The sequence below is a fragment of the Poecile atricapillus genome, chromosome 7 (genome assembly GCF_030490865.1).
Source record: "Poecile atricapillus isolate bPoeAtr1 chromosome 7, bPoeAtr1.hap1, whole genome shotgun sequence".
Taxonomy (NCBI): Eukaryota; Metazoa; Chordata; class Aves; order Passeriformes; family Paridae; genus Poecile; species Poecile atricapillus.
Genome location: NC_081255.1, coordinates 2,988,508 through 3,105,263, shown reverse-complemented (window position 1 = coordinate 3,105,263; position 116,756 = coordinate 2,988,508). Strand labels below are relative to the sequence as shown.

The following is a 116,756-nucleotide window of genomic DNA, read 5'->3' as shown; positions in this document are numbered from 1 at the left end:
AACGGTTGTGCAGGGCGTTATTCACCATCAACTTCATAAATTGTTCTATGGATAATATGAACCCTCCAGTGACCCGCCATTTCCAGTCTGCCAGCAACTACCGGTTGCAAGAATATCCAGTGCTGATACAGGACCCGGAGTCCCAGATCATCTTGGGACCCTTTAAATTAGTGACCTGGGGGTGGGGTTACGCTTGTGTCTCCTCGCCCCAGGGACTGAGGTGGATCCCACAAAGATGGGTGAAACCTTACGTCCCAAAACACCCCAACAGGACGCCAGAAAAAGGTAAAAATTGATGTCGCGTTCCAGGAGGCTGCCACCAGACACCAACTAGGAGGAGGAGGAAACCCCGAGTCCCCTGTTTACTCCGATTTCCCTTTCCTGAATACGTTTATTGATCTTTCCAGTCTTTTGTCTGCCCCACCACAGATTAATCATATTGATTTAAATCATCCTTCCTCCTCCTCACCTCCTCCTCCGCCAACCTGGGAAGGTTGGTTTTTAGAAGAGACTGTGCCCTCTGCTCCCCCAGACCCTACACTCTGCTCCTCCTATTTCTAAAAAAGAAAGGGGGAGATGTTGTAGTTCATTTATTTAATTTTGTTAAGAATATGTTAAAATTTGTTGGTATGTTCTTGTTTCCCCCTGTTGAGTGTAATGGTTTAGCCCCAGTTGTCTATTATATAAACCCCTCCCTGTTTTCCTGAATGTTCCCCATCAATCGCCTTTACCCTGCCCCATCTCCCCATCCATCACTGTAAACCCCACCTCTCCTTCCAGCTCTTTCTATGTACCTTCCTTGATGTGTTATTGGTTATTATGTTATTTTCCTGCCTTCTTTGTATCCCCATTGGTCCTCAATATTGTAACCTCCTCCCCTTACCCCTCCCTCCGTGAGCTCCCATTGGACCCTGGACTGTGCCCGCCCCTGAGATAAAACCCAGTGCACAGAGGTGCTCTGGGCTCTCTCCTGTTCTGTTTTGTCTCAGTCTAAACTGTTGTGTCCATCCCTTCTCCCTAATAAACCTGTTCCTGGGAAGTACAATGGATTGAGCCTCCTCCATGCTTTTGCCACCACCCACAACACCTGAATTGGCAGAGCCTGGCAGGATTCGGTGCTCTGAAGGTTCTGCAGTGGGATCGTCTTTCCCCTGCAGTTCCCCACTCCTGGCGACTGCCCGTGATGGAGTGGCACCACAGAGCTAGCCCAGAGCTCCGGTGTGGCCAAAGAGCAGCGTCAGATGACCTTAAGGTTCTTCTCCACCTCAAACCACCCTGTGCTTCCCTGACAGTCGACTGAGAAAGCCAGTCTTTTCAATGATGGACTTGGAATGAGCAGAGCTCCTGTTTCTGCTGCTAAATAAATAGTGTGTTTTGACAAGCAGGCTGCAGTTTAGTTTGCTGTTCTGCCAGAAGAGTTAAACCTGGATGACCACCTGGAGGCTGGGAACACTAGACGTAATTTTGGGATCTGGAGATCACTGATCTGTGCCAGCTGCTTGTTCCTCCCCACACATCTCAACAATTTGTATCTGCTCCCACATGGATTTAAGGCAGAGCTACTTCCCTGACATATGACAGGAAGAATACAGTGATGGGTGAGCAGCTTCAAGGAATCTGACCTACAAGGTTGCTTTTGGGATACCAAAAAAACATGTCCTTGGCTGTCTGTCAGCATGTCCCAGTTCTAGTCTTGCTACCCCGAGCTCACTATGTCCTCCCCTGCATTGTTCTGTTGATGGTCAGACAATTACCAGCTGAGAGAAAAGAAGAGATATTCTTTGAACTCAAAGCTCCCCTGCTACCAAAGACTAATTAGACAAAAGAAGCTATTGAGGGAAAATCTTTTTTCTTCTCTGTAGACAAGAAACAAAATGAAAAAAAAAATTACTTGGAATGAACAGAATCTTCGGAAAATATAACTCTACAGAGTCTATGCAAAGCTACAGGGCATACATGAACTGCAATTTTCTGAGTTTTCTAACTCAGCCATCCTTAGGTAGATGCTTGCAAGAACACTAAAAGCTTATTTTTAACATCGATACCATCCCCGTGTCAAATTGCTGTTTGTAACAGAGTTACCATGATATGTGCAGTGGCTTTGATATAAATTGCATGTGTAAAATAAAAGAAAGGATCTTAATTGACAATCAATCCTGATCCATAAGGCAGTGTTGGAACCTCATTCATTGGGAGGAACTGAATTCCTGTTTCCTTCTGTACCCATAATTTTTTTAATAATAGGGGAATTTTTTCTGCTGCTTTGAGGCATGCAAAATGCTGTGTAAACACTCACAGGGCTACTTACAGATCATCAAAGAAAAGAGAAAAATCAAGATTGTTGGAAAGGAAATGATATTTTTAAACTCTTCTCCGCATACCATAAACAATGGGAAAATGTATAAAATACTTTATAAATAGACTGTTTTCTGCTGAAGTCTCATTTTTTTCTTGTTGAAGTTCCATTAGCAAACTATGCAAGGAGGAGATTTAAAAATTATTATTCTTATTAAAATAAGAACTCAATAGGCAAGAAAAAACAGAGTTTTTATAGCTGTAGGCTGCATTTTGCTTTCTGGAAATCTCAGTATATTACCCACATTTTCATCCTTGACACTCAGTTCATGGAAATATCAGGGGAACAAAGTCAAGTGTTCAGCAAAATGGACTGATTGTGAAGGAATGGGAAACTCTATACCCTGTATCCTGTTCTTTTACTTGTGAGATCTTTAAAGAATAGGAAATCTGTAGCTTCTGCAACTGTTATTAATTTCTTCCATTTTGGAGCTCAGGAAAACTTTTACATCATGTGTCTAATTATATTAAAAGCAGTGTATTTATTGTATTAAAAGCATTTATCCGATTGGATCAACAGCAACATTAATCTTTGATACAGTAAATTACCCCCAGCTATAAGCCTGTTATTTTAAATAACATTAAGAAGCAAAATAAATATTTAGGATGTTGATTTATTAAACAGTGAATTGTAATGGTTTGTGATGGAGTTAACTTACAGTAAATACCAGGGGAAGTTGCAGAGGAGAACCTACATCTTTACAGAATGACAGTGTCAACCTCTTCTGCTAGTGTTTTCTCACAAAGATTCAGATTCCTGTCAGCAAAAGGCATTTTAAGTATTGTCACTGTTGGATACGAAATGATTCACATGGACGCAGCTCAAGGTGTGGTGAAAGAATAATAATTGTTTATTTGTTCTTTCAGTATTTATAGGGTTTTGACCAAGACCAGGGATTGGATAGTCAGGTTACCACCTTCCCAACCACACTGGCCATGAGAGACATCCATCAAAAGCCATATCTTTAATGGAATGTAGAAACACTAATGTTTATAGTTAGTTCCCTGGGAAAGTGGCTAGAACTTGTGAAAAACAATATCGAAATGCCTGATTCTCAGGGCGACAAGTAGCATTGAATCAACATTGGAGATTTAGATACTATTTTAAATCACAGAATGCTCTTTAAAATGGCATCTCAATGTGACTGCACAGTGGGTTTTTTTAACCTAGAATGTAGTTTTTGTTGGACTACTTTTTGACTTGAGTAATTCTCAAAACACATTTCACACCTTCTCATCAGCCACTGGTTTGTGGCAACCAAGCTTTTGCCACCTGAACTGATTGACTTCAAAGGTTAAGAAAGCAAAAAGGCTCCAGAACATAAACATCTTTATGCAGTAATACATACCATACCATTGGCACTAATACATAAGCATTCCATTGTCACTAATGCTTTGGTGTAAATCCCAAAGCTCCAAAATTGTATTGGAAACTTGATATGTGTTTGTCCTGCATTTTCCTATAGTTAAAATTATGAAATTTCCCTGGGTGTGCTCATGAGCAATGAAGGCTTCCTTATTGAATGTTACTTATTTAGCTGACACCACCAAGTAACAATTGTATTCATTTTATACTCTTGTTTGAGGGCTTTACAAATCCACAGAAATATTCAGCTTCTCCCTCATTTTGCTGAGCTACCCATGCTGCTTCTTACAATGAAGTTGGTCGCACAACAGGTAAATTTGATTTAATGAGTTTTGCCAGCACCACTGTCAGCGTTGCTCCCTTCCAGTTAATTTACACAAATATAAATGTAGTTCTCCACATAGTACTTGAGAGCATCATAAGCTTCTAGGTAGTCACCAAGAGTTCTTTTCAGCTCACCTAAATTTAGGAAGCATCCAAGGCCAGGCTGAATGGGCTTGGAGCAACCTGGTTTGCTAGAAGGTATCCCTGCCCATGGCAGGGGATGGAACAAGATGAGCTTAAAGGGCCTTTCCAACCCAAACCATTCTGGGATTCTATGATTCTATTAAAATATTAATATATTAAAATATTAAAATATATTAAAATATTTAAAGTTTTGGGGTTTTTTTGTTAGTTTGTTTTTCTTTCCTCCACTTTGTATTTATGTCTTCCAGTCATTCTCTGCTCTTCCTGGCTGTGAAGCTGCAAGTCTCAAGGGAGCTAAGCAGCAGGAGACTTTGCTGGTTTGTTAACCTGTAAAACTCAGGCTGGAAAGTTTTTACTCGTTTTCACCTCCTCTCCAGCTCATCTGTGGACAAGTACATGTACCCCCAGTTTTAACACCTTCAATTTCTCAGGACAAGAGGCAGCAACAACCATTCCCTCACTGGAAGCCACCTGGCCAGGTCCCAGTTTACTAACATCTGGCTTTCCAAACAGAGAAAACAGAATGAACAACGCAGCACAAACAGATGGCACATGACTTTGTTAGTCCCTTGAAGTATATAGCAGACATTCAGCATTTTCCTTATATTTAACCCAAGTACCCTCACTCACATTCCCTTCCAGGTCAAAGTTGGAATGGCAGATGTTCTCCCAGTGTACTGGGAGTGTACTCCACTCCCTTTGCATCCTGTGGCCGGATTGCCAATTTAGATACTTTGTGACCACTTTGAACTCTCTCCAGATTTTTAACTGCGTAAAAATGCTGGATTTGATTTGGGTGGAATTTAGAAGTAATCATTTCATTAGGATACACAGAAATAATATAATTTTTTTTACACAAATATCTTTGCAACCACTATATGTTCAGGTCTTTTTCTTCCCTTATTTATTTACAAAGATTTTTATTACAATGATTTTTAAGCCCTCTTCAGAGAATGCTGTCTAAATTCTGGTTTTACAAAACCTGCTGACAAAGACTATTGACATTTACAAACCAGACCTGAGTCCATAATTGTAGGAGACAGGTTCGGGAATCAAGAGACGACCCAATATGAGTTAGCTGCTTGTTCCAAATTTATTATAATCTTAGCTACATTTTTATAGTATTTTGAAGAGGTAACATGTGATCTGTATTCTATTATGATTGGATAATTACTATTTTTCACACGTTAACTTCTACATTTCTATTGGTCCAGCTCATAACACCCGAGCTCTATAAGATACTTTTAAGTGAAACTTATTAAGATACATTAAGCAGTTATATAGAATACATTCTGCAGAATTCACATCCTGACAAACTTCATAAGATACATTCACAAGATACATTTAGCAGATTTCTCATCCTAAATTCTTATTCTTCATTGTCTTATTAACAATTAGTCTTCTTCATTTCTTTGATACAATATTTTGCCAAGGACTCATGCTAGCTCAAAGTCAGGGTTGTGTGGGCCTTCTAAGGAGCTATGGCCTTGAGAAGCAAGCCATTCTTCAACACATAATTAAGTTTACAGTAACTCCTCCTCCATGGGTCTTTTCTGGAGAGTCTCTACTCTGTTTAAAGGTCCCCTTTACTGAGGCTGAACCTGGAAATCTTCAGTCCAAAAGCAAATGGTCCATGGAAGCTGGAAGCAAAGTAAGTTACATAATGTGGGAAAAAGCCAAGTAAGTTATTTGCATTGTTTAGACAGCCTTGGATATTTGAAGTCACAGGCAATGAGGAAAGGAGCCATCCATTAAAAAGTAAATGCAGAAAACATCATTTGGGACAGCTTCAATGCTCTTTGTTGCCCACTTCTAGATGTTGGTTACTATAGCTACCTGATGTAGCCATTCTTTTTAACGTATATTTTTAATATTTTTGAGTCTGGGCAAGTGTTCTACCTGGAACAAATTGCAGAAGGATAAGATGCTGTTCTCACAAATGCTGATTTTTGGTTTACATTACAGACCATTTACATTACTTTATTTAAGTAACTTTGTGAGCTGAATCACAAGATCATACAGCTATGTCCACCTCTCTGGTTCTTCATATGCCTGGCAATGTTAATGTCACATTGCTCAGAAACTTCTCTGGCTAGTTGACCTCATACAGAAATGTCTATCAGCTTGTAGTTGCTCCATCCTTGGCTGTACAGAAATCTCTGATTTTAGTCTCCTTACTCCTGCTGCATGTCTTTTTCCCACCTTGCTCTTGTTATTCCAGAGGCATTGTTCCATGTTGCTTTACTATTCTCCATGCATGGTGTTTTTAAGGCTATAGCAGTTTATCTTGAGAGCTGACAGGATGTTTGAAAACATCTTTTTGGTCAAAAATATCAAGTAGGCAACATTGGTATGGATCCTGTCATGATTGACAGCCATTCAGGGAGATAAAGGTCGTTGTAACATTGGCTTTGTCCCAGTGATAAATTTAAAGTGACACTTTAAAGTGACTGTACACTCAGTTAAGGTAACACAATCAGTCTGAATCCCAGAGTTGTTTCTTTGGAAAAAAACCCAAAAGAAAACAAAACTCAACTTTGTTGAGTGCATGTGACTGGTAACACTCGAATACAAAACTTCTGAGTTTTGAAAGTTATCCTTGGACTTTGTCCTGAGTGAGGGAAGAAGAAGAAATCTTAATCTGAAGGTTTTGAGAGTCTGCAAACCTAAAAATGCTTTCACATTCAGCTGTTGATTTGTTTTGCTGATTGGTGCTGCACCCTTTGAATAAAGATTATCAAACAGCAGCCTGCAACTTGTAAGCTGTTTCTACTCAGGGTTTGGCTTTGTTTTTCTCTTTGTTATGTGTTACAGCCAGCTTAAAAAATTGCAAAACCTCACAGCAGAGCAGGTGAGGCCCCTACAGAACCTTCTACTCATCTGTTTAATAGAGAGGTGTTGCTGTTTTGGGGACAAACTGATATAGAGACTTGGTCTGATTGTCCTATTGTCTGGTGATGACAGTGATTCTCAGCAGTCATTAGCATGTGCAGAGAAACAGCTTTCTGCATAATTTATCCTAATTTACATCAAACCAAAATCAATGTGTGTTGCATGTTCAACTTTTTCCTAATATCCATGTCCTGGTGTAGATGCTTTGTGAACCATTACCAGTATAATCGTGCAAACATGGGCATTCCTATTGAAAACAAGGAAAAGTCTTTGGAAGCAAAGTTCTCTTTGTTTACATAACAAAGGTATCTTCCATAACTGATGCACTAGAGATGTTCCTGAAGCTGACAGTCTCTTCAGTGCCTCTCCTGGGACTGGAAAGTTTTAAGTTCCTTAATAAGCCCTTGGAAAGGCATTGTTTGTTTCTGCTGTGGGCAGGATTGGTGCAGAATGAAGATGCTGATCCACTGCTGTCTATTTTTGGTCTGTTCTTTTTGGTCAGCATGGCTTAGCCCATCTTTACTTCATTGCCCTTGCTCATCTTCACCAGCAGAGCAGGGCCACTCTGCTTCTGCTGGGCTCATACAAGAGTATCTCTCCCATATGACTGCACAGAATTGGCCTCTATAGACACAGGTGTGGTATTTTTTTATCCCCTCTTCTTTCTCTCTCCTCTTGTGACAGACTGCTGCCATGCACAAAGGATGAGCAAAGCCAAATTCCATTCCTGAAGCATTGCTGAGCTTCCTGTGAGCAGCCTGCCAGCTCCACTAGCCAAATAAATGTCTGCACTAGCCGTAAGGGAGGGGGATGAACCATTTTATGGCAGCTGTAAAAGATCACGGAGTAAACACCAATGCTACTGCTCATCTGCTCTCCCAGTGATCCAAGCAACTTGGATACGAGTGGTTTGCATGAGAGTCAGCAATTCAAAGCTCTCTCCTGGCTTTGTAAGGTTCATATTACAAACTAGAGAATTAGGAAAATTTGGTTCATTAATTTGGGGTTGTTCTATCCAGTGGGAGACTAGTTATTCTATTTAAGATGAGTCTCAAGACCTGTAGCACTTTAAAACTTTTGTCTGAAAATACACATTCTGCCTTTCCTGCATAAATCCATGCAAGGCCCAGGGCTTTTGGGCTTCTTTGTTTATGGGGGCATTCTAGGAGATTATAAATATCTAAAAGTTTAAAGTTGTCTCACATTCAGGGATGTACTAGAAAACTTCTCATTTGCCTTCTCCTAAGTGTAAAACTGAGCAGTTTCCATTGCTGTGCTTAATTTTTGTATTATGAATTTAGTAGGCCTTTCCTTCTGCTTCCACAGTGGTCTTTGCAGAGAGTTTACAGGTTCTGAATTCATTCAGCTTTATCTCTACAGTGGTGTACTTGGGAGATGCCTTGGAACAGCTAGTGACGTGATTGGATCTCAAATTCTTCTCTTTAAGAGAGTTTTCCTTATTTTGTGTGCAACTGACTATGTTCTACAGTAGAACAGATGTTTTATTGTCCTGGAATGCTTCCTGCTCTTCCCTTTCCCCCATGAATCATAGTGTGGTGGTTTTAGCTCTAGCTAAAATCACCAGAGTACTTACTAATTTCTTGCTGTGAGATATGGATTAGGAGAAGGGAAAAACAGGCTTAAAACTTAAAAGGAATGAATAAACTTTATTAATAGGACTACAACAAATAAAACCTCCAGAAACCTTTTCTACCCCCACCCAACCTTTTTCCTTTCCCAACTGACACCATAGAGACAAAACCTGGGATGTTAAAGCAGTACCAACTATATAATAGTCTTTTTTGTTAGTCTCCGTAGGGAGAGGAGTTTTCTCATGTCATTCCATGGAGAGTTCTCAACAAGAAAACAGTTTTCTTGTGGCTTTTCATTTCCTTGACTGGCAGCCGCCCGGGCAGAAACTCTGCCATCATGCCTTCCTCCCATTTTCACACCACTCTGAGGTGTGTGCATGGGCCATGAACTCTAGGGGTGTTATTTTAAGGATGAGTTATTCAAAGGCAAAGGTTCTCTTCATCTGCCTCTGTGATCATCTCTGGGAACAGAGGTTTTTTCCTTCTCTCCCTTGGGGCAAAGGGTCTTCATCAGCTCTCACTTCTCTCTCTCTCTGTTCAAGCCTCTCATGGGATCACAACTGCTCCACCATCTGCTTAGTTTCATCAACGGATAACTTTGCTCGGATCTACAGTTTGAAATACTTCATTCCCCCCAATACTTATCCATGAATTAAAGGAGTTTTTCAGAACATTATTGTTCATCTCCATGGTCCTGCCAAAAGAATATTTCAGCTTATTGAAGCATCTCCTCATTCTCCTTCCATCTGAAGCATGACTCCTTCTCTTACTGACCTTGATGTTTCAGGTTGTCTTTTACGTGTTGATTTACCACTTTCCTCGCTCTGGAGAGGGCATTAAGTGTGCAGGTCTCATCTGTGAAAGGGTTAAATCTGGCCCAAGCTGTGGCAGGTATTCATGGTGTTGGATTTCAGGTGTCTCTCTCAGCTCAGCAGCCACTGGAAGGAGAGTTTTCGACCTGGAGCCATCTGTGTGGGCCATGGCGGGGGGTGAGGGAAGGGCATTGTTGGCAAGTGTCAGCAGCCATGCCCTGGCCCAGCCTGGGCCTGGGGGAAGCCCCACAGTCTCCATCCCCTGCCCGGGAGCCACTGCAGTCCAGCCCAGGCCCCCCCAGCTGCACAGGCTGCAGGGGAGCGGGCCAGCCGCACAAGAGCTCAAGTACCTTTCAAGGCTGGAAACAAAGAGACAAGAAGTTCTCAGACTTGGGTTTAAAAGGTGGCATTCACAAAGGTGATCTTACTTTTCAGTGGTCAAAAATGCTGTCAGTTCTCAAAACTGGCTAGCTATTGGCCTGATCTCAAGCAGAGAAGAAACTCCCAGCAGCTTCTCCCAGAGGAATCACTTCTGTGGGTGTTTTCCACTTTTTTCCTTAATGCCAAACTACCACAGTTATGCCAGGATTTTATCTCATTTGGTTATATTTTTTTCCAGTCTTCCCATAATAGGAAAATTAATTGCAAGCTTTTACATGTCTGTTAAAAAAAAAAAAAAACAACAACTTTTTCCTGCTCCCTATGCCTGTCCCCTTACCACGATGTGATGATACCCATGACACCCTTTGCATTCTTCAGTAACATGATTTGGAGGGGTTGAGATGGCGATGGAATTTGAAATAGTCAGCTCAGGTAAAGGAACTCCTCATGCTGCAGCAGGTCCCATTTTAAAAAAATATCTGGAAACCTATAAGATCTTGTTTTTGGAGTGGAATAATTATCAAAGTAATGTTAAAGAAGAACTGGCAGCTGGAGAAGCTGATAAAACAAGAAAAAGTGACCTAGTCAGGTTCTCTGAACTGCTGAAGATGTGGAGGAATTATGTCTCTGGCAATCATTTTGAGTAATCAGCTATCTGAAAATTTGGGGGGGGAATAGGAACATAAAAATATAAAAACTCCAAAGTATATTTCACACTTGTTATCCCTAAAAACTGACTTTTTGCTAAAAAAAGCTCAGATCTATAAAAAAAATTATAATGGAAAAACCTCTCAGACTATTCACTGAGTCCGCACAGAGGTATAGCGAATGTCCTTTATTTCTATCTTTAGCACACTTTTATAGGGTCCTACAGGGTTCACCAGCTTAGCAAGCTACTATTGGTTAATACATATTATTTTACATTCTTTTCCAAGTACACAATGCCATTGTTTTTCTTGATTCTTGCTGTTCCAGGAGAGTTTCAAATACACTGCCTTTAATATTGTCACCTGGATTGAAAGCTGGGTTATGCAGACAGGCTTTTACTAAAATATCATGCCCTAGTTCTGCTAAAATATTCTCTACAATTACCCCTTTTTCTTTTTGCATAAGCCAGGCTTTGGACACAATTTGTTCTAGACTTTTATGGATACAGGATAACATACAGCTTAAAACAACTATTCCTATTAATACCATAAGCAAAATTTGTCCCCTTTCTAGCACAAGAGACTTCAACCATCCAGCAATGCCCCAGTTGGCTAACCAACCTCCAGTGGGGTCACTATCTTCTTTCAGGGCATGTAACCCATTCTGTAGCTGTTTTAGTTGTTTGTGGATTGAAACTGCATGGTCAGTAAGGTTTAAACAGCACATACCTTTAAACTCCTCACAACCATGTCCTTGTGCCAAGAGCAAGAAATCAACTGCAGCTCCATTTTGTAATACGGCACAATGTACACTACTTATGTCAGCTGAAAGTTCACTTAACATGGTTGATGTCAAATTTAGTTCTTTCCTGGTCCAACAAGCTAGCCTTTTAAGAGTTGATAAGCCTTTAGCAGCAGCTGCTCCTGGGGTAAAAAAGGAGGCCAGCCATAGTATACCATGACCCCAAAAGTCTGGATCTTTAACATCATCACATTGTAATTCATTCAGGCTTCACTTTGACTGTTTGATGTTTTTTACTTTACCAGCTATATTCAGCAATTGGTGTAAATTTGGATGGAACAAAGTAAGTTTTCCAAAGTAACAGGGTCCTTCATGTGGGCTAGCAGGAATCCCATTCCATGCTCTGTCTCCACAGATTAAAAATACTGCATTAGGTAATCACCTTGGTAATTGTCCTGTGAGATTACACTGTGAATAAAAGGCTTTACTTTTGGTGATAGTGATTAGATGAACTATAGGGTTAACTGTAGCCCAGTGTTGCATCACTTTGTTGGCGTGGCTTGTCGTCGGGGCCCAAACATTATCCATCCACCTGAGGTATTGGTGGAGCCTAACAAGTCCAATTCTTCTGGGGACTCTATGGTAACATTGAGAACTTCAATAATTTTGGCTTGCCAACAGGCTTCAAGTTGTCTTGACATGAAGCCAGCAGTGCGATTACACTCTTGCAATACTGCCAATTGCTTCAGTGGAGTTTCATTACTAAATAAACCTTTAAATGCTTGAGGATCCCATTCAGGGACTCCTATGAGACAGGTGCGAAAAGGACCTCCAGGTGTGGCTAGGCTTAAACACATTGATTTTTGGCCAGTTAAATGTGCCAGAGTGACCCATATGTTCTGTTGCTTTTGGATGTTAGTTAGCAGACAGTTGGTCAGGACTATATACAACACAATTACTATGAGTAGTTTGTTCCACCCAAATGACACCATACTTCCAGAATCACAGCTAATCAGGCTTTCGTAATTTGTTGAATGAATTCCTTTAAGGTTTAAAGTTAAATGAACTTTCAAATATGCTCACCTTAACTCTTGAAGGGGAGATAATTACACCTTATAATAATATCTTCTCAAAAAATTATCAATAGTTTGCAAATTACAATTATCACACAAGCTAAAACTTTTTGTCTTAAACTATTCTCTAACTACTTTTAACACATGTGCTCTGGTATTAATGTGTTGCAGTCAGCAACCTCAGGATCTCGTCCAGGGAAGCAGCAGGATTCTGGGGACCAGCATGAAACACCAACGAGACGGGCTCCCGGTTCATGAAACCATTTATTCAGCATGGGAACAAACTCAGGTCCAGAACAGACAGCCCTGAACAGAGGCACAGCAGGGGTTTTTGAGGGACAGAACCGAGGGTTTACACCTTTGAGGTGTAAAGGTGAGGTGAGGGTGGAGTTCAGGGTCAGGGACCATCAGAAACACAGCAAGGGAGAACCCCCCAGGGACTCAAACCCAATCAGAACTCCTGGGCTGCCCTTCACAAGGGGTTTGGGGTGGGACAATGTAACTCTTCGTCTCCTGGAGGCCGCTGCCACATTAATGCAATCTAAGCATGAAAGCAATTTGTCTAAAGGGTAAAAATACAGTTACAATTTTGCTTTTATATACAGTCAGATGGAGTCTCTATACTCTTTTAGATCTTCTACAAAATTCTTCTCACAAACAGACTATGATTTAATCTGATTCAGTCTTGGAACATTTGCTGCTCATGCAACACCAGTTGGCAGTCAATCAGTGACTGACTGAGGGCATCGATGTTCGGATTGTTCTTCACATCCTTCGTGTCTGGTTTGGTCCATTGGCTAGGCACCCACAGCAGTCCAGTATCTGTGGAAACACAACTGTATCCTCGCCTGTTAAACAGCAATGGGTTTGGTCCCTCCCAGATACCTGGTTTTGGATTCTTATAATATAATTTTGATTTCTGGGGTAGCTTGCATTTTTATCTGACTATTATGAATTACCACAGGGGGCTGCTCTAAATCTCCAACTAAACTGAGGAAATTTAGAGTAAATAGCACTTGTTGCAATCGAATGACAGGGTCTGATTGTTCTGGTGTTTTTTGTTTACTTAAATACTCTTTTAAGGTTCTATGGGCTCTTTCTACAATGGCTTGTCCAGTTGACACATGTAGAATTCTAGTTACGTGTTTAACTCCCCATTTTTGCAAGAACCAAGATACCCATGTTCCTACATATGCAGGCCCATTGTCTGTTTTCAGCTCTTTTGGCACTCCCATCACACCAAAGCAAGCTATTAAATGTTGGATTACATGTATGCTTCGCTCTCCCACTTGTACAGTGGCCCAAATCATTTTTGAAAAGGTATCTACTGTAACATGTACATATTTGAGGCAACCAAATTCGGGCTCATGTGTTACATCCATTTGCCAGATCTCACAGGCTTGAAGACCTCTAGGGCTAACACCTAAGCCTAGACTTGTTCCATATTGACTACATTGTGGACAGGATTTTACAATGCCTTGTGCATCTATTGAGCTGATATCAAATTGTCTCTTTAAGGCTTTTGTGGCTTGGTGAAAGAGAGCGTGACTCTCTCTTGCAGCTGCAAAAGAGTCTCTTGGTGCTGCAACAGCAGGACTGACAAGCTTATCAGCTCTTGCATTGCCTTCTCTGAGACCTAACTCAGTTTGATCACTGCAGATGTGAATGATGCAATAAGATTTTTCTCGATCTCCAATAGCTCTCTTAATTTGCAAGAATAGTTGACACAGTCGCTTATTATTCGGTGGCTTGATGAGAGCATCTTTGATATGTTGGACCACACCTACCACATATAATGAGTCTGATACAATGTTCAGCTTTCTGTCTTGCCAACGAGACAATGCCCATGAGACAGCTGTAAGTTCCAACATCTGCAGTGAGTCATGTGCATCTCCATCTATGGTATTGCTTTTCCAACTCGAACCTTCTCGCCAGGTACAGGCTGTTTTCTTCTGTCGATTTCCTGCATCAGTATATACTGTAAGGCCTTCCACTGCTTGTTGCACTATTTTGCGCTGTTGCTTTAAGATGATCTGTAAATGTGGACCTTTAGGTTGCTTGTTATGTACAGTTCTTGGATAACTGAGTAGCACTAATTGTATCGGTTCTGAATGTCTCAGCATCCACTCAAGGTTTTCTATTTTTATCTGGCAGCTAATATGCTCAGGTTCAGAACCACTAATTTCCATTATTTGCATTCTCGCCTTTTTGATGAGGTAAGCGATTGCTTCTCCTCTCTGCCAAGTACTCATAGGTGGTGTATGTGGTGTAAAAATCCACTCAAGGATTGTCAAAGGTTCTTCACATTTTGCTAATAATCTAACAGACTGTACCTCCTTGACAGGCTGCTTGGCATCCTGACAGCTTTCAAATGGGTCTTCTCCCCCTTTTTCTTTTTGCCAAGCAGGCCACTGAAATATGATAGCACACAGGGCAATGGGGTGATTACAGATCAAAAGTCCGAAGGGCACATCTGGCAATCTTCTGTCTGCAAGCATTGAAATTAGTTTCTTCCCTAGGAATGTAAGACATTTCTTTTCGTTTATAGAAAGGGTAACAGGAGTTTGTAAATCCGTGCCTTTCAAGAGGCTCATTAAAGGTGCCATCTCATCATTCCTAATGCCAGCAATGGGTCGTACCCATTGCAGGTCTCCAATGAGTTTCTGTGCATCATTGAGGGTGTTGATCTCATCAGTTAATTTCAATTTCTGCGGCCGGACAGATGAAGATGTTAAAATCCACCCTAGATATTTCCATGAATGTTTTTGAATCTTCTCTGGGGCAACTACCAAGCCTTTTGCAGCAACTTGAGCAGCAGTATATGCAAGGTCATCATCTTGGAATGGATCAGGTTGACAGAACAAAATATCATCCATGTAGTGATAAATAATTGTCTGAGAAAGTTTTGCACACATAGGTGTCAGTGCCCAATGCACAGTTGGCACATTGTTGGGGAGTTTTTCATCCCCTGTGGGAGGACCACCCACTCAAATCTTTGAGATGGGCATTCTTTATTAATTGCTGGTAAGGTGAAGGCAAACCACACTGTGCCTTCCTTTTGCAGGGGTATCGTGAAGAAACAGTCTTTCAAATCTATAACTAAAAGATGCCATTCTTGAGGTAGCATTGTGGGAGAGGGCATCCCTGGTTGTAATGCTCCCATTGTCCACATTTGGTCATTTACTTTATGCAGATCATGCAGTAATCGCCACTTTCCAGATATCTTTGGGATGACAAAGATTGGAGTATTCCATGGGCTGAGTGATGGTTGTATGTGTTTTGCTTGCAGCTGCTCATTGTTAAGCTCATGTGCAATTGGCTAGCCGCTCCTGAGAGAGAGGCCACTGCTTGACCCGCACTGACTCATTAGATTTCTATTGGATTTTTAGGGTCAGCGGCCTGTCAGCAGTGATGACTACTGAAAAGGCAATTGGACAGGAAATGTTAATGTTGCTCCGAGCTGCCTTAGAACATCTCAACCAATGAGCCCTCCAAGGCTCCCAGGCAAAGGCATGACATATGGACATAAGGTGGTCCCTCAGGAAATTGAAACTGAGTTGGAGGAACGCTTCTCAGTGTCCTCCTACACCTTTCACTGAGTTTAAGACTCGGTGGACAGGCCAATCTTTTGGCCACCAGACTCAGCTAATGGTGACATCAGCTCCCGTATCTAGCATAATTTTGACTTTTTGTTGTTTCATTCTTTGGCATAGGGTGATTTCAATTACTGGTCGATGGTTCATTTGTTAAACAAGATCCACCACTTTATCTCCAGTAGATCGAAATCCTCTGGCTCCACGTTTAGGGGTGCTTAAAAAAATATTTTTTTCAGTTACTACCTTTTGAAACAACACCAATTGAGTGATCCTTGTCCCCTTTTTAATTGTGAGAAGAGGGGATAATGTGTAGGCACAAATTTGAATTTCACCGGTGTAATCAGCATCAATAACTCCTGGGAGAACAATGAGTCCCGCAACTCCAGTAGATGATCTTCCAATTAGCAAAGCACCAAGTGCGCTGGTGATAGAATAAATGGGTCCTGTGACCCCAGCTGGGATCTTGTGGATGGTACTGTTGATGAGAGTGATGTCTACTGATGCTGCCAGATTGATTCCCAGGCTCCCCCTGGTTGCTGGTGGGTTGAGTTGCTGTACAGAGTTGGGCCAGCTACTTCTGTCCCCACGTGGCGACTCTTTGCCCTCTTGTTGACGTTTTTTGCAAAACGACATGCAGTAATAGCATGATTATCTATCTGGCATCAATCAAACCATACAGTAGCTTGGCAAGACTTTCAGAAGTGGCCTCTATTGCCACATTGGTAACAAATGTTTGGAATGATAGTGTTAGGTTTGTGTCCATTTCCCAATCTACTGACCACAGCAGTAAGTAAGTTTGTAGTTGGTTTTATGGCTTCTGCAACCACATTAGCTACAAGTTGTCTTTGTTGTGACTGGTCAACTCTCAGAGCAATATCCAGCATGTCTCCCACATCTGCTTGTTTTGAGAGTGTGGCAAGGATAGGCTTTATTTTTGCACTGGTGTTCTCAAAAACTAACAATCTAAACATGTTCTGCTTTGCTTCCTCAGTCATGTCATTTTGAGCTTTCAGGGACGCTTACAGACAATCGATAAAATGAGGATATGGTTCCTTGCCATACTGCTGTGAAGGAAGGATGAGGTTTGGAATCAGGCACAGCATTAAAAGCTTGACGAGCAAGCTGCGCTGACAAGTGATGCATCGTAAGGGGATAATTTAATTGTACAGGCATGTGACTAGATTCCTGAATATTAGCGAATATATAGCGGTGATCATGAGAGGATTAAGTCCATACAGTACATCATTTTGATCTCGAGGCCGATGGACTTCCAAAATAGCTAACCTTCTCCATTCCTTCTTCCAAACCATAAACTGCAATGGAGATAAAAGCAGATGTGCTAAGTTCTGGCTGTCTGTGGGATTATTAACATCAGAGGTGAATAACCAATCCAATGCAGTGCTTGCAGCTTCAGACTTAATGCCATGTTCAGTAACTGTCTTTTTGGCTTGCTGCAGGATTTTCCAGTCATGCTGTTCATATCATGGATTTTGCTGGTCATATTAAATGGGGCAAGCTATTGCTCCTGCTGCTTGCCATTCCCCTTCAAGGATTGCATCTCAAATTATGCCAGTCCATCTTTGCCTTGATTTTTGTTTGTTGTTCTCTTCTTCTAGGGTAGTAGGGTTAGAGCTTGAATAAGATTGTGGTGTTAACAGTGTCTCTAAAGATGGAGCAGATGGTTCAGGACGTATCATATCCTGTAGTTGCTGAACAGATGCTGCTTGCTGTCTCAGATTTGCTGTGGAGCTGCTTTCTCTTGATGATGCTGAGCTCCACTTGTACTTGATGACTACTAATACGAGCTTGCTGTTGTTGCACAAGTTGTTCTATTTGCTGTTGCCATTATTATTAATGGCATTAATGTTGCATAATTATTAATGGCATATAATTAACTATTAGAGAATAGATCTTTTTTCGATGCATCCTTACAATTTATTGGTTCTTCTCCTGCCGGTGGTAGCCCATCTTCTGAATGCATCAACACGTCATCGTCTGGAGGGAGAGGAACGTCTTATGGTTTTCCCCAGTGAACAGTAGATGGCAGTGATGGATAGATTTTCAGCTTGCAATCTGGGGCTTTTATTACCACTGACGTTTGGGGCTCTGCCTGGCTGGGGCTAGTGCCATCTCCTTCTGGTGGTTAAAACAGTCCCAACTTTGCTATAGTCTTTTCATCAGTCTTTCTAGAGAAAAAGAAGTTCTCTTTTGTCAATCTATGGAGTTTTTCACAAGAAAACCATTTTCTCATGGTTTTCTATTTCTCTGATGCCAGCCACCCAGAAACTCTGCCATCAGTTTTTCTTCTCATTCTACACCACTCTGAGGTGTGTGTGTTCATGGGCCATTAGGTCAAGGGGTGTCATTTTAAGGATGAGTTATTCAAAGGCAAAAAGTTCTCTTCATCTGTCTCTGTGAGCCTCTCTGGAAACAGAAGTTTTCTCTTTGTCTCTTGAGGGCCACAAATCTTCAACAACTCTCACTTCTTTTTTCTTGTTCCAGCGTCTCATGGGATCACAACTACTTCACCATTTGCTTAGATCCACACTTGGAAATACTCCTTTCCCCCCAAAATACTCTGTCATGAATTAAAGGAGCTTTTTTCAGAACATTATTGTCCATCTCCATAGCTTTAACAAAAGAATATTTCAGCTTATTAAAGCATCTCCTTATTTCTCTCCCCATCTGAAGCTTAATTCCCTTCTTCACTGTCTTTGATAGTTTATGTTGTCTCTTTACATGTTGATTACTCTCTCTCTCTTCCCCTTCCTCTGGAAAAAATGATTAATCTGCAAGTCTCTTCTAGGTAGTGAAAGGGTTAAAATCTTGCCCAGGCCTTGTAGATGGTTCTGTGATCTCTGCCAGAGCAGCGGCTGGAGCTGTCTGTGATGGAAGATTTTTCATGGCTGCTCTTGGGGGAGTGTGGCCACTGCCTCAGCCCGCCACAGGTCGATGTATTTCCCTCCCCTTACTCGGCAGTCTCTGGTGAAACTCAGCAGTGGCAGAAACTGCAGTCGAGCCAGGGACCGACTTGGCCTGGCAGGCCCGCTGTACAAGGTCCAGTGAGCCCTCCGGGAAGGGGCTCCTGACACTTCACAGCCTCCACCCTCCCCGGGACCCGCAGAGCTCCGGCCAGCCCGCTCCCCCCGCAGCCTTGTCTGGCCTGGGCAGGGTGGGAGGCTGAACCGGAGCCCTGTTACTTCTTCAAAAGCTGGAAACCAAAGAGAGCAAGAAATTCCTGGGCTTAGGTCTTAAGGTGGTGTTCACAGGTTGATCTCACTTTTCAGTGGTCAAAACTACTGTAAATTCTTAGAAATGACCAGTTATTGGCCAGGAGAAAAACTCCCATCAGCCTCCAGCAGCTTTAACTTCCTTAGGTGTTTTTCTTTGTTTCTTAAATGCCAATCCATCACACCATCAAACAGTGAGAAGTTTTATTGTTTAATATTATTCAATTTCTGTTAAATAAACAGGTTTTTCCACTTCTCTCTAAGGAAATCTCCTTTTCCCGAACCAGTTGGGGGGGAGGGGCCATTTGAATTCTGCTTTTCTGGGGAAACCCCATTTAGAAGTTCTCTCCCAAATTTTCCCTAAACTAGGACAAATACAGGGTGAAAAGTAGAGGACAAGCAGAAAACAAATGTAGAACAATTCTTCGGGAAGGTCACTTATCAGTGCATGGAGTGAGGCAGAGTGCCTGTGTAGGAAAGCGTAGAATTAACCCACCGATAAACCCACCATGAAATGGTGATCTGGGTTATATGGTACTCAAACTCCATTCAGAGTGCTTTGGTCCTATCTATTTGTCAAACAACTGAGCAGCTGAGCAAAAAATGAATAGCAACTGAAGTGGTTGTTCTGTTGGAATTATACACTGAAAGATAAATTACCTTCTGAGATGCTTTACAACAAGCAACATAATCAAAACAAACAAAAACAAAGAAAATCCTCAAAACCAAACAAACAACACTAGACATACCTTTTCTTCCTCCTTGGAGTCCTACCTAAAATCCTGGGTACCACCTACCATTTTTTTCCCAGGACTGGTAAGGTAGGTAGGACTTCTCAAGGCCAGGGTGGACTTTCAGCAACATGGTCATGGAAGGTGTCCGTGCCCATGGCAAAGAGGTGCAATGGAATGAACTTTAAAGTCCCTTCCAACCCAAACCACAGCATGATTCTACGATTTATGACTGAACCTTTGACTTTCTGTTCTCCATCCATAGGTAAGAATTTTGGCCCAGCATTATACCAATAGAGCCACATTATATATTGATATTATGCTTTTTGCTCACCATAATGGAGATTTTCTGCACTTACCTTCTTTGGAAAATGCACTGATGCAGCTGGGACAACTCTTACTCCACTTTTTCCCAAAACATCCAGATGGCTATTAATTCCTTTAGTAGAAAGTAAGAGGAGAAGTGAGGAAATACACATCAGGCACTGACTATAGGTCAGGAATTAACATGTGTGTGAAACCAGTAGATAGGGGAAAAAAACCCAGTTCTCCCTGTATTTTCCGGTACAGTCTTTCTGAACATCTCTTTGCAGATGGCAGGAGGAAAACTTGGAATTTTATAATACAGTCCTGGTATCTAAAACCTCTGCTAAAGGAACCGACTGCAGGAAACAGGGTGGGGCACATTTATAGATGGCTCTTAAATTGAAAACTTTGCTTATTTTTTTTTTAGTTGCTCAAATGTAGGAAGTGGTGCTCAACTCTGTGAGGTGGAAGATTTTCCTACAGACCCTCAATTTTAGCAACATAAATTGAATGTGGCTTTAGTAAGTGGTACAGTGGAGACCATGAGGTCATTTTGCCAGAGGAATATGGGGCTGTAAATTTATCCCTGTTAACTAAAGACATTATTATTGGGCCTTAGTATTATGTTCTCTTCTAATTTACCTTTATGATCCATAGCTCAATACAGTCCTGATTAATGGTTCTCAGCAAATGATAGGGAAGTGTTAAGTTCCCCAGGGCTTTTAACGGGATTAAAAACTTTCAATGAGAAAATAAACAACAGAGGAGAGCTTGTTAGCTACTGCCTAGGCAAAAAATAGCACTGCTGGAATACAGAGAACAAATCTGTTTCAAATAAGACATGTTTATAACAGACAATGTTTGAATTGACAAACTGCTTCCAGGTAGCCATTTCCAGAACTTTTCCCATTAAAGCTGCAGGTGAGCAGACCAGATCCGGATTTAGAGGGGTCTTCTCAAACATATGACTTTCAGACTTAAATAAAGCCTCATGGTATTTCATGCTAAGCCACTCACCTTGGTCAAGTTGTACCCATGACATTAGCTTCCCTCTGGTTGGCACTCCTCACTTTTTTGATTTGGAGGCAGAAAAAAGAAAGAAAAATTGTGATAAAAGAAAGAAAAATTAGTTACTTGCAATCCTAATTTTGAAGATAAAAATTCAAGTAACTGTTAAGTGTTATCCTTCATATTATGGTTTTGAGGCTACTGTTATTATTACTTTTCTCCTTTTCCATTTGGAACTGGAAAACCAGAAGAAATCATTATTGTTTCAAAATCCCCTTATGAGAACTCTGATATCAAAAGCCAAAAATATTTGATATATGTGATATACAAACCCAAGGTGCCTCCGGTGGGTGGAGCGGAGAGCAGTCGATGGCACCATGGCTCAGGCAGTTCTTTCTTCTTGAATTTCAGTCATTCAGTATGCTGAACAAGACCCATGAGTGCGCTGGGACTCTGGCTTTTTTGAAGCAACGCACAGATCCATGCACTGGCACAGTAAACTCACTGCTGGCTCTGTCTTTACTGGGAAAACGTACATGTCATTTCAGGTTAATTTTTGGTTTTCTGTATCTCGGTTGCTTAAGCTCCTCATTAGCATGCCAGTCCTTGTTTAGACTGTGCCATTCATCAAGTGCAGGAAAGGATTATTGCTTCTCCACTTAATTGGCCATGATGGATTAGATATTAAAAACCAGACTGAATGTTGTTAAGCAGTACTTTCATGTTTGACACTCTTTAATATATAAAGCACTAAACACATAAATAAAACCATAAGTTGTCATTTGTAGACTCTAAAAAGTCCATGGCTCCTTCTCCCTTCACAACTTGCAGCTGAGCTCCCAGACACACTTTCACTTTTTTCAACACCTGGCTGTTCCCTTAAGAGCTCATTAACTTTTTTACCAGTTCTTGTAAGCAACATGAAATTAGAATCATAGAGTATCCTGAGCTGGAAGGAACCCACAAGGATCACTGAGCCAAATTCCTGGCCTTGCACAGGACACTCCAAGGATCACACAAATTAGATTTTCACGTGAATGAACAGGGCTGTGGTGGGCTTTACCAACCAGTAGGGTATTTATGGTAACATTTTTTAATCTTTTCTTCCCAGTAATAGTAAATAATAGCTTTATAGTTACAAATTAGAAACAATTCTGTAAATAGACCAGAGAAAGATCAACTTCACTCTAAAAAGGAAATTTCTTTAGCTAGGACTTAACATCAAATACCCCAGTAAAACCATTTTTCACTAGTATCATAGAATATTGTACATATACTTGATGATACCTGGTATCTTATTCTACTTCCTCACCTTGCATCCATCTCTTGCCTCCCGTTTAGATGCTGACCAGTAACAGCTGGAGGAAATAAGAAAGTTTTAACAGATATTAGATCATAGGCCAGACTTGTGAGTTTGATACTAAAATTAAGTAGAGTTATCTTTAAAACCACTAGACTTCTGCTTCATGCTTCCAGTTTGGTGCTAGTAACATGACTGAGAACACCATGTGTGAGGGCCAAGCCAAGGAAAGCAGTTCCTGTCTGGATGCAGTGACTACAGATTTGCAAAGGGAAGTTGGGTAATGCTATAGCACATCTTCCAATATCCATTGGTGCTGACTCCCCCATAAGATTTTCCTGGGCCCAAACAGGAAAAGAAAAATAATTAATATTTTGGTAACAGTGGCATGGAGTGACAATTCTTCATCCATTCATTCTTCAACCTACAGAAAAATCTGCATCAGCAGAAGGAAGTGTGGGGTTTACTGCAGCAGAGCATGCAGGAGATAATACATGCTCCACAGTAAATCAAATGTGGAAATTAATATCAATCCTCTGTAACCACCATCCATCTTTGGTGGCTTTGCAACCACCACCATCTCCCCCACCCCAGTAAGCACAAATAATTACTGGTTCTGCAGTGGCATTAGTGGAGAGGTTAATTGTGTCAGACTTGGTAATGGAACAGGGCTGGAAAGCTTTTTATCCCCTCTGTGTCAATGCAGTTCTGTGAGCACCAGGCAGCAGATGAGCTTTCCATGTCTGGAATCCAATGTGTTCTCATTATAGAATTGTCCTCTTCCACACAGATTTGGAGGAATGAAACCTTACTGTTTGGGAATAGTAATGAACACTGTCTTGAAGGGAGAACACTGAATGAACACTGAATGAAGGGAGAAATTCATGCTTCTGAGATTGCTCCAGGTTCTGCAGAGGCCAGCAGCATCACATCAGTCTTGGAAAAGGTATTCCATGTTCCTGCATGATCTGGATCACTCCAAGAACTCAGCACAGAGGGTTACACAGCATGCAGGACGCTGGCTGCAAAGGAACCTAGTGCTGCCTGTCATGGTAAGAAAACCACTGCAGCAAAGACTGTTGGTACAGCTTGTAAGACAATGAAGTGAAATCCCCACTGAGCCGAAGATGTTGTTTGGAATCTGTTTGGCAGGTAGAAGTTTTAGACACCGAAAAGGTTTCCTCAGAATGCCTTTTATCTCCCACAGTCACAATTAGCAACAGAAACCTTTGAAATTCTAATCCAAACACAGAATCAAAGGTATAGCATGCAAGTCTTTAGAAACAAACTCTTTATTTAGAATAAAATCATACAACTTGCAGGAAATTCCCTAAGGGCATGATATATTACAGAACTGTAACTGTACTAAGGAACCAAAAAAGGCATACAAACTGGGAAGAGGAAGAAAGGAATTTGGGAAGGAAACACACTTTTGTTAAGTGGAAAGACTCCACTGAACTGCTATCACTACCACCCACCCCTGCCCACATCCCTATAGCCTCCTCGGTAGCCCCTGCCTGCTCCTCGGTATCCTCCTCCTCCTCGGTATCCTCCTCCTCCTCGGCAGCCACCCCCGCCTCCGTAGCCTCCCCCAGGACTACCAGGGTATCCTCTTCCCACGGAGTGCCAGCTGGAGTTGCCACCATAGCCTCTGCCCCTGTGACTGGAGCCATGCACATAATCTCCCCAGCCTCGAAGGTTACTGCCGTTGCTGTAGCGAGCCATCTTGGGCGGGCGAGGGCCATCCCCGAACCTGGCAAAGATGAATAACATACACTTGAAGCAATCTTACAAACAACATCTCTTAAAGATGGGAAATAGCATCATCCTCAACTAAGCCACCACAATTTTCTGTGAACACAATATGATGGTTGAAGTGCAGCTGCACTTCTGCACCATTTCCACTTCAGAAAAGTTTCCTTTGCTTCAGAAGCAAGGGATGGAAACAAGGAGCAACAGAGGGGTGTAAGCCCAGTCAAATATGTGTTTTCTTTCCAGGGAAAGGTTTGCCCAAAGTAAATATGGATTATCTTTTCTTTAAGAGATAATTTGTGTTTTGGAAGAGGAGATGACAGCTTTTTTTCCTGAGAGCTGTGTCCTTGTGGAAACAGGCAGTGTAATGTCTCTGCATCAGGCTTTGAGTGCAAGCATTTCACACATGCTCAGATCATGGGACTGAAGTCAAAGCCTGAAGTCCTCATCCTCACCTCCAAGCTCTGGCTCTCACCTGCTGTTGGCAGCTGTGAGTGCCATCCCTGCCGCAGCTGGCCGGGACAGCTGCCGGATCACATTCAGCATCCTCTCGTATGCAGGGTCCAGCTGCCGGATGATCCCAGGATCTTTGGTCACTTCAACCACGAGGGCCTCCATGGCAGCACGCAGAGCAGTGATGCAGGCGGCTGCCAAGTGCGGCATCTTCAGCTTGATCCTGCATCACAAAGAGGGTGTTAGAGCTGCCATGACTCCCAGAGGAGTACCTGGGAAGAAAGAGGTTCTGAAGAGTGGCTTTTCATTGGGCCAGAAACCTACATTCTCATCTCAGAAGTTCTAATTTGTCACTGAAGGTGTGAGAAATTCAGGGGGAAAATTTGAAAAATCCCTAAAATGTGGCATTGTTAAAACATAACTATTCTTCTGGCAAAATTTGCTCTTGAAATTTAACAAAGGGCCATGAAGATGCTCTGAGGGCTGAAGTTTCTCTGCTCCAGAGACAGGCTGGGAGAGCTGGGGGTGTTCAGCCTGGAGAAGGGAAGGCTCCAGGGAGGCCTTAGAGCCCCTTCCAGTGCCTAAAGAGGGCTTTCAAAAAGGAGATACAGGCAGACAGTGATAGGACAAGGGGGAGTTGTTTAAAATTGATGGAGGGCAGGGTTAGATAGGATATTGGGAAGTAATTTTTCCCTGTAAGGGTGGTGAGGCCCCTGGCACAGGTTTCCCAGGGAAGCTGTGGAAGTGTCAAAGGCCAGGGAACAGGGTTTGGAACAACCTGGTCTGGAAGGTGTCCACCTGCGGTGAGATTTAAAGTTCTTTCCAACCCACACCATTCTGTGATTCTATCATTTTATGCTTGAATAAATTCAACAGGTAACCTCTTGCATCAAAACAGCAAGATAAAATACATAAAATAAACTGAAAACATGAGGCTCCAAGATTTTGAAAGGTCCAACCCTCAAACTGTTAGCAAATTAAGCTTAAGGATTCTTTGTGTCTGTTTTACTGACTAGGAGGTAAAAGAAAAAAGAAAACAAAACAACTGTTCAGATGGTATTTGGTGATGGCCATAACATTTACACTGCCACAGGCATTTCTCTCCTCAAGCCGTGTTTCTGTGCCTTGAAAACATAGTTTCCTTTGCCTGTGGAGGAGCTTCAAAACACATAGTGCCTTTTACCTTTCAGTTAAAGAGCAAAAAACCAGCAGTTTTTATGGAAACTGCCTTGTCCTGTTTTCAGTTTAAGCAGATGATCTGCATGAAACAGGCTCAAATTAACCTTCCTTCCTCACAGGAAACAAAGGTGATGCCTTCCCAACACACCTGTGGCACATGGCTTGCTCTGGGATCCCTGTTCTATAGACATTTGGTTTGTCATAGCTGCACTTCCCCTCAGTCAGGGGGTTGGAACTGGATGAGCTTTGAGGTCCTTTCCAACCCAAACCACTCCATGATTCCATGACTCTGAGCACCAAGGAGATCCGTACCAGTCATCCACCAGAATGATTTCGCCATCTGACAGGACTTTCTTGGAAGCAAACAGAAGCAGCTGCAGTGGGCTCACCAAGGTCATGGTTTTGGCAGAGATGGCTCGTGTTCGAATCTGCCAGTGAAGAGGAAAATGACTCTTGAAATGGAAAACAGAGCTCTACACCTTCCTCTCGGCACTGAAACTAGAGAATTTTGTTAAAAAAAACCAAACCCAAACAACACACAACAAAGCTAGGTGTAACATTAGGAAATTGCAAGAGTATGCACACATACAAAATTGAATGCCAGGTTTAAAAGGATTCAGCACTGTCTGGTGTAAAACCTCAACAAAAACTATCTTCCATTTAAAAATATTAATTTTCCACTTCTGTAGTTATGCAGCTTTTGCAAGAGCCACATCATACTTTACCAGCCTGAAAATGACAAGGGCACATTTGAATTTTCTTCCCACCCTTCAATTACTGGGGCTGTGATAAAAAGCTTTAGTGGGGTCCTACTCATGCAAGTGTGGAAGTTGCCAGATGTCCATGCAGTCACTGCTGTGTCATGTTACACTGACCTTGAGCTTGAACTGGGAAGCTGGACAACATCAAGCCAGAGGTAACAGCCTTGCCACATGGCTCCTGCCCCTCAGTTTAAAGAGGAACAGAAGAGGTATCTAATGGGCAGGGAGAGAGCTGCATACAAATCCTTCCTGCATCCCAGCCTCACCCAGGTGCTGTCTAAGCTACTCTTAAGCCACCATCTCAGTCAGTCTCCATTCGCTATATAGTATTTTGGTTTAATAAAGCAAAACTGTTTGAGCTCAAAAGTCTTTTGTTGGGTTTAGGGGAATCTCACTTGAGAGAGATGGTCAAGGTGAATCAAAGGTCTGACCCTCCTGGGATCCAGATACAAAGGGTTAAGAAGCAGCAAAGCAGCAAAGCCTCACCACAGCTCTGGACTATGGAATCCAGATTGTCAAGACAAAATCCCTGTACCCAAAGGATTTAAAATTCTTGTTATTACCAAACACAAAAGCATGGCCTTCCTTTGCTCCTTGAGCAGGAGTAGCTGAGCTCATGATGGCTGTCACTGGAGTACAGGAGAGCTCACAGGGGTTGCAATGGACATGCACAGAATGTACATCAAAATCATAGGATGGAAGAAAAGGTCATGGAGACCTTTTGAGTGATGTTTGGGAAATGCGAATTACCCTCGGGAGATGATGCACTACCTATAGGCCAGAACAGGAGCACCCCCACTGCCATATTCCAAGTTCCTGTTTTCTTCCTGTATTCCTAAGAAGCAGAAGTGATAAGGGTAAAAATTCTCTGATTCCCAAATAGCATGGAAGAGCTCCTAAAACAAACTCTTAAAAAAGATAATGATTTAAGTCTTTCTATCTCTATGACCTGGCTGTTGTAGAAAAACTCACAGTAACTTTCTGTAGACCTCTACTTCTACTGAAAGTGGTTGACTGGAAGTTACTAGGTGGCTGAGTAACACCAAGACCATATAACATTTACTATCTGGAAAGAAAACCAACCAACAAACAACAGCCCCCCCTCTCCACTCCCCCAAATCTAGGTAAATATTGCAGTCAGGTTTTTTTCTTATGACTTCTTTACCAAAAAGAGCCTCTTGAACCATTTGGCAGCACATTATCAAGAATAAACCCGAAGTCTCTACCTTCTCTCCAAAAACGAAGAAAGGTGATGGATACTTGATGTCCTGGCTGCTGAAAGGGCAGTTGACAGATGATTTGTGGATGAGAGCATTGTGCCCCTCGGTGGTAAGAATCTTCCTCTTCTCCTTGTGGTAGCAGACATTGGGGTAGACCCCAAAAGCCAGCAGGGAGATTACAACATCCAGGTTACTATCAGGGCCAGTGTTGTTAAACGGTTGAGTCATCAAACATTCTGTTGGCAGAGAACAGAAGAGTGGCTCAAATCCATGAGACATGTAGGAGAGCACAAGACAGCTATTTAGGATCCTGGATTAATGCAGGGCTGTTTAGGATCCTGGATCATTGCCTTTTCTGACTGAATCAACTGCTAGATGTGATCTCCAATGACCTCTGCACTCAGACCATTTAAGTTCTACATTTGATTTTTAAGTCCTTAATGGAGAATGAAAAGCTGAAAAATACTACTACAAAGAGGTATTTTTCTCTCTCAAAACAGAAGAGAAACAAAACCAAAGAGAGATGGGTTTGCCCAGAATGTGCTGTACCACAGTGTGTTTACTGTATTTGTTTTGGAGACAAATCTTTTGGGAAATGTTAAAATGGATGTTTATATTAGTTCATTTGTTACAAAACTCCCTAAGAGTCTCTGGCGGCTTGTTTTCAAGTCATCTTGGTCAGAATGAAAGTTATGGATAAATGCAGCAATGATCCTAACAGCATAAGGAGGGGAAAAAAAATTAAAGTAATTTAAAGAGAAAAAAAAAAAAGAAAAGGAGGAGAGATAAGCATCTGCTTAATCCAGGCAGCCACGCCACTTCACTGAGCTCCTTGGCTACATTAGGCAAATTCAGAACCTGGACAAGTTTAAGATTTTTTTTGTCTAGAAAATGGAATAATTTTGGACACTGCTGCACATCCCTCCTGCAGCACAAACCCAGGAAATCATAGAACAAAACACTGTTCAGATCATACAGAGTCCACACTAAGGTCTATGGAAAGAAAGGGGAAAGCACAGCACATTTTGGAGATGCAACAAGTGAAGGAGAAAGGAAGTCAGGGAGGTAACACTCTAAGGACACCTGTTTAATAGACTTTTAATCCTGCTGCTCTAACCTCAGCCTCCAAAATCTCCATGTTGTACCACAGCCATCACAACTTTAGAACACTAAAATTCCACCTGAACGAAGCTGTAAAAGTGGGGTAGTGTTATGGCAAATCCACTATACTCCCCTTGTATTGGGTGCTCAACACAGATTATCCTGGCTATTTATTTATCATCTCAGAATGAAAAATGCAATCATTAAATTACTGAATTTAATCAGAATCACCTTCAGGAAAGCCAGAACTAATAAGTATGTCTTTTAGCTGGACTTTTGCTTCCCAAGTCATTCTAAGAGTGGCCATGCTGAGTCTTTTGTGTTCACAAAATCTTTTCTCTGCTTCTTCACCACCCATTCTGAAAAACAAACAGAGGAAATTAGAAGCCTGACCAAGGAAAGGAAAAGCTTATGCTGTGTTACCGTAACTTCCCATCACCTGCTGTGCTGGACAACATACCTTGCATCATCCCAGGCTTGGAAGACAGAGAGCAAAGCTACATGATCTGAATACCTGGTCCCAGCAAAATTCCTATGGACATAACCCAGGCGTTTGCCTTCATTGATGAAAGGTTCAGGGAAACAGGTAGCTGCAGAGATGGTACATACAGCATCTCCCACGCTGAAAGAAACCATAGAAGGGATCAGGCTCATTCAGAGTTAGTACTGCCAGCATCTGCTGCAGGCTGCAGATATCAGGCAAAACTAAACTAAAACTGCTAAAGACCTTAGGAATTTGGCCTTTATCTGCTAGAGTTTTTCACTGAAACACTTCCCTGGAAGTGGATGTTAAATTAGCTCTATCTGCCCTCCTTTCCATCCATACACCACCTTCTTCTGGTGAAAACGTCCCTACAGTAACCACAGGACCCTACAGCTATCACAGTGACAAAGAACAGATCTTATACTAAAGCAAAATGTGGAGACTGATCTTTCTCCTTATGTCATTGTTAAATTCCATATCTCCCCACCCCTAGCTCCCTGTTATACCTAGGTGTTTCAAGTTCCACCCTTAATTCAGAAATATTCAGCCTCCACTGGTGTCTTGCTGTTAACTGAATTTCATGACCACTTTATTGCCTACACTGGAAGTTATTTCTTCTCTGGTCCATAAAGATTCAGTCACCTCTCCTCAGCTGCAGCACTTATTGCTCATCTAGATATATTAGTTTTTCTCTCTTGCACATGTCAAGAGGCTCAGGAACTCAGAGAAACAAGAACATGACCACTGAGACCACTCAACTTACTAAAAAATACAGCCCATGATCATCATCTTGCCCAGACGAGGTTCAATGGGAAGTTTGGCCAGGATTCTTCCAAGAGGTGTCAACTCATCATTGGAATCCAGGGCATCAAGCTCTGAAACAAGATCCCTTGTTATCAAAGAGAATTAGCTAACCCCAGAAATTTTTAGATAAGAAATTCAGACTTTCAATAGTTGTGTTTACACCAAACCCCAGTCAGATTTAAGTTTAATGTTGGTTACACTGTTGTTGTTGTTGATGTCAAAGTTTTACTTTAGCTTTACAGAATTTTTACTACCTTCTCTGCAATTAGAATAATCACAATGTAATTCATATACATAATTTTCTATTCCTTTTTAGTTTGCTTCTGTACAAACCCCTATTATACTATTAAACCATCTATTATATAATGAATCTAAACTAATTTCTGCCTCAGGAAAATCAAAGCAGCCCTGCTACAACCAGCTGTAGAATCTTCATTGCCACTGCCAAATCACACAACTCTTCATCAAAAAGAGAACACCACAAACTCTCTCTTCCTTGAGGCTTCATCTACCTTTCCCTCATCCCATTACCTAAAAATTATCACCTATACTCATCCTCGAAGCTACTAAAGGTTTTTTCACATTAAAAAAAAAAAAAAAGCAGCTTTGTAGCCTCAGCAATTAAATGGGAAAGGAAATCAAGGATTCCTTGGCCACTATCAAATCCAGATTTACTGGTATCTATTGAACACAAAAGCCTAAGGAATACTTTGAAGAATAACATGTTTCACCTTCCTAAGAACATAGTAGCAGTGTACCTGCACTGAAAAATCACCCAGGAAAGGGAGACACCTGCAGAAACAGCTATTTCGTGTCAGAACTGAAGACATTTGCCTTTTCCTCTGGCTCTACAATTCTCAGCTGCACAGTATGAAAAGTACTAATAATTTTCAGAACAGAAAGTCAAATCTTAGTGACATTTACAAAGTGTGCTGAGATTTGAGGTCACTTTTATGCTCTACCTCTAAAGCACAAATTTCGAGTTCTTCCCTGCTCTATTTTATTCATATTCTAGTTAGCTCCTTGAAAAGAATGGGGAGACAATCCACACCTCAGTTTCTTCAGTTTTCATGCAGATTTAATTAACTGGAGATTTAAATTCTTGACAAAATCTGAAATATTGCGTCAACAAACTGTACAAAGTGGTAATTATTTAATAAACTACCAACCTCTGTTTTTCAGTACTTTTATAGAAGCTTTCTGAATGCCTCAAGCACTGAACTGAGTCTATGTCAAACACAGCAGTGCCAAAGCTGGAAAACAGGAAGCTGAAAGCTAACATAAATTACTGGTAAAACAACAAAATAAGTCTCAAGTTTGAAGGCTCAAGTTTCTTAAAGAAATTACACTCCACAGGGAATTCAAATATTTCTTCAGCTGCACAAACCACTACCACCCACATGATGCCTCCAGGTTGCTCTATCAGACAGAATAGGCTGCTCCACCAATCCCTCCAGAGATGGTACAGCCGTTTCTCAGAGATCACATACATGGAAAACCACTTGGAGCCAGTCACTAGCCCAGGATTACTACGTAGCCCCATTGGCACATGAGGATACCTCTCAGCGTGCGTTCCGCTTCAATCACTGCGTCCAGTGGGGGCGGCTCAATGGCTTTGGCCAAAAACTGCCCGATCCCTCCCAGCCGCAGCAGTTTGATGCTCAAAGCAATTTCATGAAGTGGTGTTCGAAACATTTCAGGCGTCATGTGAGTCTGAAGTCTGGAATGAGAACAAAGTCCCATTTCTCTGAACACAGGCTTTGATCATCATGAGGAGTGAAATCAGCAGAAACCACTGCCCTCCTCTGTCTCCAAGCCCATGCATTGGCTCTCTCTGTGCTCCTGGAATTTGGGGTCTTCTATCACAAAATTCCGTACTTCTCCATTCTCCTTTGGGGTAAATTTACATTGGGAATGCAGAGGGAATAGTCCTCACATCTCCACTGCCTGCTGTGGGTTCTAGCATGAACTGACCACAGAGAGCCTGCAGGGCTGGAGCACAATTACCAGCATGGCTGTGTCCACATTTGTCCTTTACGAAGGATAAGGATAATTCCTTCTCTGATAAGGAAGCTCTTATACTCCTGAGAGACAACCTGCTTTCAGCCTGCCCTATGAAAAAACATTTTTCTAGTGCAGCTAGAAAAGGTTTCAAAACACCTTGAACAGACACCCTGATTCAGCTGGCACCAGATTTAGATGATTTCTGTAAAAAAAACTATCTGTACAAGTACACAAACATTCTTTCCTAAGCACCAAGGATCTTGCATATTTTGGGTTTATATTCTCTAAATGAAGGTAATCTTAAAACCATGATTACTTCAGTAGCCTAAAATCAGTTCACTGTCAAAAACTGTTAATTAAAATCATTGCACTATACTCAACAACAGATCTAAATAAATTCAAGGAGAGTTTCTGATCAACTGAGGCTTTCAAGAGTATACAAGAAGTTGAACATCAAAACACAGCTATGCTGTTACAGCCAGAGAAAGGGGCACAGAAACCTTCAGCAGAGAGATCAGAGTGCAACTAACAGCTGTATTGCCTTCTCCAACCAGCAAAGAGATTTCCATGGCTCTATTAATGGAAAAACAGCCTGGCAGAGAGGTGAAAAGTTTAAGCAACAGGTGCTAGAGCACCATGAAGGGGCTTCCTGGCCATGGAATGACAATGGAGAGAAAAATAACTTCTGCTATCCCCGTTTTTTTACCACTTTCATGTCAAAATGGCCTGTTACATGGCAACGCCAGGTGCCCCCAGTGTTTGAAGGCAGACTAGGGCCTTGTCCTCATTACAAAGCTCTTTTCCTTGCCTCAATTCCCAAGCAGCATTGCTCTCCTCTTGAGAGATTTGGTAGGTTGCAGTGACACTCTCAATTCTAAAATCATGAACTATTTATCCACCTCATACTATGGGTAAAAGCGTAACATATGTACATCTTTTTAAGCCAAAGAACTGAGGTGTATCAGTGTGAGCCAACATCATCCATCTCTTCTCTGTGCCTTCTGCAGTGATTTCCCCAGTTTGACCTAAAGCAGCACTCAACAGTTGTGGGAGAATTCCCTGAAGGTATTTTATTTCTGGAGACCACAGCCTCACCTCTCAAAACGAGCTCTGCTGCACAAATGGAAACAGAACCCGGCTCGCACACGCCCAGCTCTCCCTTTCCGCTGCTCCAAATTGGTTTTTGATGCCCAGACCGTAGCATAGTTTGTCATATTGTTGTGAGCAGTGAACAGCTTCACTTTTTGCCTGTTACAGGAAAAACACCACTATAGATCAAACGTCCTTCATCTTAAGCCCTGCCAAATCAGTTCCTATTTTATGGCTTGCAGACACACTGCTTTTAAGAAGCCAACCACCCCCAAGCTTTGGTTAGTCAGGCATCAGTCTCAAAACTAAAGCATCACATGCTTTCTAAAGCAGTGCCCGGAACTATTGCACAGAATAATGTTCTCACAAATGTCCAAAAAGCTTAGAATTCTCATCAATTCATGAGCTCTCCGTGTGTAGTTTTCTCAGAGAGCATGCACAGCAAGGCAGGAACCATAACACACTACAAGAATCTTCCTCTTTATCATCAACTAGACACTGAGTTTGTAAAACTCCTTTGACAGATGACATCTATCAGACTGGTGTGGACACCCAGTGACACCTCACATGAATAGTGCCAGTGTGACCAACCCAATCCCCTGAGATCCCAGCATGCTGTGTCACTGTGCTGACCAGCTAAAGACAATGCTAATTTGTCCTGAGGGAGTTAGAGTCCACAAGCTCAGCTCAGGGAGTATGGAAACACAAGGCACTTCTGTGCACCCACATAAACCTCTTTTGCATTCCCAAGGGTAGGATTTATGAAACAAAAAGCTGCCTCATGAACTCACTTGCAAGAGTCAATAACAAAGACCACATCATTGATGGTAATGCTGGTCTCAGCAATACTGGTAGATAAAATAACCTATAAAAACCAGGAAATGCAAAGTGACATTATTTGGTCTGAAAAAGCTGATAATGCCCAGCAAGATAAACTACAGAATTTATTTTAAAAGCCAGCAATATGTTCCCCAAAAGCCCAAGAGAACTGCATACAGAGAAGGCTCCATACTTTGGTCACCCCTGGAGGCACAGGATCAAACACTCGACGCTGCTCCTCTAGAGGAATCTGGGAATGCAAAGGTAAAATCCTGTACTGGTGGCCTCCTACAACAGGAATACAAGAAAGTTGGTAACTACTACTATGTGAATCTCATTTCTTCTTTCCACAACATAAAAATTTCTGGACATTCACTCTCACAACAAATTAGCTCCCTAAGCCACTCATCCAACTCCCATCTTCACACAGGCAGTAGTTTCCTTGGGAAAAGATGAAATATAACAAAACAGCTGCTGGTACCAAAGCGCGGGTTCATTTCTAGATGCTTCTGCATTGTATAGATTAAGTTCCAGCCAGGCAAGAAAACAAGGACAGCTCCTGGGACATTCAGAGTCCTAATATAAATCAGCAGAGCCTCAATAAGTTCAAAAGAGGTTTCTCTCTCGTTCAGCTGAGCCATGGAGTGCTTTGTTTCTGGGCCATATTCATCACTGCAAATAAGGTTGCAGTTGGTCTACAAAAGAAAAATACAACAAAGAAATAATATAAATTAATTCACTCAAACTACAGAGACTGGCTGGCCAGGCAAATAAGAAAATGAGGTGTGTGGGTAGATGCCTTTCAAGAAAAAATGGCCATTTAAAAAAAAAAAATAATTAAGTGACCCAAACAAAAGTTTCAAACCTTCAAATTAAAAGTTGAATAAAACTGATATTTTCTTGACAATGTATGTAAGCATTGACAATATCAGCTGCAAGAGAAGAAAGGAGAGAATCTAAATTTTCACCCTAAAAAGGTACCACCAAGCTCATATTTCTCTATTTCTTCTTCCAAGGTTATCAATCTTCACATTCAAAAGCATTGCAGTTTTAGCTTTTAAGAGAAGTAGGTTGACAAAACATGAAAACCTTAGTTTAAATGAAAAAAAAATTCTTCAGTTTACAAGGGCAAGAAAAAATTTAGTTTGACTGCTGAAGTTAAGAGCAATCTCAGATATTCAAAATAGGAAAGCTACTAGAGATGTTTCACTTCAACAATGTCAAATGAATTACACTCAAGCTGGTGTACTAAAAATGGCACTTGTTCAATTTTTCATATTAAAATTCAAACATACATTGTCATCTTCACCACTTTCTTCATCTTTCTCTTTCTTCTTCTTTTCCTTGGGTGGAGGGACAAACTGAGTCATTTGAATACAATCTTCCAGAAAATAATCTGCAAGGACAGACAGATAAGGACTTACTGCTGGAAGCCTGTGCAAGGGAACATAATTCTTTACACCATTTCTCAAGAGTCTCCTGAAAGAAATCAAGATGTTTCAGAGTATGAATTCAAGATTGATAAAAACTCAAGAAGGTTCTGGAAGCACAAGGGTTTACCTTGGACTGGAAAGGTTCTCCCATAGACCTCGATGATGGGACAGTTGAAGAAGTATTCACAAAACATACTGGTATCAATAGTGGCAGACATGAGGACAACCCTGATTTCAGGATATGCCTGAATGACATCTCTCAGCACCACCAAAAGGAAGTCAGTCTGCACAGAAAGAGAATAAGAGCATCATTAACTTTATACCTGTAAAAAGCAGTATCTTCCCAAGAAACTAGAAGGAATTACACATTTACTGAGCAAGTATCAAGTAGAACATAAGTATTCTAAAACCAGGAACAGTTGTCAGTGCTTTATTTTCAAACTACTGGCATGCCTAGGATAAGTGATTTTTAGGATATTCAGTGTAAAGAATGATTTTTCTTTTCTACGGAAATAGCTTGCTTCCTTCCTAACAATACATTACAACCCCAGGTATTTTTAAACTTGGCTTACATATAAAGCAGCCATAATTTATAAAATAAATAGGAATTACTCAGTGCAGGTGTGTGTGGTGTTTGTAGTTCTGTTTAAATATGACATTTTTTAGTTCTGTCATGCAGGTAGTTAGGCACATACTTAGCTCAATCTCACTCACAATTTCCAAACTTGTATCATCATTAACATACATTTAATAGACAAGGAGATGCATCAGAAAAATGTGTGTTGCAATTTTATTCAAATGAATCCCCAAATTCTGTCCAAACAAGCTCAAATAACATGTCAGAACTTCACAGTCTCTCTCACTCTTGGTATGACAAAGCTGAAAACTATACAGAATAATTAAGGGAACAGAAAATGTTTGCCATTTCAAATTATATATAATACCCCTACTAATTCTATAATCAACTTGTATTTTACTTCATGTAAACCCTGAATTTCAATGTATCACTATCAAGACTGCAGGTTCTGTGAATATCACCAGTAATATAACACTTAGTAGAAACAGCACTCCAAAATAAAAGTGTCATTCACCGTGCTCCCCCACTTGGACAAGATGTGTTTGTACTGTGGTGTTCCATTTTACAGAAAGGACCACAATGCAGGGGATCCTAAAGGGAAAATAGTCAGAGGGCAGCAAGGAAGCACAGGTCCTTGCTCTGGTACTTAAATAAGGACTAAAGAGTTCTAAAAATCTTATCAAAGAAGGAAAACTCACACATCTGACACTCAGTAAGACAGTTTCCTCTCACATGTTGGCTACTACATACAAACACATACAGAAGTTAAACAGAACAGAAGAATATAGAGATTAGGACTGTCATCAGCTAACTCACATTAATGTCTCTCTCATGGATCTCATCAACAATAACATGACTAATGCCACGGATACCAGTCTCCACCTTTCTCAGAAGAACACCTAAACCAGAGAATGTAGGTAAATGTTCATGTAACAATACAACCACCCCCCTTCCAGCCCCTAGTTTAAAAACCAGGAAGTGTGCAGGCTGCACAGCCCCCTTCCAACCCCATCTCTAATTGCCATGCTTTCCTTTGTACAAGTGACAGCAAGGCCATGAACCATTACCACAAGAGATACCCTTCTGTCTTTCCCACCCCAATGCTGCTTTGCCTTCTGTCTTTTAAAGACAATCAATATATAGTAATTTTATCTCTTCATGGGATTATTTCTGTGTGCTATCAGACCTGTATTATCAGATTTCTGAACAAAAATCTTAAATCTTAATTTTGCTTTGCACAACGGCATGTCAGCTAACTTTTATCCAATAAAACCTTTTCAATCTTCTAAGCAGACTTTATAAACATTTTAATCTAATCATATTTCTGCTTTTGCTGCTAGCTCAGAGTTCAGACCCATGATAAGCTCCAAACATAAGGAAGCAATACAGACCTACAGTGCAGAACATGATGCTGGCATGTGGCCGAGGGAGCACAGACTCAAACCGCACACTGTACCCACAGCTCTGACCAGGCTCTTCCCCCCTCTCATAGGACACACGTTCCGCTACGGAAACTGCGCTAATCCTCCGGGGCTGAGGAGTGGAAAAGTTTTCCCGAACTTAATGATGAGGTTTTGCAAGTTTATCACAATACTGCTGAAAGCGATAAAGGAAATTACAAATGCTACAGGTGTCCTGTCCTAAGATTTTTTTACAAAGCAATCATTAAACATTAATATTGTAACAGCACAGGGTTTTTTTCACAAAGGAAGGCTATAAGGATATATGGCAACGACCAGCTGCCATTTCCCAAATCATTTTCCCTTGGTCTGCTGAGAGTTTTCACCTGGGCAAGGTTCAAGCCAGGTTATCCAAACTGTAAACCATGAAAGAGTAACTTTCTAAATGAAAGTACACATGATGCTGTGGTTTCTCCTATTTATATTGCTGAGGAGGTAACTTTACAAAACATGTCTTGCAATGATAATAACGTTCCTCAACACATCCCTCAATCCTTCAGAGACAGGTTGTATGGGCTTGTAGCAACCTCACCTAGTGGGTATCATTGCTGACCATGGAAGGGTATTCAAATGAGATAAGCTTTAAGGTCCCTTCCAACCCCAACCATTCCATGGTTCTGCGATTTTATCCTAACCAACAGGTGATTTCTCACATCCATCACAGAACTCCAATGGCCACACATTCCTCACCTGTGTCACCACTATGTTGCACTCAGCAGCTCGGTTGGTTCTGATGTATTCATCCAGGATATACTGGGGCACTTGAGTAGTCTTGCCACAACCAGTGGCACCACGGATGACAACAACAGAATTGTGATGGATTGCATCCAGAATTTCCCTTTCAAAATTCTTCACAGGTAAGGCCTCTCTTGCTTCTTGGATCTGGAAAAATTAGTCCAGGACATTTCCAAAATCTCCAAAAATCTGCCTGTTCTGCTCCACATCTGTACTTTGCCTCACTTTTCTACACTTTTCCTTACCCAAAGGAAAAACTGCCAAAGAACAGGTCATAGTTTGTATTTTTTCCTGGCACAGCACAACTCACCCCACATCCACCCCAGTGGAACATCCAGCACTTCTGAAAACATGGTGTGCATTTGTGCTGAAATCCAGCCTTACACTTTGCGTTACGTTCAACCCCTTCTGGAAAATAAAGAGCAAGGATGACAGGTCACAGGAAACACACTTACCCTCTGTAATTCCTGATCCTGCTCCAGATGGTACATGAAATCACTTTTCAGATCCCTGCTTATTTGCTCCGGAGTGAGCTGGAAGTGCAAGACATTATTTGGAAGCTTTTTGACCCCTCGTCTTATCTACATCATAACTTCAGTATCAGATCAGTCACGCCAATATCGTGATCCCAAATATCCATAGAGGATCGCTTCCTGTATAACTCCCTGAAATCAGTTATGCCTCTGAGCTGTTTTATTTCATTCATTCCAGCGTAAAACATTCATCTACAAAGAAGCCTCTCAGAAAGACAGAGAACACTGAAAAAGAACGATTGTTTAAATTTAAACACTTTGACTGCTTGAGAAACAGTCTGTTCAGCAAGAAGCCAAGATGATGATGATTTAAACAGATGTTTTTAGTATAAGTAATGACCTAATGTAAACACAAACCCACCCTTAAACCAGTAGCTGAAAAGGCAAAAGTTTGAAGAAAATTCATCAGACAAATCCTGGTTTTCAACTGCAAAACATCTGAAGTAATGCAAAAATTTGTTACCAAAGTGCTAGCTGTTTTTACTGCAAGTAAGTCAGCTGTTCCAGTCAAAACTAGCACAGGTAAATCCTGAACAGATTTGAAGGAAGCTCAGTTTGCAATGTCCATACTGGTTATGTGTTTTATGCAGCAACAGAATTTACATTACTTCCCTATATTTTAAAATCAATATATAACAATCAATACAAAATTACTGTAATTTACGGAAAAAACTCCAGTAGAAAAAGAATGAAATCATTATTTTGGCTATAAGCAATCTGGATGTTGTAGGAAAATCAAGTTCCTGCCCCGAAAGTCTTTTCTGACCTGGTTATACCAGTCAGACCAAATTACCTTCTGAACTTGGCAAACCAGTAATTCTTTCCCTTCTCCTTCATTTTATCATGCCACACTGTTGCTTTTCATTTGTTCTGTGCTGAATGGGACTAGAAATGACAAAAAGTAAGGAATTTGGTTGCTTGTATAGTGGCACTGGCTTGGAGTAGTTTCTCCTCCCAGAAAGAGTCTGAGCATGGAAGTATGGGAAAGAGAAGCCAGAGAATTATAAATTATATGCCCATGAACTTACCTTTCTAGTAATTTTGATTACTTTGTATGGGCTGCACAGTAACAGGCAAAAGGTGAAACAAAGAAGAGAATTGGGACACTCAAGACACTGCTGCTCAAGACCTGATAAGTCATGAAGTAAACACAAAGAACTCTCTGCTTCCAGGTCAAGAAGGGAAGAAAATTTATCAGTGGACTGTCTTCACCTTTGAAATGCCTCATACTTTACATCCTGGTAGGGGAAAAGCATTTAGAAGTTCTGGAAGCATGGGGAAATCAAGCAACAGATCCATTTTTTTAAGCTGTCTTACATTTGCCAGTGGACCCTCATCAATATTGCAGCCTGTCCAAGGGTTCCAGTTGGAATGAGGTGGCGACCAGGGAACAACTCCCATGTGATTTTGTCTTTGTGATGGTTCAAAATGGGCCAACTTTCCAACGTTGATCAGAACTGGATTACTGGGATCTTCAGGCTATAAATACAAAAGCAGAGTGGGAAAAGACAGATAAATGATTAAACAAGCAGGTGTGATGTTCTGTACTGAGTATCAAACCACACACTCACCAAAGGCACGATCTGCAGGGACAGTTCCCGTATAGTCTTTTGCAGATGATTTTCTAAGTCAGAAGACAGCAACACCTCATAGGGTTCCAACTAGGAAATATTTAAGAACTACATGTCATTATACACCAAAAGACAGACATTGGAAGCCAAAACGGTGGGCTTTTAGAGGTGAACCATCAAACACCTCCTTGTGAAACAAGGCCAGAGAATATCATCAGTTCAGAATTCACATTCTTGAAATGTTTTGCTGACTTTTCACTGAATAAGGATTTGTAGGCTATTTTTAAATATCTAAGTTCAATTTCAGAGGAACACGTTCCCAAACTTGCAATTAAATACCTAAATAACATATGCTCCTTGGTATGTATATACATATATTTGAATTGACAGAAAATGCTCATATGACAGATAATTAATCCAAACAGCTGAGCCAAAACAGAAATATTCAAGCTTGTAGAAAAATTATACTGAAAACAGTATTTGTTACAAATCCTATTTAATTTAACAGAATGTAAAATTAGTTACTATTCCAATCACATACACATGAAGTTATACTTCTGATCCAAATCACTCACCAGAACAGAAACAGTTGCTAAAGATTAAAAATTATTAATAACTTGTAAGATGTTAAATATGGAGAGCAAACTCTTAACTCACTCCTCTTTATGAGACTGCTTCTGTCACAGAGAGAGTCAAGAGAATTCCTGTCCGTCCTGTCAAACTCACCGATTCTCCTTTCTTCTTCATCTGCCCAGAGAAAGGCTCAATGACACCAAGATGGTAGAGCTGTCTGACCAAGGAAAGGGCACAGGACTGTGCTGCCAGCTTTTTGTTTGATCCGTGCTCGCAACTGAAAATCCCTGTAGCACACAAAGGTAAGAGCTGTAGCAGTGGAAAAGTCAAGCAGCTTCCATAGAAGACACTACTCTGAACTGGGCTCTCTGACTGTACACTCAGACCAGATTTCATGGACAGTCTCAAATCTTGATAAATCCAGAATTCCAATATAAAATCCAACCAGGTCCCTCCATTGCCCAGCTCACACTGGCTGTGTGATGTCACTTTACTGTTAAGTCCTTTGAAGTTTTTCTTCATTCAGCTCCTAAGGAAGTATGATTATCCAACATCATACAAATGATCCTTTACCTCTGGAAATGCCTCCAACACATAACTATAATAAACTTTGTACCCACAAATGTTCCTTTATACCAACACCAATCTCTTGCTAAGTTAAAAAATAAATAGGAGCACTTACTTCTGCCCAGCTGCTTCACATAAATGCTAATTTCTGCATTAAAGCTCCTGCAAGAGAAAGAAAGAACACAAAGGTACAATTACTAATAGCTGACACTGCAAAAATATTTACTCTTTCCAATATTTCTAGGCAAAGATCTCTGTCCTCAGTCTAAAACCCTCAATTCACCAAGGTAAAGTATTACTGCTTTTAGTCCCTTTAACCCTGAACTAGTAGCTTACAGACCTGTCATCAACAGAACCAGTACATTTGATAAGGAAAGTTCTGAATATGCCCCTGTTCAGCACTGATATTTAAAGCCATATTATTAGGAAATATGCTCTAAGCTGTCCAAGTTTAAGGCAACAATTATAAAGCAAGTGGGAGGTTAATGTAACATGAACATGCATCCCAATGTACCATTAACTGTATCTCACATAAGTATTGGTATAACACTAACACAACCCAATAATAGCCTGTGATTAATGACTAGATACAACATTTAATACAGTTACTCTGCTTTTTGCCACACAATTGGTCAGCTCAGAGCATAAACAAAACCAAACCAGGTCATTAAGGCAAAAACATGGAACTTATCTGAACAGGAGACAGAATATTAGGATTTGCATGAATTTCTATTCCCCTTGCTGCCATATTCTGGAAACAGCAAAACTTGAGTAACAGAGTAATAGTTACTTAAGGGTAACTCTGGCAGCAAACCCAACAGTTTGATTAGTAGACATGTAACCAGTTCAGTTAAAGGTTAACTGGCATATTTATCACAGAATCATAGCATCATGGAATGGTTTGGGTTGGAAGGGATCTTAAAGACCATCTCATTCCAATCCCCTGCCATAAGCAGGGACACCTTCCACTATCCCAGCTTGCTCCAAGCCCTCTCCAACCTGGCATTGGACACTTCCAGATACAGCTGCTCTGGACAACCTATGCCAGGGCCTCACCACCCTCACAGGGAAGAATTCAGGCTTTAAAAAAAAATCCTCAGCAGAGAATAGAAATCATTCTCCATGTTTTCAAGAATCCCAAACCTAAGCCTGTATTTAGCACACAAAATATTAAAACTGAATTCTTGTAAGACAGCATTTAAACTGACAAATGTGACTCAAGGCGCATGACTGGAAATTATTGGACTGAGGTCCCCTTTGGAAACTAGGCCTTGGCATTTGCACATGTGGAGGCTGTACCTTGCACCTGCATCCTTTATTTTTTGCTGCAAACAAACAATATAATAGGTTAAGTGAGTTATTTAAATTGCAGCTTAGACCTCCTTCCTGTGTTATCAGCAAACTGACCTTCAGGCACAGTGGCTTCAGGGGTCAAGGGCCACTGGCTCTCAGGGACATAACAGCCACCTAAGACACCGATGACAGTATGTTTCTCAGCCAGGCCTACAGTCAGCATTCAATCTCATTCTCCTCCACCTGAGGGGAGAACAGCAACACCAGAAATCAGTTTGCAGCAGAATCCCACATGATTCCCCAGTCCAGCCTCGGCAGCCCATGTGTGAGCAGGCATAGGTCTGTGGTGTTGGTCTTCAGCAATAGCAGAAGGCGGCGCAGGAATTCCAACAGAGAAAAGCCACATTCCATCCCTTAATATGAGTTCATGCTTTGTATTTTAGAAGAGTCATCTTTATATTATAAAAACTTATACTCTCCTGTCACAGCTGAAGTTTTGAAATTCAAATTTTCAAGAATTTCTGAGAACTATTACGAAGTTCTCAGACCATGAGTATGATTTACTGACCACAAACATACATATCGGTTATAATCTATATCTTTGATCATTACCTTAAAAAAAACCCCAAAACAGATTGGCAAGATGCACGACAACTGATATTTCTTTAAAAAACCCAACAACCTAACCTACGACCTCAAAACTCCAAAAACATCCCTCTCCTGTAACACACACTAAAGGATTAAATCCAACAGTCTCCCAACGGTCTCTCAATGAGCCAACAACACATTAGCATTGTTTCATGACTGTTTGATCTGTTTCAGCAGGTAGTGAACAGCCCCTTCTGCCATTCCATCCAGGGCAATCCACACACACTTCCCTGAATAAAGAGTATATAGGAAACTCTGAAATGCACTCCAGAAGCACAATAACCAGGCTGAGAAACATACTGTCATCTGTATAATTACATTCTGCTCAAGACTAGATAAATTTAAATACATAGGGTTTAATGCTGCAGAAGGTGTAACAAAAAATGAGCTATACAAATAATCCCTAAGCTACAAGGTAGAAGAAATGTTCAGAAGCTATGCATGCAACAAGCATAATTTAAATTCCTAGTACTGTACAAAGTAACTTTTTATGTCACTCATTTAAGTGAAGGAAATGGCCTTGCCTGAGAAACATAAATTGAGATGAAGTGACTTGAAGACAGGTGTCAAATAAAAATTTACAACTTTCTGCACCAATACACAGCTTTTAGATGTTCCAAATGAATGGAAGACTCAATAACAGAGGAATACCGTAAGTCCTGCAAGTGAGACTGTCTTTAAAGGCTGTAATGATAAGATTCTCTAGTCTTTCTAAAAATGTAACTCTCATAGAAGACAAGTTTATATAATACAAAAAAGCCCAACCCCAAACTCCTTCAGGAAAATCCAGCAGCAGCAGTATGCCATTGCTTCCGGCCACAAAACATCATTATATTTCACCAGAAATAATACAGTGTCCTAATGTCTAGATGATTTCTAAAGACCGTTCCTAAAAGTGATAAAATAATAAAAACTATCAATTCTTTATGCACAATCTGTTACAAACTACCTTCATTTGGGAGAAGCACATGCAAATTCTCTGGTGGAATGGCTGAAAGTCAAAAAAGAGTAATATCCAGCTTGTCTTAACTGAAACTTTAGACTCTAAGAACTCCTTTGAGAAGATTCTGCCATACTGATTTTTCAAAAGAAGATTCCATTGCCAAGAAAGTTAATTATAATAAATATATAATAGAATACTAAGAAAAATATAAATAAAATGTCCTTAAAGTACATTGTTACATAAGCAAATTTAAGATTTACTTAAAACACACAAAGGCAACAAGAGTCACAGAACAATTATGACAAGCAATTGAGCTCTCTTCAGAGAAACTGACACCCCAGCAGCTGACTAGAGGACAGAAAACAGTTTAAAAGCTGCATATCCAGAATTTCTCAGAAATGTCTCAATTACTCAGATCTCTGCACTGAGGCTCCTCACCCCCATATCAATATTTAGCAATGTTGTTGGTCCTGGCAATGAACCCTATGGCCCTATGGAGCATGGCAAGTAAATGAGAGCAACCACTGTCACCAAAAATATTTTGAACCCTTCATACACAGACGGTGACTAAAACTGCCAAACCTGTTGTGATCAGGCCCCATTTCAATGTATTTATATTCTTCCTGGATCTTCTCCTTTTGGAAAAACTGGTTCAGACGTGCCTTGGCATTTTCCAAGGTCCAACCCCCGTGAAGATCTGCATTTAAGTCCACTTCTGACTCTGAGGTCTAATATAGAGGAAAAAAGAGCATCATTTATAAGTTTAAAGATTAAGTAATTCACCTGTATGCTATAAAATAACTAAGACATCACAGAAAATCCTAAAAAGTCCTCAGTAATTCTTTATTTTTGGAGTAAAATATCTATACAAAGTCCTGGATGTTCAGACTATCCAGAGTGATTTATCTGTCCTTAGCTCAAATGAATTACTTTTAATAAAAAAGTCAACAAATCTGCAGCTTTAAACCTGCAGCTTAAACTAACAGTAAAATATCAAAAGAAAACTACAAGCTTGATTATAAAGGCAAATAAAAAATTAAAAGGGATGTAATATACCTATTTAAGACCTAAAGGAGAATTCCTCTGCATGACTTACCTCCTGCGCTTCTTGCTCCTCTTTCCTGGAATAATAATCTTGCAAGTCTGCACCCCGATCCCACTGAGCTCCACAACTGCCAGAGTTTCCAGGTGCTGCACCTGGTCCATTGCCTACCACACAGAAAAATAATTAAAAAAATAAAATAACTCCCCAAACCATTTTCTTAGCAATGGAGAGGCATTGCCTGTCCATCTTGACCAGTCCCTCAGATCTCAGGCAGTTATCCACACTTCTGCCTCAAAACTATGACTTCAGTGTCCTATCTGCAGAGTGATGCAATTTGGGGGAAAAATCACTGCCAAAATACATTCAAATACACAGAAATTACAGTTTTCAGTCTTACCTACTTCACTTTTTAAAAGCAAATGTGGAGGAAGAGGTCCCCCCACAGCTGAACTGGAACCAATGACATCTCTAGCTGCTTCCTGTCCTCCAGTGGGGATATCACCTGCTGCTGGCTAGGGAAGGGAATGAAGGAAAACCTCAGCACATCAGTGCAGAATAAGTAATTTTACTATTTAGTTAGAAACTGTTCAGGAAGTTTGCTCAGGTAACATTATGCAACAGTTAATCCCCAGTAAATATGCAATAGTTACTACCCAGTAGCAAGCAAAATAGTAACACAACTGTGAATTTTAACACTCAGCTGCCCTGAAACTAACTGGCACAGCAAAACCAAAATACCAGCATGTTCCCATTGGGTTTCACCTAGGTTGATGAGGCAGGGAGGCTGCTTCCACTGAGAAAACTCATATATCCTCAATGGAGCACTAGAAGAAGATTCTTCCCTCTCAACTTCATGCTTTATTTATTTTTCTAAACTTCCTGTAATGACAGTTACCCTCCTCTTCCTCAGACTTTAAGTGAACACTGCTGAGTGTTCACAAAACATCATAAAAAGCAGTGATCCTGTTAAACACCTAAAGCAATTATGATTTAAAAATGCCAGATTTTCAATGTCTAGTTTGATATATTTGTGATAACTGTTTTTGGGTTTGTTTTTGTTGTTTTTTTTTTAAAGCACACAGGATTATCTATATTATATATATTAGAACATGGATGTAAAATTTCAGTGTCAGGTGTGAATACTCAGCACTTGTAAAGCCAGGCTGAACCTCAGGGACTCTGAATTCCTTCCAGCCTCTTCAGTTTTGCAGCCCAATAGGCAGCTGTATTTCCCAGATTATCCTACAACACTTGGACTTGATAATCTCAAAAGTCTTTTCCAACCTAAATGATTCTGATTCCACTGATGTTCTGTATGTGCCCCAGCCTTCCAGCAGTGCAAGTCCCTCACATTCATCACTGCACAGGGGCACCAGACTGAACTCCATGGATAAAACACAACCGGGAGCGTGACAGCACAATGATAGAGTAGTCTTTGGTAAGGAGAAAGAGCAGCTTACTCCAAAAGCAGGAATTTCATCCTTCTTCATTTCATTCACCCTCACTAAGTAGTTGATGAAGTCTCGGGCAGCATTGCTCTGCGCATCCTTCTTGTTGGTAGAGTTGCCCATGCCGACATAGTTGAAGCCTTCCACTCGAACCTGCAAGGAACAACACACAGCTCTGCCACATGCAGCTGAAGGGGGCTTGGAGGCCAGCAACACTGATTGGAACACCAAATCCTGACTGCTGATAAGTACAGGAAAAATAACATTACCAAGTATTGTTACATATCATTATATATAGCTATATATTTCTGTAGGTTTTGAAAAGCAAACCCCCACATTCTGAGAACTTCTTAGAGCACAAGGGCTTCCCAAAACCTTGTGGAAGAAGAAAAATCAATGTGGGAAGGGACTCTGGCAACACACAGCAACAAACTCTGCACAAGATCACTTTCCTCAACCTAAATCCCAAACCCTTGGACAACAAGGACAGGAGTGACCTTGTGTCCACTCAGCCATAGCTCCATGTTATTCCAACTACATAGATGTGATTTACTTCTTTTTTTTTTTTTTTTTTTTTTTTAACTTTAGAACAGCAATTCTATGCCCTGGACAATGGTACCTCCAACCACATAGTAACCATACAGGATTCACAGCCATTCTACTGGGCTGCAAAAATCAGAAAGAGATGTTTCAGTGAGTCTGATCCTTTCACCTGTTAAGCTTCCATGGGTAATCATGAGGCATCAATATATGAAAACCAGTACAGTACTTATATATTGTATAATACAAAATATGTATGTATAGTGTGACTTTTTACAAAAAGCATGGAGTGACAGAACAAGAACAGCTTCACATTGACAGATGGCAGGGTTAGATGGGACTTCAGGAAGAAATTGTTCCCTGTGAATTTGGTGAGGCCCTGGCACAGGTTGCCCAGAGAAGCTCTGGCTGCCTCATCCCTGAAAGTGTTCAAGGCCAGGTTGGATGGGGCTTGGCACAACCTGGGATAGTGGAAGGTATCTGTCCATGGCAGGAGGTGGGACTGGATGAGCTTTAAGATCCCTTCCAACTCAAACCATTCCATGATTCAGTGACTATATCTATTCATACAACCATTCCATCTGTGTTTTGCTTAACCAGTTATAATACCTTGAAAATTCCTTTAATGCCACTGTGTTTCTTAGTTTTTTTACTGACACAGAAGATAAACAGGGAAGGAAACGGTAAAATGACAAATTTAAGGCGTTTAGTGCAAATCCATGGCATCACTCATGAACTGATCTGTTCTACACATGGCCTCACACTTAGAGCCAGCTACCTGTGAGAATCAATCCGAATTCACAGCTCCCACATCCCCAATATCTAGAGGCAGGAGTAAAGTACTATTACAGCAGTGCAGAGTAGCAACCATTCCAACAAGAATGCTTTAATACATGTCATCTCAAGTTCAGGACCAGACCAAAGCTGTTGGCAAAGGTGGCATACAGTACCCCTCACCAACTATTTTAACTGCAAGAAGGATCGCACACACTGAACACACATACCACCCTTAAATAAACCAATCCATTTTCCCTGCAAGAACATCACTCAGGCTTCTTCCCTCTTTTCATTCATTTCACGCCATGCACACCTAGCCAGGATACTGGCTCAAAGCGGCCCAGCCCTCCCTGAACCCTCGGCTTCCAGTGACTCCCAGCCAGGTCGGGCAGGGGCCAGACACCGGACAGGATTCCAGACCCCCGGTGCTATCCCCAGGTTCCTTCTGACACAACCTAGACCCCGTAAGCACCCGCAGCAGGGTCCCAGATTCCCTCTGACAGAGCCGCCAGACCTGCTCCCAGACCCCCGGCACTGATTCCACGTACCCTGAGGCAGAGCCCCGGGTGCGGCCCGGCAGGGTCCTCGTCAGCACCCCAAGACCCCTGACAAAGCCCAGACCCTGTCATGAACCTCAGATCCTTGGCAGGGCCCCCATTCCCGTTGACAGGGTCCTCAGATGCTCGGCAGAGTCCAGGTCGCCCCCGGAGGCGAACCCAGACTCACGGTATAGTCCAAGTTCCCTCCGGTAAGAGCCCAGCCTCCCGTCGCGGCCTCGAACCCCGCAGCACAAACCCTAGACGCCCGGCAAGGCCCCAGACACACTCAAAGCCCTCAGATCCCCGACGGAGTCCGCGCAACACGCCCAAAGCCCAGAGGGCCCAAGTCCCCCTCTGTGTCCCCAAACCCGCGGCACAGCCCTAAGTCCCCCTCATAGCTCTCAGGACCCCACAGGGCGGCCCGCACCTCGCAGAGGAAGGTCTGTCGGCCGCGGCCGCCGGCGGCGCGGATCTCGTAGGCCGGCATCACCCTCCTCCTGCCGCACCAGGCGTACAGGTAATTCTTCACTTCCCCCATGGCCGCGCAGCGGCCACTGGGACACGGCCGCCTGCTCCAGTCGGCGCCGGGCCCGCAGCAGCACCACACGCAAGCGCCTGCGCGCGGCCAGACGGCGGCCGGGAGGGACCCAGGAGGCGCCGGGAGCGTTCCCTCCGCCCTCCAGCGCCCTTTGACCGGGCTCTCGTCTGATCCATCGTCTTCTTGGCTTCTTGCTGAACAGACTGTTTCTCAAGCAGTCAAAGTGTTTAAATTTAAACAATCGTTCTTTTTCAGTGTTCTCTGTCTTTCTGAGAGGCTTCTTTGTAGATGAATGTTTTACGCTGGAATGAATGAAATAAAACAGCTCAGAGGCATAACTGATTTCAGGGAGTTATACAGGAAGCGATCCTCTATGGATATTTGGGATCACGATATTGGCGTGACTGATCTGATACTGAAGTTATGATGTAGATAAGACGAGGGGTCAAAAAGCTTCCAAATAATGTCTTGCACTTCCAGCTCACTCCGGAGCAAATAAGCAGGGATCTGAAAAGTGATTTCATGTACCATCTGGAGCAGGATCAGGAATTACAGAGGGTAAGTGTGTTTCCTGTGACCTGTCATCCTTGCTCTTTATTTTCCAGAAGGGGTTGAACGTAACGCAAAGTGTAAGGCTGGATTTCAGCACAAATGCACACCATGTTTTCAGAAGTGCTGGATGTTCCACTGGGGTGGATGTGGGGTGAGTTGTGCTGTGCCAGGAAAAAATACAAACTATGACCTGTTCTTTGGCAGTTTTTCCTTTGGGTAAGGAAAAGTGTAGAAAAGTGAGGCAAAGTACAGATGTGGAGCAGAACAGGCAGATTTTTGGAGATTTTGGAAATGTCCTGGACTAATTTTTCCAGATCCAAGAAGCAAGAGAGGCCTTACCTGTGAAGAATTTTGAAAGGGAAATTCTGGATGCAATCCATCACAATTCTGTTGTTGTCATCCGTGGTGCCACCGGTTGTGGCAAAAACAAAGTGCTCCAGTACGTTCCTGATCTCTCTTCCCTCCTTCCAGCCCCTCTGCAATCATTCTTTTCATGAGGAGCAGTCAGGGCACGGGACACTTTGTGTGTCAGGCACAGGGATCATCAGCCACCATTCAAAAAAATGCACCTTTCAATCTGACAGCAGGTGACTTGTGCAGTTGAGACCCCACCTGCAGAGCTGCCTCCTGCTCTGTGGCTCCCAACATCAGGACATGGAGCTGCTGGAGTGAATCACCCCAAACCTGGCCAAGAGACACTTCCAAGACAAAGTCCAAGAAGTGGGTATTTGCTTTATTCAGTGGGCCGGCATCACTCCTCCTAACAGCGCACACCCAGGCACACAGCAAAGTAAATTATATGGTTATACTTTATGCACATTGTTTTCCTTAGAAAAGGTGTGGTTATGCAAACTATTTCTTAGCACGCATCATTATCAGTAGCATACATGAAGCACAGGTGCAGTGCGTCCTACTGGTTGCACTGAGAAAGGCTCTGTGTTTTCCTTGGTGGTTCTTTGATGAAGGCTCGACATCTTCCTCACCATTTTTTCACCTTTCTCCTCTAGGCATGTGTTGTCTCTTGGCAGCTGTTTCAGTGGTTTTCTCACTGGTTTTAGCAAGCTTTGTCCTTCATTTTATGCAAGTTTTGTTCCCTATTGCCAAGTTTCATCCTGTGTTTTTAGCTTGTGGCTTGATATTTGCTAGCTTCTATATAGGTTATGATATATCTTATTCTTGCCCAAGTATGCCTAGGCACAATGCTTTTAACCCTTTCAGGAGCAAGTCCAGAGAAGGCCTTGAGGAGTCCCTCAAGGAGGCTAGAGTCCCTCTGCTTTAGAGACAAGGCTGGGAGAGCTGGGGGTATTCAGCTTGGAGAAAAGAAGGGTCGGGTGAGATCTTAGAACCCCTTCCAGTGCCTAAAGCAGCTTCAAGAGAGCTGGAGAGGGACTTGGGACAAGGCCTGAAGTGATAGGACAAGGGGGAATGGTTTCCCACTGCCAGAGGGTAGAGACACCTGGGATATTAGGAAGTTCTTCCTTGTGAGGGTGTTAAGGCACTGGTACAAGTTGGCTGCCCCACCCCTGAAGCGTCCAAGACCAGGCTGGACAGGGCTTGGAGCAACCTGGGATAGTGCAAGCTGTCCCTGCCCATGGGAGGGGATGGAATGGGATGATTTTAAGGTCCCTTCTATCCCAAACCATTCTAGGTTTCTATGATTCTATGGCTTCCTAACCTGCATGACAGCATTCTGCACTGCCACATGGAGGTACACAGCTCAATCATGACTTTATTTTGGTCCTAAAGAAAAAAAAAAGAGAAATACCTGCTTATTAGTGATCCAAATCTTGCTGTTACAAAAGGGATTTCTTTTTTAAATTTTGTGTTAAGGTGTATAAACACAGAGCTCAGACAGAAGCAGGATTTTATATGCACAGACCATGTCCCAGTGACTCTGATGAACAGATACCAGCCTGAGCAACCTGATAGTGTCATACTGTTTAAAACCACAATGTAGTGTCCTCATGGAGAGAACAAAATACCATCCAGCTGAGAGAGGGCAGACACAGATCTTCCTCCTTTTTAGGCAAAAGTCATCAGCCCTCTCCTTCAACTGGGAAAAATTGCTATTTTTTTATTAAACAATCCCAGTCAGTCTTGGAACATGCAGAGCTCCAGGGGAGCTATGTAAAGCATCAGGCCACATGTGCCCCAGCAAAGCCAGCCGTAACAGGAAGTGCTTGGCACATTACCAGTTCACAGAAAGAAATCCTGCCCATCATGTGGGAGATGTGCTATATGACAGAGAATCCCAGAAAATGAATCTCCAGATCTACATGGAAGTGAACATCATACATGTGGCACCTAGGGATTTGGCTTAGTGGTGGACCCAGGAATGTCAGGTTAATGGATGGACCTGATGATCTTAGAGGTTTTTCTCAGCCTTAATGATTCCATGACTATGATCAATCACCATTAGGCCACACAATGCTGTCCAGCTTGGCTTTGGCCTTGACAATGAACTCATTGGAGGCATCAACAAGCGGAAGCCGTGGAGGTCCCATGGGAATGCCAGAAACAAAAGTCATGACAGCTTTAGTCTGTGCAACACCAAAACCTGGGCAGACAAAAGCAAAATCAGGACATTTACAGACCACTTTCCTTAAACCAGCCTCAATACAGGTATCAAAAAAAAGTAGCAGTACAGATTTTCTGTGTAATCCAGTATCAAGCAGGCTTCAAACACTTCTTAGAATAGGGATATTGAAAAGAGGTATCTGCTTGCAGACAGGAATGACACTGCAGTAAAAATTACTCCTACTTGCTACATTTATTCATAAATAAGCATCCCCCAATGCAGACTCACACAGAGCCAAACCTTGGAAGTGGCAACATCCTGCTCTCTGTCCATAGCTCATGACTTCTTATGTACCTCTAGATATTTAGAGTTTGCCTTTTCATCTATAAGGCTAAAAAATAATGCAATTTCTCTGACTTTGAACCCAAGAAATACAACTAGGCTCTAAAGCTTGGTGAGATTCATCAGGACTTGCATATGTACAGCAAACCCACAGTAAACAGTTCTCTTCATTGAATGGCTGATATAATTTAATGTAAACATTTCCTGTCTGTTCCCTACACCACTCTGTTGGCCTTAATAGTTTTTTATATTTAAACTTGATTTTGTTTCTAGAAATCATTCAATTTTAAAATGTTTTGGCCTTGTATATAGCCTTCAACAAAATTTCTGCTTAATTACAGCAAGGCAGGAGAGAAGTATCAGAGCTATTCTTCTACTTAGGCATGACCATTTCAGAAAAATAACTGTAGAAATAAAGCTGGAAATGAGCTTTTGGAGATGGAAGGAAAAAAACCCTAACAAATAAAACAACCCACAGAAAGAGTCAGGATAAGAACAAGGGTAAATCAGGGAGTCACAGCTTTAAATCTGTGAGACTTCACAGCAGAAGGAAGGAAGAGAGGGTGGAATCTGTCCAGCATGCTTGGTCAGCAACCTTTGTTGAGGTCCCAACTGCTACTAAGTTGGGAAACAGCAGATACAACAGTTTTTCACTGCAAAATCTTTCAGGAAGGAAGTTCTAAGAGCACAGCAACAAGAGAGTTTGAGAAGCAGAAAGTTTGCACTTTTAGACATAATGAGGGAAATAGGTAGTGTTTACCCAGTTTACTTACCCAGTTTGATGACAAAGTTGAGAAATTCCCCAGTGAGTAACTAGAAAAGACCAACAATAATTTATTAACACACTCAAATTTGAAGGTGTAGAAACATCTAAAGCTACTATATTTATATCTTATATCATTGCTTACTTGCATGGATGAGATTAGAGTTGAAGAGTAAGTCATTAAGAGGTCTTGGTTAAAAGGCAGTGAGGAATGGTGAAAAAAGTGAGGAGGGATAAGTAACAAAAAAGGGGATTGAAGATGAAAGAATTTTTCTTTAATAAAGCTGCCTCAGTACGGATAAGAACCACATGGAGAACAGCCACAGTAAAGCTCGAAGAGAAAGAAAGTTGCTCCCAGTAAGGCTTGGGAAGATGCTGTACCTGATACTGCTGTGCCAAAGCAAAGTCTGGCTTTGCAAAGGCTTGCAACATAAGATTGGTTTGTCGGCCCAAATAGTTGTATGTACTGTCAAAAAAACCAAACCAAAAATAGAATTGGTAGATGCAAAGAAGGAACTTAAAACCAGTGAAACAAAAGAAGTAACCACAGGCTTTTGCTGTTGACATTGTCATTATGAGAGAAATTTGTGCAATTTATGTGTGGTGCAGTCTACTGTCAAGCATCTGACGTATGCCAAGCTCCATGGAAGAGAAACGATTTCTCTTCCCACTTCTTTCCAAATGGAACTGCTTTGCAAACTAAAAATAAAAAGACATCATTGGATAATAAGGAAAGTCAATCACTTAATTTTCCAGTTGCTTGCTCATTTAATGGATTGCCTAGATGGGAACACAGGTATCACACAGTAATTCATCTAATCAACCTGATATGAGGGGCAGAGGATAAATTAGAAATTCAGCTCAGCACAGCCTTTTTCATCACAGACTGCTTTTGTGAACTAACAGTTTTAACCTCTCTGGCATTTGGTTCCTTACCCAATGCAGACAGAAGTGATTACCTACTTCAAAAGTTGCCATGAGGACAAAAAGTACATTGAAACCTTTGTGTCAGTTTAAAAACCACAACAATGATCACCCAAAGGAACATAATCTGAGATCCTGGGTTATATGACTGTTCCATCACTAGGACTGGAGCTAGATTATGTGTCTGTTTGCCTCTGTACATCCCTATCTTGCAAAATCCTCCACTGCCGTGACTGAAGGCAGTCAGGGAATACTATGGAGATAGTGAAAGATAAAACAGCATAGTGTATGTGTGACAGGAAGGAGTCCAAGCCATACTGACCTTCCAACTGCTCCATTTGCCCCTACTGCCAGTGCAGCCAACAGTTGCTAGTTTGGGGTGGAGGGAGGAAAAAAAAAAAAAAAAAAGTAAAAAAATTTTACTTCATGTAATAAAATCAAGGATTATAAAAAAAAGGGTGGTGGGAGGGAGCAGCAGAACTACTGAGTGTCCAGGGTTACTTCTTCCCCAAGGCTGAAGCAAGAGAGGATTTTCTTAACCCTCTAATAAGAAGAGTTATTTCTTAAAAGAAATTGTTCTTAAGAGAAGCTTCTTACCTCATCCACCCCATAAAGGAATTCAAAGTCCCCTGTTTTGTTCTTGTTTATGCACTGTGCCAGGTCCAAGAGGTCCGTGTCACTGAACTTCACACCCTGGAAGGTGGGGATCTGTGCTTTTATCCCATCCAGCAACTCTTCCACACGAACTGTGCAGAATAGCAATCTCATATGAAGGAACACAGGCCAGTTCTGGGAGAGTTCCTTCCTTGTCCCCAAGAGAAAGACTTAATATTTTACAAGTTGTTTGCTTTCAGCCTAAGCCCAGCAAACTATACAGCTCTAAAACAACAAGTAAGACAACAAAGAGTAAGACTCTTTTACCAGATCAGAAAAAGTTTAGGAATGAACCGGCAACAACACATTTAAGACTAAACATAAATCCTTTCAAAATGCTTTCAAAAATACCACATAACCTGCTTTCCAGACCAAATAACCAAAGATCTGTACTCTGTACTTACTCTTCACACCTGTCAGAGGAGGAATGTGATAGTAATAAAATGGCACCTCAGGGGCTTCAGATGCAACCTTCTGTAAGAAAGCAACCAGCTCATCTAGAAGAAAACCATAAGGTATTCCATAAGAGAAAGAGACTATACATAGGGAGACAAAGTTCGGATACACAGCACAGGGGCTATGGAGGGGCCTCAGCTTGTGCACCACACATAGCAAGTCATACAAAACCCTTCACAAGTCATAAAACATTAAATGTGCCATAAATCAGAGGAAGACCTTAAGAAAGGCAAAGACAATATTTCTTTCAAACCAGTTTCAATAGCTCCCACACATCCTCTTACAGGTGTAACTCAGGCATGCTGTCACATGTGCCAGACCTGTGTGCCAAGTGGTCTCATCAGGATCACTTGTGTGCAACAGAGGACAAGGGATCAAGTTTATGTTCACCTCTCTGGGGTATTTCTTGGTGAGGATGATGAACAGGGTTTTGGACAACTTTTGCACCATTTTAGGAATCAAAGAGTTATGGTTGACATTATTCATGAGAATGTTGCTCATTGTATTCTTAATAGATCTTAGGCAATCTTCTCAATTATACAGAAGGAAGAAGAATGGCAAAAACCAGTGCTGAACCCTCACTGCCATCCTACTCTCAGTGAGGTTTCTGCTGACTTTTGTGCTATTCCTCTGTGAGTACCAGCCTGATCGCCACTGACTGTGCTCTGGCTGTCACTATCAGCCATTCTGGCAAGTTACTCTGGTTTCTTCTGGTGCTTTCATGTTAACATTTCCATTCAGAATTAATTCAGACAACGTTTAATATTTCTTTTACAGACCTCCACATCATGTGGTTCTTTTATGTTATTGTCAGGATCTTAAGGACAAAATACTCAGTTTGCAAGTTTTGAAGTAACCTTAGACAGACAGAACCAAAGCTGATCACCTCAGTAACAAGAGCCACACCTGTGTATTAGCAGCTGCACAACTTGGAAAGTGGTCAGCATGGAACCAGTTGCTTCCTAGTGTGGCCCAGACTAAGCATGAACAGCAAACTATCCAAAAGCAATTCTCCTTGTTACAAAAAGCTAACAAAATACATCCCAAAAGACATCTTTCCCATTTCTTACCAGGACAATTCTGCTATCTCTCATCTTAAAAAAATGCTTCTTGCAGGTTTTGCTTCTCCATTACAGTTGTGCATACATTATCATCAGAATATTTTCAAAAGAAAGTACCTGGCATTAATCCTTTATCAATTATGAAGGTTGGGAGGGCAATAAAAAGGCCTCAGAAATCACATCTACTCACCTTTGTTTGTGGGTTTGAAGAAGAAGGGGGCTATGACAGCAATGCCACCAGCACCTATGGTTGCTGCGTGTCTTGCCTATAAAAGAGTGGAAAGTATCTGAGGGTCCATCTGCTTCTATTTATCACACACAGAGTGAAAAATATCATATACACACCAGCTCTTGGCACTCTGGCAGATTCAGTGCTCCCACATGAATGATCACATGGTCCAATCTGCACAAAAAAACAAATTCAGAATATTCTGGGGAGATTTCAGTGATGGTGAACTATCAGGCTGCCAAAATTACTCACTTCAGCCTAGGCAGCCACAGAACAAGAATCTAAAAAAAGAGTTGAGCCTGTGTTGACCTGATGAGCAGAAACACGGAGAAAATGCTGACAGTGACAAGTGGTGGCAGAAGAAAGACAACATGAATCACATGTGACTTCTTGCTGTACTTGCAAGGCTGTCAAGAGGGATGAATCCTAGCATTTTATTAGGAAATTAAAATTAAGACATCACGGATTTAAGGGGAAGCTGGGAAGAGTAAAGGAAATCAAAGCATATCTTTACTTTCTAAACCTAGTTCTCTGCAAACCTACCAGAAGAATTCAGCCTCACAGTAGCACCTTTGACTGCTTGTCTCCTGCAAAAGGGAGCTTCCGTTCTATCTGTTAGAGTGTATCTGGACTGGAGTTCCAGTCTATCAGCCCCATTGCTGTTTTTCTCCTTTATATCCATAGGAGACATGGATATAAAGGCTATGGATCTGAAGGCCACAATTCTTCACACCAGTTTATTTCTCCTCATTATCCTTCTCCCTCAAAACACCTTCCCTTCTGCATATCCTCTGACCCACCATCCAGGAGAAATGCAGCAGCAAGGAGTACAAGGCTACGACAGGTACAAGAAAGGGAGAATGAAGTTGCAATTGGATACACAGCTGCAGATCCAGAGTGAATTCTTTCTTCTGTTACTAATTTTGCACCTTTAGGGAAGCAGTTAAGCACTTGACACCTCAACTTCAGTCACATCAAATAATGTAATACATTAAAAGGTTCAGAAATGCTCTTTCTTTTCATTTCTTCTCAAGACTAGGCAAAGCGGCTTTTCCAAGCCCTTTCTCGTCCCCCCACCTCTCAGTGTACCAAAGAGAAGGACTCTTGCAAGCTCTCTAAGCAGCAGGAACAGACACCAGCTAACTGCCCTGGCAAAAACATACGTCTGTGATAAAGGACCTGGGGAACAAAGCCCAGCAACAAAATACTTTAAAAAAAAAGAAAAATAAAAAAAAAATCATCGGCAATCAGGCATTATTATAATGTAAGATCTGGAATCCCCCATTCCCTTTCAGTTACTCACTTGTCTTTTCCCTGGCACATCCATTCTTCTGCCAATTGCTTCCTCTCCTGGATGCTAAGGGACAGTCCTTCTCCTGTTGTGCCATTCACTGTTTCAACACAACACACAACACACTAGCTGAGGCCTCACCTACACACATTGGTTTCACTGAAGACACAAACTAACATTTTTGAGTTGGGAAGAAGCATTCAGATGAGTCTTCTCTATCAACACAGCATTATCCATTAATCTCCAGGAATGCCACCTTATCAAGGCACCTTATTTTATTCCCCACAGAAAGGGGGTGTGGGCAAAACCAGATTCCTTAAGTACCTCTTGCACTCTCTCCAATGGTAAATATAAATGGCCAGGATGATCCCACATCCACATTTCCTCCCACTACAGCTCCTATCAGGTGAGATATCACAGGATTCCCATCCAGGTAAAAGGGCTGTAACATAGTTTCTGTCACTTACCAAAAACGTTTTTCACATTCTGCTCATTTACCAGATAATCCACATATTGACAAATCACTGGGAGGTTAATTTTTCTGCAATAAAAGGAACCACAGCAACCATTAAGTCCTCACCTACAGTTATTTCAAACGTAGTGATTAAGAAACAAAAAAAACCCCATGTATTTTGAACCCTTGCGTTTGTACACATACAGATTACCCAAGAGTTAGAAACCCTTGACATCTGCTTAACATCTGAGGGTAGCAGCTCAGCCTTGAATTCTCTCTTGCAGTTTCTCTTCCTCCTGAAGTTTGCTATTCCAAACTTTTATTGGGAATTGCTGCAGGTTTGTCACAGCAAAGAACTTTTTTGGGAGATATGAGAGAACAGGAGACACTTAAACCTTTTCCTCTTTTGAGGGAAACAGGAGTCCTCTTGAGAGTAGAAAGTTATTTGTGCAAGTGCTGGCAAATGGTTAAACTGCTGGATGGTTATAACTGCTTGATACAGAAACAGCATTCACTGGATGTGACTTTGACCTCTCTCATTAAAGGATGAGGAGAGCAAGAGAATTCCCTGGCAAAGAGGGGAAATAGAATTCTTGCGTTATCTTCTATGCAAGACAAACTTATTTTGTTTATTAATGTATAATATTTCAGTGTTGTTCTCATTTGTCAAAAATACAAACCAAACCTATGGTCTGGAAGTAAATTCTGATGCCTTGATAGGTTTTACACAATATTTAAAATTCCACAGATACCTTCCCAGAACGTATCTGACAAGGACCAGGCAGTCCAGGCAGGGGGTTCAGGTCACTCTCTAAATACCGTGTTGCAATACATTTGAGTCATAAAAAAAAAAAAAAAAACAGAAAAAAGTTTCCTTTAAAGCAAGAATCAAAGCAGTGACTGCAATGGAATGAGTTCCATGACTGGGATGAAGCCATGTTTTTCAGCACTTAAAGTTCACTTTTGGAGATCTGTACTAGTAAATCTCCACTGTCTCTCTCAAAAGCACATACAGATCCCGATACATCCTCCATGAGAGCTAGGGTATCTGCTAACTCCAAACAACTCAGTCTTGCAACATTAAAATGCAGTGAGGAAGCTTTTGTTTTCCACCCCTGGTCTGAAGAAAGCTGAATTTCAAGTTTCAGTTTGATGTTATTTTCAAAACTGTGCCGTCCTTGCAGTATTTTCTTCAAGTGTAGACTAATTCCATGCACTCATACACATGACTGCATGCATGACTTTAGCTAAGGTACAGAGAAGTCTAAAAGGCCTTCAGATTCTGACAATTATTTTCTAGCTCTCAAGAGCTCTCAAGAGCTCTTTTTAACTAGGACTGCAATTTTCCTTAACAAACGCAAAAACACTGTAATGCTCTACACATGTAACTGCACTATGATTTAATTTGCACATACAAAGCAACAGAAAAGGAGATATGAAACTCTCCGAACCCAGAGGCACGGTACTTGCTGGCAGCAGAAGGAAGGAAGCAGAGACAGGGGAATCTCAGTCTGGTCCTAGTCGGACTAATTTAATAGTTCCCCCAATCCCATCAGAGATCTGCTTTAAAAAAAACAAACAAAAAACAACAACAACAACAAAACAACAAGAAAGCAAGCAGATCAGTTCCAAACGAGAAAGAAGGAAAATAGGGGTGGAAGGAAACAGTAATCAATGCAACTTTGACAGCTCACCCATCCGGAGTCATTGGAGTGATGGTTGCAGCTACAAGACCCTTTAACTTCTTTCGGGGTATCATTGAGCTGTTTGGGGGAAAAAAAGTATAAAAGGGATTACCATCTCTCTTCAAGTGCTTCTGTGAAAGGATAAAAATGCCACGGGCTGTGCAGCCGAGCCCTCCGGGCAGGGAGGGCGGTTCTGCAGAGACGCAGACCCCGAGGTATTCCCAAGGGAACGGATGGCGGGGGAGCGGGGGGAAGGGTCCGCCGCAGCTCCCCCCTCACCTCGATCAGCCGCGACAGCGGCTCCCAAAGCCGCTCCTCCAGCGGCGGTGTGGGAACGGCCAGGCGGGAAGGAGGCGGGGACAGGGGCGGGGACAGCGGCAGCAGCTGACGACTGCACAGCCAGCCCTGTTCAGCCCAGCCTCTCGACCAGTCCAACCACACCCGCCTCATCCGCGTCCCCATATGCAGCCCATCTCCACCCAGCCTGCCCATGGCCCCTCAGCACAGCCACGACCCCTACGGGCTCCTACTGCCCATGCTTTGGCAAGAGATAAGGCTGGTTTGGATTATCCATTATTATCTGTAAAATTCAAGATAAAAATAAATAAATGAACCTTTAAATATTAATAAAATCTTGGAATGCTTTGGGTTGGAAGGGACCTTAAAAGGTCACCCTGTGCCACCCCCTGCCATGGGCAGGGACACTTTCCACTATCTCAGGTTGTTCCACGCCCTGTCCAGCCTGGCCTTGGACACTTCCAGGGTTGGGGCAGCCACAGCTTCTCTGGGCAATCTGTGCCAGGGCCTCCCAGTCATCACACTGAGAAACCTTTTCCAAATATCTCACCTAATATTGTCCCCTCAGCCCTGCTGAGATGGTGGAAGCACTCCAAATAACAGTGCAGTGTCCCTTCTCTGGGACAGATGGATCTATGTCCCTGTGTGAGAAAGGCAAATGGAGCTCAGGCTTTCTGCTCCTTGCATGCAGGCCGACCTGTGATTTTACCAGATGTGTACCATGTCCATTGTGGAGTGTGAGCTCCATCACAGCACAATCCTCCCCATCCTACCAGAACTGCATCTGGGCCAGGATTCAAATCTGTTCCCAGGAGATCTGACCAATGGACTACTAGCATCCTATAAGGCAAGGTATTGCCCTGAACAGATTAATACCAATAAGCTTCCAAAAAATATTTTTAAAAATTGTCTTCATTCAGTGTGCACTTCCAGATCTTCCGTTAGAGTGTGTTCTGAGAGCACCCAGTCCCTGCAGAGAGAATAATCCCTTGTTGTGTGACCCAGGAGCACATTTTTCACATATTCACATAATAACCTCAGGATTTTGAGGCTGTGGTATTCCTCCTCCATGACAAAATATACTCACTGTGGGCTGTTTGCATGCAGAAATCACTCTCTGGGTTTTGGTCTTATTAGCAGCTCCTTACAAAGCACATATATTTCCCTTTCCTTAGAGGGACATCTTGTTCTTCCAGAAATCCCCTTTCTCTACACTCTTCCATTCCCACAGTTAATTTATCTTTTTCCAGGCTCAATAGTTCCAGCTCTTGCAACCTCTTCCACCTCCTCAAAGCACCAGTGTATTTCTGGAAGTTCACAAACAATTCTGTAGAGCCATTTAGAGGAAGTCCACAAGATTTCCTGAGTATTTTAATGGAGTTCTAGTGCTACTTCACGGTGTTGACAGCACAGGAGAGAAGCTTTACTGTAGTCTGGAGAAGTTTAGAGCTACTTAGAATTCTGCAGGAATCACAGACTGGCATAAAAGGGTTTTAGAGCTCTTTTGAGCTCTTCAGAGGAATTTTAAAGCCTTCTGGAAGAAAGTTGTACAGTAGAGATTTAGAGGCATTTTAGATGCATTTAAACATATATTAGTGCTGCTACACCAAGATAGAGCAGCTTTAGATCAGTTATGGGGAGCTCTGAGGTGTCAAGAAGATGTTTAGAAGATCAAAAGGAGTTTAGTATGTTACAGGAGTTCTGCCCCATTTCACAGGACTTTACAGCTGCTTAGAACAGTTTGTAGGATGTTTAGATCAACTTAGAGCAGTTCAGAGTGGTTTTAGAGGGCTTCAGAAGGGTTTTAGCACTGTCTCTAAGCAGAGATTCCAGAACTGCAGGAAAGAGTTCTAGAACTGTTGCAAGGAAATGTGTAGGATGGTGGTGTGGGCAGCCTCACCCTTGATGGGCTGCAGTTGTGTCTAATGACAACAGAGTAGAAACAGCCTTGCCCTTGTTGAGTTGCAGCTGTGTCTAACAAGGAGATCTGTTACAAAAGAGTGGGTTGCCCAATTATGGTGGAGTGGGGTGAGTTGGTTGCCCATGCTGTCCAACAGAGGGAAGGTATGAGAGCTTTGCTATAAGAGCATAAGCTGCTGATACATATACCTGCCTTTGGTGAAGGCACTATGTTATAAATCCATATTGTGATATTGGCTTTTGCAAGTATTAGGATGAATATTATATGTTAAATACTTTTTGGCTATGTATGTACTTTTTCTCTTGCTAACAAGTTTTAAGCGTAAAGGAATTTCATGGTACAAAGCAAGGAAACCCCAGAGAGCAAAAACAGTGGGGCCCAAGCTGTTATCAGCGGAAATACAGTGAAGCCCAGACTGTTTATCAGCAGCAGGACATGGAGACAAGGCTGTTATCAGCAGCCAGGACCAGGCCATTGGCAGCGGAAGGACATGAAGCCCAGCTGTCACCGGTGGCAGGATGAGGGGCCCAGACTGTTATCAGCACTGACCGCTTGCAAAGAAAGGAAATCAAATTCAAATAAAATTATGATCAGCAAAAATAAAAACCATACGAAGCATGCTCTGAAAAGGCAGGTTCAGGGTGTAACCATGCAAAATGCTTCTTTAGAAAAGTTTGAATATGCATCAAACCCTCACAGCAGGAGGGTATAAAAAGGGTGTTCCAAAGATACCAGGTGTGCTCCTGGCAACGAGCCAGGGCACCTGGCCGTTTTAACCCTTTGCTTTATTTTCTTTGTCTCCTAATTGTCCTTTTGTTTATATTAAACTTTTTATAATTTATTAAGAAAGTGAACCTTGTTTTTCACACACTATTATTCAGGGGAGCTTTTATAGAGAGTCTTTTGAGTGATAAGTGACTGAGTGTGGTGGTTTGACACTTAGTGAAAATAGTAAAAGCCACCTACGAAAGTGATTTCTTTGAGAACAGCTGCTGGGAGCTTCCTTGTGCCTGAGATAGGCCAATAGCTGGCCAGTTTTGGGAACTGACAACATTTTGCACCATTGAAAATTAGGTTCATCTTCTAAAAGGTGAATACCACCTTTTAAAAACCATAAGCCCGGGAACTCTCTCTCTTTGTTTCTGGCCTTGAAAAGTAGCAGAGCTCTGATGAGGCCGGCCCTGCACCCCCGTGGCCTGTACAGCTGGGGGGTGGGGGCTGGGCCGGACCCCAGTGGCTCCCAGGTGGGGGATGGAGGTGAGGGGGGTATCCGGCCCCGGGCCGGGCCATGGATGCTGACACTCGTCAACACCTTCCACCCCGCCAGCACAGACAGCTCCAGGCCAAGGACCGCCCACCTCTCTCAGGGGCTGCTGGGCTGAGGGAAGCACCAGTGCGGTCTGAAATCCAGCACCGTGACTGCTGTGGCACTAGGTGAGATTTAACCCTTTCACTACACAGATGACACCTGCAGATCTTGTTCTTCGCTCCAGGGAAAGGACAGATAGACATGTAGAAAGACAACATGAAAACATCAAGGTCAATAAAGAAGGAGTCTGTAATAGAATGCTATTGTTTGTTAATCAAATTTAAATAAAACTTAACATATTGCGATTGCTTTGCTTTTAATACATATAATTGGTGAGACAAGTGATTGCTAAAGCATGTGAGTGCTGAAACTGTAAAAAGTCCTGACCACAGAATCTGGCTGTGCAAACAAGAATAGGAACATCTCCTTGTTATGAGATACATACTGTAAATTGCATAACTGATACAGGACCAACGCCCGAGCATGGACTGAGAAAGACTACAAGCCTTCATCCCACGATCACCAGGAGGCAGAGAACGACCACCTAGCAACAGGCAGCGCAAGCTCAGATGCAACCCAGGAAGAAGCAATGAAGACACATACGGGAAATGTATGTAAGGGGGAACCTCCTCAGCTAAAGTGCGTGAGTCTTGGGTGGAGCAGAGACTCCCTGACTGTGCCCAACGCTGTTTTTGCTTGCTCATCGCTTGCTGAACTAATAAAATTGATTTTCATGAATGATCATTTAAATTGGCTCCTTGATTTAGTCATGACAATTTATAACAGTCAAGCCTCAGATGGAAGAGGGATGAGGAGATGCCGAATGACGCTGAAATATTCTTTTGTTAGGGCCATGGAGATGGACAATGATATACTGAAAACATATCCTTAATTAATGAAAGAGTACTGGGGGATGAAGTATTCAAGCTGTAGATCTGAGCAGAGGCATCCATTGATGAAGCCAAGCAGATATTGGAGTAGCTGTGATCTCATGAGGTGCTTGAACAGAGAGAGAGAGAGATGAGAGTTGATGAAAACCCTTTGCCCCCAGGGAGAGAAAAAGAAAACTTCTGTTCCCAGAGATGATCACAGAGACAGATGGAGAGAACCTTTGCCTTTGAATAACTCATCCTTAAAATAATACCACTTGAATTCATGGCCCATAGACACATCTCTAGGAGGGCTGTGAAAATGGGAGGAAATGGCAGAATTTTTGCCTGGGCAGGTGCTATTTGTAGAAATGAAAAGCCAGAGAAATCTGTTTCTTGTGGAGAAGTCTCCATGGCATGGCAAAAGAAAACTCATCTCCCTACAAGGACTGATGAAAAGACTGTTGTATAGTTGGTACTGTTTTAACATCCCAGGTTTTGTCTCTATGTTGTCAGTTGGGAAAGGAGAAAGTTGGGTAGGAGGAGGAAAGGTTTCTGGAGGTTTTATTCTGGTTTCTTATTCTGGTAGTCCTGTTAATAAAGTTTCTTTATTCCTTTTAAGTTTTGAGCCTGTTTTGCCCTCCTTCTAATCCATATCTCACAGCAAGAAATGAGTAAGTCCCCGTGTGATTTTAGCCAGCGCTAAAACCCACCATATTATTTGGTGCATTGGCTGGGAAACTCAGATTAGCAAATCTAAACCACTACACTGAGGAAAGGGCTGCCTCAGTGTTGGAATCCAAAATAAAAGCCTCTTTGAGTCCCTCAGAGAGAGAAAATAATTAAAATATATTAAGCCATAGATAATAGGGAAAGAGTGTAGGTTTTAGTTTTAAGTAGGTAGAAATTTAGCTTAAATGCTTTAAGAGCTTGTGTTAGCTAGTGAAAAGCCATATTTTATTTCCCAGTTTAAAGTTCAGTGATGCCCTTCACAGATTCAACTTAGCTCTAAACATAATGAAAACATAGCTTATATTTCTAGATAGAACACATAGGATTATTCATGTAAACAGATAATACCCTATATGTAGGATTTAGGTAAAGAGAACATTGCTTTCATTAGTTAGAATTAAGCTTGGATTGACGTAAAAAGTTTTGTTTTAGAACCATGTTTTTAGCTGATTGGATGATTTATGAATTTAATCCCCTGTATTGGGGATCTCTCTCAGATACAAACCCACCTGAAGAACAGCAGCAAGCACCATCATAATCACCAAGAACTACTGCAACTGCTTCTGCGGCCCGGGACAACAGGACTCCATGCCAAGAAGCTGCTGCCCAGGACATCAGGATTTTATACTAAAAGCTTTTAGCAAGGACTTTAACTCTCTGAACTCTTTGCCTTTGAGACTGATGCTTTTATACAAGAAATATATTTCCAGCAACCAACAACTGCTCATTTCTCCTTGAGACCTGGAAAACCCCTTGTATCCCCTTTGATGTGTTGACACCTCAGTCATGCCACCACAGTTGATTGATGCCCTGTGTGGGGAGCAAATCAGTTCCCCACAGAAACTGAGAAAGGCTTGTCATCTGTTTTGAAGCTTTTCACTGCTCCTTTAAGCATCGTGGTAGCAGTGTTGTTTAGATTTCCTGGAAATTTTAGAGGAATTTATGACTTCCCACTGTTGTTTGTAGCCAATTAGAATAGTTCTAGAGCTGTTGGGTTGTAGAGCAGTGTGGTGTATATTAGAGCTCTTTAAGTTTTCTAGGGTATTGTTGAGCCCTTTAAAGAAGTCCACACTGGTTTAGCACTCTGGAGTGTTTTAGAGTCAGACTTCAAAAGGTATAATTTAGGGGGTGTAAAAAAAATAGCTCTTTCAGAGCTCATCAGAGGCATTTTGTAGCTGTGTAGTGGTATTTTAGAAGGGTTTAGAACACTTCACAGCATATTCAAGGTTTAGAGGTCCTTAGAGGAGTTTAAGAGGCCCAGAGGAAATTCACAGATCTTCAAATCAATGTAGAGGAGTTCTAGATATGATTAGAAAAAAAATACTCTTTAGATGAGGCTTAGAAAGATGCTAATGGAGTTTAGAGGACTCAAGCACTCTACTAAGGGATATTGCAGCTCCTCAGAACTACTTTGTGAGGTTCTGAGGAGTTATGGAGGAATCTGGAGCTATTTTTCTGATCTTTAGAGCTGCTTCAGGAACTGTAAAGGTATTTTAAAGGTGGCAATAAAGTGTTACAGATGTTTAATATAATTTAATGGCAGTCTAGAGCTGATTAGAAGAGTTTTAGAGTGGTTTAGAGATGGCTTAGAGTTGTGTAAATTACATCTGGTTTGAGGCAATTGCCTCGTTTGAGAAATAGAAGCATTCCCTACAGCTCTTTAGAGCTAACTAAAGGATTTTAGAGCAATTCAGAAGTCGTACACAGAAGTTCAGAGATGCCTAGAGGTGTTTAATATCCTACAGTAGTTCAGAGACGTTTTGACAATTTTTAGTTGGTCCAGCCAATCACCTCCCTCAGATCAAGGTTGTGTGTCTTCCCACATCTGGTCACTGTTTCTGACTCCCCTCAGTACCCCTGTCCCTCTCCCCCACTATCACACACTAAAGGTTTCCTGTCCCAGGGCAGTCATTACTGAAGGAATGCAACTCAGAAAATGATGGTAAAAATTCTAAGACTCTCTGAATCACCAGAAGAAAAAAGAACTGTGCTTTAGCCAAAAGGAATGCTTCAATGGCTGTGGGAATGCACATTCAGAAGAACCTGAATACATGAACTGACATTCAGATTCCAAAATTCGCACTGTAAATTCTAGGCAAGGCAGAAGAGAAGTTCAGGCTGTCTGCAGCTGCAGCATCTTGTGTAGTGACTGGAAAAGTGTCTTCCATGAAATAAGAAGTACAGTGTCAGTGGTGCTAAGACTCAGAGGATAAGGACACCAGTGAAAACAGCAACAAAAATCAGTTGCTATTTTTCCAAAATTAGTATAGCAATAAAAAAACCAGTTTTTAATAGATTTAAGCACATTTTCTATAAGGAAAAGCACATGAATGTCAAAAGCTTATCCAAATAACTTTGTAAGGTAATTTCAAATTGGGAAGTTATAAACGCTTTTGCTGCCATGTGCCAATAAGATGGATTAATATATTTAATAAGAACTTCATTATTTAAGTAACTGATTTGCTGAAGGAGCTCAGTAACTAAAGCCAAAGGCCCTGAAAGTTTCCTTCAGATTTTTGTTGTTGCTGTATTAACTTTTCCATTACTTTCCAATACACCACCACCAACTTACCATCCCTGTCCTTTACTTCAACTTTCCCCAAATCACAGCTCTCTCTACCTATACATACTTTTGACATTCAAGCTTTCACATTTCTCAAGGGGACTTCTGCTTTGGCATAATTACACTATACTCTTGCCTCTTTTTCTCTGCAATAAACAAATGTATCCAGATGTAATTTTCTTTAAAAGAAAAAGAGAGACCCAAGTCTATTTTCAGAGAAATATGAAGTACTGAAGCCTAAATGAAAATTCAGAAAGACAGTATCTGTGAAAGTGATAAAATTCTGTTAAATACCATCATGGCTGGCTGGTATTCAGAAGTACATAATCTGGGGAGTTGATGTGATGTCATTATCTACATATGTATCTATCTACCTACCTACATTTACTCTGTTCTAAATCAAAACGTGCAAAAATCAAAATAAATAATGACCTCTTGGATATTAAATTTTCATTTTGAACTATTGTCTTGGTTTGAAAAGACAGGTGTCTGCTAAGGAAGGTAGGAACCTCCCTTGAAATGGAAAAATATAACCCTCCCCTCTGAATTATTATAGTCTTGAAATCGAAGGGGGTCTCAGATATGGGAATAGGAATAACGGTTCTTTATTAGTATGTATAAATTTAAAAAACTCTACAACTTAAAATTAAAGGAAAATTAAAATAAAGGAAAATTAAAAAAATAAAGGAAAATTAAAATAAAATGCAGTAGTATAAAAACCACAAGTCAGAATACAACCTGACACCCTGTTGGTCAGGGTGTTGGTAGCAGTCTGATTAAATGGTGGCTGCAGTCCTCCTGGAGTGACAGATGTGGTTCTGTTGAAGCAATGATCCTGTAGAAGGATGTAATTTTCCTCCAAAGGTCCAGTGGTGGTGTAGCTGGGTCCGGTCTTCCTTTGGGAATCCAGTAGAGGAAGGCTGACTGTGGTGTTCCAAGTCTGATTATATCCAGGTAGGAATGCTTGGCTCTTCCCCCTGGGTGGAGCATCTCACAATGGGGTGATGATATTTTATCAGTCATGCAGTGAGACCCAATGGCCCATTAACAGAAGATATCCCTCTGGAGGGAGGATGGGTTATGGAAGAGATAAAGAATACTGCAACACCAGGTTTTAACAGATGGTAATAGAATACATACTTTTGGTTACATCTTGCATTGCAACCCAATACTACTATTAAGTTTGCTGTTGATTCTACCTGAAAACTTGCCAGTCTAACTGTTCTAGAGTTAAGAGTAAATCCTTGACTGTCGCTGTTGGACGCAATGTAGAAGTGTGGATTCATTCACAGCATGCACCAGAACGAGTTGCTAGGAAAGGCCTTTATTCCCTGAACTTTTCAGACTTCTATAGGGTATTACGCTACAGGTTTAACGTGATTGGTAAAGGGAACACCACCTCTTATCCCATTGGTGGGATAAGAGAAAAACACACTAACCACAGCTGTACAGAACTGTTTTGAGAAAATGAAATTGTTTACAAAGATAGACCTTGAGCGAGAGACACTCTCAAGAGACTTTCCCTTGTGAACAGGTCAGCCACTGACAGGCTGTAATTCTTTCAGGCTCAGAAAAATCAGGTCCGCACTGGAGGATTTTCCTACCTTAGCATTTACACAGACATTCCCTGGTAGGGAGTTGGAACTATAAGCTCTTTAAAGTCCCTTCCAACACAAACCATTCTGTGATTCTGATTCAGGTTGCTGTGTCTGCTGCATAAAAGATGTTTCACCATGCCAAGTTGTTAATTTTTTAGATGTTAAGATGCTTTCCCATTAGCAGTCAACAAGTGTATAATCTATACAAGAGTATAATCTACTTATGTCTCTGGAAATAGAACTATGAGGGTGCGCTGGAGCCAAAGTATTACTGGCAACCAAGAGAGTATCAGGGATGTTACTCTTCAAGTAAAGCTCACCACTGAACACAGCCGACAGTGCCATCTGCTGCAGAATGCAGCATTGGCTCATTCTCAGAATGGACAGAAAGAGACCAGGTTGTTGAAGAATCCATCTCTGACGGCCTTACATCATCTAAAGAACAGAAGTGCCTCCCACCCACTACCAATATCCCTACTATTAGAAGATGGGAGAGTTCTGATATGATCCACACTCATGCCAGTAAGATGAGGAAGAAGCTTAGGAGATAAACCCTCAGTTCCAGCAACTTTTTCATGGCTTTTTTGGAAGTGGAAAATATTATTTTAAGGAAAATATTTCTTTTAACGTATTAATCCCTATTCTCTGGGCCTGTTTCCATCATGTCTGGACATGTTCTCAGGTTCTTGGGACTACATAGGGAAATCCTGAGCTCTTTAGTGCAATTTCTGCATATCAGGGTCTTTTTCAGACATGTGAAGCTGTTCCCACCAATTTAGAACAACCCTTCAGCAGAGTCAGGAGCTTAACCCAGGTCCTTGGCACAGCATATAGACTGGAGTAGGCTGAGCATGAGAGGGAGGAAGGGAAGGGAGGGGGCCAAAGCAGGTAAAGCAAAAGAGAGGGAAAAGATCACTTCAAAACTCTGGAAAGGGGGATCAAAGAAAAAAAAATGCAGTGCCCACTGTGTTTCTGCCCAGAAAGCTGTTGCCTCTTCAGAGCTGTAAGTTTGCAAATAAGGTGTATTCAGTCAATTTAGGCTTAAGTCTCTCCTACACCATTTAAAAAAGCAAAACCAGCAATGCAATAAATTTGTGTCAAGACTTTTTTTCTAGCAAGCACTATTACCTCTTTCCCTTAATGAAACATTCCTATCTTGAAGATAAAAAAATACCTTTTCTATGTTCTTATTTCTGAGAAGACTCTGTCAATAACAGAATGTGGATCAATTTGTAGGGGAAGATGAACTAATTTCTTCTCAGCACCCAGAGAGGACTGGAAGTTTCTGTGGATCTATGTAACTTCTTTCACAGGCTGAAGTTTGCTGAGACAATTGCTTGTGGAGTCCAGTTTCTAGTTAGATCCCAGAACAGATCCATATTAAAAATAAGCCTTATTGTAGAAATAAAGAAGTATATAAAGCTGAGATAGCTTCTCTCTGGGCTGCATGCACAGAAGGCAGGAAGGTTTTCTAATGTTTTCCATGGCAGCAGGAAGCAAGGATCCATTTAGGATTAATTCCCCAAACCTGGAATGGTTTCAAAATGTGAGCTGCAGCAGAGAAATCTTGGAAAATGCTAAGTCAGGAGTACTCTGGAGTGGTGTTTGGTGTAGGAAGCTTTTTATTTGGTCAAGAGCAGCCAGTTTCAAGCATTCTCTGATGAAGTAAGCACAGAATCACTCATTCAGCAAGATTTAGGTAACACTATCACTGAGTAAGCAGGAAGATTCAGTAGTTTCACATATCACTTGTAACAAACTAGCTGGAATCAGGCAAAAACATGGACAAAATCCACATACACATTTCCAGAAAGCAGATGATTTTTGGCTAAAGGTGAATCCAATGGTAACAAATTCCCCCACTAATATAATATGTGTAGGTCAGAGCATAAGATCTAAATACCACATTACTGCAGTTAGAGATTTCCTTTCCATAATTTCTAAGGGTAATAAGGAACCTCCTTGGAACAGTACTATAGTACATTCACCTGCTCCTTTAGAAGATGGTGTGTTTATGCTTCTTCATTTTCCATGCTGGGAGTGAGAATATGATATAAAATGGAGGCTTTCTTTAGAGCAAGGAGGTAAGAGGCTTCTTTTGGTAGAGGAATTTGCAGTAAACCATAGTTCATCTAACAACTTATAAAGACACTTCTACTGCTGTCGTCAGTAACTACAGTAGCATCACATGCTCAACTCCTTTGCTGTGAAGTGAGGTTTCTGCACCATCAGGCGAGTATGTTTAAAAAAGTAAAGGCCATTTATATATTAAGAGACTCAGTTATTTTCAATTAAAGTCATTGTCAGAGATTTCTTAGGCAGCAATGCAAAACTGCCTGGAGCTTTGGGTTGAGACCACTTGAGTGGCCACACATCCCTGTCTCTCACATGACTGTCAGAACATGACATGACAAGAACATGACTCAAGAGTTATCATTAATCACATTGTAACAACACACATTTTTTCCTGGCTTCCTCCAGTCCTGACACAGTTAGGTCAGTGGAAAAGATTCCTGCTTGTGCAAACAGTCTGTGTTTACCTCTAGGGATAATGGTAACTTATAACACAACTGCATTGATAGGACAGCAGCAATTGTAATGCTGCCAGATACCAGATGGAAGCAGTTTTGCTGTGGAGAATGTTACGTTAAGGTCTTGTTATAGAGAGGAAAAGTGGAAATCACAAGTCATCATTTTACAGGCTTGTGCTTATCCATTCTAAGTTATTATTTAAGTACCATTTCATTACAGTGTTCCTGCACAGATGAAGACAGTAAAATTAAGGTACAAACCACATGCTTTTATCTGTTTGTGCCCTCATCTCTGCTCCTTAAGGCAAGGGAATAGAAAAATATTGCTTTGTTAGCTGTTCTAGAAAATGCCAGCCAAGTGTCAGACATGTACTTATGCCATTACACGAAGTCAAGTCACAGAGCCTTTGAGACTTAATGGCTGCTGTGTACTTGGATTTTCCTCTATTTGGAGGTACTAGTGAGACTGTGTGTCAGCTTGCACCATAAGCCCATCCCCGTTTTCTAAGTTTTATGATGAATATAAACAGAATACATGCCCCATCTCTGCCCTACTGTCTCATGCAGCTGTTGCCATGTTCTGCCAATGTGAGTTGTTTTTATGCGTAAAAACAAGAGTGCTGGAAAACAACCTCTTGGGAAAACACCAAGGATTGTTCTCCAGCCTGGGGGTTCTCCACCAGAAACAGTAACCTCTTTGTCAGGGACATCTGCTGAATACATACAAACTCATTGGGGGTTTGTTCTGGGCCTCTCTGCTTCAGAAACCAAATGAGAATCCACTGTGGGCTTGTCCTTATCTATAGTTATTGCCACCCTTCCAAGGTAATACTTCTCAGCGCTCACCAGTAAGGTAAATTTGTGGAGATTTGCCAAACTATTGCTGCTGAGGATTGTTTTTCATATGGCCTTTTCTACTCTGAAGGTGTTCAAAAACACTTCCGTCCCTGGGGTGACAGAGTAAGGTCACAGGTCACCTTATACCAGCCCATGCCTTTGCATGCCTGTTGCTCCCAAGACCAAGCAGCATCTGCTCCTCCAAACACCCTCCTGATGTTCCTGTTTGACCCAAGCAGAGCACAGGTAAAATGGAGAAATATTTTACTCCCTAAAATAAAAAGCACAATGCATGCAGAGAACTGGTTACACATTTCAGGCCTCAGCCTGTTTGAATGAACTCCAGTAGCAAATGACTGTACACCACCCTCTTCTGTGGCTCTGGAGAGATCTGTGACTTTAAATTTGTAATTGTTATTTGGCATGGTTTTACTTCCCTTTTTAGAACAGGACTGAACATTCTGATGAAGTTCCCTGCAAGCAAAGTGGGTTTCCTGTAAAAAGTCATTCCCAGCTATTGACATCTAATGCCCCGGAGAGCTCAGCTGAATTTGGCTGCAAAGAATTTGCACAAACCATGACTAACTGAGAGGTGTTCTCAGCATACAAACTGTTGAGTTTAATCTACCCTATTGTGCTGGTACCAAACTATGTCTGGAGCTGCAGCTGGATAAATGAAGAGCCCAGCTTTGCTGTGTGCATTATAAGCAGGACAGGATTTCACAACAGCTTTGCATAACCCCTTTGTGCAGATATCCAAGGGCTAAGAGGACTGATTAACCTCAAATACAGCTCAGAACAGCCAGGCATCAGAGAACACTGTCTCTTTCATAACATGCCAGCAAAAATCTCATGAGGATGGTCTCAGCAGAGTATGCAGCCAGATTTCTACCTACCCTTTACCTCTGCAGCAAAAATAAGCTGGCATTCTGTACAGTATCAACTCTCCCATAATCCAAACTGAGTGCTGGGAGAGATGTTATTTATGTGAAATCCTTTCCCCCAAGGCACAAAACCTGCCACTGACCCTGTCATAAGCCACAGCAAACGGGAAATTACACAAGAGTGCAACACTGTTTATGGAGCCAGATCACACACTAGTCCCAGTGCTGCCTCATGGGTAGTAGGTGGGGCTTTTGGCATTTGCATGGGGGCTCTCCAACGAAGACTCACAGCAGGACAAGGCTCCAGCCTTCTGTTTTTTTTTAACAGCAGGCCCCTCCAGTAGGGTTGGGGCATGGGAGGAGCTTGCCCAAACTCAAAAAATACTGACATGCAGCACCTTAGGAGGATGTGCAGCCTAAACAGGACACACTGCAACATCTAGGACAGCTGAAACTGTAAGTACATCTACCTTCTCCACTTAATAGCACTAGTAGTTTGTGGAGTGGCATGTTCTGGCTGCACTTGTGCTAGCAGTGTAACCCTGCTGCCTGTCCCTTTGGCCCATGTATTAACAGCTGCAGAAAAAACCTAAGCACTCTATAGACATATTTCTATGAAGAGATGGAAATTTCAAAGTTCAGCTTTCCTGTACATCTAAAATAATTCAACTGTATCTGGAAGATTCTTCTGTTTGTCTCTCCCATCCCAAAGCATTGATTTACGTATTAAAAAATATTTCTAACAGGCAGTCACTGACAGTACTACCCATGAAGTTACAAAATCCAGAGCTGTGAGGGCTACCCAGTAGTTAAGGAAAAGTATGTTGGGAAGCAGCTGGAATTAGCCAGTAAAGCAAAACTAGCTCATTCAGTAGCCAATGTAAGTGATTAAGCAGCATCTTTGGCTTTGAAGTGGCAATAAATTGTTGTAGGAGCAATTACACTGAAACTTCCTATTTGCTTCTAATTATATGTCTTTCTGCTTCATGATGCTTTGTTGACTTGTTGACACCATGGACAAAGTCTATTAATAGAGTACAACTATGCAACAGTCTCTGGTGACCATCTTTCTGGTCAGGTCTGCTGGAGATGATGCACCTTCAGGCTGGGACAGAGAAGGAACAGCACCTGCCTTTACTACTAGTAGCTGTATCCAGCTGTTTGATATGGACCTTCCCTTAATCTATGGTGATAACTGAAAGTGCTGCTAGAAAAAGCTCACTATTTAAATGGCTCCACATACTACTTTACATTCTAAAGGAACACAGTACCGCCAGGGTTTGTGACCTTTTTATTGGTGTGCTTTAATAAAAACTTTTTAACTTCAGATCATAAAAAATCTTTATAGCCACCTCTAGGCAGGGTATGGAAGCGGATTAATAGAATTCAACAGCAGTCCAGACACTGCAAGAAGATGGAACAACCAAGAAAGTAGTTAAGTACCACAAAGCAGTTGATTTTACAAAACTCACATTGTTGCCCAAGAAATAGGTAATTTAATTATAGCCTGAGAAGGCAACATTCTATGACCTAAAAATCTAGGTAATCACTGAATTATGTGCCCTTCACAACACAAAGGGCAAAGGACATTGTAATATAACAGAAGGCAGAGACTGTCAGAATGTAGGTGTCACACTACAGTCTGCCTGGTTAACAAAAGAAGTTATATATGGAGGCCACTAAAAGCTCAGCATCTAACTAGGTATGATTTCAACAGTGGTTTTGAATACTTTCACTCGCTTTGTCTGGGACAGTGTTTTTAAGTTTTCACCTTTTTTCCTCACATGTGAAGGCTATGGAGGAAAACAGTTATTCATTCAGAAATGCAAAAATTCATTTATCCACAGGACTCTGAGGCTAAAGGCTTTTAAGAAAGTCATCAGCTATCATGATAGGCCAAATAGTTAAGGGCACAGTCAACACCAGATCACCCACCAAACCACTACTGCTTTTTCATCCAGAAGGGAAGACTTAAGTCCTTTTAACTTGCAGATTTTCACAAAATTCCCTTCCTCCAGTAGAGGTAGTTTTCTGGTCCTGGTGCTCTGTTCCTGCAGGGGAAAATGGGTTTCAGGCTTTTTTCAGGCTTTCCACCAGTTCAGCTACAACTGAAAAGCCCTAGTGCCATATTTAAGAGATGCCAATGAACTGTGTCTCCCTTCCAGCTCTGGTTAAGATGATCAAGTCCTTCAAGCAAACATTTCTGTCCCTGGACCTGAAGTCCCCTCGCTGGAGCTCAACAGAGGCAGTGGTAACTGGAACAATACTTGTATGCTGATATGGATAAAGTAGCTACTAATTTCTGTTATCACCTGTGAACACATGGTTTCTGTGACTTTTGCTGCCTTTCAGGCAAAGGACTATGAACTGCGTCAGTATGAGACAGCAAAGTGGGTCAGCACAGTCATTAGGGGAGAAACCCAGAAGGAAGCAATGCGCCAGGGCTTCTGGAAACTCTTCCACTACATCCAGGGAAAGAACGAAAAAGGTAGAACATTATGGTTTTGAATTGAAAACAATTGGAAGTAGCTAATTAATATAAGTAACAATAGAGGTGCTGGGAGATGCAGCTTAGACACCTGGTTTTCCTTTCCCCTAGAAATGAAGATTGATATGACTGTGCCAGTGACCTGCCTGGTAAAATCAGGCTGCACAGACTTCAAGATCTCTTTCTTTGTGCCATTTGAACACCAGGACTGCCCCCCACAGCCCACTGACTCCAATGTGTTTATTGAGGAACGGAAGGCAGCACCTCTCTTTGTCCGGTAAGCAAAACCAGCAGCTGACACCAGATGAATCAGTAACTGCCCTCATTTAAGTGTGGACTACATTTTCTTAAGGGATATTAAATGTGGATACACCCTACTGTTCAGAGTTTCAATTGCTAAAATCCAGCCATTAAATCTTACGCTTGGGTGTCTTACCACGGTCAAGTGACCAAGTTGTGAAACACTGATTTTTTTTTAAAGACCATTGAAAATGGCACTGATTTTCATAGAGATGCAGCCTCCAGAATCATCTTCTGAAGACACTTGTTCTACAGAACATCTAAACCATTCTCCCAGCACTCTTATTTGTAGTCCTGAACTGCCACAACACATGCAGGGCAGTTGTTACCTGGGTATTTGCTTGTTTTAAATCTTATCTTTGAAAACAGACAAAATACTCATGTTACTCAACTAACTACAAACTGCATCCGAAGTGCTCAAACTAGCTTTGCAAGTCTGAAGTTTTTGTCTGAAAATAAAGCCAGGGACTTGAACCAAAAAATTTCCCTCACTTTTACCAGGTCCTTCGGTGGATTTGCCACCCCAGAGAAATATGCTGAGGAAGCTGACATCCTGGCCAGAACCTTAAGAAACAGAGGCCAACCATTCCACGAAGACTTCTTTTATACTGCAGGCTATGACAGTCCCTTCAAGCTCTTTAACAGGCATAATGAAGTGTGGTATTTTAAAAAGTAAAATGATGGGAGAATATTAAGAGGCTACTAATCAGCTCTGGATGAAAAGACCTTAGTATTGGCTTTTTGCTGTAGTGCAGAAGAGCATTAATTTGAATGGACAGTGTCTTTACTTTCTCTAGGACAAAGCACTCTTCTGGCTAAAACCAGTTCAAAATGCAATTCAAGACACCAGGTGGACTGAGCCAGAAACAAAACTTACTCCTCTTATTGAAAGGTTATAAGCAACAATATCTGAAAATAACCTTGTTGAAGTTTAGCTACATAGCTTTACTTCCTATTAGACATGCTACAGCACTAGTTAAAGTGTTATGTAAAGAGAGTTCTTCCTAACTGACTTTCATAAATTGACTTTCCTCATATTGACATCACCCTTGACACCAGGGATGTATCTAAATGAATTTTTAAGAGAAGCAAGTTTCCATTAATGAGCATTAGAAAGCAAAAACATCTTAGCAGATGTCTTTTACTGACTCATAACATGTTCTGAGAAGATCTGCGCCTGAACATGTAATACCAGGATTTCTAGTAGACTATTATTTTAGTAGCAAATAAACAAGTTTAGCTCTTACCTTAAACACTTGAAGTACTCCTGAAGTTATTTAGCTCTGTCTAAATATGGTCACCTGCAGCCTGCACACCAGCAGTACTTGACACCTCAGATAAGACTAAGCATCTAATATAGTTTAGTTCCTGCACTAAATTATAGACATTTTAAATCTTAATATAGCAGACTGAAGGTGTTTTACATCAAGTTGTTCCAGCCAGAAAGGATGTCACAACGCCAGGTAGAGTTTGCAGATTTTTATTGGCTCCAATCAGCATCAGGCAAACATTACCAGTGAGGTAAGAACACACTGGCTTTTTCAGTGCTGTTCATGCAAGTGTAACCCATTTATGAGCAATCTTCCACCTATTAAGACAGACATAAGAATCATTATAAGGTACCAAACCAGCCCAACACACCTGATGGGAACATCTCAGACCTTAGATTTTCATCTCTGTTCAGTGAGAGAGTTCAAGCTAAGGTTGTCATCACTTGTTCCAACAAATAACATTATTACAACAGTTACACTCACCTTCTCAACTCTTCATGTGCCAGTTTCAGAGTTGCCTCTTTACCTAAATAAAAAAAACCAACAGTTTGCATACACAGCAGCACAACTGCTAAAAGGTCCACAACAGCTTTGTAACCTCAGATGGAAAAGGAACGGAAAGGGTAATATCACAGTAATTCATTTGGCAGAATCAATTTCATCAGTGGCTACAAATATTTCCAGAAGTTTTTAATTCAATTTGTTTGCTGTGTGGACTTACCCACAGTGAGGCTGCAGTCAGAAGTCCCTTCCTGACAAAGAAAAGTACTTTCAGAATAACAGCAGCATTATATATGCAAAGTTTATTTATCCATGAATTTCTATTCACCAAACTATTTTACCTAAAAGGAAACTGACTTTTAGCTGCCATCTTATGAGTTCAACTTACAACACCCAAATAGAATACACAAAACTTACAAATCCTAACTTAATTGGAAATACAAAACTACTAACATTGGAAGAATCAGGGACTTTTTTAATTTTAATTCCAGAGTACCATGTTACAGTAGTGCCCACAGAACAGCCACATACAATAAAGGGAAGACAATGCAGGTATCTTATAGGACTAATTCTAGGCACCACTATTAAAACATTCAGTGCAAAGACACTATTCCAGAAATTATTAAACCCCATGTATTCTACACTTACCTCAGACACATCTATCTTGTTTCTCAAACTCCATGCAAGCTTCACCCTGTGACAATGTGAAATTGTACTAGCACATTTTTGGCAGTGGTTTGAGAGTGTGATTGTGGGTACTGTTTCAGCACAAGAGTTCTCCTCAGCCTCTTTCAGAGAGATTCCCATTGCTCTGAATTCATCACAAACAGTACATGCCAAGACCAGATTAATGTTACATCTCTGGTTTGTCCTTTAAAGGGGATCTGACCTTGAAATTTGGGACCATACTCCCAACCATATCTTCATTCACTTCACTGTAAGAGCTCTGATCTAGCCATTGAGATAAACTATTTACCACAAGCATTCAAGATCAGTGCTACTCCCTGGAAGAGTCCACTAAATTTAAACAGCAAGTTTAATAGCAGGTAATTGTATTGCATTTGTTCAGCCCAGAATGTGTGGCAACATGGTAGCATAGAGCTTTTCTTATCAAATAGGAATTTAAATAGTCCACAGCAGTCACACATTTTAAATGGCCACCACTATTTGTTTTTAGTCACAGAAAGCAGGTAATTTTGAAATATGCAGCACTTTGGGTGAATGAATCCTACAGGCTGCTGGCAAATCTGTGAGCTTTTTACCTGGAAAGTGTAATAAAATCATCAAGAGCTCTGCTTAATGCTGCAGCTGCACTGTAAAGGTAAGAATCCAGTAACTTTCTCATTCCCTGTATCACACGGTTCTGACCAGTCACTCATGTGTTAGCAACTTACTTTTGCTGGGAGCACTACCAGGTCCATCACTTCCCAGTTCCATCACACCTGGATCAAAGCAAATCATTAGGACAGTACAGAAACAAGCACAGAAGGAAGAAAGTCAAGTCAGGCGCCTGCAGTCAGATAGAGCTAATTAAAGACCTCCATGATTGAAGTCAAGGCAGTCACATCTCATCATACAGGCAGCTCACACTGTCAGCCCCTGTACAGCCTTGCTAAAGGGCTAGGCTGCTATGGGGAAGAGGGCAAATATTTTAGTACTATCAGAGCAAATTCAAGAGCTCACAATCGTAAGTTTAGAACACACCAGCCTGTAAAGACTGGGCACCAGCGAGCTGTCCCCCTTTAAAACACCCTCCTGTTTTGGCCAAGATGCAAGCCCACAACCAACCTTGCCCCTTTTCCCCTAGCTGATAAGCTGTTAAAAACTTACAAGCCTATGTTGAAGTCCTAATACTTAGGAAGTTAAAACAAGTACTTCACAATGCGAAACATCTGGAAGTCTGCAAAGAAGAATTTGCTATTAGGCAGGGTCCAGCAGAAGTTGTAGCAGTAAGAACAGTTCAAGTAAAATACTGTATCAGAGTTTGGTCAAGTTTTATCCTCATGGGGATCAGAGACCTGATTCAACATCATTTACAGTAGGCTACAATACTCCCATCCCCCCTCTGAAGACAGGGTGTAAAGCCATCTCCTAGCACTCTCACTCACCATTTAGTTTCAACAAGAAAATTCTACAGATTATTAACACCACAATTATTTCATGCTCTTACTGTGAAAGACAGTAAGCTAAAGGCACACTTACGGTACTAATCTTCGCCTCACATTTTTGAAGAACAAAATGAATTTGCAAGCATCTCTAAAAGCAATCTCTCAAACGCAGCACAGACAAAAGTAGCATCCATCTGAAAAACAAAGGTTTATTAATTACTTTTAATTAGGAAGGTCTTGTCTTCATCAACATCAGTAACAGGTGAAATAGTTTCTCACACAAGAGACATAGGGCTCCTCCATCCAGGGCAGTCCACAAAGCAACAAAACACTTTCAGAACCTGGAGTACTAACACCTAATTAACCTTAATTCTGCTATATTCTGTGCTTGACTTCACAACCACATCCCACTCTCAATATTTCCATTCATCTTACTAGATTTTTTTGATGTTTAACCCACTTACTGGTCTACTGAGATACTTTAAAATACATTCATGGAACAAAATAAAGTGTTTCACCTTCAGCTTCCCACATGATTTGTTTGAAATAGCCTAAGCTACAGGAGGCTGAATCAGACAGGAGGGTTAAGACAGTAACTGTGATCACCACAGGTTATCTGCTGAACTATGCAGTCATCATACAACAGCCTTTCCAGACAGCAGGGATGAAATGAGTTTTCACAGATGCCAGTGATGCAGTATTTACCTTGTAACAGCTTAGTTTCATCTCTCAGTGCCTGCAACAATAGAAAACAAAATCAGATCCCTTCAGCCTTTGCGCCCAAGCCCACAGCTCCTATTGGGAGACCACAAGAGCCAGATACATCAGATAGGGGCGAAGAACAGAAGTGTTCATCACAGGATATTCTGCTGAACTATGCCATCATCACTGTATCTGTGCACCAAGCAATCACCTCTTGTGACTGCTGTGACAAGCAAATTTTCCCAATTAAAAAAAGTAATATTTAAAAGTTTGAATACTAGCCAGTATAAATTGTTTCTGTTCTTAGAGGAAGTTAATCATAAAATGCATCCCGTCCTTCTTACTGACATGTTTAAACAGCTCAGTGGAAGACACCTCAACATGAAGTGCATATTTCTCACCAGGTGATGTTTCTTCTATGTATCTCTGAAGTGCAGGATTCAAATTCTAGAAGAAAAGAACTTGTAAACAGTATATTCAGCAATCAAAGCATCAAGGGGAATTTTATGTTACTGTGCCTCAGAAAACTGTTATGGTGGTAAAATTGCTCATCACTCTCTTGGTCAAGAGTAGCAAATAAGTGTCATCACTGTGGCACCAGAGAGATAGCTTTGCTCAAGGAATTAAGCTGTTTTCTGATATCAGAGCAGAAGATGCTGTCTAGACAAACACTAAGCACCATTTTATACTTAATTTTCAAGATTTTCTTTTTTTTTTTTTTTTACCTTGGGAAGAAGTAGCTTTAAGTCTCCACATTCGGGGGCAGATCTGGAGAAGATGAAAGAGTTAGAGACGTTTGCAGAACTAGGGAGCTTCTCTGGGGGAATCACATCAGAAAGCCTCAGAATTGAGTTTTCAGAAATCACTTCTGTCCACTACTCATACTGAGACCATCACAGGCTTTGAGATTTACTTAACATCAATCCCTGTAATTACCCATTTTATACAACATACTCCAGGCAGTTTTTTCAAAACATTATTTATTGCTGTGAACAAAGAAACAGCAGTAAGGAAGGAAAAAAAGGGACCCGGGGGTACTCTTGTACTCTGGTTACAGTAGTTCACAGACACACTCCAGGACAAATGAATGGGTGACTTCCAGCAGAAAAGTGAGGCCTGCCCCAAGACACTACAAGGCAACACCTGAATTACAACTGCTGATACTGTAACTCCCTGATACAACAATACTCCAGTCAAGTTGGTATACACAAATCCAACATTTGTTAATTTTAACTCTGTATTTCAGAAGCAACATTTACCTGTACTGAAGCCACAAGAAGGAAGAGTGTAGCTGATGCATGTTGAACTGAAAACAAGAAAGCACATTAGTTTTTCTTCTCCCAAAAATAATGCAATATTCACAACTATTACTTTGAAAAATCCAAGCAACGTCCAAAATTCTTTGAGTTTAAAGATTTCCTCTGATGCAATCTGAATTTCAGCTCTTTGAAGAATTGAGACCACAAAAATTAATTGCTATTACGTATTTTTAAGCAGGATGTGATTACTAAACTACTTTGTTTCCTACAGCATCGATTCTGGTGTTTTTATCACCGGGGCAGCCAGGCACGTGTGAACTTAGGCTGCTTAGAAAGGCCCAGTGGTGTCTCAGCCATCCTGGATAGGCTATCAGAAGCATTCCATGCCCAGCTCAGATATGTTGGCATTCATCACCCTCTCAGATGTCCCTACCAACATAGTTTTCATCATGCGCAGAGCATACGGAAGTGAAGTAAGCCATTTTTCTTTAAATGTGCTGAGTTAGGACTTACAAGGACCACGGAGTCCAACTCTTAAGACTTGTAAAGGACTATAGCCAAGAGCCACCACATGTGCCTGAGAGCACTGTCCAAAATGCTTCTCAAAGTCTAGCAGCCTTGTAACTGTGAAGCCCATCCTTAATCCTTCCATAATGCTACTACTACTATTTGCACAATGTTTTCCATTTATCTGCAAAAACAAGCTCCTTAAAGCCCAATGCAATTAAAACAAATCCAAGCCCACAAAAAGCGGAGACCTATTGCTGGTTATTTGCAGCGGGCACGTGACTTCGACATACTGCACACGATCACATCTTACACGTAACAGACTGGTAGACAAGACCCCGTAACTCAACGCCTGAGGTACCACCCTGAGCCGTTACTCTCCCAAACCCGTGTGGGGCTTTATAGAATCCCCCTCACACACCCCCCAGGGCCGCCATGAGGCACAGCCCCCGCAGGCCTAGGCCGCGAAGAGGCCCGGCCACGCAATCCACTTTAATCCTCCCTCGCCATCTCGCATCGGCGACCGACCCGCACTCATGGGGCCCTTATGCCGTTCCCCAGACCGGTACCACCGCACCCCGAGCGTGGAATCGGCCCCCACTCACCGGCGGGGCCATAAGCAGCACACAACACAGACAGCACCCCGAGACCAAGAAAGAGGGAGAACTGCGCGTGACCGTTCCTTATATAGTACAGGTCACGTGGTGATGACGCAGCCACACCCGCTGGGGTGTGGTCCACAGGCAGGGGCGAGGCGGAGGCCTACAGGCCTCATGGCGTTTCCTTCCGGGGCGCGGCCGGCGCTGGCGCGTTTCGGTTCCGGGCCGGCGCTGCGGGCCCTTCCCACCCCCGGCAGGTGAGGCTGGGCCGGGAGGGGCAGGCGAAGCCGCCCGGGGCTCCGGGGGTGCGGAGGGGCGGGTGCCGACCGCCGCCTCGCGGGGCCAAGGGTGGAAGGGGCGGGGGCTGGGGGAGGTTGGCCCCACCCGCCCCGCGCACTCCCGGTCCGGTGCGGCGTGGCTGTCATGGGTCAGAACGAGCCGTGGGCCCCGCTTCAGAAGGGTCCCGGAACGATGGGGCGGGGAGACACCGGGCTTTGTGAACCGGGTCCCGTGCGCGGGGTGGGGGCGGGGAGAAGCCACCGCCGCTCGTCTCAGTTTAGAGTTACGTTTATTTTTATAGTTGTTGGAATTCCCTTAGAATGTGCAAGTAGCCAAATAGATTTATTGGAAAGAAATTATTACCTGTGAGGGTAGTGAGGTCCTGGCACAGGTTGCCCAGAGAACCTGTGGCTTCGCCTGGGTATCTGGCAATGTCCAAGGCCAGAATGAACGGCGCTTGGAGGAAGCTGGGCTCTAGTGGAAGGTGTCCCTGCCCATGGCAGGGGGTGAAACGGGATAAGCTTTAAGGTCCCTTCCAACCTAAACCATTCTGGGATTTTAAGTAGCTCTCTCTGGAATCGGGGACAGGACCCGTGGAACGGCTGGAGTTGTGTCAGGGGAGGTTTAGTCTGGATATAAGTAAAAGGTTCTTCCCCCAGAGGGTTGTCGAGCACTGAACAGGCTGTCTGGGGAATGGTCACAGCCCCAAGGCTGTCAGAGCTCCAGTGGTGTTTCGACAATGCTCTTAGGCACAGGGTGGGATTGTTGAGGTGTCTGTGGAGGGCCAGGAGTTGGACTCAGTGTGACTCTCTTCCAGCTCAGGATATTCTGTGATTCTGTGAAGCTGTCCAATCACAGTAAATCTCGACCCAAAAGCTGAGAGTATTCAGTGCAGCTTCCAGGGTGACATCATCTGCTGGGTGGTCTGTTTCTTACCTGATGGGTCAAGAATTCCACCTGCTCCTGGTAGCTCCCTCACAGGCTGGGTGACATTTGCTGAGATAAGTAAAGTCTGAGTCTCAGCTGGTGACATTTCAGATTTTTAAATGGCAGTGTCTCAGTGTGTGCCCTGTGCTGACTCAGCTCAGCAGGTAAAGGTGGCTGAGGTGCAGAAGCTGACTAGAGGTTCCCTTACTCAGGTTCCTTAATCAGCCTCTGACAGGGTAGTTTGAACCAAGAGACAGATTCCCTCTCACCAGTCTCTGAGTGGATCATAACACGGTGTTTCCTTGACACTGAAGTGAGCAGAGCTCTGTGAGTTATAAAGAGTAGATGGATTTTCCCTGCCTTCTGAGCAGGAGCTCACAGATAATTTCTTGGGCTCTCTGGGGAGCAGCTGCCTTCTCTCCACAGCCATGCCCAGCCATGCTCATCAGTTAAGGTCTGATTTTTTTTGCCCTTCTCTTTCTGTATATCCCAAGCTCAGCCTCTGCCTCTCTCTTGCCTCTCTGTGTGCTCATGGTCTTGGCAAGGGTGTTTCACCCTTGCCTTTCTTGAGAGTGTACCCTGAGGCTTATTGCTTCAGGAACAACTATTTCGGGGAAATGGTGAGCTAATCCCGCTGCTAGATCCTCCACCAAAACCAAGAATGACAAAGCTTGATGTTCACAACTGTGCTTGGGAGAACCCAGTTCCTCTGCACTTAATTTTTTCTTTCTTTTTGCCTCCTAAAGGGGAAGGGGGCAACAAATTTTCTTCTTACTACATCAGAAGAAAAAGAGAAGGCAGTACCCCCATTTCCTTCCCACTTTATGTAACTCACAGCATTCCAGGTAAGATATTGGGTTTTCTATTTCCCCTTGTTCTGTGCAGTTGATGTTCTGCTCCCAATGCTGTGTTGACAGACCTGTGCACTGTGGTTTCCTGATTTTTGTGGGGTTTGTTGCTTTCTCCTAAAGACAGGGAAGGACATGGAGCTGTTGGAGTGAGTCCAAAGGAGGCACCAAGATGATCAGAGAGATGGAGAAGCTCTGATGTGAGGAAAGGCTGAGAGAATTGGGGTTGTTCAGCCTGAAGAGGAGAAGCTTCAGGATGACCTAACTATGGCCTTCCAGTTGAAGGAGCTGACAGGAAAGATGGAGAGAAACTATATACAAGGGATGGAGTGACAGGACAAGGGGGTATGACTTCCCATTGACACAGAGTAGGTTTCGACTGGATATTGGGAAGAAATAGTTGCCTGTGAGGGTAGTGAAGTCCTGGCACAGGTTGCCCAGAGAAGCTGTGGCTGCCCCTGGATCCCTGGCAGTGTCCAAGGCCAGATTGGTGGACAGGTCTTGGAGCAAGCTGGGCTAGTGGAAAGTGTCCCTGCCCATGGCAGGGGTTGGAATGGGATGGGCTTTAAGGGCCCTTCCAACCTAAATGATTCTGTGATAGGGGAAGGGGAGAAAAAGCCCTAAGACCTGGCACTGTTCAGCTGCACCTTGTGAAGCTTTGTGCACTCTGATCTGACTTCCCCAGGGACACGCAGCCATCCCGCCACTCAGAAATCCCTTGACACAACTCCACAAGATTGAGAGGCTGTCCTGCAGCTTCATGTTTAATAATTGGGTTTGCCAAGTTTGCAAAGCCTGCTTGGGCATATGGACATGTGCTATGCTGCAGTGTTCATAAATTCCAAATAAAAAGTCCTCCTAAGGCAGACATGCTCTTCATGTGCCAATCCCTTAGATTTGGACATTCCTCAGAGTGGGCACTGTAAGCCTTGGTATTCCCAGCCTGCTTTAAATGATTATGACATCTGCTGCATTCTGCTCAATCCACACTTCATATGCTATCCAGCTTGGAAGCTGCTTATGCCATGAGTGGACTTTAACAAGCTTATTTCCTTTTTTTCTTTTTTTTTTTGGATGAGTTTATGTCTCACTTTTATTCATTCCAAATGTTTGACATATATGGTCAGGGCTTCTTTTCAAACTTTGCCAAAATGAAATGTGATGATGTGGTTGTGCATCTCCAAGCCCCCCTCCCTGGCCCTTCTCTGAGATCTCCTGATAAGCCTTAGTGAACTTGGCTGAGTGGTGAAGGGTCCCCCGGCTGCATCAGCTGGGCTGTGAGGTGCTCCCTGAGCCTACCAGGAGCTCATGTGTGGTAGAGGTGGGAATATCTAGGAACATCCCAGCCAAGATGGAAAACAAGGGATAAGCCATGTGTAGCCTGGGTAAACCATTTATCTGGATTGCAGCCCAAGCAGAGAAGCACCATTGTGAATTGTAGCCTGAGTGGAACAGTCTCATTATTACTCTACTTAGGAAAAAGTCCAGGAGTTACTGACTTAGGGTATGGCCAGGATGGGAACTTAGGATGACCAAAGTGAAGTCTCTTGGGACCCTACAAAAGTGATCATGAGATCCCTCTGAGCCCTCCTGGGCCACAGTTTATTATTTCACCCTCCTGTTAATATTATATTATGTTACATATTTTCTGGTATGTGTCAGAAGTGCCACATATGATGGATATCTCAGGTTAACAAGGCACTTAGGATTCCTTGAGGTCAGATGTGTGCTGGCCAACTTTTCCAAAGTATCAGGAAGATTTAGGTTCCGGTGTCTCCTTTCCGGTTCCTGTTTTACAAATGAGCTTTGCTTATTACTTGCTCTTTTCAAAATGCTTAGAACATACAAATGGTGTGTATTTTAATGCAATTTATATTTATATTTATATTTATATTTATATTTATATTTATATTTATATTTATATTTATATTTATATATATATATATATTTATATATATTTATTTATATATTTATATAATATTTAATGCATTATTTTTATGCAATCAGGTGGCTATTTTTAATACCTATGTCATTTTTAATGTTCTTTTTACATGCAGATGTGTTTTTATTGAGGTTGGCAGAACAAAGTGTTTCGCATGCTAAAGCTGCAGGGAATGGGGGGGTCTGTCAGGGACTGGTTTAGCAAAGCTCTTGTGCAAGGGGATGCATACCATGGAGAGATCAGAGAGCTTTTGTAATGTTTTTTTAAGCAATCTCAAACACACTTGTTCGTGACAGAGGTGCTGCCAAGTGTGTGACAGTTCAACAGGTGAGGAACGTCTCTAAAAACTCCAGCGTTTCAAACTGTGTGGAAGCAGGTGAAGAATGTTCTAATTTCAAATGATTGGCTGTGCTTATGATGGGATCTTTTCCCCCTTTTCCAGCAGAGTTGTGCACCTGCAGCTGGGAAAACCATGGAGAAGAGTGGAAACATTCAGCTGGAGATTCCTAACTTCAGTAACTCTGTTCTGAGCCACCTGAACCAGCTGCGCATGCAGGGTCGGCTGTGTGACATTGTGGTCAATGTGCAGGGCCAGGCTTTCCGTGCGCACAAGGTGGTGCTGGCTGCCAGCTCGCCCTACTTCCGTGACCACATGTCCCTGAATGAGATGAGCACTGTGTCTATCTCTGTCATCAAGAACCCTTCTGTTTTTGAGCAGCTCCTCTCCTTCTGCTACACTGGCAGGATATGTCTGCAGCTGGCTGACATTATCAGTTACCTGACAGCTGCCAGTTTCTTGCAGATGCAGCACATCATAGACAAATGCACGCAGATCCTTGAGGGGATTCATTTCAAAATTAATGTGGCGGAGGTGGAAGCGGAATTGAGCCAGACCAGGACAAAGCATCAGGAGAGACCACCCGAGTCTCATCGGGCAACACCAAATCTAAACCGTTCCCTGAGTCCACATCACAACACCCCCAAGGGGAGCCGCCTGGGCCAGGTTAGCACAGTGCTGGACATTCGGGAGCTAAGCCCACCTGAGGAGTCCACCAGCCCCCAAATAATTGAGCAGAGTTCAGATGTGGAAGGCAGGGAGCCCATCCTGCGGATTAACAGAGCAGGACAGTGGTATGTTGAGACAGGAATGGGAGAGCGCGGGGCACAGAACGACGAGGAGGTGCGGGTGCTGGGAGGAGTGCGCATTAAGACGGAAAACCTGGAGGAGTGGCTGGGGGCAGAGCAGCAGCCCTCGGGAGAAGATGGGAGCAGCGCTGAGGAGGTCACAGCCATGGTGATCGACACCACGGGCCATGGATCGCTGGGCCAGGAGGCTTTTGCCTTAGGCTCCTCTGGAGCCAAAGTGGTCAGGCCGACCAGCAGCGAGATCGACAGGTGGGTTTTCTTAAACTTAATTACCTTGGCTGTAAGAGGAGATTATGCAAGATTCTGACTTGGCTGGGTCAGTTGCTTTGGAACATTTCCTCTTTCTATTTCCTTAGGCCATCATAAGCATGAGAGCGAAAGGGTTTTTACCTGGTGTTAGGAAGTGTATCCGCTTTGGGTAATAGTATTTTGGCTGGGTAGTGATCAGACCAGGATCTCCAGGTACAGGGTAACTTGGGAAATTACTTATTAGCTCTTAGAGGCTGGGATCTCTACCTCAGTATTTCAGCTGAGGTGGGATTTTTTTTTTTTTAAGGAAGATGTTCAGTTCAGCCTCAGTAGATACCAGACTCAGCATTTGGATTAATGAGGCCATATGCAATATATATTACATATCTCCATTGCACTGGTGCCTTCTGTCCTGAAGATCTGGAGATGGTTCTGGCTGAGAAACAGTCCAGACACCAGCTGTAGGTCAAGGTCTTCCCAGTGGTCCATGACAGCAGTGGGCCCTGGGTTTACATCTTCTGAGGCAGTTGAAATGGGGAACATAGTGGCCTCCACTGTTGTTTTGATTTATATGAGAGAACAGAAAGCCTTTGTTGAAAATGAGTGGTGAAATCTGCTGTATTTGGATTCTCCATCCATCTTCTTCTCCTCCAGTCCAGCATTTGCTTTCTTGCCCTAAGCTTGGGCCAGAGAATGGATTTGATAAAGGGCAGGTCTGCTTTATTTGGGAAGGTTGTAATTCTAGGGTTTCCCTTCACATCTGCCTCTCTTCTAGTTCAACCCCATGGGGAAACAGCTACCTGGAAGCAGCAGATATTCTGTCACTTGTCACTTAATAAATCAATCAGTGGGAACAATGTTGAGCTGGCCCTTGGAGAGTGATCCTTTCCTACTTCCTTAGCTCTTTTCAATGGATCAGCTAGTCTCTAGCATCTCTTTTTGCGCTGCAGTCTGTATGCACTGTTTGCCACCTCTAGTCCATCACATCCCTTATGTTTCACACTGGGAATGGAGGAGGAGGGTGATGGAAGAGCGGTGTCCTCTGAGAAATGGTTTCTGTCCTACTGTACAGTTCCTGAGTCACCAGGCACATATTGGTTTATTCATTCCTCTCTGTTGCTGAACTGGAAGCCAAATTACTCAGTTTTATTTTTCAGATGTTCAGACTGAAACAATAGACCGGGATGATTTGGTTTTTCATTTATATTTGCACTGTTCCACCTCTAGTGTTTTAGCTGATGAGGATGAAGAGATGCTATACAGGTGCCTCTATTACTCACCCATTGTTCTAAATACTGTAGTGACCTGATGCCAATTAGAAATTCTATTTATGTTCTTGCCCCACCCCACAGATTTAGCCCTTCTGGTAGCATGGTTGCTGTGACTGAGCGGTACAGATCAAAAAGCGAGTCTCCCGGGCGGATGGATGAGCCTAAGCAGCCCAGTTCCCAGGTAGGCAGATCAAGACATTTGGAAGTATATGTTGGCTTGAAGGTGAAGGGGACTTTGTTGTGATGAAGTGTGTCATATTTAATATTTTCAAGCAATAATGTGTGTGATACAAGGACCTTTTACTTTGGCAAAGGATCTATTTGCTCACAGGAGAACATGTGCTGGCCATGTACAATTTAAAACTGGTTCTGGCTGTTGTTTGGGATTTTGGCGTGATACCTGGAAAACACAAGGAGTTTCTCTTGTTGTTTGAGGGCATAAATATCCACCCTTATTCTCAGCAGGCCACCAACTCCTGAGGAGAAGCCCCATTTGCCTGCAGAGCTGGATCTCAGAACTCCCAGCAAATGACTGAGCAGGGGGAGGAGGTGTGTCTTGGCTTCTGTGGAAGATGGGTGACAACAGCTGAACCTTTCTATGCCAGTACCAAGACCATTTCCAAAAGCCCTCCAGGCACTAGACCAATAAACCTTTTGGGGTGGAGTGTCAAAGAGCTGTGGAGTTTTAGAGAGGTCTCTGTCTTTTCTAAGTGACTGTGTTGCACAGTGGACTTGGCAACATAAAAGCTCTGAATTCTCTGCTTTCTTGGGCACAGTTTTAGGGCAGGAGGGAGAGATGCACAGAAATGGGAAGGCAGTGGGCTGGTAGAGTGCAGCAAAGTAGGACATAGTATTAATGCCTGCGCCTTATCATTTTGATCTAATTTAGTTGCATCCAGTTAGTGTCACAGTGCCACTGTAGTGCAAGCATGTCAGCCAACACAATACAGGACTCTTGTGAGCCTGGCAGGTAGGGAATGTGTCAGTGTGTAAGCAAAGGACTTTGGCTGGAGGTGGGTAAGGAGATACTAGGCTGCTTTGCCCTTGAGTGAGACCAAGTGAAGCGAGGAGGGGGAAATTGTGATTGCTGTCTGCTGACTTTGTTAGACACTTCCATAAAACGACAGATACCTTTTTGTTCTTGTTTTGCAAAGCTTTGTTTTGTGTCCCCAGAAGACATTGCAAAAATTTCAGGTCAAACCAGCCCTCTAGGGGAAATGTGACATACTAAGTAATTTTAGCTCTGCCTACAGAACAGCTGCTCTTATTTCTCCATTGTGAGGCAGCCTCAAACATGAAACCTTAGGCTTTACACACCATGGGGAAGTATCATCACCTTCCACTCTCTTGGTATTCTGATATCGTACTAAAATAGCCTACCTGTGAACCCTGCCCAATGGCAATGGTAGAGTGGAAAGAAAGAACCAGAGCTTTGTGTATCTCTTTTAATCCTCAGCAGCTTCCCTATGCCTGTACAGCTGGATTCAGCAGCACCTGGCACAAGTACACTGCTGCTTATGCCAGTAGAGCCCTGGCTTGTGGAGGAGATGCCCTCCTGCTGTTACATTTGTTGTGTCTCCACATTTGGCACCTCTGGGAAACAGCACTAGGGGAGTAGATAGTAGATATTCCTGCACAGAAGCATTCTGGAGTCCATGTGTTTCTGCTCAGTCTGAATACGATGACCGGAAGTATCTGTCTTGAGTTCAGGCTTGAGGTTCAGGTTGCCCTTGGCTATTTGTCTGTGTGACTTCAGAAAATAGAGAGTCCTTGCTATGCAAATTGGGTCAGGCACATCCTTGCCTGTGATGCCATGGGGCTGCTATGGGTTACACAGCCAGGCAGGCAAACTAGACTCATTATAAAATGAACTCTAAGTGATATGTGAATAAATACCTGTGTAAAATTACGTCTGAAGACTTGCAGATATGATTTGTGGTTTGCTCCTCCTTTGTTTTACTGCAAGCTTGGCTTCTTTTTTTTTTAAGTAGTACTCCCTTTCCTTTTAGTAAGGAAAACAGAAGGTAATACACCCAGGTGTTTTAATAAAACTGGCACAATTTTTTTTAAAAAGTAACAAGTACTGATATGTGATCCACAACTGAATTGGTGGTCAGGTGACCTTGTGTGAAGGGCTGTCTTCACCAGATCCAGGGAATGGCTTGGCAGAAGGGGCCTCTGTAGCAGTGGTTTCTAATTGATTGCTTGTTTGTCTGCAGCCCCAAGGCCCCAGTTAAGCACTTAAATGTGTGCTTGAGGTTGCAGACATTAGTGCTGCTGATTTTGAGCTTTGGCACATGCTTTACTGGCTGGACTGGGCCTGATCTTCTCACAACTTGTTTTAGGCTGCTTGTTATTTAAATTTATGCCATTTCCTTGGCAGGGGGAGGAATCAGCCATGCTTGGAATGAGTGGTTACGTGGAATATCTGCGGGAGCAGGAGGTTTCGGAGCGCTGGTTCCGGTACAACCCACGGCTCACATGTATTTACTGCGCCAAATCCTTCAACCAGAAGGGGAGCCTAGACCGGCACATGCGGCTCCACATGGGCATCACACCTTTTGTTTGCCGTATGTGTGGGAAGAAGTACACCCGCAAGGATCAGCTGGAATATCACATCCGCAAGCACACGGGCAACAAGCCCTTCCACTGCCACGTGTGCGGCAAAAGCTTCCCTTTCCAGGCCATCCTCAACCAGCACTTTCGCAAGAACCACCCTGGCTGCTTGCCCCTGGAGGGGCCCCATAGCATCTCCCCTGAGACTACCGTCACATCACGGGGGCAAGCAGAGGAGGAATCTCCTCCACAGGAAGAGGCTGTGGCAGTGGGGGAGACAGCACAGGGATCTGTGTCCACAACCGGGCCAGATTGAAATGTGGCTGTGGAGTCCCAGGAGAAAGGACTGTTCCCATTCCTGGCTCTAAAGAGTCAGCGCCAACCTGGCAGGCTGGTACTGTAATTAGTGCAATGCCACCACTGAACAGAAAGAAGCTACCAAGATGTTGCCAAAATAGAAAAATCTCTTTCTCTCTCTTCCTCTCACACACCCCCACACACACACCAATAGAGTGTTAAATGTTTTTCTCCCTTATTCCTCCTCCTCTTGGAGAAAAACAAAACAACTGTGTCAACCAACTTCTTATTCAGGGATCGACAGCATTTTAAATTTTTTTACTGTTCTGTAGTGATCTGGGACAAGCAGTCATTTGTATTTCTGGACAGCGCTGTGGCCCAGCAGGGTATCCCGCCAGCAGTGCCAGGTTTAGCCACAGAGCCATATCCACTGCTCCCGCTCGAGGGGAGAGCAGGGGCAAGGGGCTGTTACCTTATTCCCTTCCCCAGGTAGTTGCCAAGCAAAGAGAACAAAAATACTGTCCTGGTGGAACCTGCCTTGCCCAAGTGTATTTATCCGTGTCTTATTTTTGGTGTGTCTCTTTATGTTTTTATTTAAACTGTCATTTTAGGGCTTTGAGCTTGCCTGTTCTAGGCATGTGGCTTACATTTTTATTTAAACTGTTATTTTAGGGCTTTGGGCTTGCCTGTTCTAGGCATGCGGCCCTGGTGCCCCTTGTTAAAGTGGGCACAGCTACAAAGTGGTATTCCAGAGGTCAGCAAAATGTGAAGGAATCACTTCAGCTACTGAGAGTGGAATTTTGCAGCTGTGAGGTTTGCATGGGACTCTGATGCATTGGGAGAAGGGCTGGAGAGGTCTTCCAGAGGAGGTTGTCCTCTGCTGGAGCTGAACTGGAAAGCTCAGACCACTCTGAGGTCCTGGCTGGAGCACTGTCGTGCTTCAGATGTTGCTAAGGATTAGGAAGAGATTTGCTGGAGTTGCTGAATTGTGGAGTTAGAGGCTGGCTACCAAAGTCCTTTTTCACCCCTGCTTCCCCCTCGACACGCACTTGATCTTTTAGAACAGCAATATGGGATATGGGAATACTGCAATGCTGTTGTCACAGCCGAGCAATCGCAGGTGGTTGCTTTTAAACCTGTTTCTACAAACTAGTTTGATAACTTTTTTATCAATGAAATGCAAAAAGAAAAGAGAACCTTACTCTATTTCCTTATAACAGTTCAGGAGACTTAATAGTGGATGATTCCTAGAGCAATCACAACTCTGTCCCCTTGCATGGACTTAACATTTTTGTATTCTGAGTAGCTCTGATGTTTAGAGCAAATTTAGCAAACCTGGAGAGATATGCCTGTGTGTGTATTGTGGGTGTTTGCACAGGCTTACATGGTTCATAACCAGAAAAGCATGGGACAGGAAGATAAGTGCAAATATCTTGACATCTTTTTTAAAAAAAAATATGCAATATTTTAAGAGTTTTCTCTAGTTCTGATGCCAAGTTGTTCATGATGAAGGCAGGGAACAACAGGTTGCATGAATCAGGTCTGGTGAAGGAGTACTCTTGAGGATGTATAATGTGTATATGATAAGGAAGGGTGAAGTTCTGAACCTTAAGGTGATGGGAGGAACAAGGAGACATTGGAAAAGAAATAACACTTCATCTTGCTTCAGCAAGAAAGCTGGATGAGTGGTTAGAGTGGGGGCTTAGCAGGCTGGAGACTGACCGAGTGACAATATAGCTTGACCTGCTGTCTGACTGCCGTTTTGCGCACATGGAAACATCTCCAGCCCTTGCTTTACCCATCTGCAAATTGGTACTTGGGATCATTTTCCTGCCCTTTTGGAGGGAATCATTTGGAGAAGGGTAATGTATTCTTGCCTTGCTTTATAGATTTTTTTATATGTGAAGTGTCTCACTGTTCTTCCCATCTCTCCCTCAAAAAGAGATGTGGCTCTAATGTGTTTTTGTGTTTGGGAAAGGGCTTGATGCCAGTATCACATGTAACAGGGATGAGATCCTACAAGAGGAACCTTACCTGGGGTTTTGAGCTGGGAACCTGCAAAATACCATTTCATTGACCATTTCAAACAGGAAAACTGATATTTCTCTCTGTTTTCCTTCTGTACCTTCTTCCTCCTCTCCTGTCAAGGGCATCCATCACACAGGGAGTGGTTTGGCCACTCAAACAACAAGCTCCATCAGGTTTCCTGGCAAAGGTCAAACATCATGGTACCAAAAGAGTGAGGTTGCCTGAGAGTAGTGACAGAGGATGAGGTGAGAGGGTGGCCAAGGTAGGATTTGTTGCAGTCAAGGTGCAGGGAGGAGTGGAGATATGCTGCTTTAGTCATAGCTTTTGAAGTTACCAAAAATGGAAGAAAAAAGTTAAAAACTTTGAAATCCTATCCTGTTCACACTAGAGAGCGTAAAAAGTTACTTTTAGTTGCATAAAAGATTTTTAAATGTTTTAAAATAGAAATTTTAAAAGAATACTACCAAACTATAAAAAACAAAAAATTATTTATATACATATATTATATAAAAATATAGTGGGAAAGTTTCCCTGCTAAGCTTGCTGTGAAGAGAAGGGTGAAGGTGCAGTAACTGCTACACAAGCAACATTTTTCTGAGACAGGTGGCAACCGTAGTGAAGAAAGGCTGACATAAAATGGTGAATGCCTTTGTTCCCATGGCATAGCTGTGAGTTTCTGGAGCAGGTTTTTATTTTACTGTATCAATACTGTGAACAGAGGAGCATCCAAACAATACAGGATGCCGACAGCACGTCCTGTTTGCTGATTCACTACTTCAAGTGGCCTGGTGAAAATCATGAAATTAGTCCTTCGTACCTTACTAGGCTGAAAACAAAGCTTGTGAAAGGTTTTCAGTTTCTCCTTCTTTGTGTTTGCTTTTCTTTTTGTTTTTGGGTTTTTGTGCAGAGGTTGCCACTGTATAAATGATCATATCTGATTGCATGCAAAAGAGCCAATATTCTTGCCCAGGCCTCGCTGAGGTGAAGTTTATAGCTTGTAGCTAGAGTCAGTATAAGGTATGGTAGTGGGAATCATTTTGATATTATTTCTGTGCATTTAATGGATCTGTATGTATGTGTGGGAGTCATGATGACTAATATTTCTTGAACAGTGCTGAAAACAGTTCAGGCCCATCCACACTAGACATTGGAACCAGTTCTGAAGGAATTGTTATTAAACATTTCTTTCAGTGGTTGACTTCCTGAGTGCAGATGAGACCAAGGTTCAAGAAAAAAGGGGTTGGAGGTTGTATAAGGTATGGAAAACCTCATGAATTTTCTGGCAGTGGTGTAGCTACTTAGAGGTGCTTTCCCTAACAGAATGATACTGTGTCCCATTGCCTCTGCATTGGTGTGGCTCTTTGCAGTTGCACCGAAACTGGAGAATCAGATGCCAGCTTTCCAAGTGTGAATGTTTCTGTGATGGGTTGAGGCAAAGCTTTGCATTCCCATGTCTAGCTGCATCTTGTTCTCCCAAAGCTGTGATTTCAACTGTGATTTAAGGAGGATGTGAAGAGAACTCTGATGTTTTAATACCTCTGTACATAACATTTCTATCTGCTTTAGAGTTAGGGCTTACTAACCCATTTGTTTTCTTGCCTCAGGCAACAGGGAAAACACACTCTGGTTTTACAGTTTGCTTTCTTGGAGGTGGACATAGTTCTTTGCTGTCAAAGAACTTACCTCCCAAATGTGAAGAGTTGTGGTTATTTCCTTAAGCCTGCAGCAAGCCCTGGTGCCAAGTGTCAGCCAAGTGACATGATGGTTGCCATGGCTGTTCCCTGGTGCTGCCAGGTTCCCTGTGAATAGCTGTGAAAATAGCAAGAATTGTTTTAATACTGTGTTGCTGCTTTGGAGAAAAGATAAACCTCTTTGTCTCAGGAGGATGACTGATGTGAAGCTGGGAAAAGGAGAAGGCAAAAATACAATGAGAGGATGTGAAAACAAATTGTGCTTTCTATTTCCAGCAGCTAGAGAGGGATGAATGAGAGTTTTTTTGGGATGTGAATTTGTTACAGGAGGCTAAGAACATGCTTAGAGCTAACTTAGTAAGATCCAGGGATAGCCCGGTGACAGCCAGAGCAGCCGGTGCAAAGGGCAGTCTCTACTTGTCCTCTCAGCATTATCCACCATCATCTTCTCTACAATATTCTCAAGCTGTGATCTGTATAATTTAACTTTAATTTGGGTGCTGGGAAGAACAGAAAGCATGTTGTGTCTCTGCCGCTGTTTTAAACCCAGAGAGGTTGGCAGTGACTGACCCTGTTCCCATCAGACAGCTATTCAGAGCTTTGGGAACAAGCTGCAGCCCTTCTGAAAAGCATCATGGGGCTGGCTTGGTGCAGAGGGCACAGGGCCAGGGTTTCAGCCCTCTGTGAGCTCAAGGCTGAAATACATGGACAGGACAGCTCTGTCTGCTCTCATTGCTTGTCCTGCTCTCATTTTGTGACAGCTCCATGGCTGTGTTTCCATCCCACACATCTGCAATAGGAATGTCACTTAACAGTGACATGCCCATTTCAGGAAGTGATTCCAAGCAGAATTACTTTTTTCGAGTAAAGTCCTGGCACTTTTGGGTGATTCAGCCCTAACAAGGCCTTTGCAAGAGCAGAGTTGTAGCTTTTATTTGCTGCTGACTTCATGTCTCCTGCAGAATCCAATCTATAAATAGGAAGACAGCTGCAAAGGCACCATTGATTTGGGTGGTAGGTTGATTGGGAGGTAGATAGGATTGTGCCTCTTAAAAGCCAATAAAAAACAGCATTTAAAATTATTTAAACTTCACCAAAATATTCTCTTTGATCCATGACTTGCCTGCCAATTTAGCCATGCCAGCATCTAAATGTTTCTACAGATTAGTGACATCAAATGTTGTTCAGGCTCTGCTGGAAATATTTTGGCGATAGAAAAAGTCCCTGCTCATGGCAGGATAGTTGGACTAGATGACCTCTAAAGGTCCCTTCCAACCCCCGTACTATTCTATAAGTCAAGAAGCTATCATTCAAGGAGACTTTTTGCCAAGGGCTGGGCTCTGAGTTTTCACAGGAAGCTGAGCCTGTGGCCAGGACTGCAGTTGGAAAGCCTGGAATCCACTGCCATAGCAATATAACTGTGGTGAACATTGCTTCTGTTGCAAGGTGAGAGCCATGCACAGTTTTGATATCAGCAGTTAAAGGGCCTAAAGAGGAGCTCAGAATCCTTATTTTAATCACTATCATTCACAGAATATTTGAATCTAAAATACATATGTACCTGTGTGTATATATATATATATATATATATATATATATATGTATTTGTAACCAAATAGAAGTTAAAACTATGCAAGCAATACTGGCTACTTCTTGAAACTAAAGTCTACCAGAACATTTTGGAATAGAGTAGAATAGAATATTTGGAGTAGATTTGGAGTAGACTTGCTGTGTTTTTTTGGTATTGATTTATAACCAGTAAAATGCAGCAGACCAAAGTTTTGCTGCAGTTTATCTTTCTAGAAATTTAGGTTATTCCTAACCTGGAACCCACTCAGGTGGTTTACAAAATTATCTGAAGAGTCCTACCATCTCTAAAATATTTCCATCTGCTGAAAGGCTTTGGCTTGGCAAACACAGAAAAACACAGAGGCTGGGAATTAGGAGAGATTGAATGTGATGCTTGGGCTGATGGAATCAAGAAAGGACTGGGAGCATTTACTTTTGGATGTAGGATTGAGTTGGTTTAAGGGAATCTTCCTTTTTGGGAAAAATATCCATTGCTGAGATGGAGGCAGTGATCAGAGCATCCTTGGGATGAATTCTGGTTTTGATGGAGGTATTGGAAAGCTTCCTGCTGAATCTGATGGTACCAGAGTTTAGGCTGCTGGGAGAAATTCCACATGGTTTCTGCCATTTCTTTGTGTCAGATCTGATATTTGCTTTTAGGATTAACTGCATTATATCTCTATGTAACTTTCAGTGACCTTTGGCTTTTTATTCCTGGAACTGTAGACAATTCAGGTTTCCCATAACATTATCTTCAGCCCAACTGTGAACAAGTTACTACTGCTTCTTATAATTTATTGTCTTTCTGTTCCTGAATGTCTGTGTGATCCAGCTGGTTGCCAGCACCACTTTCCAGTGTTTCATTAGCTTTTATGCACAGGGAATTATTGCAATGGATAAGTTGACCATGCTAGTTGGAAGAGTAGAAGCCATTGGAGAATGACTTTTGCTTCCTCTAGCTGTCATTAGGGAGTGCACACACACATATCTGTATATACACATATAGAAACAAATATAGTGTGTTTCAATATAAACTCATTTAGCATTATTCTTATTTAATTTATATTTTAATCCAGTTGTAAACCAAAGTATTACAGCTTGTGAAATGATCCTCTTGGAAATAGGAGGAACTTTTTTTAGGTGGGAATTCTGAAAGGTCTTTGATGACAAAAACATGGATACAAGACTTAAGAACTTGTGCTGCTGGGGAGTTGCAGCCTTGAAAGAATTTGAAACTTGCTGGGTAAAGTTGGATGGTGGGGGCCTTTTGAAGGTGTTCTTCATGGTCCTTAACAGTTTTGTTGTAAAACAAGGACATTCTGGCAAAGCTAGAAATAAAATGGTATAAATCAGTAAATCAAACAGTGATCTGGCACAGCTGGGAGCTGGGGAGGAAGCCACAAAATCAGCCACTGATGTATTTAGTGTCTAATTTAAAGTTTTAGGAAATGAGCCATTGCTATTTTCTGATGTCTAGAAGTGTTTGGGGGTTTGTTAATAACTTCTGTGAAGGCGCACGTTCTGCTGTCACCAATGGGAAGAATGGATTTAAAGATAAGATCTGGCTGATTTTTTTTTTGTGTCGGGGAATAATTCCCTTTCTGAGGAATTAACAAGTGCTAAGAACAAATTCACCTCTAACATGTCCTTGCAGGCTTGGCAGTGGCTCTTCTTTCTCTAGGGAGAAAGAAGACAACTGAAATAATAAGAGAGCTTGACTGTTTTTAGCCCTGGCTGGTGCTGGTAGCACTGGAACTACACAGGGGAATGGGTAGAAAGGTGGAACAGCAGCAGAGCATCACTGGGAAGAGGTAGTGCATGTACCTGGCATGCCATGGATGCTGTGGGCAAGGAAACGCTGGGTTTAGAACCTGCACAGGGGCAGAAGCATGCAGGAAATGCTGCTGCCTTGTGAGACAGGTGTCCAAAGATGCCTATCCTGCACATGACAGCTGAGCAGCACCAGTGTTTTACTTGCTGGAGCTGTGAATAATAAAGGAAAAAGGGCCAGTCCCCTGTGGGGGCAGTTTTGCTGTGAGCATTTCAAAAACTCCATTGGAAGGAACTGAAGGGTGAGAAGTGAAGGGTGGAAAGGGTGGTACCAGACTTCAAAATGCCATTTTCTGAGTTTTCTACAAGTGTTGAAGACTGAAGTTTGTTTTTGTTTTAGTGCTTTCTCCTTTACCTATATCATTTTTCCTATTTAAACTCCACAGCTCAGGGGAGGGTGCGGAGAAGATGGACCCAGACCCTTCCTGGAGGCACATGGTGGTAAGAAGGAGCAGCAGTAGGCAGCAGTTTTTACAAGGCAAAATGAGGTTAGGTATGATAAGACATTATCTCACTGTGAGTATACTCAAACAGCATTGGATCTGGTTGTCTAGAGAGGCTGGGAAATCTCTATTATGGGAGAGTGCAGCCTCCAAGTTCCTGTTTCCATTAGACTGCACCAAGCTGTATTTTTGTTGCCTTTTTTTTTTAGTTTTATCATGTAAAATGGGCAGCTTTACTGGCCTTCCTAGTTTGTATAAGTTAAGCTTTTGAAACACGTTCAGGCATTTTTAAATACTCCTGTGTAAGTTCCTTATTTAATCTGACATACTCTGATTTATTATTTTACTGCAGGCATCTAAGGCAGTACTTAAAAAAATAAGTGCATTATTTTTTTTGCAGACTTTCAGCTTAGTTATTGTTAATGTACCTAACACCCTTCCTCTCAGATCTATGGTGAAATGCCTGAATTATTTTTATACTGCAGTAAGGCTTACTTATTTAAACCTTCCCATTACCTTTGCAGTCAGACCCAATACCATTGGCTATGAAACTGTGAAACTAATGAGAAATGAAAAATGAAGTTGGATTGATTAATTTACTGCTGATCATAAAATACAGAAAGTGGCAGTATAAAAAGATAAAATACATTTGAAATTAGTTACTCAAATCACAGAATTGTGGAATGGTTTGGGTTGGAAGAGACCTTAAAGCTCATCATATTCCAACCCCCTGCCATGGGCAAGGATGTCTTCTGCTAGAATTGCAATAGAAATTACTGAGTCTGGGGCATGAGGAGGAGTCACAAAACTAGTCTGAGAGAAACAAATTAACTTGGTGGCAATGAATTGGTTCCCCAATTGGGCATTGGTTTGATACGGGGGTTTGTACCTCTGAGAGTGTATCTGAAGAGTTTACATATGTAAAACTCTGAATTACTGTGAAGCTTTTTCTTGAATCCTTCCTTGCCTGTGCATTGGTAACTGAACACAACTCTTGCCTGCAAGAGGCCAGTGGGAGGAGGGTGGCAGCTGTGGGTGATACTAACATCTGGACAGTGCAATTCTTGGGCTGACAGATTGGATTTTGGGAAGAGGCATGAAGCCCCAACCCCACTGTGGCTGTCTCCAGCCCCAGGGCATTCTTTCAGTCGATGTGTATTTGCAGAGGCCGTACAGGGCAGCCTGGATCTCCAGAGATGCAGGGAAGGAGGGTGTAGGTGGCATGCAGGTACTTTTCTCATGTGTTAGAAGATTTCTTAAGCCAGAGTTGTGCTATTGGGGGAAGCACCCCAAGTGAGATTGAGAGTAGAATTTTGTTATACCCGAAAGCTGACACTAGACAGCTTTTTCCAGGGCTATGTTTTCATGGGGCAAGTGCCAGTAAGGAATATTGGGAAGGGAGAGAGGAGCGTTGTTCAAGTAAGGCATGGTTGTTTTGTGTTGGTGGGTAATATGGCTGACATTTAGGACGGGCAAGAGCAATCCTGGGTGGCAAAAAAGACTTTTCTGAATAAGGTCTATTAGAAGCTGAATGAGGAAGAGAATAACATGCACCTGTATGTTCTTGCAGTAACATATTCCTCACCTCATGCCCCACACTTGCAGGGAGAATTAGCAATGGATGAGAAGGCTGGATCAAAGCACTACTTTAGTCTGAAAAGGGAAGGGAATGAATGCAGTTTTCCCAAGTCTCTAGTGTGTTAAACACTAGCTGAAACTTCCATGAGCTGTGGCCCCATTGTCCCCAGAGCTCCCCTTGTTTCCCTGGTGTCCCCCCAACTTTCCTGCACAACACTGTGAATATGATATCCGTAGCTCTTTTCAAAACTTTGGGTTTTTCCATTAAAACTTCTCAGAGCAGGAAATGCTGTCCTACTGCAGGAGCAGACAGGACATGACCCCCCAACAGGCCACAGATAGTTGAGCAGTGGGAGAGAAAGTTTTAAGAGTTAACAAAGGAAGTGGCTTTGTACAGCAATTTTCTAATCAAACACTTGTCTTGTAACAAACTTAACTGACAATCAATTTCTAAAATACAAAAGCCTCTTAGAGGAAATAGTCAAGTATATCTTCACCAGAAAGATTTAACTGGGATAACTTAATAAAGAGCACAGGATTTTAGGATTTTTTCCTTTTTTTTCTTTTTTTTCTTTTTGAGCAATCACTCCAGAAATGTAGTTGCATTCAGCAGCAGTGTATTCACAGGACAGTAACTACCTCTCTCTCTTGGAGTGCTGAGGTTACCACACTACACAACACACTCTAGCAGCAAAGCTTTCACTTTAAAGAGATTTGTTTTCCTTACCTCTGTGTTTCAGAAATGCAAGTCTGCTCTGTAAAGTGACTCTAATGAAAATGGCATCTGGGAGGGGCAATGGGAGTCCTTTGGGGTACACACAGTCCTTCTTGGCCTCCAGTTCCTTACTGTGACCCTTTGCAGGTTGGCCAAGGGACTCTGACAGTTCAGGGGGACTTTGTCACCTCCTCTGTGCTGCCTGACAGTGAACTGTCCTCTGGGCTAGAGCTGTAAGACCACATTCCTGTACTAGGAAATCAGTTAATGGTGAGGAAGGTAAAAGGAGTATCCATCTCCCTCCTGCCTCCAAACAGCAGCCAACAATAAAAAAAAAAAAAAAAAAAGAAAAAAAAAAAAAAGCAGAAAAAAAGCAATAAGATAATATAGAAACACTTTTATATATTGTTCATTAGCGGATCTGACTCTGCAAATATATATATATATTTATATATATATATATACACACACACACATACAGAGAGGAAATCTCTCATGTGAAAAGGTGCCATTGTTTTTTCTAAACAGAGTCCCTTTCTAAACTAGAACAGCACTTTAAATAGGTTCCTCTTTAAAAAAAAAAAAAAAAAAAGTAAAAAGCAAACCCTTTTCTGCCGCAATGCACTTTAACTGGTCAGATGAGTACAGCTGTGGCTGGCTTGGGACACAGCTGTACAGGCAGGCAGCTCCAGGGCAGCCACAGCTTGGGGGGAGCAATGTTGCCAGACACTTGGGCATGGCAGCTCTACCTCCAGCAGCCCCCCAGGCCAGCATGGCCCCCACACCACCTGGAGTAGCCCCACTGTGCCCAAGCACTGATGGGGCTGGTGGCTGTTAAGGGACTTCATAATGTGTCAAGAGAAACCCACCCTTGCCTATCAAGAAGATTTAAACCCCATTTTTTAACGGGTCAGAAGTTGCACCCAGTTACAACCCGGCTGGTGGCCCAGGGCTGAGCTAAGCTGAACAGCAAAGCCAGGAGAAAACTGTTACTGGGGTTGTGGGGTTTTTCCATAACATGACTATGGAGCCCTTGTCAGTTCTTTTGGTTTTTTTTTCTTTTTTAATCCAAGTTTGTGTGTCCCACATTGATTCTGCTGTGAGCTGGTTTGCAGAGTAACCATTTGTAACAGAAATTTTGCTGTCACCTTCAGCTAGTGACCTGTAAACCAAACCTTGTTAGGACAGGTGTCCTAATACTCAAGACTTAATTTCACAGTTAAGAAATTTCCTGCTGTACTAATTATTCTTTATTATTTTATTTTTGATTGCAGTCCTTATTTCAAGAAAAAGAAGTCAGTGTTCAGACTAGTCTAGAGTAGGCTGAAGCCTTCTGTAACTTGTGGATATCAGACTGTTCTTCAGTGATTTTGCAAGCTGTTTCCAAACTGGCCCTCCATGACTGCTTCCCTTTTCCTCTTCCAGCGGGTGCTGGCAAACAGAAGTTCCATGGCCATTGTGTCCAGGGACGGCCAGCACTGCTGGAGGGGAGTGAGCAGAGGTAGAAGGGGAACCAGAATTGGGAAAGGGGGAAAGAAAACCAAGGTAGAGGGGACTGTACAATTGCATTGAAAGCAGTTTAGCAAAAAGCGCTCTCATTGGACAGCTTTAAGAACAATGTGAATGAAAATTTAGCAACTTGGGTAAGAATTTGGAAAATGCTATAAATGTATACTTGAAATTCTGTTTGTATTAAAAAAAATGAATTTTCTTCTTTCTTTTAACACTGTGTAAAAGAACATTATGCATGTGAGTGGTTTGAGAATTAAATGGTTTAATACTCAGGTCCTTGTTTGTGTCTTATGGCTGACTGGTACTGACCCAATGTGGATTTTCCACCTGATCTCAGCTGTGGGCAGCTCCCCACTGTCCTAAGCTGAGCAGCTTGAGAGAGGTTGCACAGTGCCAGGCTATTGTTCCTGGCAACTCAAATGGCTTCTGTCCTTGTTGCATGAGTTTTGTCTCACCTCTTCAGCAGGCTCAGCCATTTTCAGTTTCCCCAGGAGGAACAAGCCCTGTGCTCTTGCTGCAGGTCAAGTTTTGGATGCTGCCTATGGCAGGGGAAGCATTTTGGTTCAGTGCCATGCTAAGGAGACCCAGGCATTTCCTCAGCCCTCCTCTTTCACCAGTGTCCATCTCCAGAGCCTGGAGCACAACTGAAAAAGGCAGAGATTACAGGAGGTTGTGTGTTTCTCTCAGTGACGTTCACAGGCAGAAGATGGGATCCATCAAGAAATGCTACAGTGGTAACTGCCAGAGGAGGGCAGGGAGAGAGAGGGAGAAGAAGAGGAAGAGGGAGAGGAAGAGGAAGAGCTGCTTTCTGAACTCTTTTCAAAATGCTTCCCCTTTTCTCACAGGTTCCCAGCCCTTCACAGCTTCTTTCCAAGGTACTGCTCCAGGGGAGCGTGTCAGCCCCTTAAGGACACCTCTCAGATATGTACTGTTTGCTCGTGGGACAGTGGAGGAGGTGGCCCTCCATGTCCTAATCACACATTACTTGCACAGATGCTCAAGCAATCCTGCTAGGAACAGGAAAGAGTCAAACCACTGATAGCTTCCAAAACTAGACACCCAGTGACCAAAGATCTGACATACCAGCTCTGTTCAAGTTAACTCCTTCACTACTTGGCTACTCTGGTAATTCCTGCCAAGAGAAGCCTTTACAAAGGTGGATATTTCGCTGGTCCTACACAATCCAGAGTAAATGGGCCACTGGGGAGTGCAACCCTCTGTCTGCACACACCACTTCCATCACCTCCTGAGGACAGGAACTGTGCTTTAACTGTCTGGTTTCAAACAGCTGCCTGAAATGGAGAAATCTGCATCATCAGGACAGCCCTGCCAAAGGTCCTACAGCAGTACAGCCACCCTGAGAAAACAAGACGTCTGATCACATGTGGCCTCACAGCAGGCCAGGATACCTCAGCTCCTGGAGTAAACTTGCAGGTGAAATAATATATTTTTATCAAAGCTACAGCTATTGGTTACCTTACCTGGGCACTGTCATGGTTCATGGGCACTGCTGCTATAGTAACTGTTAGATGAAATCTTAATATTTAAAAAGAGTTTCAAAGCCTTGGCTATGCAAGACTGTCACTAGTGACTCTTAGCACTTGGGCACACAGGACATACCAGAGCAGCTGGCAAGCAGGGCACAGCTGTTTGGCAGCTCCTCCACCCACAAAGAGCTGCAGGAGGGTGTTCCTAGCCCAGCCAGCACATGCCTTATGGCTGCTGCTGTTCTACTCACCTTTTTGGTGTGGGGCCCCATTTACTGGAAAAGACGAATTTAAATCTAGGAAGTGGCTTAATGTAAACTGTGCATTCAGAGAGCAGTTTGTTACATACAGATCTATAGGTTTTAATGAACCAAGTGATCAGAGTTACAGAGGGTTGGGCACAGGAAGGACAGCAATGCTGGGCTTGGATGCCACAAAAAATACTGGTGCCAGATGAAATTCAGTTTTCCTTGCCATGGAGGACAGGACAGGTGAGGTGATCTATGAGCCCCCTCACCTGACATGGCAGGGAAGAGCAGGGACAACCTAGTTGGATGCAGTCCCTCCCTGCAGGTGGCACCAAACAGCAAGACCAACCACCCCAGGAGCAGCCCATGCATTGTGACAATAACCCACCTCCCCTTTTCCCAAGGCAGAGGAGGGAGAAGTGAGGCCCTACCAGCTCCTTTAGGAGCAAGGATCAGCTATCCTGCCCATGAAGATGATTGTGTTGAGGGTAGCTTCCCGGATGAAAAGCAGGAAGGGCCTGTTGGCATTGAAGATTTTTCTGTTCATAGGGAAAGAACGGCCAGAGATGGTGACAGCTGTAGCAGCTGAGGCCTCACTGCCTTCTTCATTCACCTGCCAACCAAGAGAGAATATGGGATTAAAATACAGGCATTATGCAGCATGGAGAGATCTCACCTTCCTCCTCCACAGAATGCAGGGGCCAGACTCCCTCCAAAGCCCAAAGCTGCTGAGAAGTGAACACTGCAGGCTCAGAGCTATTTTCTTCCCTTTAATATTTGTTTTTGAAAAGCAAGAGGAAGACACACTGGCACAAAACAAGGCTCACCTCAAGGAAGGCTTTGTGGAAAGCCTCAGACACATACAAGTCTGTGCGGCCCTCTGCAATGATACCTGTAATACAAAAATATACAAAGGTAAAACTGAGTTTAGAGACAGCTCAAGAAATAACATATTTACATCCTTCATGGCCTGGGATCAGGCAGAAGGCATGGCTGCCCAGAACAAAAACATCCTCCTCCATCTGCAACTGACTGCTAAACTCAGTGCAGAACAGGACTGAGTGTCCATGGTAGACTTTACCAGAGAGTCCATCACTGACTGCAGCAACATATAAATACTTTCATGTTCTCGTTCCTCATGTGTTGTTGCACCTACTACTCTGCCATCTAGGGAAGAATGGCTGCCCCTCATCTCTACCCTGCACTGCCCTATCTCCATATCTCACCTGGGAGTCTAGCATTTTCTGGACTGAAGAGATCTTCCAGCCCCATTTTCCTCAACTTTTCCTTGACACTGAAGCTGTCCTCAACACGGAAGCGAGGGAGGTAGACAAAGAGAGACATCTCCTTCATGGAATGTATCCAGTCCTGCAGCTTCTCTGATGTCAAGTCTCGCTCCACTTTCTCCAACGGTGTCCCAGCACTGGGCAGGACCAGCACCATTGTGATATCGTCCCCTTTGTAAGGCAGCTCCAGCACCTGGACTTTGTCCTGGGCAATGAATGTGTAGTGGAATTTGGACTCCTGGTACATAGTTGGGACTTGGCAGGTCTCACCACTGGCTTTATGAAATATATCCAGTTTTGTATTTGGAGCTGGGAACTGTGATTTCCAGTGCCCCTAAAAAGGAGAGGGGGAAAACAAACATGAGCACCATGTCTCCTCCAGGTAAGTGTACTGTTCCCTAGTTTTGTTAGCTTAAAATATTTTAAAGCTTTTTGTTAGCTTTTGTTACCTTAAAATAAATGGTGTTGACCAGGACCAAGACAGTGAGATCATCAATACCATTTTCTGGGATCACTTCTGTAATGCGCTTCTCTGTCTTATTAGCCACCCACTCATTAATGATTTGCCTGGAAAGTTCTGGCTTCTCCTAAAGGAAGAGACCAAAAAAAAGCTTAAACCAAAGGTTTTAAACCCCTCTTTGTACCCCTTCTGCAGGAGAAAGGTTCACAGGGTATGTGCTGGGGGAGGACAATGGAGCTTAGGTATGACGAGTGGGGACGTGGCTGTGGTTAAGGTGAGCTGAAGTGAGAAGAGCTGCATCCCAGATTCCCTTTTGCTTTCACTCATGTCACACACACCCAGAGCAGAGAACTTCCTCTGGGCAAAAGACAGGGATGGACTGGGGGGGGGGGGGGGGGGGGGGGTGGAACCAAACGAAAAAGCAAAATCCTGAGTAGTTCTAACTCACTTTGAAGTTCAAGGGCCAGAGTTTTGCTCCATAAACGATTTCACTGATGTTCTGGTAAGTCTCATTAAAGCTTAAAGATTTCTCCCCGAAGAGACGGTTGGCTGATACCAAATCTGAGGATTTGTTTGCTTTCTTGTAAAGGCGGCAGTTCAGCTTGGCAAAGAAGAAATGGATCTGATCTGATGTTTTCTCTGAAATGGTGTCAAATTGAAAGACCTGGACAAGCCAAACACCAACAAGGAATCCATGAGAAGGTTCTTGTACTCCTGGGCCCCAGAGGAAATGGTAGTGCAGCCTTTGCCTCAACAGCAACAAATTTGCAGGCCCTCAGAGCTTCACCCTCCATGTGTGGGAGCCCAAATCTATGGAAAATCAACACATCACCAGCCCAAGGCCTCCTTTGGAGAGTCCAAATGGAGGATTAAACTCTGCTTAGATGTGGAGATGCCACTCCTCTTCCCAACACCAGTTTTCTTGCTCTCTATACCCCGCCTTTGACTGATCCCCAGCTTCCCCTTTAAATGCTGTTAAAATTAACACAGTGTTCATAACCCCCTGCCATACCCCAAGATGAGCACTGCACCAACAGGGACTAGATCTTGGGTCATACCAGGTCATGGAGGACTCACATGTGCTAAGCCCTCCTGTGACAATGCTAAAGGCTACTCCTTCCCAGGAGGAATTTTCATGGCCTGTTGGGTACTTCTGGTACATTTTTACAGGGAATGGGAATATGTAGCTATCATTTTTGCAGCCCAGGGAATTTTTTATCTGTTCCCAGCTGCCAGCTGGAAGGACAATTATTATTTGTCTACTACTTCAGAGCTTTAAGGCACAGAAAATCCCACAGTACATTGCTCTTTATGAACCTCCAAGATCTTTGGCACTGTTTCCTGTAAGGCAAAGCTGGTGTTAGCAGCCATAGGAAAAATGGAGATTAGGAGTGCAGGTGTGGGTGGCTCAATAGGAGAAGGCTCCCCTTCCATTGCAAAGGGCTGCCCAGAGGGGAACACACAAGTGAAGATTTTGGAGATGTGGTTATAGCTGCTCTACTTGGGCTGTGTGGAGAACCCCAACATTATTTGTTCCAGAGGTAGGATCTGTAAGGACAGCAACAGAGGGGACAAGCAGAACAGTTTGATTTACACCTCCTCATTGCAGGGAAAAAGGCTCCTTGAGCTGAGGTCTCCCATTGGAGAAAAAGGTATGGGCAGCATCAAACACCACACAGCAGGTAAGTTGTCAGGTGAGTCTGACACTGAGTGCTGGGACAGGCAGGGAGTTAAATTAGTCACATGGAAGAGCCAGAACTCAGAATTACCTCTTAGTCTGGGATCAGAACTATTCCCTGAGTATAGGGCCAACAGGTGGAGGGAGAGGCTCCCCATGTACCAGCTCCACTGCCCTGGAAGTCAGGTGAGCTGCAGGATCTCCCGTGTGTCCAATTTTTGTACCAAGGAAGAGAGAGAAGGAATGTCCCTCTGCCAATGGGACTTGATATCATGGCTTTTCCTGCTTTTTACATAAGGAAAAGCCTAGCTCAAGCTGCAAGGAGAAAACTGTTGCCATTCCTTTCCCTCGCCTTCCAAATGGGCTTCCTTTCCTCCAGATGAAAACTAATCTCTCAAACCCAGGAATGTTGGATCCAAATAGGGACTAAGGGGAAAGAGCTGGAATCTAAACAAATCCAGGGATGGGGCTTGGAGCAACCTGGTCTAGTGGAAGGTGTCCCTACCCATGGCAGAGGGTGGAATGAGGTAAGTTTTAAGGTTCTTCCAACTTGGGATTTCCTTCACAAGGCAAGAAGCCATCCTGACCCTGAGAGTAGCCATTAGCCATGATCACCTTTCCTGTCTTTCAGATCTGCTACAGGAAAAGGCTGAGGAATCTCCACCAACCTCCATGAGCTGCTGGAGGGTGCTACCACAGGCTCCAAGTTTGGTCATGGCAAAAGCCGTGGAAATGCTGAGGGGTGACATGAAGATGTTTTCCCCATTGTCCTTGGAGTCAGCCAGGTACTTGTAGAAGATGACAGCAAACCGAGAGTTGGCTTTTGACAGCTCCCAGACCCGGGGGTTGGTGGACTCCGGGAGCTTGTCCTTTGCTGGCTCTTGCCCCTCACCCTCCTGGGGGTTCTTTTCAGGGTTGCGATAGATGCAGATAGGGTTCACTGGGATGTCACGTGGCTTTGCAGTGCAGATGTCTTCCACGGTGTAGTGCTCAGGAGCAGTCAGCCCCAAGACACTGAGCAGACACACCACAAAGAGACACATTGTCCTGGAACCAGAGAGAAAGCTTAGACATGCTGCCTGTCTGTGAAACCCATGCTGCCGCCAAAGCCCACCGGCCTGTTCCAGCCAACATCACAGTGATAGGAGCCCCACAGTCTTCTCCAATCATCTTTTGCCCTGGACTTGCAGGATAAACAAAGACAGACAGATAACAGGATAAGCTTGCCTGTGAGCACACAATACTTTTACAAGCAATACACTGAAACTAGTGTTTTCCCAGTGACCTGGGGCCCCTCTTTTTTAAGAAGCAGGCTCAGCCCTTACAAGTTTGTACCAAAATGGATGATTTGAACTTTTGAGTCCTCCCCATTGGCAGATGAGGTTGCTACAGTGTAAGGAACCTGCCAGGCTCACCTCAGCTTTACAGTACTTTTCAATTATTGATGTAGGAGATACTATGGCAGAGAAGAAAGGTGATAAGGAAAAGGTCTCCAAGAAAGTTGGTCCCTCCATGGACTGAGCATCTCTAATCCCCCAAAAATGTACTTTATAAGCATGTATGGTGTAGCTGTGCATCACATCAATTCCTGTCCAAAGTTCATACCACCTCAATGCAAACTGGTTGTTCTTGGTACCTAAAGAGTGCAGCAGGCTAATGGTAATTACCGTGTTCCAGCAAAAGCTGGTCTCTGAAAATCTCCCAGCAAGAGAGAGATAATTTCTATTTTCCTCTTTGCTAAAGCACAATGAACCTCAGAATGGTTCCAGTTAAAAGGAACCTTAAATATCATCTGGTTACACCCTCTGACATAGGAAGGGATATCTTTGCTAGACCAGGTTTTTCCAAGCCCTGTCTGACCTGGCCTTAGACACTTCCAGGGATGGGGCAGCCACAGCTTCTCTGGGCAATCTGTGCCAGGACCTCACCACCCTCACAGGGAACAATTTCCTCCTAAATCTCATTACCTACCAGCTCTGGCAGCAAGGTCTCATGAGCCATCCCAGGGCTGACAGAGCATGTCCTGCACACTGTGGTCTTAAGATGCCCTTTGCACGACTGCTTTATGTACCTCATGGGAAGAAGCTCAAGCACCACAGCCACAGAAGTTTGGAAAACTGGGAGGGGCTGGCAGCCTGCCCAGGTCTTGCCAGCTACTGGGCACTTTTTCAAACTTGTGTCTTAAGTCGGGTAAGTCTCTGCCTGCCTCCACATACTGCCACGGCTACCAAGCATTGCCTTCTGAGAAACTAAATTAAAAGTCACCTGCATTTAGCACTGGTGACCTTCATGTCTGTGATCTTCCAGTGCTGGTGGGCCAGCACCTGCTGGAGGAAAACAGGAGCAGCTCAAAGGCTGATCTGGGATGAAGGAGACCTCTGGGTTCTTCGACAACCCTCTCCCTGGGCTCTTGGCCAATGACTTCATTTGTGCTCCAGTTCTCTGCAAAAGCAGAAACTACCTTATCTGGCACCAAGACTGTCTGGAGCCCCAAGGCTGTGTGATAGCACAGCAAACCAAGAGGGGCTCACTCAGGCAATGGCCACAGCTCTCACTGGTAATTACACATAGATTATCTTGCAAAAGGTTTAGGACAGATGCAACACTACAAAGGGTAAAAAAAAAATCTAAAAAGGGAGGGAAGTTAACTAATTACAAAAGCAAAAAGTAACACCCAGGGCAAGAGAAAGAAAATATATTAAGACAATTGAAAATACACCAGGAAGTGCTGTTCTTTCAAACCTTTCAATCCCACAGGAAAAATCAGCCAGCAACAAGCCAGACACACTCCAGAGTTCTGCAATTCTGCGGCCAGGAGCAGAGCCCTTCACTGCCTACAGCAGTCCTCCGTCACCCACACTTGGTCCTGCAGCTCCAAGCAGCACCAATGCACAAGTGGCCAGTTCCACCATGGAAAGGACAACCTCATCATGGTCCCTGCCCTGTTACTCCACTCACCTCCAGGGAAAGGCATATCCTGACCCTGTCTGTAAAAGGACAAACACCTGCTTCTGTCAAGCCAGAAGCTTGTGGTGTTTACCGTCATACAAAATGCTGCTAATCTAATCTCATATTTAAAGGCCAAAGCACAAGAATGGGGACGGCACCTCCATCCTCACCTTGTTCTCATTAAATAAGAAAGGCTCCCTGTTTTTACTCTGCAGTAAAGTCCCTGCTCCACAAATTCAGAGCTTCTGACACATCCAATCTTGTCTTTTACAGGCAAGAGTCCCTGCTGCTTCTTAGACCAGCTCTTTGTCATAGCATTTGGCCAAAACCCACTCCTCCTCCCCGCACAGCTCTTCAACACTCCCTTTTACCTCTGCAGCACTGACACACAGTCCATGTCAACCTGGAAGGATACCAAAAGTATTCCCACAACAGCACTTCCTGAAAGGGTTTACTGGCAAGGGGGAATGTAGAAATTAGAAAAGGTTCTACCCAGGGTGAAGCAACAAAAAGTGTAGAAAGCCAAGAAACAAATTGCTGATTCAGCTCAAAATCAGAAGGCTCTGGGGAAGCATCAAGAAACTCCCCGATCCCTCGGCTGCTGTGCAACATGGCTGGGCTATTACCAGCACACTCCATTTCCATCCTACTGTGCCATCGCTGTAGGACAGAATGATTAACTGGGCTTGCAGAACCCCAGCACCCACCCTACTGAACCTACTGGGGTAACTGGTAGTGGTGAGAATGTCCCACAGCACCCACACACTGTGCTACACAGCCCACCTAATGTAAAATAGCTCAAACCATTTTGAGATTAATTTAGGCTCTTGAGAAACCTTCCCCACTGCCTCACACCCCAAAACCAGAGTCCAAAGCAAATCAGCAGTGCTCTTTCACAGCCAGCAATTACTCAGAGCATCCTGACTTCATTAACTGCCCTCCACACGATTGGTGCAGGCTGGCAATAAAAGTCAAGCCTGACAATTGAGAAAGCCAGCCTTCATGAAAGCTAGGGTGGGAGGACCCTCTCTAATAGAGCAAAAAGCCACTCTGGCAACAGCTAAAATTCATAAGCTCATACTAAGGGAAAAGAAGTTGTTTCAAGGAATTAATAATGAAAATGAATGGCATCTCTTTCTCTTACCTGCCCCTGTACCTCCAGCTTTCTGCTTTTAGGAGGTAAAAGCAAATTTTTGAGAGAATACTTTTGCTTGAGCCCAAAGCAGCTTCCCCACTGGATTTCTCTGCTCAAACAGAGCTGAGACAGCAGCAGGGGATGGTGGGAGGGGGAGTAGGATGCTAAGGTCAAAGGCTGATGACCAGCTGCTGAAGGTTAAGCAAAGAATAGGAAAAAAAGAGGCAATGTTTAGTTTGAAAGAGGTTTTAAAGTTCAATCTGACAAGGGAGAGTTCGACCACCTACCCCACACAGGTGCCAAATGCCCTCAGTTTTTGCCAACAGAAAATGAACCGCTTATCCCATGAGAAAAACCTCAAACCCTTCAAGAGTTTGAATAAAAATTATATAAGGTATTTGTAGATCTAATTTTAGGATCTTGTAGCTAAGCAAAATGTTTTCCCCATCTGCCTGGGACAGCCCTGTCCCACCTCTTTCCCCATTTCCTGAACAGACACAAGTTGGGAGAAATTGCCCCACTTCACATTCTGCAGTTTCAAATGCATCCCATCTTAAACACACCTGGAACAGTATCCACAGGGAATGATTACAGCCCCAAGACTGACAGAGCTCCAAGAGTGTGTGGACAACACTTTCAGACACAGGGTGGGATTGCTGGAGTGTCTGTGCAGGGCCAGGGGTTGGGCTCTGTGATCCTGGTGGGTCCTTTCCAGTCCAGGATATTCTGTGATTCTGTGACTTTTCACTTGCACTGCTGGAAAGCTGAGGATTAAAGCAGCTCCCCCAGTTCCTGTCCAGATTCACAAGTCAGTGAGCAGGACTGAATGCCATTTCTGATCCAGGATGCTCTACAAATTCTGCAGCATTGCTCCCTGAATTTCAAATCCCAAAAGCAGGCTGGCTCAGCAGGTGCTGTTTCTGGCCTCCAGTAAGAGGAACATTTTCCCTTAATGGAAATTTAATCGCAAAATGATTTGGGTTACGTAAAAGATCTTACTGTATCAGTATGGGACACAGTTAAATGGGGCAGTTTGTGGAGATAAATTGAAGGGTAATGTAAAAAATGTCCTCCATGAGAAAGGAAGAACTCACATACTGTACCTTGTTATTTCAGATGGTTGCTGGCTTAATTTTTTGAGGTAACTGACATGCTCACAGGTCCCAGGGTTTTCAGAGTGATTAGGGATGCTCCACACCCAGGCAGACATCAAACCACAGGTTTCCATTTACCCGGTGCTTAAAGATAGTTTAAAGCAGTAAAACCAAAAGCAAACAACTATGCACATCCCAGAGTTCCCAAGGTATTTTAATCTAGGATAGCTGAGTAAATCTATCTTTTGAATGCAGCATGTAAATGGTAATTTATGGCTTATTCAGCACCAAGCAACAACCCAGCACTTGCATCTGAGCAGCCATCCCTAAGGAAGCACCCAAGATGGCCAGTCTTAATAGAGCAGAGCTATTCCTAAGGAAGCACCCAAGATTGCCAGTGTCTTAATACAAACTGTTAGATGCCTCATTTGCTCTAATATAGAGGCTGTTTTACTCCCAAAGCTGCTGCTCTCAGACCCAAAGCAAAGATCAGAGGCTCAAAACCATCCAGCACCAAAGCCTGGCAGCCTGTGGTAAGACAGATGAAGCATCATATTTTGGTTTTAGTCTCTCCCACACTTTTTGTCCTGGAAATAGGGAGTTGGAGTTCACAGTTAGGAAGAAAGAGGTTACAGAAACAACTGAACACATCCTAGCTGTAAAGAAACAGTTCTCAAACATACGTGATTGGCAAGGAGGAACATAAATTGCCTTAATTTTGTTTTGTGCTTTGGGTGTTCACTGTTTAGTTTCATGGCTATGCACAGGAAAATGACTCTTGCACTCAGAGCAAGATGGGATCGAGGAATCTCATGAACTAGCCTTTTCAAGATTCTTTCTATCCTGCCGTCCATATCCAAAGGGAAAAAAAATTCCAGCAGGTACCATCCACTTGAGCTTGGTCTCCCCTCTTTTCCACATAAAGAAACCCAGCAAGTTTCCCCCAATCTCTCTTGATGCAGACCACCCACCACTTCATTCCACAGGGATCTGACTCTCCACACTGCTTCAGATCTTCCTTTTAACAGCCAACGACTCTAGGAATTCAGCTCTTTTTTTTCCTTCTGAAGTGAGTCACTGCATGAGGATCCTGAATCCTCAATTAGTGGGAGAAAGGGTAGGGAAATCATCATCAACTGAAACTTAGTTTTCTGCTGGATTTCCCTCTAAATACAATTCCTTTATAGGAACTGAATGTTTCAAGTCATCCATCCAGCAAGTAAGTGTGGAAGTGTGAGGGCACCTAATAATGAGCAGTGATGGGCTTCAGCCCAGCAAAACACACCTTGATCCATAGTGCCCAGGCTCAAAATGAAGACAATACTAATGAAGACAATAGTAACAAACATTATGCACAAACTTGAGGGGCAGAAGGCTGTGCTTGCCCTGGAGTAGGAGAAGGAACAGTTTTTCAATGAAGCAGCAGCTTCATCTAGTTTCAAATTTACAGATGATAACTTGTTAATGACCACAAAAAAGGTGTGAAAGGAGAAAACTAAAAATCGTAAAGTAGACTGTGGAGCAAAACTTATTCTCACTTTAAGGCAAGTTCCAAACCAGGCTCAACATTAGACAAATGCTGCTCATTCCTTGCTCTGAAGGGTCTGGTTTGCTTCTAAGCAATTAACAAAAGAGATTATTTTGAGTATCTTTTCTTATCACCTCTGGTGAAAAAGTGAAGTCAAAAGAGGGCAGGCCAAACCCAGAAGACCTGTGGCTTCTCTGACATTTGGCATCTCTTATGCCCCAGCCCAGCAGAGAACACACACACTTTGAGCTGGTGAAAATCTTATTCAGATGGTCTGACAGTCATACACCTCACACAAAATTTAGAGGAATGTACATTCATCACAGACAGAAAATAAGGGATATTTCAAAGCATTCTTCATTAATTTATCACTTAATATAGACGCTGACAGAAAAGCAGGTAAGACCTTGTGACACTTCC

The 116,756-nt window shown here is 42.7% G+C and overlaps 5 protein-coding genes, 1 long non-coding RNA gene and 6 other non-coding genes across 36 annotated transcripts; 2 read left to right on the top strand and 10 right to left on the bottom strand.

Moving 5' to 3' along the window:
- Nucleotides 1-23,781: 23,781 nt before the first annotated feature.
- On the bottom strand, nucleotides 23,782-49,479 carry DHX9 (DExH-box helicase 9). Of its 3 annotated transcripts, none has more exons than XM_058842816.1 (27): nucleotides 49,275-49,477; nucleotides 47,004-47,144; nucleotides 45,941-46,055; nucleotides 45,595-45,707; nucleotides 45,081-45,226; nucleotides 41,730-41,776; nucleotides 41,201-41,334; nucleotides 40,475-40,564; nucleotides 40,221-40,382; nucleotides 38,826-38,903; nucleotides 38,326-38,517; nucleotides 37,567-37,708; nucleotides 36,992-37,074; nucleotides 35,726-35,882; nucleotides 35,461-35,561; nucleotides 34,647-34,860; nucleotides 34,359-34,453; nucleotides 34,138-34,211; nucleotides 33,353-33,505; nucleotides 31,813-31,973; nucleotides 30,213-30,324; nucleotides 29,426-29,587; nucleotides 29,197-29,324; nucleotides 27,871-28,100; nucleotides 26,196-26,311; nucleotides 24,727-24,927; nucleotides 23,782-24,252 (listed from the first exon to the last, which is right to left on the bottom strand). In XM_058842816.1, the coding sequence occupies exons 1-27, from the start codon at nucleotides 49,383-49,385 to the stop codon at nucleotides 23,967-23,969; spliced, it is 3,744 nt and encodes a 1,247-aa protein (XP_058698799.1). In that variant the 5' UTR covers nucleotides 49,386-49,477; the 3' UTR covers nucleotides 23,782-23,966. The 3 variants fall into 3 exon arrangements, 2 of the variants coding, with proteins under 2 accessions (XP_058698799.1, XP_058698800.1); XR_009278000.1 differs by having other exon boundaries at nucleotides 24,123-24,252; nucleotides 24,727-24,976; nucleotides 49,275-49,479; XM_058842817.1 differs by lacking the exons at nucleotides 45,941-46,055; nucleotides 47,004-47,144; nucleotides 49,275-49,477 and having other exon boundaries at nucleotides 45,161-45,226.
- Nucleotides 49,480-50,649: 1,170 nt separating this feature from the next.
- On the bottom strand, nucleotides 50,650-60,717 carry NPL (N-acetylneuraminate pyruvate lyase). The gene is made up of 12 exons (XM_058842987.1): nucleotides 60,594-60,717; nucleotides 60,324-60,392; nucleotides 58,643-58,716; nucleotides 58,188-58,275; nucleotides 57,001-57,058; nucleotides 56,846-56,921; nucleotides 55,543-55,635; nucleotides 55,082-55,230; nucleotides 54,807-54,853; nucleotides 53,942-54,026; nucleotides 53,571-53,610; nucleotides 50,650-52,494 (listed from the first exon to the last, which is right to left on the bottom strand). Exons 2-12 carry the CDS (start codon nucleotides 60,386-60,388, stop codon nucleotides 52,343-52,345), a joined length of 927 nt encoding a protein of 308 aa, XP_058698970.1. The 5' UTR covers nucleotides 60,389-60,392; nucleotides 60,594-60,717; the 3' UTR covers nucleotides 50,650-52,342.
- A 13,401-nt stretch (nucleotides 60,718-74,118) lies between these two features.
- On the top strand, nucleotides 74,119-77,417 carry HEBP2 (heme binding protein 2). Of its 2 annotated transcripts, XM_058843411.1 has the most exons (5): nucleotides 74,119-74,311; nucleotides 76,021-76,106; nucleotides 76,208-76,343; nucleotides 76,455-76,620; nucleotides 77,145-77,417. In XM_058843411.1, exons 2-5 carry the CDS (start codon nucleotides 76,032-76,034, stop codon nucleotides 77,317-77,319), a joined length of 552 nt encoding a protein of 183 aa, XP_058699394.1. In that variant the 5' UTR covers nucleotides 74,119-74,311; nucleotides 76,021-76,031; the 3' UTR covers nucleotides 77,320-77,417. The 2 variants fall into 2 exon arrangements, with proteins under 2 accessions (XP_058699394.1, XP_058699393.1); XM_058843410.1 differs by lacking the exon at nucleotides 74,119-74,311 and having other exon boundaries at nucleotides 74,339-76,106.
- Nucleotides 77,418-78,107: 690 nt separating this feature from the next.
- On the bottom strand, nucleotides 78,108-83,666 carry LOC131581299 (uncharacterized). Of its 13 annotated transcripts, XR_009278057.1 has the most exons (13): nucleotides 83,597-83,666; nucleotides 82,485-82,531; nucleotides 81,951-81,993; nucleotides 81,627-81,672; nucleotides 81,229-81,259; nucleotides 80,618-80,717; nucleotides 80,246-80,315; nucleotides 79,810-79,857; nucleotides 79,678-79,728; nucleotides 79,064-79,109; nucleotides 78,636-78,666; nucleotides 78,398-78,440; nucleotides 78,108-78,231 (listed from the first exon to the last, which is right to left on the bottom strand). It is a non-coding gene; the product is annotated as an uncharacterized LOC131581299 (long non-coding RNA). The 13 variants fall into 13 exon arrangements; XR_009278052.1 differs by having other exon boundaries at nucleotides 79,678-79,857; XR_009278055.1 differs by lacking the exon at nucleotides 79,678-79,728 and having other exon boundaries at nucleotides 79,064-79,130.
- On the bottom strand, nucleotides 78,510-78,584 carry LOC131581308 (small nucleolar RNA SNORD47). Its single transcript, XR_009278069.1, has one exon. It is a non-coding gene; the product is annotated as a small nucleolar RNA SNORD47 (small nucleolar RNA).
- LOC131581303 (small nucleolar RNA SNORD79) lies at nucleotides 79,172-79,247 on the bottom strand. Its single transcript, XR_009278064.1, has one exon. It is a non-coding gene; the product is annotated as a small nucleolar RNA SNORD79 (small nucleolar RNA).
- Nucleotides 81,340-81,420, bottom strand: LOC131581310 (small nucleolar RNA snR60/Z15/Z230/Z193/J17). The gene has a single exon (XR_009278071.1). It is a non-coding gene; the product is annotated as a small nucleolar RNA snR60/Z15/Z230/Z193/J17 (small nucleolar RNA).
- LOC131581302 (small nucleolar RNA SNORD24) lies at nucleotides 81,741-81,822 on the bottom strand. Its single transcript, XR_009278063.1, has one exon. It is a non-coding gene; the product is annotated as a small nucleolar RNA SNORD24 (small nucleolar RNA).
- LOC131581314 (small nucleolar RNA SNORD75) lies at nucleotides 82,063-82,127 on the bottom strand. Its single transcript, XR_009278075.1, has one exon. It is a non-coding gene; the product is annotated as a small nucleolar RNA SNORD75 (small nucleolar RNA).
- Nucleotides 82,868-82,946, bottom strand: LOC131581309 (small nucleolar RNA SNORD74). The gene has a single exon (XR_009278070.1). It is a non-coding gene; the product is annotated as a small nucleolar RNA SNORD74 (small nucleolar RNA).
- A 50-nt stretch (nucleotides 83,667-83,716) lies between the features above and the next one.
- On the top strand, nucleotides 83,717-104,743 carry ZBTB37 (zinc finger and BTB domain containing 37). 10 transcript variants are annotated; one of them, XM_058843401.1, is made up of 6 exons: nucleotides 83,717-83,847; nucleotides 85,543-85,641; nucleotides 85,768-85,989; nucleotides 88,032-88,981; nucleotides 90,334-90,433; nucleotides 92,636-104,743. In XM_058843401.1, exons 4-6 carry the CDS (start codon nucleotides 88,059-88,061, stop codon nucleotides 93,122-93,124), a joined length of 1,512 nt encoding a protein of 503 aa, XP_058699384.1. In that variant the 5' UTR covers nucleotides 83,717-83,847; nucleotides 85,543-85,641; nucleotides 85,768-85,989; nucleotides 88,032-88,058; the 3' UTR covers nucleotides 93,125-104,743. The 10 variants fall into 10 exon arrangements, with proteins under 10 accessions (XP_058699384.1, XP_058699383.1, XP_058699382.1 ...); XM_058843400.1 differs by having other exon boundaries at nucleotides 88,029-88,981; XM_058843399.1 differs by having other exon boundaries at nucleotides 85,768-86,012.
- On the bottom strand, nucleotides 102,817-113,881 carry SERPINC1 (serpin family C member 1). Its single transcript, XM_058843408.1, has 8 exons — nucleotides 113,724-113,881; nucleotides 110,299-110,677; nucleotides 108,401-108,616; nucleotides 107,942-108,079; nucleotides 107,433-107,826; nucleotides 107,034-107,098; nucleotides 106,638-106,819; nucleotides 102,817-105,115 (listed from the first exon to the last, which is right to left on the bottom strand). Exons 2-7 carry the CDS (start codon nucleotides 110,671-110,673, stop codon nucleotides 106,646-106,648), a joined length of 1,362 nt encoding a protein of 453 aa, XP_058699391.1. The 5' UTR covers nucleotides 110,674-110,677; nucleotides 113,724-113,881; the 3' UTR covers nucleotides 102,817-105,115; nucleotides 106,638-106,645.
- Nucleotides 113,882-116,756: the final 2,875 nt, after the last annotated feature.

What these genes read in the sequence shown, in the direction of transcription:
- ZBTB37 (XM_058843404.1), top strand. Translation starts at nt 88,059, where the DNA reads ATGGAGAAGAGTGGAAACATTCAGCTGGAGATTCCTAACTTCAGTAAC. An exon ending in ACCAGCAGCGAGATCGACAG is followed by an intron (nt 88,982 to 90,333) that starts GTGGGTTTTCTT and finishes CCCACCCCACAG; the next exon opens with ATTTAGCCCTTCTGGTAGCA. An exon ending in CTAAGCAGCCCAGTTCCCAG is followed by an intron (nt 90,434 to 92,635) that starts GTAGGCAGATCA and finishes TTTCCTTGGCAG; the next exon opens with GGGGAGGAATCAGCCATGCT.
- NPL (XM_058842987.1), bottom strand. Translation starts at nt 60,388, where the DNA reads ATGATACCCCGAAAGAAGTTAAAGGGTCTTGTAGCTGCAACCATCACT. An exon ending in ACTCCAATGACTCCGGATGG is followed by an intron (nt 58,717 to 60,323) that starts GTGAGCTGTCAA and finishes CTTTTATTGCAG; the next exon opens with AAAAATTAACCTCCCAGTGA. An exon ending in CAACTTTGTCATCAAACTGG is followed by an intron (nt 52,495 to 53,570) that starts GTAAGTAAACTG and finishes TTGTCTGCCCAG; the next exon opens with GTTTTGGTGTTGCACAGACT.
- HEBP2 (XM_058843410.1), top strand. Translation starts at nt 75,993, where the DNA reads ATGCCAATGAACTGTGTCTCCCTTCCAGCTCTGGTTAAGATGATCAAG. An exon ending in GGAGCTCAACAGAGGCAGTG is followed by an intron (nt 76,107 to 76,207) that starts GTAACTGGAACA and finishes GCTGCCTTTCAG; the next exon opens with GCAAAGGACTATGAACTGCG. An exon ending in GCAGCACCTCTCTTTGTCCG is followed by an intron (nt 76,621 to 77,144) that starts GTAAGCAAAACC and finishes CACTTTTACCAG; the next exon opens with GTCCTTCGGTGGATTTGCCA.
- SERPINC1 (XM_058843408.1), bottom strand. Translation starts at nt 110,673, where the DNA reads ATGTGTCTCTTTGTGGTGTGTCTGCTCAGTGTCTTGGGGCTGACTGCT. An exon ending in TCTGGCCCTTGAACTTCAAA is followed by an intron (nt 108,080 to 108,400) that starts GTGAGTTAGAAC and finishes CTCTTCCTTTAG; the next exon opens with GAGAAGCCAGAACTTTCCAG. An exon ending in AGAAAATGCTAGACTCCCAG is followed by an intron (nt 107,099 to 107,432) that starts GTGAGATATGGA and finishes TTTGTATTACAG; the next exon opens with GTATCATTGCAGAGGGCCGC.
- DHX9 (XM_058842816.1), bottom strand. Translation starts at nt 49,385, where the DNA reads ATGGGGGAAGTGAAGAATTACCTGTACGCCTGGTGCGGCAGGAGGAGG. An exon ending in CCCTGCAGATCGTGCCTTTG is followed by an intron (nt 40,383 to 40,474) that starts GTGAGTGTGTGG and finishes TTGTATTTATAG; the next exon opens with CCTGAAGATCCCAGTAATCC. An exon ending in TCCATGAGAGAGACATTAAT is followed by an intron (nt 35,883 to 36,991) that starts GTGAGTTAGCTG and finishes CTTTCTGTGCAG; the next exon opens with ACTGACTTCCTTTTGGTGGT.